Source organism: Bubalus kerabau, chromosome 19 (assembly GCF_029407905.1).
Source record: "Bubalus kerabau isolate K-KA32 ecotype Philippines breed swamp buffalo chromosome 19, PCC_UOA_SB_1v2, whole genome shotgun sequence".
Classification (NCBI taxonomy): domain Eukaryota; kingdom Metazoa; phylum Chordata; class Mammalia; order Artiodactyla; family Bovidae; genus Bubalus; species Bubalus kerabau.
Window position 1 is genome coordinate 21,244,251 of NC_073642.1, and position 143,763 is coordinate 21,388,013.

Genomic DNA, 143,763 nt, shown 5'->3' on the forward strand with positions numbered 1-143,763 from the left:
GAGTTTGGGGGAGAATGGGTATATGTATATGTATGGCTGAGTCCCTTCACTGTTCACCTGGAACAATCACAGCATTGTTAACTGGAAATACACCAATACAAAATAATAAGTTTAAAAAAGACAGAGAGACAGGGTTAACATGATCAAGGCGACATGCAGGTGCCTGGAGTTTAGGATGCCTGGGGTGTGACTTGCACTGAACTAGGATAACCAAATCCTCAGGCAGAGAAGATGAAGCCATCAACTTCGATGAAATAGTAACCAGCGTCTGTCATGTCACTGGCCCATTCTATCTCTTCACTTTCTCTCCTATTGATTTTCCACTTGGACTCTGCTCTGGACAAGTCAAATTGCATTCTTCCACTTAGAGGCCTCTGTCCCCGTGTCCTCCCCACTCCCCGGATGCCATGCCACCCTCACCCTGACCTCAGCCCATAGACCTTCAAGCACCAGTTCATATCTCTAAGAATCAAAATCAGAAGAAATTGTTCCCTCTGTGGAATAATTGTTCATGACATCGATTACACTTTATCACTTACTACTCAGTCCTTTTTAGTGAGCTCTCCAAGTATTTCCCCTTTGGCCTACACAGAACTTGGCTTTCTGGTTCTCTCTCTGTAATACTAAATGTCTTGCTCGGTAAAAATATTTGCTCTGTTATTAAATCCAATATATGGTGAAACAATATAGGGATCTCTGGCAGGATGTAAACAGCTTAAAAATAGCTCAAGAACATGAAATTATGCAGGAAAGGCTTGTAAACCACTTTATGCACAAGTTTTACTGACTCCTTTGGAATTAGCAGCTTGAACAACTCAATTTTTATTACTGCAATTAAGGATGACGTCAAGAAAAGGAATGCACGGTGACTAAGAAGTCATCTTTAGCCAATCATCTGTATTAATCACTCTGATTATGTATCTGATTATAACGCTGAAACAGCTTTGCATCTGTGCGCGCGCGCGTGCGCGCGTGCGCGCGTGCGTGTGTGTGTGTGTGTGTGTGTGTGTGTTACATAAACATTCACAGTCCTGGGTCCTACGTAAGTAAGTACAAGTATCACCACACTATTTATCATTCAAATCGAGACCATTTGAGAGTGAACGGGGGACACAGTTGCAGTGAAAAGGAAAAAAAGGGGAATGCGTTTTTCTTTCTTAGAACAAAGAAGATAAAGAGAACAGTGAGCAGGCTTGATCATTCCTGGTTTTCACTTTAACTATTCCTAATCTGTGGTTTGTAACTAAGTTTGCTTTTCTCAAAACTAACCTGACACTATGTAATTTACATCCTGCATTTAACTCAGCATGACTTGCATTCTGCATCTATTATCCTTTAACTCTGTGCTAATTGCATCCTGTACCCGGTGCTCACCTTCCTGGGACCACCTCTTGTAGTTTTTTATCTTTTTGCATTTTTAGCCAGAAAGCCACAGTACAAAAATCCAGAGACAAAAAGACCCAATTACTAGGCTACACTGGACTGCCAGACTCAATTCCTGGGCTACCTGACGCCAGATAGGAGTTTTGAAACAAAGCAAAAAAGAAAAAAAAAAAGAATGCAAACCTTCATTACTTTGAGCCTTATCATTTATCTAAAGACCAGAGACCCAGACTATGGAAAGTCCCTGGGTTCCCTTGGGGCAGGGAGCACAGTTCTTGAGACCCTAGCCTGCTGCGTACTCCTCTCCACTGGCTGAGAATTAAGGCCACCTTTCTTTTTCCTCCAAACTCTGTCTCTGTAATTTTAAATTTGGCTTCAGTGGGCAGAGAAAGGCAAGATTTGGGGGATAACAACACTGTTAAAATTCTACTGCGGCAGCAGGCATAAAACCAAGACTGTCCTGGACATAAAAGCACCCTGTGATTTGACCACAGACAACTTCACAAGTAAGTTTAAGGAAGCAGCCCAAGTCACAGACAGGGATCTTGTTCAACCAGCCAGCAGGAAGCTTTACTGATAACAGAAGAGGCTCAACCGTTGAATTTCACCATAGTTTGTCCTCGTGGAACTATTGAGTATGGGAACTTAGATCTTCTAAACAAACTTCATCTGTGTTATCAATCAGAAGCTAGCCAGGAGGCCTGGCCCTGGGGCTTTCTGAACACATTGCCCAGACTTTACACACAGGCAGCACTGGGTATGACAATAAAGTGACAGTGTTGGAGTCCTTAGAGCCTGACCTATCTCAGGCCTTGAGGGGAATCTCATGGACACCCAGGTTGCAGCCACAAGCTTTCACCTTTCCCTCAGAGGGATTATGCTGATGAGGTCTAGTCCCAAAAATCTTAACTCATGGTGGGGATGTAAACTGGCGCAATCACTATGGAAATCAGTATAGAAATTCCTCAAAAAACTAAAGATAGAACTACCATTTGATCCAGCAAGGGCTTCCCTGGTGGCTCAGCAGTAAAGAATCCGCCTGGCAATGCAGGAGACATGGGTTCCAACACTGGGTCAGGAAGATCCCCTCGAGAAGGAAATGGCAACCCACTACAGTATTCTTGCCTGGAGAACCCCATGGACAGAGGAGCCTGGTGGGCTACAGTCCATGGGATCACAACAGTTGGACACAACTTAGCGACTAAACAGCAGCAACAGTGATCCGGCAATCACACTCCTGGGCATATATCCAAAGTGAAAGAAAGTGAAGTCACTCAGTCGTGTCTGACTCTTTGCGACCCCATGGACTGTAGCCTACCAGGTTTCTCCATCCATGGAATTTTCCAGGCAAGAGTACTGGAGTGGGTTGCCATATCCTTCTCCAAGGGATCTTCCTGACCCAGGGATTGAACCGAGTCTCCTGCATTGCAGGCAGACGCTTTACCATCTAAGTCACCAGGGCATATATCCAAACAAAACTATAATTTGAAAAGATAGATGCACCTCTATGTTCATAGCAGTCCAATAGCCAAGACATAGTTCACAACAGCCCAGACATGGAAACAACCTAAATATCGTCAACAGAGAAATGGATAAAGAAGATGGGGCACATATATACGGAATATCACTCAGCCATGAAAAGAATGAAACAATGCCAGCAACATGGATGGACCTGGAGATTATCATACCAAGCGAAGTAGGTCAGAACGAGAAAGACAGATACATATCACTTATATGTGGAATCTAAAATATGCCACAAATGAACTTATTTACAAAACAGAAACAGACTCATAGACACAGAGAACAGACTTGTGGTTGCTAAGGGGGAGGAGGGGAGGAGAAGGTTGGGTTAAGTGTTTGGGATTAGCAGGTATAAACTATTATATATAGAATGAATAAACAATAAGGTCCAATTGTGTAGCATGGGGAACTATTGTAGATATCCTGTGATAGGGCTTCCCTGGAGGTCCGGTGGTGAAGAATCTGTCTTGCAATGCAAGGGACACTGGTTCAATCCCTGGTCTTGGAAGATCCCATATGCCGCGGAGCAGCTAAGCCCATCCAACACAGCTACTGAGCCAGCCTTCTAGAGCCCTCGAGCCACAACTAGTGAGCCCACGAGCTGCAGCTACTGACGCCTGTGTGCCTAGAACCTGTGCTCTGAACAAGAGAAGCCACTGCAACGAGAAGCCTGCACACCACAACCAAGAGTAGCTCCTGCTTGCTGTGACTAGAGAAGGACTTAATGCAGCAACAAAGACCCACCACAGCCAAAATAAGTAAATAAACAAATCTTTAAAAAAAAAATCCTGTGATAAACCATAATGGAAAGAAAGATGAAAACTCCCCTTAACTCAGTCCTCTGAACCTTCCCTGGTAAGGAGTCTGAAGGAAAACCTTCTCTTACCATGTGGCAGGTGGTAGATAAAACTAGCAAAAAAACAAAACAAAACAAAACCCCACATGTGTTAGGGTGATGGGTAAATGAGAAGTTTCTGTACTTTCTGTCCAATTTTGCTGTGAATCCCAAACTATTTTTTATTTTTATTTTATTTATTTGGCTGCACCAGGTCTTAGTTGCAGCATGTGAGATCTTGTTCCCTGACCAGGGATTGAACTTGGGTCTCCTGCATTGGGAGCTCAGAGTCTTAGCCACTGGACCACGAGAGAAGTCCCCAAAACTATTTTTTAAAATAAAGTCTATTCGGGACTTCCTTTGTGGTCCAGTGGCTAAGATTTGACCTTCCTACTCAGGGAGTGTGGGTTCAATTCCTGGTCAGTGACCTGGGATCCCACATGCTTGATGGCCAAAAAATCCAACAAACACAAAACAGAAGCAATATTGTAGCAAGTTCAGTAAAGACTTAAAGAAAAATAAAGTCAGTTCAGTTCCTTTCAAGTCGCGTCAGACTCTTTGCGACCCCATGAACCGCAGCACGCCCAGCCTCCCTGTCCATCACCAACTGCCCGAGTCTACCCAAATCCACGTCCATTGAGTCGGTGAAGCCATCCAAACATCTCATCCTCTGTTGTTCCCTTCTCCTTCTGCCCTCAATCTTTCCCAGTATCAGGGTCTTTTCCAGTGAGTCAGCTCTTTGCATCAGGTGGCCAAAGTATTGGAGTTTCAGCTTCAGCATCAGTCCTTCCAATGAACACCCAGGACTGATCTCCTTTAGGATGGACTAGTTGGATCTCCTTGCAGTCCAAGGGACTCTCAAGAGTCTTCTCCAGCACCACAGATCAAAAGCATCAATTTTTCGGCACTCAGCTTTCTTTATAGTCCAACTCTCACATCCATACATGACTACTGGAAAAACCATAGCCTTGACTAGATGGACCTTTGTTGGCAAAGTAATGTCTTTGCTTTTTAATATGCTATCTAGGTTGGTCATAACTTTCCTTCCAAGGAGTAAGCGTCTTTTAATTTCATGGCTGCAGTCACCATCTGCAGTGATTTTGAAGCCCCCAAAAATAAAGTCAGCCACTGTTTCCACTGTTTCCCCATCACTTCATGGATCCTGAATTCTGTGACCACTACTTTTGAGGGACAGAACTTGAAAAATGAGTTAGCACTTGAAGAAATGTTCTTAAGTGAGTTCTTATAATAACTATGGCAGGAACTTCTGTAGCAGTTCAGTGGTTAAGACTCTGGGCTAATAAATAAATAAGGCACACACTTATTAGGAGCTAAATATGTGGCAGGCGCTGTTTGATGCACTTTACATCTATTAACTTGTTTGTTCCTCACAGCACCCCATGAAGGAAGCATAAATACCGTCATCTGAATTTTATGGAAAAAAAGTGGACACACAGAGGTGCAGAACTTGCCCAAGGTCACAAACCTGGAAAAGGAGGAGCCAGGATTCAAGTCCCAGGGGAACAGATGCCAAATCCCACTGCTCTCGATCATTCACTAAGGATAAAGGATAATGAAAACGACAGACTGAGTGAATCACTGACTGCTATAAGAGAATAAATAGAGCTCACTACCTGCCCTGACCTCTGGTGCCTTATATCTCTCTGAAGACCTCAGCGACTTGGTCACAAATCCTGCTGAGAGACCCCAGGTGAGTTTAGAGTCAGTTTGCCTTCAGTAAAGTGATGGAGCTTTAGTCATTCTGGAATGTGAGTGGGTGCACACCCTCTCCCTCCTTCCCTTTATAACAAGGCACTCTCATGCTTTCAGAAATGCATCTCATAGCCACATGCTAACCAATGCAATGGTTACCGCAAACCAAGCCATCCCAAATTCTCAATCCCAGCAGGCTACTAAACTTAAAGGCAAAACTGAGTCCATTCTCTTCCCCTAACTGGCCTCCCACAGAAAAGCTTTATAGAGGGAAATCATTTGATTCAACAGAATATGGCAAGAGCCAAAGCTGGGGAGAGGAAACAGAAACCAGAGACCAATAAGAAAACAGTCCTGTGTGTTGCAAATGGTAATGGATCATTACTTAAACCAGCCAGAGCTGCAAAGGAAAAGATGGTCATGTCCTTTCCCTTGTTCTTCTCTGCCTGGGCTCATTCTGCACCTCCCTTGGAGCTTCGGTGACACAATTGTGCTTTAGAATTCCTGAACCGAATGGACATCCCTTTCTGGAACTCTTGGCTGAAGCTTTGTTCCTGACCTGTGTGGAAAAATCCATTTGCACAATAAGTCTATCTGCAATCTACTCCCAACAGCTGCTATTTGTGGCTCTGAATCAAGCTGGAAAAGTCTTCCCGGATCCTGGGAGCCACTTCATGCCTTTCAGAGCCTAACGAAACATCTCAATCTCCTTCAGCAAACACCAGCAGGAGCAAACCTGTTCCCCCAGCACACGTGCAGACATACGTATGGCCACCAAGCAGTACTATTTAAAGACACAACAACTGGAAAACTCTGGAACAGAACCAAATGCACACACACACACACACACACACACGTGCACATACACATGAACACACACACACATATCCAACTGGCCACAGGTCTAAAGCTCCTTTCCTGCAAGCACAAACTTTAAAAAATTTTTATTTTATTTTTAATTAGAGGATAATTGCTTTACAATATTGTGTTGGTTTCTGCCATACATTAACATGGGTCAGCCATAGGTATACATATGTCCCCTCCCTCTTGAACCTCCCTCCCACCTCCCACCCCATCCCACCCCTCTAGATTGTCACAGAGAACTGGTTTGATCTCTCTGTGTCATACAGCAAATTCCCACTGGTTATCTATTTTACGTATGATAGTGTATATGTTTCCATGCTACTCTCTCCATTCATCCTGCCCTCTCCTCTCCTCCCCACAAGTCTGTTCTCTGTTCTCTACATCTGCATCTCTATTGCTAACCTGCAAATAAGTTCATCAGTACCATCTTTCTAGATTCCATATATATGTGTCAATATATGATATTTGTTTTTCTCTTTGCTACTTACTTCACTCTGTATAATAGGCTCTAGCCTATTATAGCCTCTAGTGAGATTCATCCACTTCATTAGAACTGACTCTAATGTGCCCCTTTTTACGGCTGAGTAATAGTCCATTGTAAATATGTACCATGCTATTTCAAATCCTGAAAGATGATGCTGTGAAAGTGCCGCACTCAATATGCCAGCAAATTTGGAAAACTCAGCAGTGGCCACAGGACTGGAAAAGGTCAGTTTTCATTCCAATCCCAAAGAAAGGCAATGCCAAAGAATGCTCAAATTACCGCACAATTGCACTCATCTCACATGCTAGTAAAGTATTGCTCAAAATTCTCCAAGCCAGGCTTCAGCAATATGTGAACCATGAACTTCCTGATGTTCAAGCTGGTTTTAGAAAAGGCAGAGGAACCAGAGATCAAATTGCCAACATCCGCTGGATCATGGAAAAAGCAAAAGAGTTCCAGAAAAACATCTATTTCTGCTTTATTGACTATGCCAAAGCCTTTGACTTTGTGGATCACAATAAACTGTGGAAAATTCTGTAGAGATGGGAATACCAGACCACCTGACCTGTCTCTTGAGAAATCTGTATGCAGGTCAGGAAGCAACAGTTAGAACTGGTCATGGAACAACAAATTGGTTCCAAATAGGAAAAGGAGTACGTCAAGGCTGTATATTGTCACCCTGCTTATTTAACTTATATGCAGAGTACATCATGAGAAACGCTGGACTGGAAGAAACACAAGCTGGAATCAAGATTGCCAGGAGAAATATCAATAACCTCAGATATGCAGATGATACCACCCTTATGGCAGAAAGTGAGGAGGAACTAAAAAGCCTCTTGATGAAAGTGAAAGTGGAGAGTGAAAAAGTTGGCTTAAAGCTCAACATTCAGAAAATGAACATCATGTCATCTGGTCCCATCACTTCATGGGAAATAGATGGGGAAACAGTGGAAACAGTGGCAGACTTTATTTTTGGGGGCTCCAAAATCACTGCAGATGGTGACTGCAGCCATGAAATTAAAAGACGCTTACTCCTTGGAAGAAAAGTTATGACCAACCTAGATAGCATATTCAAAAGCAGAGACATTACTTTGCCGACAAAGGTTCGTCTAGTCAAGGCTATGGTTTTTCCTGTGGTCATGTATGGATGTGAGAGTTGGACTGTGAAGGAGGCTGAGCACCAAAGAATTGATGCTTTTGAACTGTGGTGCTGGAGAAGACTCTTGAGAGTCCCTTGGACCACAAGGAGATCCAACCAGTCCATTCTGAAGGAGATCAGCCCTGGGATTTCTTTGGAGGAAATGATGCTGAAGCTGAAACTCCAGTACTTTGGCCACCTCATGCAAAGAGTTGACTTATTGGAAAAGACTCTGATGCTGGGAGGGATTGGGGGCAGGAGGAGAAGGGGACGACAGAGGATGAGATGGCTGGATGGCATCACTGACTCGATGGACGTGAGTCTGAGTGAACTCCGGGAGTTGGTGATGGACAGGGAGGCCTGGAGTGCTGTGATTCATGGGGTCGCAAAGAGTTGGACACGACTGAGCGACTGAACTGACTGAACTGAAATACGTACCATAGTTTCTTTATCCATTCATCTGTTGATGGACATCCGGGTTGCTGGAGGCACAAAAATTAACATAAAGAGTTAGAACTATGAGGGGGGTCCCTCACTATAATCCTTTGAGTTTTTCTTTCCCAAAATGAAAAGAATATAGAGGAATAAATAAATGTTGAGGTTAAAAAAAATTTTTTTAGGTAGCATGACAACAGAATGAAAAATAGAGCATCAGTGGATTCTTTCTCTTCCTTCAACCTATATGTGAGTTCTCTCAAAGGCAGACCCAAAGATCTGGGGCTAACTTTAGGCTTGAAGGTTTATTTCTGTTCACATTCAGAATAGGCAAGGGGCTTCAGGAGTTCCTGACAGATTTTATGCTGATTAGCCTTCAAAAGGATGAAACATGAGCCATTGCACGCTTGGATGGGTGAATAGGAAAAAGGAAGCTCCATTTTTCCTTGTCATAATACTGAAATGTGTCGGAAAAAATTTAACATTGATACAAATACCACTGCCCATCTCTGGCTAAATCACCATTCCCATCTCACCCTGTGCTCTCTTTCTTCCAGCCCTATGGTGCCTTGGTAGGGTGGCCCTGTCTGCCCTAGAATAGTTGCCTTCAAGTCAGTCAAGTGTTCTATTCTTGGTAAAAGCACATGCCAATGCAAAAGTAGTTTCAGACTCATAGAATGTTAGAACTGGTCCTAATTCCATAGACTGATGTGTCAGTGAGTGGAGAACTAGTCTTGCCTGAACGCCTGCCTACTCAGTGCCAGGCACTGTTGGTGTTTCGTTGTTGAAGTTTAGTCACTAACTCAAGTCCGAATCTTCTGCAACCCCTGGTCAGTAGCCCTCCAGGTTCCTTTGTCCATGGATTTCCCAGGCAAGAATACTGGAGTGGGCTGCCATTTCCTTCTCCAGGGGATCTTCCTGACTCAGGGATCGAACCGCACCTCCTGTGTTGGCAAGCAAATTCTTTACCACTGAGCCAGCAGGGAAGCCCAGGGGGTTGGGGAATGGAGAGTTATTAAATCTTCTCATCAACTACTGTTCATCTCAGTTGCCAAAGCAAAAAATCTGGACCTAAGCAGAAAGGTTAAATGACTTGCTCAAGACCATGTAACCTGCACATGCCAACAGAGTTCTAGTTATGATTCCAAAGGCCACATTCTTCCAGGCTGCCTTCAATTGGGCGAGGGTCGTCTTAAGGACAGAAAGAACAGTGGGACAATACCTGAGATCCACACTGCCCCGCATGTCCCAATCACACTTCCCTAGCTAGAAGAGGCCAGAGACGGCTGCCTCCTCATCCTTTCCTCCCCTTGCGGCTTGGTGACTAACCTGCCTCCTGTCTCGTGGGACACGACCCCAGATTTTGCCCTGGTGTCCTGGACTACAGGTGAGTCCATTGGTCGGCCTGAAGCCTTCAGACCCAGAAGCTGAACTACCTGCGTGCCTTCCTCCTCCCAAACCCAGACGACACTTAACTCTACCCCGCCCGGCAAGCCAGCTTGTGGTCACAATTGCCTCCCTATTTGCACCCCGCCTCAATCAGCATCATACAAGACCCATCTTTTAGCCCTCCTCTCTTTTCCCTGCCCCCTCCGCGCTGGCTTTATCCTATAGTTCCTTGGCCTATGGGCTAAAGACGTCAAAAATAACCAATTGTCTTAGAGTTCTTCGCTAAGGGCTCCGCCTCCGCTCTGAGGAGCAGGTCCGCTGACCAATGGGCTGCCCTCCGAGTGCTCTGAGAGCGCGGGGCTAGCTGAGCAGCCGCTGGGCTGCCCAATGAACAGGCTGGTTTCCGCGGTTAGGGGCGTGGCAGAAGCGGTGGTCAGGGGCGTGGCGGCAGTTGCTTGGGCGGGGCCGGTAGCGGCGGGAGCTGCACTGGCCAGGGGTTCCGGCTGTATTTCCATGACCGCCGGCGGCAGCCGCGGAGCTGCGGGAGCGCGACCGGGGGCGAGCTGGGCCGCTGTAGTCAACCAAGCGCAGGTAAAGCCACGGCCGAGCGAGCTCCGCTTTGCCGCGATCGAGCCCGCGATCAATTGGGTCAAACCTCTGAGCCTCGAGATCCCTTGTCCTGGCTCGGCCCATCACGCAGCTGCCTGAGAGCCCCGGATCCTCAGGGAGCCTGTTACCTGGCGCTGCGGGGGTCCCCAGGGCCGGCGGGGAGGGAGGCAGCCTGGATCACATAGGGTGGGATACGCCTTCCTGAAAGCCCTTTGTCCCTTGAAGCTTCAGATACCGAGGTTGGGGACATCCCCGACTGCGGCCTCCCTACCGGCCATTGGTCCATCAGTGCGCACTTGGGGGGTCTGGCGAGGGGGGTCTGCCAGGCTTGGTGATGGGGATCTGGCAAACGCATCTGTAAGGAGAGGGCCGAGGAATCTGATTACAGCCCCGAATATCCGAAGGGTCTCTGCGTTTTGGGGCTCCAGGGGCACACTCAGGACTGATGGGTTCAAGTTGTAAGGAGGCAGCTTTGACCCATTTGGAGGCGCACTTACTGAGCTCGGCTCCTTGCCAGGCACTGTTCTAGGCGCTTCGTGGTCTTTCCCCACAGTGAGAGCTGTCCAGCAGCACAGGCCCTGCTAGGTGGGGCAGCTGGCATCTCGACCTTGGAAGTGACCAGGCAGAGGCCAAGTGACAGCCACCTGCCAGGGATGCTTAGCCAGGACTCGCAAGGGAGGACTGTGCCACCGACCTGTAAAGGCCCTTCTTCATGCATAGATGCACTCTGACTTTGAAGGCCTACCTCCAGAAGAATACTGCTGGGGGCTCAGTAGTTTGAAAGAGGGTGTTGAATTCATTCCTAATGAACTGGTGGTCTCACTCTCAAGAGTGGATGTTAGCAAAGAGAACAAACCATAGCCAGAAGATAAGGTTTATTTAGACATCACGAAACTCCTTCCTTTGGACTCTCTTAATCTTCCTGATTCCTCTCTGGTCGCCTCACCTCCAGTGTGTCAGTTTCACCTGCATTCCAGTAACCGGATCCAAAGGCAGGCTCCAAGATCGGACTCCTGAGAGATGCCTGGGGGTGGGAGGGACTGTAGATTTAGTAGAGTTAATGTGATCTGGCCCAGAGCTTGTCAAGGGCCATTTCATTGCAACCACACAAAGCAGCGTCCAGAAGAGAAACCATACAGCCTCCCTTTCACTACCCTCTTTCACTTGCCTGAATGGAGAGGACATAATAATCTTCTGAAGGTCAGGAGACAGAGGAGGAACCTTAATAGCAAGTGTGCTGCCTGTTTTAGGGTGAATTCGCCTTTGACTAACCCAGTCAGAAAGCAGACCAGTCCATACACTGCTGATTGTCAGCATGGACTTGTGGAATTTTAGAGCTGAAGACACCTTAGGTAGAGCTCATCTAATCAGCCTTCCCAATGCACAGGTGAGGGAATGAAAGCCTGGGGAGGTCTCAGGACTGACTGGTCATCACAGAACCATGACTAAAGGTTGATCTGTTGACCCTGGGTCTAGCAAGTACATAATTTGTATTTCAGTCCTAGCTACTTTTCTCACTCTTCTGAGTTGAAATTCTAGGGGTGGGGTGCAGAGACGGTAAGGGCATAGATTTTGAGGCCAGGGTGCCTGGATTTGAACCCTAGCTTTGCTTTTTACTGGCTATCACCTTGGGCAAGTCACTTAACCTCTCTGTGCCTCTGTTTGTTGTTGTTTACTCGACTCTTTGTGAACCATAGCATGCCAGGCTCCTCTGTCCACGGAATTTTCCAGGCAAGAAAACTGGAGTGGGTTGTTGCCATTTCCTTTTCCAGGGGATTTTCTCAACCTAGGGATCGAACCCACATCTCCTGCATTGGCAGGTGATACACCAGGGAAGCCCGTGCCTCTGCTTGTTCACCTCTGAAACAAGAAAAATAATGGTATTTAGATTAGAGGTTGTTTTGAGATTTTGATGTCAGAAGCAGTTAGAGCAGTGCCTGGCACACAATAAGCATTATGGATTTGCTAAATATGGTCTTCTATTGCCTTTTTAATCCTTATTTTCTTTGTACTTACCCCCCAGTATTTTCTATCAGGCTCTGATTTTTTCCCCTGCCTCCACTCGCCCAGTTCATTAAACATATTCCAGATTTCATTGTAGTACAGATGTCTGTGGGGGTTTTTCAAGTCACATCACATTTTATTTCTTATTTATTGCTTATTTTTCTGTCTTTTATTGAATCAGGTAATTCATTGTCTCTGTTAGTCCTCTCCTTGTAATTATACTCTTCTTCAGATTCCAAATCTCGTTCTCATTAAAAGAGGGCGGAAAAACCCCCAAAGTGATAAACAAAGTCCCTGATGATATCAGTCTCCACAGCATTCTTCCAAATATCTCCCCTCTGCTCGGCCCTTCGTCCCAGTTGTCAATGTGATGCAGCGTGATTATAAATGGGTGAACATTTTTAGATTAAGATTTCATGAGCCTCTGTATTAAGTGCTTTTCGGAAGTTCAGGGATCGTGTGTCAAATGCATCTAAGTAAGTTACTTAGTCATGGGAGCAGGGAGAGTACCAGCAGTGCCTGCCTTCCCTGGAGGAGCACAAGTGTATGACTGATTCTTGCTGGTAATCTAGCTCTTTCACTAATTTCACTGCGTCTTTCCTGTTCTTTTCTTGAGCTTGAAATAAACCAGATGGCACGTGCAGTGGAATGGTTCTTTTCCTCTCGTCTTAGTTGGGGAAATCCCCTTTCTTTCTCTTTGCTTTCACCTTCACTTCCTTTATCAGCTTCACGGGTCTGATAAATATCTACTCTCAATCTGCCAGCCAAGTCCCTTTTCATCGGAAGATAACCTGTTGTCCTTATTTCTTGCAGGAATCTGGTCACTTTTGGTTTTTCCCTTCTCTGTTTTTACATGTTTTCTAGAATGAACCAAAGATGATCGTTGTTCATTGATTCGCATCTTCCTTACAGCTGATTGTGAGTTTGGGTTTTTGTTTGGGTTATTTTGTTGAGGACACTCTGGACCTCAGCCATCTTAGAATAATTGTTGTAGTTTCTTTGTGTATTAATATAATTCCCCTTTTCTTTCTTGCTTTCTTTTCTTGTAATATCTGGGTGGAAGGGCTTCTCATTTGCTGTTGTTTCTTGTGTGTGTGTGTGTGTGTGTGTGTCTGAGTTTCTGGGTCATGTCCAACTCTGCGACCCCATGGGCTGTAGCCCGCCAGTCTCCTCTGCCCATGGATTCTCCAGCCAAGAATACTGGAGAGGGTTGCCATTCCCTTCTTCCATTTCCACTTTTTTCCTGGGAATCTCTGGCAGGGACCATGGAGAGTATAGTAGTTCCCCACCACCCTTGTCCCAAGCTCCTGTCCACACCTTAAAATAATTTCTTTGGTCCTAGGGAAGACCGTGGTGAAGTCTGTCTTATTCTTTGCCTGAAACCTGGCTTTTTGAAAAACCCTAGGAGAGAGAGCCTTCTAATACAATGGAATTCGTGTGGCAGAATTTCTGCTACAACCTTCTACTTACAACAGAATGATTTTTCTTTTTTTTTTTTTTGCAGTGTCGGTTTTGAGTACTTTTTGACCAATTTAGGCAAATAGATGACTGGGGCAAGGGGTGTTTCAGCCTTCCTGTATCATCTTAGGCTGTACTGTCCCTAGGAACAGAGCGCAGGGAGTTCATGCCACCTCTTCTTGTGCTCTGGCATGAGGATTTCATAGCGGCTCTGCATGTTCTAACCTTTTTGGCTGGTGCTTGACGTTTTTTAACCCACAAGCTGCTATTTCTGTACTGATACCCTGCAGGTGCTGACATCTCCCTTCAGGATCATTTTCCTATCTGCACGTTTGTTTCTGTGGTCTTGGTTCCAAGGCATCATGTTTTTGGATTATATGTTTTCTATTTATAAAAGGTGGGTGTGGACAGGCCACTAGACCTATTGTTACCCATGAGGCTGGCGCACTGGACCCAGCTGGGTGCAGAGCATGTGACCCAAGGACCTGTTTTATGATCTCTTGTGGTAGTTAAGTAACAGCCAGGTAAAGAGCTTATTAGAGAATTAGAACTGATACCCTTGGGTTTGCCTGGTTTCTGATTTTCTTTTGTTTTCTTTCAAGCGGAGGTTCATTAAGCTCAACAAACTGAGCATCTGGTGTGTGCCAGGAAGACAGCTGTCCAGATTAACAAGGGTGTTTGGTTTTGCTGCAGAAAGACTATTCTGGGTTTATTATTCTTATTATTATTTTAGGTTTTTCAGTGTTTGTATTGCAAAAAAAAAAAAAAATTTAGTAGGTAAACGCATCTACATGATGAAAGAAAATATTCGAAAGGCACAAAAGTGAGGTAGGAACTACATCTCTGCCCGTCCCTGACTGCCGCCACCTGGTTTTATTCCTTAGAGGCACCACTGTTACTGGTTTTTCGTCCTCCAGAGGTGTTCCGGGCACAGCCAAGATATTTTGTAACATCTATTAGCAAATCCATTATGATTATCTTTCCCTTTTACACAAATGGTAGCAGACGATACATGCTATTTGGAACCCTGCCCTTTTCCACTTAGTATTTCTTTGCAGTACAGGAAGAGCTTCAGTATCCTTTTTCACAAAGGTGATCTATTTTAAATATTCGATTCTGTTTCCAAGGCTGCTAAGAACCAGTCTTATTTAGGCAATAGCTTCACATGGAGATCCTAAGGCGTTTCTGTGTATGTTGGAGGGCAAATATTTTTCTCCTCTATGTCCTATAGCTCTGAGCCTTAGAGGAGGCTAGGTGAGTGGGAGGGCCTCTCCTGAAGGTCCTCCTATGAAGGGAGAGTGGGACATTGAAAAATGAGCATTGGACCTTAGGCCCTTGGCCTGCGCTCTGGGCAGAAGGTGCTGGAATCACCTGAGAAAGCTTGCTGTGCTTTCTCTGGTCTCCAGGGAAAGCTCTGGGCCTTCCTGATTGGCCTTTCGGCATCTCTACCACTTCTAATCCATCTCCTACACCCCAGCCCCGGCTCTGTGTTCGCCTTAGGCATCAGAAGGGGAACCCTCCCTTCTTGACACAATGTCCTGTCTGGTCGGCTTTGTTAAGCCCCGGCCCTTCCTTTCCCTCACCCCAGAAAAGACCAGCTCTCACACCTATGCCTCTGTGAAGTATCCTTCCCAAACAATATTTGGGAATATAATTTTTTTCTCTCCTCACAAGTCTTTCCCATTCTCCATATCACTTTGTCATCTCCAAGGCCTCTGAGACTCACATGGCCTTGCTAGGCTCTTGATGATTACTCTAAAGAGAGTTTAGGGAGTCTTTGTGTTTGAATTTTCTCTGGCTGCAATTATGTTTTTCTAACCACACTGATTTAAACATGGTCTTATGGTCCTCAGTGGCTTCCATCTTGCCTGCTGCTTTATTTTTCCCTTTTCTTTAAAATCTGCCTTAATCTTCATCTTGTTTTTATTTCCCTCCGAATCTAATTTAGAGTCACCTTGACCTTGCTTTGAATCTTCATAATGTCAGTCAGCCAGTCTAACGGAGAATCGTTGCATTCTGATCTTTGCTCCTCGCTAGGCTTCTACATTCTCAATCAGTTGTGCCATAGCTGCTGTGTGATGTAATATGAGAGGGGGTGATGTTATCAGTCAGCTTCTGGAGGTAGAATAGTTACAAGCTTTGAAAAACCACCCCATATCTGCATAGTCACGCTAGGCATGTATTTGTGTACCGTTTACTTAGTCATATCAGTGACAACAGTTAAAAAAAATCAGGAAGTCCAACACAGGATTGCCGAATTTTGTTTTTCAAATAGGGAAATAAAAAAGCTCTGTTCTCTTCCATCATCACCATCATTTCTTAAGAAAAGACATTTTAACACCAAAAATGAGGGAGGGTCCACCTCCCAGAATAAAGAGCAGCCTTCTAAACAGAACGTATTTAGATTGATTAAAAAGGTGGAGGGCTTCCCTGGTGGGCTACTGGATAAGAATCTGCCTGCCAGTGCAGGGGTGTGTGCTAGTCGCTCAGTCATGTCCGACTCTTTGCGACCCCATGGGCTGTAGCCCACCAGGCTCCTCTGTCCATTGGATTCTCCCGGCGAGAATACTGAAGTGGATTGCCATTTCCTCTCCAGGGGATCTTCCCAACCCAGGGATAGAACCTGGGTCTTCTGCACTGCAGGCAGATTCTTTACCATCTGAGCCACCAGGAAAGCCAGTACAGGAGACACGGGTTCAATCGCTGGTCCTGGAAAATCCCAGATGTCGTGGGGCAGCCAAGCCCATGAGCTACAGTGAGAGAAGCCACCACAGTGAGAAGCCCAAGCACCCCTAGAGAGTAGCTTGTGCACAGCAACAAAGACCCAGTGGAGCCAAAAGCTTAAATACATAAATAATTGTTTGAAACAGTTTTGCTAATGGAAATTGAATCGTGGCATTTGAGAGGGTCTGAAGTAGAGGATTCTATTCAAGGAAGGTTCCACTCTTTCAGCTTCCTTAAACAGTGCCAGCTTTTCTTCTGCTGGGAAACAAGGCCATTCACTTAAGCTAACCTAGCTGTGGCATCATTTGGTGCAGTTTTGTGCCCAGTTTCTTTTAGGGGATACAGACCACACAATGTCAATATGCGATGGTGCTGTCAGAATGATGCGAGCTGACTCATAGGAGTCAGGGTACGTTCATGTCCTACATGTGGTCTCTGGTAGTTCACTGGTTAGGGCTCTGTGCTCCCACTGCCAAGGGCCTGGGTTCAATCCCTGGTTTGGAGAGCTAAGATCCTGCAAGCTGTGGCCAAAAAAAAAAAAACACTAAACCACAGTAATAAAGTGCCATGTTGTAGTTTTTAAGGAAGAGGCGTGGGGGAAGCCAGGGTGGGACCTCCACAGCTTGGAATGGGGCCCTTTGATGTGATGTCTTTTGAAGTGTATGTTTACACGTATTAAATTCTTGATGTAATATGTCAGGGGGTGGCTCATATTATTTCTGAGATGCAATGTGACTTTTCATTTGAGTCCCCATGGCACCCTCTGCTCTCCTCCAGCAGTCAGTACCACGACATTCCTTCTGGGTTACAGATATGTCCCAATCCAAGACCAAGGGTATGTTCTTGACTTTCTTTGAGTTTTCCTTAAATTAAGAACACTCAGACTTTTAGAGTTCATATTAATGATAATTGGCAATATTTTAAAGGTATGCCTGGATCACTGGGATGACCATATTATATTAGGGTCCAGCCAGGCCACCTCAGTGCCTCTTATTATTTTTTTAAAAATTTTTAAAATTTCTATTTTTATTTATTTCTTTGGCTGCACCAGGTCTTAACTGGACTCTTAACCACTGGACCTGGAGAAGGAAATGGCAACCCACCCTAGTATTCTTGCCTGGAGAATCCCATGGGCAGAGGAGCCTGGCAGGCTATAGTCCATGGGGCCACAAGAGTTGGACACGACTTAGCAACTAAACAACCAAACAACCAAAATCAACCACTGGACCACCGGGGAGGTCCCTCAGTGCCATTTGTGTGTAAATTTCTGATAACTTAGAGCCAGGTTAACCTGCTATGAGAAAAACACAGAGACAGACTTAGTGTGGAGAAAAGATAACGTCAGATGAAGCCAAGTGTGCAAATGAAGGCTGAAACAGGGGTTCCAGCAGAGGAAAGTGGTGTAGTCAAGTGTAGTCAATCTGAATTATACTCTTTGGGTAATTTTATTTGTTTTTATTTGTACATTCATTTTAGTCTCCATAATTGGAAAAGTGCTAAGGTAAATTTATGCCTGGTTTTATGTTTATATATTTTAAGAAATAGTATAGGAAATAATAATTGAATAAAAGTAATTCAATGTAAAGACTTCCCTGGCAGTCCAGTGATTAAAACTCTGGGCTCCCAAGACAGAGGGTTCGAGTTCTATCCTTGGTCGAGAAACTAAGATCCCACATGCTACTCAGTGTGTCCAATAAATACATAAATTAGAGCTCCTTTCTTCTGGGGTCCCTGCATTTAAAAAAGAAAAAAAAAGCAATTTAATGTAAGAATCGAATAAAAGGCAGGACTATTTTTTTTCCCATAGAGGGGGCCACCTGGCCCCTGAGTTTGAAATACCCCATTGGAAATCTAACCTCACAACAGAGGTTTCCAGTCACATTTGTGTCATGCATGGCTCCTTTCCACGTGTTTTTGTTGAACACTTTAGAAATACCCTTTGAGTCTGTTCCTTGCTTTGTTCACTTAACGAGGAGCAATGCATTTTAGCAAATCTCTGCATGTATTGTTTGACATCCTGTTCACTTTTCTCCAATATCCAGCTATGACATTACTGCTCTCAAGAAATTCAGGAAAGCACAGTATTCCCAGGATGACATGATAGCACTGAAGTGTTTTTTTTTTTGGCCACACCACAGAGCATGTGGGATCTTAGTTCCCCAACCAGGGATCAAACCCTCACCCTTGCCTTCGAAGCTCGGAGTCTTAACCACTGGATCTTCAGGGGAGTCCCTGCTCTAGCGTCTTTCAATAAACATTTACTGAGCCCTCTCTTTGGTGGGCCTCTACCATCCAGGCTCCTCTCTGGGGACTGGACACCCTCTGTCCCACTGTTGGCCCCTTGTTTGGCCCAGAGGTGGATTTCCATGAATACTTGCTGAGCTTCCAGCCCCTCCCAGCTATAGCTTTCTGTGTGGCCTGGACTGTAGACTTCAGCTTCTCAGATTCTGAATACCCCAGCTGCAATTCCCGTTTCTATTCTGATCATGTAAATAAAGTGCTCACTCACTCTTGTCAATGACGTTGAAAAATGTGCCCTTCTAAATAGTAAGATGATGGAAAATGCCAAGGAGATGATAGTCAAGCATACTTTTTTCCCAATTTAGAAAACTCAGTCCCTTTCACTTGGTCTGTCATTAATGTCACCCATCCCTCTATTTATTGCCTCTACATAGCTGGATGTTACCCTGAAATTGCGAGAGAAATCTTTACTTTGCCGCCAAAGAGCCTGTGCGGGGAATGCAGATTTCCAGAAGGCCCTCTTTGATGGGAGAGGATGTGCAGAGCTGCTGTCAGTGGAGCCAAAGGGGTCAGGATCCATCCAGCTCTGTGAAAGCTCTCCAAGATAGACAGGTGGCTTGTTTCTCTGTACTCCTAGAGCCCTTCCCAGGCCTGGCCCAGGGTGGGTCTCCAGGCCTCAGCCTCCTCCTCCCTGGCATTAGTAATAACTCACAGAACTGTCGTGAGTACCGAGTGAGGTCATGTCTGAGGACGCACTCTGTAAACAAGAAATTCCATATAGGTCTCCACTGTCAACACCAGTGCACTTTGTGACTTGTTTGAGGATTAACCAATGTAATGTATTAATATTTAGCTCACAAGCATTTGATTAACTGTAGAGCTACACAAATAGGAATTTTGTTTTCATCTGGTTCTGCTCCTTCCTTTTGAAGAGACAGTGACTTGTTAGAATTAGCCAGAGAGCACCTACTGGATTTCAGAGTGAGGGTCTTTGACCCCTAATCTGTGAATCATAAACTTTATAAATTCTCTGGGGGAGCTGATAGATAAGCTACGGGTCAGGAATGGGTACGGGAATGTGTAGAATGTCTGTGATCTGCTCATCACCTGCATGAGATGGTTAAATTAGGGTTGCTGGTGATCGCTCACAAGCAAGTTCAGGACCTGGACTAATCAGGCTTGAAGAGACCCACACTTTGGGCTCTGCCCTGGGACCCTCTAGTCCAGTTGGGTAAATCAGTTTCCTCTTTTGCCACATCTGGTGGACTCACCATTGCCAAGTCATCGTGTCTGCATCTACCGTTTTTGTGGTAACGGCAGGACACTCTATCATCCCCATTTTAATGGGCAAGGAAACTGAGGCGCAAAGGGGTTAAGAAACTTGCCCCAAGTCATACAACCAGTTAGTGGTAGGATTGTGATTCTGGACAGATGTCTCTGCCCCCAAAGCCTGCCACCCTACTGTGAGCAGCCTCACTACCCCACCACCCCTGCACACCTATGGGAGCATCTCCATGAAGCAGAAATCTTTGTAACAAGACTTGTTCTGACCTATTTACACAAACCTGTTCCAAATGTCACAGATGTTTAAGGAAGCATTTTTCCATTTTTCTTAGATATTAAAAATGATCTTGGGGACTTCCCTGGTGGTCCAGTGGTTAAGACCATGCGCTCCTAATACAGGGGGAGTGGTCAGAGATCCCTGGTCAGAGAACTAAGATCCCACATGCCATAGGGAGCAGCCTAAAAAAAAAGATCCCTATTTTTTAAAATTCCATTAACTTCTCAATCTAGGTTAACCTTAGGATTAATTGTATTCAGATTTAAATTTTCTAGCTCAAATAAGCTTATGTCAGTTGGCAAAAGACATAGACAGTTTTGTTGCATTGGATGTTTTGGAGTAAGAAACAGGAGCCATGAGTCTTCTAATGGTATTTCAGTATTTATCTGAATGCCAACAATTAAATGGGTAGTTTTCTGCCTACCTTCTCTTTGGGCATCTTTCCTTTCTTCTGCTACATAGAACAGCCTGTTTATTAATGGCTCAATCCATTAATAAATATTTACAGAGTGCTGCCCCCTCCCCTGCTCCCGTGCTCCACACTCTGAATTGAAACTTGTATAGAATTGTACACTGAGGATTGAATTAGCAGGGCGTGGACCAGAATCCCTAGCAGAGATCAAAGGGACATGAATCATCACTTTTATGTGGCAGTGAGGCTTGCTGATTTTCTAGTCATGAGGAAGTATCTGCAAAACACAAAGGTAGGAAACGGGAGGTTTTTGAGGGCCTGGAGGGGATAGTCCTCAGCTGAAGACTCCTGTATACTTCAGCAGATTGTCTAAAAACTACTGCAATGTCATGGCAACTTGGGGCGATGTTCACGAGGTGAATGACAATGCTTGTCCAACATCCTATGGGTCGGGTTACACCCAGCCAAACAAGGGCTTCTCATACCTACCGAGGCACATCCGTCCCCCAGTGGGCCAGCCCACTGGGCTCCACCAGGGCACCATCTCCAAGCTGTTGTCTGGAATTCCTCCTGGAAGTAAAGCCCTGAAGCTTCTTCCACAGTGACCCACTCCCACTGCTCCCAGACCCATTCCTCCTGTCCTACCTGCCAGTTTCCTGGTTGTCCAGGATCTTCAGGCCTTGGCTCCACTCCTGAGCCCAGCTTGAGGTCTGCACCCACCCCTCCTTTCCCTCTTTTCTGTTCCCTCCCTTCCCTAGATGGCTCTCTAGCCATCTGAGTCCCCTCCTCCTTCTTCTTGCCTCCTTTGGGTTCCTCCAGTATTCATAGTTGGAACTTAGGATTTCATTCTTCATTATAGATGGGTTTGCACTGTTTGCTCATTATTTCCTGGACGCCATGTATTGTACTTCTTTCATAGTCCCCATAGGGCTTAGAATGAAGCTGATGCCTTTGGTACCTGTGGGGAGCCGAGTGGAGTGTCAGAAGTGGGATGTAGTTTTGCAAATAGCTCCCCCAGTGATATTGACACACTTTGGGTGGTGGGGGTGGGGTGTCTGTCCCCTACTTTTAAAAAGTGAAAAGTGAAATTGTTAGTCGCTCAGTCGTGTCCAACTCTTTGCAACCCCACGGACTGTAGCCTGCCAGTCTCCTCTATCCACGGGATTTCTCAGACAGGAATACTGGAGTGGGTTGTCATTCCATTCTCCAGGAGGATCTTCCTGACCCAGGGATTGAAGCCTGGTCTCCTGCGTTGCAGGCAGATTCTTTACCATCTGAGCCACCCAGGAAGCCCCGACTTTTACAAACCACTGCTTTATCCTTGAGGGTGCATCCAACTTACACAAGTAAATCAATTTGGGGGAAATGGGATCATTTTCCCAATAATGGAGAAACATTTCCCTCATTTCCAGTGAAATCTAACTTACCTTCCAGGAAACTAATGTTTGGCATCACATAAACGCAGGGAAAGCCCAGCAGAGGAAGACCACCTGTAAACTGAGCTCCTGGCTGAGTCTCTGCTCCCTGGGAGGCTCACCTGCCTTCGGTGGAGGTGGAGATGGACTCAGATCAAAAGCCTGCCTGAACAGGCAAAATTTAAAAAAAAAAACGAAGGAGGAAGGTTGCTGGGCGACTAGGAATAACAATGGAGACTTGCTTTCAGGCTTTAAAGAAGGCAGAGAACTCTCATTTGCTTAGTGGGAGGACTGGGAGGAAAGTGCAGAACAACAGTGTGATGTTTGTGTTGGATGGACAAGGAGACAGGAACTTTTGAGAACGTGAACCTCCTTCTGTTTAGCTAAGACCTCAAAATATATCAACCCAGAGAGCTGCCCTTTTCATGTCAGAGCCTCTGAATTTTTATTCTTCTAGATTTTCAGGGTCCTTGGTAGAAAGATCTGATGAAGTCAAGCTCAAGACTGCCTAGGGACCAACTCCCCTGTTCTTCATATGTTGAGAACTCCCTAGCTCTTTCTTTCTTTAAACAATTTTATTTATTTATTTTTGACTGTGCTGGCCCTTCCTTGCATGGGCTTCTCTTTGTGGTGGCTTCTCTTGTTGCAGAGCACAGGCTCTAGGAGCTTGGGCTTCAGTAGTTGTGGCGCACAGGTTTAGTTGCTGCTCGGCATATGAAATCTTCCCAGACCAGGGATTGAACCTGTATCCCCTACATTGGCAGGCGGATTCTTATCCACTGTGCCACCACGGAAGTCCTCGAGCTGTTTCTTTACATTTTTATAATCTTGAAATATATAATAAGGCAGATTTCCTGTAAAAAGCTCTAACCATTTTGCAAACCGTGTCTTGAGTGTATCAGTATTTTATAATTACAAAGCATTTTCTTAACCAACATAATTTCACCAACTTCTTTCCCTCCATAGTCTGTAATGTAATCTCCCTTCCCCTACTTGATAGAAGAAAAAGTGAACTTGCATGAAATGTAAGTAGTTCACTCAAAGTCACTTGGAACAACCTAAACTCAAACCCAAGGCCTATGACTCTAAAATCTATGTCATTTGAACTGAATTTTTAAAAATGGACAGAGGTTCTGAATAGATGTTTTTTTCAAAGAAGATATGCAGATGGCCAACAAACACATGAAAAGACGCTCAACATTGCTAATCATCAGATATACGCAAATCAGAATCCCAATGAGACATCACCTCACACCTGTCAAAATGGCTGTTATCAAAAAGAGAACACATAAATGTTGGTGAGGATGTAGAGAAAGGAGGGTCCTCGCGCACTGTTGGTGGGAGTGTAAACTGGTGCAGCCACTGTGGAACATAGTTGGAGTTTCCTCAAAAAATTATAAATAGTCCTACCATATGATCCAGCATTTCCATTTCTGGGTATATATCAGAAGAAAACAAAAACACTAATTAGAAAAGATATATGCACACTGATGTTCCTTGCAGCATTATTTACAATTGGATTTCCCTGCTGGCTCAGTGGTAAAGAATCCAGCTGCCAATGCAGGAGACTCAAGTTCAATCTCTGGGTCAAGAAGATCTCGTGGAGAAGGAAATGGCAATCCACTCCAGTATTCTTGCCTGGGAAATCCCATGGACAGAGGAGCCTGGCAGGCTACAGTCCATGGGGTCACAAGAGTCAGACACGACTTAGTGACTAAACAACAAAAATATGGATGTAATCTAAGTGCCCACCAATACATGAATGGATTAAGAAGATATAGTATATATGCACAGTGGAATATTACTCAGCTATAATAAAGAATGAAATCTTGCCGTTTGCAACAACATGGATGGACCCAGAGGGTACTATGCTAAGTGAAATAAGTCAGACAAAAGCAAAACACTGTATGATTTCACTTATATGTGGAATCTAAAAAACAAAACAAATGAAGAAACAAAACAGAAACAGATAAAGAGAACAAACAGGTGGTTGCTTGAAGGGAGCCGGATAGGGGAAAGAAAGAAATAGATGAGGGAGATTTAAGAGTACCAACTTCCAGTTGCAAAATAAATGAATCACTGGTGTGAAATGTACAATGTGGGGAACGTAGTGAATGACTGTTTAATATCTCATGTGGCGATATATCATAACTAGATTTAAGGTGATCATTTTTTAAAAGTATGGACAGATTGAATCACTTGGTTGTATAACAGGAAGTGATATAGTGCTACAGGTCAGTTTTACTTCAAGAACATATGGGCAAACTCATGGAAAAAGAGATCAGTTGTGTGCTTACCAGAGGCAGGTGGCAGGAGGGGGGGCAATTGACTGAAGAAGGGCAAAAGATACAAACAAAGGTCCTAAGATTAAAAAGCACTGGGGGTGTAATATACAACATGATATATGAAAGTTGTTCAGAGAGTAAATTCTAAAAGTTCTCATCACAAAGAAAAAGTTTTTTTTTTAATATATTTCTTAATTTTTGTTTCTCTATGAGGTGATGGAGCTTCACTGAACTTATTGCAATCATCATTTCATGATGTAAATCAAGTCCTTATGCTGTACACCTTAAACGCATGCAGTGCTGTACGTCCAATACATCTCAATGAAAGAAAGAATAAATGGAAGGGGAAAAAAAAATCTTTTGTCATTTGATTATACCACAGGGGCTCTTAGGGTAAACTTCAAAATCCCCAGAGAGGGCAAGTGATCTACTCAGAGCTGCACAGCACAGCCCATGCTCAGATTAGGGACTAGCACCACATACCACCGGAAGTACATCGTATGGAGACGCCAATGGGATGGGATCCTCTTCCTCTTCTGAGAGCCAGAATCCAGCACATCTGGGTCCTTCCACTTGAACTGTGACCTGGACGCTGGGGACAAAGCTCTATTTAGCTCTCAGAAACAGCAGAACTGATGGCAGAGGCTGGATAGGGGCTCCCTGGAGGCTTGTGCAGCCCCAGAAGGGTGACTGTCTCGAGATACCCTGTCCTTCATTTTTAGCCTAAAGGCCTGAGTATGAGTCAGTGCGTCCTATGGGTCTGCATTTAGCTGGTGGATTTGTCTTCCGTTACATGGGCACTGGTCTCTGGAATCCACGTGACCTTTAAGCTTACTGCTCCAAGCCTGCAGGAGATCCTGTGTCTAGTCCCAGAGCCCGAGGTATATATTAATAAAACAGAAGTAAGTAAAGCATGCCTTACACTGCATACCCTTGCCCCTAGAACCTTCTCTCCCTCTTGGAAGGACAGGGAGTCCAGAACCTTTCCTGCTTTCTAGGCCAAGCCCTGAGGAGAGCTACTGTTCTCATTACTGGCAGAAGGCTGAGCACTAAAGAATTGATGCTTTCGAACTGTGGTGCTGGAGAAGACTCTTGCGAGTCCCTTGGACAGCAAGGAGAGCCAACCAGTCAATCCTAAAGGGAATCAACCCTGAATATTCATTGGAAGGACTGATGCTGAAGCTGAAGCTCCAGTACTTTGGCCAAGTAATGTGAAGAAGTGACTCATTGGAAAAGGCCCTGATGCTGGGAAAGATTGAGGGCAGGAGGAGAAGGGGCGACCGAGGGTGAGATGGTTGGATGGCATCACTGACTCAATGGACATGAGTTTGAGCAAACTCTGGGAGATGGTGAAGGACAGGGAAGCCTGGCGTGCTGCAGTCCTTGGAGTCGCAAAGACTGAGCGACTAAACAACAATGGGCAGAATTCATCATCAGAGGCCAGAGCTGGGAGAGGCCAGGAGTGGATGAGCCCAGCCTGGCCCTGTGGCCATGCGAGTGGGCAGAAGTGTCTCTTCCTAGGGGAGGGGCAAGGGGCTTGACCTGTGGGTTGGTTCTCCTCACAGACCTACTTCCTGCTGCCTGTGTGGTGACAGGCAAGTGTCAGGATTATAAAGGGCAGCACATCGTGGTCATGCTCCTATTACAGCTTCAAAGTGTGTGTCTTAGCCAAGTACTGTGCACCAATCTGGCTCTGGGGCCTTTGGGACAGAATGCTGAGGAATGGGGACTCCCGATTATTTTTATTTTCTCAATAACTGAAGGTGGCTGTAAGTGTTTTGTATTGCAGGTCTGGGTGAAACTTTCTTCTCTGTTTTAGTGAGTTCCATGGGGTCAGTGATTCTTCTTCTTCTTCTTTTTTTAATAAGTTAGAACCTAGAGTTTCTTTTTTAGTAAATATTTATTTATTTGGCTGCATTGGGTCTTAGTTGCAGCACATGGGATATCCAATTGCGGCATGTAGGTTTACCTGTTCCGTAGCATGTGGGGTCTTAGTCCCGTGACCAGGGAACGAACCCACGTCCCTGCGTTGCAGGGGCAGATTCTTAACCACTGGACCACCAGGGAAGCCCCAGGGTCAGTCACTGTTCAGCCAAGGGCTGTGCCAGGCACTAGGGCTTGCCCTCCCACCCCATCCCTGGTTTCCTCCATCTAGAAGCTTGTTTGTTGGGTGGGACCTTTGCCATTCCCATCGCACGCCCTGGAAGTTTCTTCTGTTTAATAATTCTGGAGATGCCCTTCTCTTCAGTTGTACCTATCTCTTAAAAATTCCAGGGACTTCCCTGGTGGTCCAGTGGTTAAGACTTTACCTTCCAAAGCAGGGGTCGATCCCAGGTTAGGGGGCTAAGATCCTACATGCTTCCTGGCCAAAACATAAAATAAAAACAGCGTGTTAAATTCAATAAAGACTTTAAAAATGGTTCACTTCAAAAAAATCTTTAAAAAAATTCCAGTGTACTAGGCAATTGGGTTTGTTGGTTTCTGATAAACTGAGATTTTCTTTTGATATTACAGAGTTTAATTACAGTATGTATTTTTAAAGTGTTTTTTAAATCATTTATTTATTTAGGATGCACTGGCTCTACGTTGCTGTGCATGGGTTTTCTCGAGTTGCAATGTGAGGCTTCTCATTGCAGTGACTTCTCTTGTCACGGTCTCTAGGACTCTCGGGCTCTAGTAGTCACGGCACTCGGGCTTTAGTCGTTATGGCATATGGGCTTAGTTGCCCCATGGCATGAGGGATCTTCCTGGACCAGAGATAGAACCTGTGTCCCTTGCATTGGCAGGCAGATTCTTAACCACTGGACCACCAAAGATGTCCCACAGTGTATGTTTTTAAATACAATGTTGCAGTTACCAAATCTCTCCATTAAAATGCCAGTCATATTAGAAAACTATTGGATCTCCGTAGAGGAAACCCCTGGCTTAGAATTTTGGGTTTGTCCTCAGGTTTGCATTGAATGGTTTCTTGACTGTACAGAAAACAATTTTCCTGTAATTTTATTAAGTGCTTTACCCATTGTCTTCCAATAGAAAGTACTACTCTTTGAGGAAGGCTATTTGCTAATGAGAGAGGCCAGCTCCCTTTCGGTAATTTAGTAAATGCATGTAAAAGGGCTCAAATCAATGTGCCTGCTTAACTGGTGACACAGTCTCCAGCTATTTTTAGTTTAGTGACTTCTTTTGTGAAACCTATGGGTTAGTAGTCACTCCTGATACTTAAGCACAGGGTTCACACTTTCTCTCATAGGATGACTTTGCTCTTACTAGACACTTGTAGGACACCTTCTGAAATTGCAGCAGGATGAATGCATGAGCTTATGACTTTGTGGAAGAATATGGTTAAACGAAACTTATCACTTGGGTGAGTTTTCACAAAAAGGCAATTTCAAGCTCTTCATTTTGAACGCAACTGAGAGTGAGGTTAACCTGAATGTATTTAATCATTTGGAAATCCCCTTCTCTTTACCAAATTGCGTGTGACTCAGAGCATTCCCTTCCCCTCATAGGACCTGATTTGTAAGGAACTAGCAATTGGATCTTCCTGCCACCACCCACACCCCAGCACCATAACCTGGTCCCAGGACGCCAGAGCTGGTCCCTGGTTTGATCTGCTGAAGGAAAGGGCCTGGGTACTCGATGCTTAGTGTTCAGAAGTCAATCAGTTAATTAATCAGCATGTCTTGGCGTATCTGGAAAATACAATTACCCCTGTCATTGCCAGGGTTCTCCATCAATCTGGGGCTTGAGGTGATGGCAGTGGTGAGAGGCGGGATTTCAAAACCGGGTTTCCCTGAAGGCTCAGCCCACGGAAGTCTCCTGGGAGGAGGACACACAGGATTGGAACAGCCTGGCTGTGCTGAGAGGCGGTTCTCTGAGCTGCTGGCCAAGGCACTGACCTAGAGAATTGAAATCTCACTGTGAGATCAGAATGGGGCCGAAATCAGCTCAGGTTATCAAGCGTGCACACGTCTGGGTTGACTAGGACATACTTCAGAACCTTCCGTCTCAGCCCCGGGTCACTGAGCACTTAGCAAGTGCAGAGAAACAGCTCCTGAGGGGTGGCCAGGCTTTGTTCCAGCAAATCTGCTCTGGGCTTGTTCCTCCCCTTCTGTGTGACTGTGTGTGGTGTGTACAACAGCCCCAATTTCCTTAGTTAAGTGGCAGATAAAGTAGGGAGAAACTGGCCCTTTTCCTCCCTGCTTTCTCCCCAAATATATCATGTTGCCTCCATTTAGAGTTGACTACTTTTATCTAAGGGCTTCTCAGGTGGCTCAGTGGTAAAGAATCTGCCTGCCAGCGCAGGAGACGAGGTTTGTTCCCTGATCCAGGAAGATCCCCTGGAGAAGGAAATGGCAATGCACTCCAGTATTCTTGCCTGGGAAATCCCATGGACAGAGGAGCCTGGCGGGCTCCAGTCCACGGGGTCACAAAGAGTTGGACACAACTTTGCAACTGAACAACTTTTCTCTAAGTTGTCACCAAAAGGTGGACAGATTAGAATGACCTGACCACCATGTGATATGGCCCTTGCCTTCTCCTATACTACTCACAGGGCCTTCTGGAGGAAGCAAGCCTGCCCCAGGCTTACTGTGCTGGCGTGGGGTTTTATTTCAAGGCGTTGAAGAGGTTTGCTATGAAAGCCGAGCAAGAGTAGATTTACAGGCAGGAAGGAGGTGCAGTTGGAGGAACGGTCTCCGTGGGAAAGGAGGGGTCCCTTGGCAGGAGAGAGGGCGTATGTGTCAGAAGCAGAGGTCCAGGCTGTGGACTGCCAGACCCTTTCAGCATAAACGAAAATGCACCTTGGAACTGTTGATGAACCTTGGTGATGAACATTTACTATCCAGCGATTTATTAAGTGTGTAACATGATTCTGCATTAGAAGATTGAAAGTGCGTCCTGGGATTAATTTGAAACTTGTTGGAAGAGCCCAGGCAGTGGATCCACTAGTTATTTCATTGTTGATGAGGCCTCTGTGTCAGTTGGGAAAAGGGCATCTTTTGTGGTACTTGCTATCTGTCAGATTAGTGTTTACTAAGGCAAGATGGAGGAGAGTTTAATGATGGTGATGGGATAGCTAATATTTGGGGTTCACTTACTGTATACTGACTTTCCTGGTGACTCAGTTGGTAAAGAATCCACCTGCCCATGCAGGAGACCCAAATTCAATCCCTGGGTCTGCAAAATCCCCCGGAGAAGGAAATGGCAACTCACTCCAGTATTCTTGCCTGGGAAATGCCATGGACAGAGGAGCCTGGTGGGCTACAGTCCATGGGGTTGCAAAAAGCTGGACACTACTACACTTAACTTACTGTATGTCAGGGATTGATTTAAAATTAACACCTTCGGTTTGCAGACAAGGCCCACAGGAGGTAAGAAATGTGGTCCAAAGACAAACCCTGACCTAGGTGGGGTCAGGGTTTAACACTGGGTCACCTTACTCCAGGGAATGAACCTAAGCATTATCTACTTTAACTAGATTGGATTTGGAAGAGAGAAATCCTTTAAGAGTTTGGTTTTGTTCTCCTTGAGGTGTGTTTGACGCAAGATTCATGTCTGTGTTGAAGTTTGCTTGTCAGGTCCTTTGGATGGCAAGGAAAAGGGGGCCCTCTGTTCCCAGCCTGTGATATTTCGTCTCTGGGCTCCCTCACTTCACTTCCCTAGAACAGGAGAGGAAAGGATGGTCCTAACAGCTGAATCTCAGAGGCAATGAGGCCAAGCCAGTGAACACTTGGGCCTAGAGTACAATTTGTTGTGTGCTATGCAAGTAGCCTGGGAGTATCGTGTTGTTAGCTGATTATGGTTTGTATCAGTTGGAACTTGTCTGGGTGACTTTGGAAAGAGTGTGGCAATGGTTCTCGTCAACCTCTTGAGGACAGGGGTGTGGAACAGTTGAGTCATGAGAGGTGCTTTGGATCTGTTCTGTCATAGTTCTGGAGGTTAGATGTCTTAAATCAGGTGTCAGCAAGGTTCTTTTTTAAATGAGTTTTTATTTTTTTAGCCCCATGCAGCAAGTGGGATCTTAGTTCCCTGACCAGGAATCGAACCTGTGGCCACTGCATTAGAAGCGTGGAGTCCTAACCACTGGACAACCACTTCCTTTTTGCAAGGTTCTGAGAGCCGGCCAGGTTTTTCTTGAGAGCTCTGAAGGAAATCTGTTCCTTCTGCCCCTCTCCTAGCTTCTGGGGATTGCTAGCAATCCTTGGTGTTCTTGGTTCAGAGAGGTATGACCCTCGTCTCTACATCCATCTTCATTCACATGGCCTGTCCTCTGTGTCCAGATGTCTCTCTTCTTTCCTGGAAACCAATTGTGGGGTTAAGGGTCACTTGAACCAGTGTGACTGCACCTTAACTCGATCATATCTGCAAAGACCCTATAGTCAAATAAGGTCGCATTCATAGTTTCCTGGTGGACGTGGATTTGGGGGAACAGTGTTCACCCCATTATTACCAGCCACTGAGTCTTCTACATGTGCAGTCTCTGCTTGGTGTTTTTCTCCTTTTCTTCAGTGTAAGTTTTAGGTTTTTAGTAAACATTAGTATTCCAAGGCTGAAACCCCACTCATAGAGTTGGAATGAATAGGATGGAATTATTGGTGTAAATGGCACAGCTGAAAATATATTACTGTTTGACTTATTTGCAGGAAGAACAGAGGCCCTGAGGGTTGTTAGTTCTTATGAGTTTTATTGTTTAATGGTCCACAAAGTAGACTGGAAAACAGGGCTGTCTCCTGTTACCGAGCACAGAGAGAGTGTTTCCTGTGCTCTGAAGCCAAGGACTGCAACTCTATCCCTCAGAATCTCAGAAATTTTGAGCTGAGAGAGACCGTTGGCATCATCAACTTCTAATCTAGTCCTCTCCTTTTACAAATGAGTTCTCTAGGGCCCAGCAAGGTTAAGTGACCTCTTCAAGGTCGCCAGCTAAGAAGGGGCAGAGCAAGCACAAGGACCAGGTCCCAGACATCTCTCCTGGAATCTGTGCCTCCATCTGAAAATAACGCCCTTCGTCACGGAGGAGCATTGAGAAGCCCAGGCCCTCGCATCGGTGGAGATGGAGGTGCCCAAGTGTGTCTTAGAGACCAAGGACGATACTGAAAGTTCTTTTCCTGTTGAGCCTTTGGCAACACCTCGGATTACTTTTTAAATGTTAGGACAACAGATGGAATTTTAACTATCAGTTACAGCACCAAAATCCCACTCATAAAAAGACTGTGTTAGGGGATCTCCCTAACAGTCCAGTGGTTAGGACACCAAGCTTCCACTGCAGGGGGCATGGGTTCCATCCCTGGTCAGGAAACTAAGATCCTAGATGATGTGTGGCCCAGCCAAAAAAAAATAGGGAAAAAAAAAAAAAAGACTGGTGGGAGCAGAGAAATGTGTGGGTTGGAGTGGAAGAAGCACTGATCAGGTGCACCGTAGGTGGGGTGGGGAATGGAAAATGTCTGCTTTCCACCTAATGCATACTCAGCCCTAGGCTGCCAGAGGTCCATTTTAACTGAATTTCACTTGCCCAGGAAGGGAGAGGGAACACACAAAGAGTATATATGTGCTTAGTCGTATCCTACTCTTTGCGAGCCCGTGGACTGTAGCCCACCAGGCTCCTCTGTCCATGGGATTTCCCAGGCAAGAGTACTGGAGTAGGTTGTTATGTCCTCCTCCAGGGGAACTTCCCAACCCAGAGATCGAACCCGTGTCTCCTGTGTCTCCTGCATTGCGGGCCAATTCTTTACCCACTGAGCCATCGGGGAAGCCACCAGAAGTTCAATAGAAGCTAAGTTTGTTATGGCTGTGACAAGTGCAGAATATTAATTTTTAGTGGCAGGTTGAACTTAGAAAGAAGACCATAAAATAAAATGCAGTAAGAGAAATGAACATGAATATCAAAGAGTTAGTCCACAACTGCCAGTTAATTCCTGGTTTAATGTATATAGTGCACATGTACGCATGCACACACACAAAGAATCTCCCTCACACAGACTTACACACACACTTCTTCTAAATCTACACTTCACTAACGCCCAGTTCTAATTCTAGCTGCGCCATAAGTCCTTTTCCCACGTTTTTTTTTTCCTGGACTACTTATTCTTGTCCCCAAGTTTCTAAAGTCAGTGTAGCGCTAACACAAACTTCTTTTCCCCCCAGCTAAAATGAGAATTCTATTTGATTGTGGTTCTACACAATGCTTAGCACAGTTCCAGGCAGACTGTACGTAGGTCATCAGGTCTTTAAGCCCCCTGAAATTCAAGGAAGGTGGCCCTAGAACCACCCTGCTTCTCGGAGCTTCAGCTCAAGGCTCCACATTTGGACCATAATAATTAGAAACCTCTCATAGGATTGCCTTCAGGAATTAAATCCAATTTTAAACCCTTGGTGTTTTTCAAGGGTTGAGGAAATTAATTCTCTACTGCATTTGCTATTAAAAAATCTTGTAGGAGGACATTGCCTGTCACATTATGCAAGGTCCCCTTATGTAAAGTCTCGAAGAATTTTTTTTTTTTTTTTTTAATAAATTTGTGCCAGAAAAATCCCTCTTTTCTCTGAGTGCCTTCCTGGGAGGTAAGAAGAGTGTAACACATGTTGTCTCTGTGTTTTGGAGACTCTCAAGTCTGACTAGGTTTCCCTGTTCCCCCTGGCAGTCAGAAAGCTCAGATATAGTTTAGACTTAGTCACATGCTTAGTTTTATATATCTTGACGTAGGTATTTTCCTTGTTCAGAGTTTCTTTTCTTTTTAGATTTTGTTCATTGCCATTTTGAAGATATTTTTGGTAATAAAAAAATTGTAGTCATTATGAATTTTGGAAAAGAGAAAAGTTTGCCTATGCTCTAATAATAACCCAGCCAGGGTAACATCCATGAAGATTTAGGGAGATAGTAATTCCTCCTGTGTAATTAGAAATTACAGACTCAGAGAGTCTAGAAATAACCGCGGTTGAAACGTGCAAGGGTTTATTCTCTCGCAGAAAAGAAATCCTGAGATAGGCAGTCTAGGTCTGACACGGTGGCTCCATGGAATCATCAGGGACCCCGAGCCTCTGTCTTTCTCCTCTCCTGTCCTCTCAGTGTGGCTCCTAGAGTGACCTCATGGTCCATTCATGGCCCAAGATGGCTGTTGGAGTTGCAGCCCTCTTGCCTGCATTCCAGGGAGGCAGGGAGGGAAAAGGGCAGAACAGTTAATGCCTTTTTAGGCATCTCCTCAGAAAGCAGACCAGCCCCTTCAGAACAGGCTCACATTTAGTCACGTGGACTCTCCTATCTGCAACAGAGGCTGGGATCTGTAGTTGGTTTTTTCTAGCTAGGCATGTTTTCTAGGTTTCTGTTCCGAAGAAAGCAGAGACTTCTTTTGTTCTTTTTTCTTCCGGGCACTCCACAGGGCATATGGGATCTTAGTTCCCTGATCAGGGATCGAACCTGTGTCCCCTGCTTTAGAAGCATAGAGTCTTAACCACTGAACTGACAGGGAAGTCCTGGGACTTCTTACTGGGAAGCACTCAGCAGTTAACTGCATTTCTGAATCTTTCTCTGTGCACGTCTATCCAGTATTCGCTTGAAGCTATCTCAAATAGTTTGTGGAAAGAGTAAAACTTCAGGAGGCTTCCCTGGTGGTCAAATGACTAAGACTCTGTGCTCCTGATGCAGGAGGCTTGGGTTCAATCCCTGATAAGGGAACTAGATCCCACATACTACAACTAAGAGTTCACATGTCCCAACTAAGGGTTCTTTTGCCTTAACTAAAGATCTTACATAAAAAAAAAAAAGTCCCACATGCCACAACTAAAACCCAGCACAGCCAAATAAATCAATAAAAATAAAATGCTAAAAAATTAGTAGGAAGTTGATAGATGACTTCTAAAGTTAAAAAAAAAGAGTAAAGGTATAAATAAACATCAGTGTAAATATCGATAAATAAGACGTATTGCATCTTGTTATTTGCTACTCTGCCTTTCCATAATTCTTTTGTATTAACTTATCATTTATACATATACTGACTGGAGAAGGAAATGGCAACCCACTCCAGTATTCTTGCCTGGAGAATCCCATGGACGGAGGAGCCTCGTGGGCTACAGTCCATGGGGTCGCAAAGAGTCGGACACGACTGAGCGACTTCACTTTCACTTTCATACATATACTGATAGTGTATGTTTTGAATATTCAATCAGCATAGACTTATTCAAGGCTAGTAGGGACCTTGGTCTTCCCTGGTGGCTCAGTGGTAAAGAATCTGCCTGCCAGTGCAAGAAATGAGAGTTCAATCCCTGGATGAGGAAGATCCCCTGGAGAAGGAAATGGCAACCTACTCCAGTATTCTTGCCTGGAGAATCCCATGGACAGAGGAGCCTGGTGAGGACTACAGTCCTTAGCATCGCAAAGAACTAGACATGACTCAGCGACTAAACAACAACAACCCTTTCCCCAAGGGTTGCACATTCGGATGCCTATAGCAACCATTCAGGTACCATCAGTGATTAAGGAGGTCAGAGATCATTGCTGAGGACCATATGGGGACGGTGGCCACCTGGAGAGAGCACAATCTGTCTAGAGGGTCAGCCCCGCTCAGCTCCATTCATTGCTGCCATGTGAGAATGCTGGATCAGTTTCCCAAACCTTTGGATTTTTTTTTTTCTTCTTCTCAAGAGAAACCAGAGATTCAGATTTTTATCTGCAATCTCCTGGTGTTTATAACTTAGCAGCTAATAAATTCAATTTTTAAAAAAATGCCAACCAAATGCAATGCCATCCCACGGGTTGCCAGTTTAAGATCTCTGATCTGGCACATCCCTTGTTTTTTAGTGGACAGCCAAGCCCTGGAAAGATCAGGTGGCTTGTGATGTGGCTGGAGACATGCTCCTTAGTACCCTGCCCCTGCTCCCCAACAAAGCCTGGTCCTCTGTATCTAATTTGTCTCAGAATAGGAAAAAATAATAAAAATTTGAATTTGAGCAAGGCTACTCTGAAGGTTAATTGAATCTCCCCTCCAACTGGCTTTCATTTTCTTTTTAAATCATTTTGGTGTGATGGAATCAGAAAAAACTGGGCTTGAATCCCAGCTCTACTATGTTACAGCTTCATGATTTTTTGCAAGCTCTTGGTGTCTCATTTGTGTTTTCCTCTACCATCCACTTTCTTTCTTGTTTCTCTTTTTCTTATTTTTCCTCTTTTCAAGTAGCACAGCGTGGTGGTTAATAGCATGTTCTTTGGAGCCTGATATGTATCTTGGTTTCTCTACCTACTACCTGTGTGACCTTGGGCAAGTCACTCAAGTTTTCTATGGCTCAGTTTCCTCATCTGTTTTCGTTGTTCAGTCACTCAGTTGTATCCGACTCTTTGCAACCTCATGGACTGTAGTATGCCAGGCTTCCCTGTCTTTTACCATCTCCCAGAGTTGGCTCGAACTCACGTCCACTGAGTTGATGATGCCATCCAACCATCTCCTCCTCTGTCACCCCCTTCTCCTCCTGCCTTCAATCTTTCCCAGCATCAGGGTCTTTTCCAGTGAGTCAGCTCTTCCCATCAGATGGCCAAAGTGTTAGAGCTTCAGCTTCAGCAGCAGTCTTCCAATGAATATTCAGGGTTGACTTCCTTTAGGATTGACTGGTTTGATCTCCTTGCAGTCCAAGGGACTCTGAAGAGTCTTCTCCTCATCTGTAAAATGGAATAATAATAGTACCTACCTCAGAGGTACTCTTAAAAGCATTAGGATGCGTTTTACATGAAATATAAGGGGAGCTCGGCACCTAGATGGTGCTCTGTAAACACTGCTGTCTCTCCCCCTCCCTGTTTCTCTTTTTGTTTCCTCTGCTGCTTTGGAAGCTGTGGGTCTTTAACCCAGAGGGCCCGGCTCTGGTTCCCCATCTCACGATGCGTGCTTTCAGCCCTGGGTGGCCCAGCACAGCCAGCCTCCAGCCCGCAGTGTGGCCCAGATCTGGCAGGTGTTATGGCTCCCCACTCGTTACTTTCAGTTCTGTTCCATTTCTGGAACTGCGTTTTTGAGCCCATCTGTGCCCTTTTACTTTTCTCAGCTCCTATTTTTTCAGTCGTTTCCGTATATTTGGAAGAGATGAAACAAGTCAGCTGCCTGCTATCTCGACCTAAACCCGGCTAAATTATTTCATCAGTCACACAGAGATGATCCTTGTCGTCGTCAGGTATCTCTGAAAATGATGTTATGAGATAAAGGACAAGAGCAGCATGAGTTTACATTAGCCAGAGTTGTGAACGCAGCAGATAACTTGTCCTGGAAACCACAGAGCCTGCCAGTCTGTGGATTCATCAAGATTTCCCTCAGCAGGTCTGGCCAAGAGTGCGTCACATATGTTAATTAAAGAAATCGTTTTGGGGTTTTTTTCCCTAACGACTTTAAATGCAGAAAAACTTAGACTATGCTTATATTTCAGTTAAATTGCTTCTTTCTCAACCTGTAAAATGTCACTATCCAATCTTTTCAGCTTTTAGGTTAAATCGAATAAGAGATCTGACCTGACCGGCCCAGTTGTTCAACTCTTCTTCAAGATCAATTTGTATCCGCAACAGAGAGGAACTGGTGACATAGGTATGTATTGGCGAAACTCTTATTTTTGCCTCTTCTCCCTACCTTCCCAGCATTCGTAAGTGGTGAGTGAAAGTGGGGGTGCAGGGACTTATTTTATGTTTTTAATTCAATGTGTCTACTCTGCTGCTGCTGCTAAGTCGCTTCAGTCGTGTCCGACTCTGTGTGACCCCAGAGACGGCAGCCCACCAGGCTCCCCCGTCCCTGGGATTCTCCAGGCAAGAACACTGGAGTGGGTTGCCATTTCCTTCTCCAATGTATGAAAGTGAAAAGTGAAAGTGAAGTCGCTCAGTCGTGTCCGACTCCTAGCGACCCCATGGACTGCAGCCCACCAGGCCCCTCCATCCATGGGATTTTCCAGGCAAGAGTACTGGAGTGGGTTGCCATTGCCTTCTCCGGTGTCTACTCTAGATCAGCCAGAAAACTGGTCAAGCCACCCAGTGCCGCCTTCTCCTCTCTTTGCGATTAAGAGGACAAGGAGAATGTCTATTTCAGTTTTGTATCACCAGCATCGTGCCAGAAAAACTGGAAATCCTCCTAGATTTTGGTTTCGGCCCCCCACTCACTACACTTAAAAGTCTCTATGAAAATTAAGACAACACTATTTCAATCAACTATACTTCAGTAAATAGCAAGCCGTGTCGTCTTGGATATTTGTTTCAAGTTGGTTTGACTGGCAGGTGGCAGGGTTTTGGAGATGTGAGGGACAAGGACACAGGTGGGACCACCAGAGCATCTTTGAGGGTGGTGCTATGTGCTTGTTTAGGTCACAGGCCCCCTGGAGAATCTGATCATATCTGCAAGCCCTCTTCCCAGAAAACTGTACAAACATGCACACTTTCACACATAATTTCAGGAAGTTCCCAGAAACCCATAGGGGACCTACGGACCCCAAGTTAAAAGAATCCTTGTTTTAAAGGTTTGGGGAACAGCCTTTGAGAGACATGACCCCAGAAGTTAAGTTTTAAGGAAACGATCAGCTCATAAAAGGTCAAAGGTTGATGCAGCTGAAAAGTATATTCTGAGGTCCAGCCTTGATTCTAAACCATGCCAGATAAATTAAAAAAAGTGATTTTCTTGCCCTGATGGTGAGTTAAGGAACTGGGTTCTTTTTTTTTTCAGCTGGACTATAGTTGATTTACAGCGTTGTTAGTTTCCCGTGTACAGCAAAGTGATTCCGTTATACATAGACATACATTCTTTCTTTTTTAGATTCTTGTCTCATATAGGTTGTCACAGAATGTTGAGTCGTGTTCCCTGTGCTATACAGTAGGTCCTTGTTGGTTATCTTATATATAGTAGTGTGTGTGTGTGTGTGTGTGTGTGTGTTTATCTCAAGTTCCTCATTTATCCCTCCCCCACGCACATTTCCTGTTTGGTAACCATCAGTTTGTTTTCAGTATCTGTAAGTCTGCTTCTGTTTTGTAAATAAGTTTATCTGTTTCTTTTTTAAAATTAGATCCCACATATGAGTGATATCATATTTGTGGGATCTTTGATTGCCTTTCCTCACTCAGTTGGAGCCCCTGCCAGAGTTGGTCTGCCCTGTACTTGCCACAATCGCCTCGATTTTAGGAAAGGGCTTCCAAGACCTCTCTGGCCTGACCGTCGGTCTCAGATGAGTTCGTTTGGTTCTGCCCCAAACACATATTTGAGAGATTGTTTCGTCCTGCCTCTTTTCTCTGTACCGCTGGCCCCTGGGGTTGTCCTGCTCTTTTCAGCAGAGGCTACTTGAAACCATTCCAGGGGAAGCTGTTGCCATAGCGACCTTGGCTGCCAGGAGTTACCATTTTCTTCTTTTTGTTAGCTTGTGGTTTCCCTGATTTTGAAGGTAACAGCTGATGTTCTGATTTCCTGCAGTGCAGCAAGGAAAAGATTGGATTTTTGTTATTGTTGTTGATGTCTGTTTTTTTTAAAGTTTGGAGGGATGTATGTGAGTGTGTGTGTGTGTTTTGTGTACAAGATAAAGCTACCTGAAAAGATGAAAAACTAGATATGCGTGTATATTTTCCATACTCCAGTTTTAAATTTTGGTCTAGCAGTTGAATGGTGGTCCACTTTTAGCCCAATTTTGGAGACTAATGACTGTAGGCAGTTGCCTTCAGTGGGGGGAAAAAGTGACCAAGTTCCATTTCACATCGCCTGTGACTCCCAGGCATAAAGACCTCTGGGAGCTGGGCTTAGTCTGAACTTGACTCCAGCGCCAAGACTGCCTCCAAGGGAGCAGGTGTCTGAATCAGGCTCTTCCTGCTCTGAAAACAAAGCTGGGGCCCACAGGCATGACAGCCGCACCTGGTGGCCACAGCAGTCCCATCTCACGTCTGTCCAAGGCTGTAAACACGACACCTGATGCCCGGCCAGGGCACCAGGTGCAGGTGAGTTCAGGAAAGTCAAGGCTGCCTGGTAACAGAAATCAAAGCTAGTCTCCTGGTCCCCTTGTACCTTTCCAGCTGGACTTCTTTCTCCTGCTCTCATCAGGTTTTATTTATTTCTATTTTACACTTTTGGTCCTGCCACACTGCATGTGGGATCTTAGTTCCTAGACCAGGGAGGTCGGACCTGCACTGCCCATGTTGGAAGGTGGATTCTTAACCATTGGGCCACCAGGGAAGTCCTCTCCTGCTCTCAGCAGGACGCTATTCTCAGCATTTTCCAGTTTGCTCATCTTAGAAATAAATGCTCATTTGTTGTTGTTCAGTTGCTAAGTTGTGTCTGACTCTTTGTGACCCCACAGACTGCAGAACCCAGGCTTCCCTATCCTTCACTCTCTCCCAGAGTTTGCTCAAACTCATTTCCATTGAGTCTGTGACACCATCCAACCATTTCATCCTCTGTCACCCGCTTCTCCTCCTGCCCTCAATCTTTCCCAGCATCAGGGTCTTTTTCAATGAGTCGGCCAAAGGATTGGAGCTTCAGCTTTAGCATCAGTCCTTCCAGTGAACATTCAGGGTTGATTTCCTTTAGGATTGACTGGTTTGATTTCCTTATAGTCCACGGGACTCTCAAGAGTCTTCTTCAGAACCATAGTTTGAAAGCCAACACCCAGCCCAGTTTATCAGTGCTCAGGATTTTTGTGACCTGGGTTGTTGCCAGTTCATTGGCGGCTGTAAGGGCACCGATAGGAATTAGTCAGGGTGGGTTCTGTGGGCCCTTCTGGATCGTCACTGTTCCCACTGGCTTTGTCTCTGTGTGGTGGGCTTTTCCCTCTACACATGCTTCTAAACCCACCTGTACCCCTGCTCTCCAGATCAAGATGAATGCCATGATGGAGACCTCCGAGCTCCCGGCCGTATTTGACGGGGTGAAGCTGGCCGCGGTGGCTGCCGTGCTGTACGTGATTGTCCGGTGTTTGAACCTGAAGAGCCCCACAGCTCCGCCCGACCTCTACTTCCAGGACTCAGGGCTCTCGCGCTTCCTGCTCAAGTCCTGTCCTCTCCTGACCAAAGAGTAAGTAGACGTCAAACCCACCTGTACACCTGATTGCTGATCTGTCTGTCATTACACTGTTCAAAGAAAAACCTTCTCACCATGGGTCCTCAAGGCATCTATGTAAAATAGTGTCACTGATGTTAAAATAGCCACCATCTCTGTAGGAGTCTGGCACTTGAATCCTGGCGGGTAGGGGACAGACTCAGATCTTTGTTGCCCGAAGTCATCCCTTCTTCCACAGTGTGGTGTCATCAACCATGTTAAGGACTTTGCAGAAAACTGTTGTTGTTTTTAGGTAGATGCAGAAAACTTGGACAGTATTTTGCATGTGTGCGGACTCAGTTATTTCCGATTCTGTGTGACCCCATTGACTGTAGCCCACTAGGGTCCTCTGTCTGTGGGATTTTCCAGACAAGAATACTGCAGTGTGTTGCCTCTTCCTTCCCCAGGGGATCTTCCCAACCCAGAGATCGAACCCGGGTCTCCCACATTACAGGCAGATTCTTTACCACCTGAGGCCAGTTCTAAGATAGAAGTCTTCCTGACCCCAAATAATTAATGAGCAAAAAAAAGCATAGGTTTCTTGGGTACCTTTGGTCTGCCCTATTGAAAAATATACATTAGCTAAGAGAATCCACTCTAAGAGAAGGTTTTCATTCTAGTTCAGTTCAGTTCAGTCACTCAGTCATGTCCAACTCTTTGCAACCCCATGAATTGCAGCCCTCCAGGCCTCCCTGTCCATCACCAACTCCCAGAGTCCACCCAAACCCATGTCCGTTGAGTCAGTGATGTCATCCAACCATCTCATCCTCTGTCATCCCCTTCTCCTCCTGCTCTCAATCTTTCCCAACATCAGGGTCTTTTCAAATTAGTCAGCTCTTCGCATCAGGTGGCCAAAGTATTGGAGTTTCAGCTTCAACATCAGTCCTTCCAATGAACACCCAGGACTAATCTCCTTTAGGATGGACTGGTTGGATCTCCTTGCAGTCCAAGGGACTCTCAAGAGTCTTCTCCAACACCACAGTTCAAAAGCATCAATTCTTCGGCACTCAGCTTTCTTTATAGTCCAACTCTCATTTCCATACATGACCACTGGAAAAACCTTAGCCTTGACTAGATGGACCTTTATTGACAAAGTAATGTCTGTGCTTTTTATTATGCTGTCTAGGTTGGTCATAACTTTCCTTCCAAGGAGTAAGCGTCTTTTCATTCCAAGTGAACCAGATTTCCCTGCAGAAGCCCCAGCTCTGTGTTTTGGAGGTGACAGGGGTGAGCACAGCTTCTGACAGAAGTAAAACAGTAGTTGTGAAAGAGACAGAATCTGTGTTCCACACCACACATGCTGTTTCCAGGAGACGCATTTGACAGGATCTTCACTCAGGCACGTGGAATCTAGTTCCCTGACCAGGAATCAAACCTGGGCCCTCTGTATTGGGAGCACGGAGTCTTAGCCACTGGACCACCAGGGAAGTCCCTGAATGATTCTCTTCGAAGATGGGCAGCAGAGACACCTGAGATTCTGGGCTCTTGCTTTGTCCTCTTTGGTTGTCTAGGCATTTACACAGCCAAGGGTAAAGAGCTGTGGGCTATGGGTGTTTTGGGTGTCTGTGTACAGTTTGCTTGTTAGTTGTAATGCCGTGACCCTAAAAAGTTGTAATCAAGCTGAAAGAGACTTATAGCTCAGTTATATTGCCTAACACCTGTGAACTGCCATGTACAATATAAATCGTGGTGACCTTGGACCTGCCCCTGCTGAGGGGATTCTACATCATAGTGGGCTCCACAACTATGATCAAGGGCGTGGTGTTCTTAGTAAGCAGTGTTTGCCGTGGAAACTCTCCTCTCTGAGGAGTGTGCACAGCGTTGGTGTGTTTTCAAAATCATCCAGCGTTTTTCTTCCATGTTTAATTTAGATAATTCACTCATCTGAACTGGCAAGGAACATTTGCATCCCCTACTTTCAGATGGGGTGGGATGCAGCTGGATCCAGTTCCTGGGTCTCTGTTTGTAGAGAGCTTTTGAAAAACCAAGGTTTTAAAAGCCCTACGAGATTATAGGCAGATGAATACAAATTTTCAGCCAGCATCAGTTCCTGAGTAATTAGAGGAAGCCCTGGGAAAGCTTCTCCCCTCTAGGCTGTTTGGAAAACATCACGTAAGGTTTCAGTTCGTCGCTCAGTCTTGTCTGACGCTTTTGCAACCCCATGGACTCTAGCCCACCAGGCTCCTCTGTCTATGAGGCAAGAACACTGGAGTGGGTAGCCATTTCCTACTCCAGGGGATCTTCTCGAGCCAGGGATCAAACCCGAGTCTCTTGAGTCTCCTAGGTTTGATTTCACACTAATTGTTCAAAGCATTTAAAAAAAAAAAAAAAAAAAAACTGATTTTTGGCAGGGTTTTTCCTAACCTGGTTTCTTGGTTTCCTTTGGAAAACAGCCTGGAGACATACGTCCAACAATTTCTCTTTGCTTTTTCTTCTTTCTGTACACTTTCTCGATGAACCTATGGAACTTCAAGGTTGGATTTGTTTTCCTCGCATTTTAAGGATGGGGAGATGAGGAATAGTAAGAGGGGGAGCCTGGACCCAAGTCTGTGACCCCACAGCTGGGTCCTTTCTTGTCCACAGGGAGGAGGAACAGTGACCTTTCTGAGGGTGCAGGCGAGGGATGGGAGGCAGAGAGCAGTAAGGGGCCAGTCCAAGACAAAAATCTTTAGCTGGGCTAGCCCTGGAGTGGCCTTCTGATTCCTGCATGACCCTCTCGCTATTTTAATCACTGTCAGAAGCCGGTGGCCTTGATGTTTTTTCTCTGTGTGGCCTTTCTGGCAACAGCCTTCCGTGTGTTTGAAGCCGAGCTCAGGAAGCTTATCTGTTAGGGGTAAAAGTGCTTCTCCCGGGACTTTGAAGATTTTTTTTTCCTACAGGAAGCCTGTCTACGGCCTTTACAAACAACTGTCTCGGCTAAAAATTTCACTTAACTGATTTAAAACAAGCTGATGGGGTTATTCAGTAACCCTGACGGAAAGCAGCCAGTTAATTATGACTTACGTGCAAAATCACGGACATAGCCTTTTGATGTTCTGGTGTAGGGGAAAAAAAAAAAGTCGGTGAAAGGTGAACAGTGAAAACATGTTAGGAGAACAGGGATTTTTTCCCCTCTCTTTTCAGCATTAAAGTCAGTTTTTAAGTCTGTCTTGAGATCACCTACCCAAAGATACATCAGAAATGAATTTTTCAATGTCTCGAGAGAAACTTTTCTAAGGTGAGGTGATACATCTCTTGTTCACTTAGCAACAGGTCAATATTTACCTAGTGATTCAATTTTTGTTCTCAAAAAGTGTTCGATTTCAGTGAAACAGGCAGACTAAAAAGCTCGAATCAGGATTATGAGAAAATTTAGATGGTGATACAGATCTCCATTTTTTTCTCAAATAAAAAATTTAATGCATGTTCGTTTTTTTGTTTTTTTTTTTTTTTAAACGGAGAGTAAGGTGAAACACAAAAATCATCTGTGAGTCTCTTCCTTGGGGATACACATCACTACTACGTTGGTCATCACGCCTGCAGGGTTTTTGCTGCTGCAGATCATTTCCCCCAACAAAATCAGGGGCATATGTAGCATTTGGTAACCTGCTTTAACACTTAGCATACCATGGGGACTTCCTTGGCGGTCCAGTGGTTAAGAATCTGCCCTTCCAACACAGGAGCCGAGGCTTCGATCCCCGGCGGGAGAACTTGGATTCCATAGGCCGCATGGTGTGGCCAAAAAATTTAAAAACAAACAAAAAACAAAACAGTATGCCATGGACATTCATCCACACTGCTACATATCTTCTAACATTTGATTTTTAGCAGCTTCAGGATTCTGTCAACTATTCAAATTTCCTAATGGCTATTGGTAGCAGTGGCGCAGAGAAAAAGCGTTGATCTGAAATGTGGGTTAGGATGCAAACTGAGGTCTTCTTCTAAACAAGGTGGACCCCTGGACCACGTGACAGGCCCTCTGGCCCTTGGTTTCCTTGTGTGTGAAATGAAGCAGTCTTATAGAGCTCCTTCTCATCATGAAGCTATGACCAGAAAGTACTATCCAAGAAAGCATCAATTTTTTTTTTTTTTTTATACATGTGGCACACACTACATAGACTTCTAATGCCCCAGCTTTTTGTTGGGGTGAATGACTCAATGACTAGAAGTCACAGAGGGTGTGATGAGATGAACATTCTAGAGTTCTGATTTATATATATCTCTAGTTTTAAGCTGTGAAGAAAAGGCTGAATGTTCCTGATGGTAGTTCTTTAATTGTAATGCATGAGAAAAAACAGGGCCGATTGAACCCATCATTCTAGCTGTGTTTCCTACCCCTTCTCCCATCCTAACTCAGATTGAAGCATCCCAGTGTGGCTTGGAAAATGAGTTGTGCTATGGACTGAATTGTGTCCCCCCAAAATTCATATATTGAGGACCTAACTCCTTATATGATGATATTTGGAGGTGGGGTCTCTAGGAGATTATATGCTCTAGATAAGGTCATATGGGTGGGACCTTTATGATAGGATTAGTGCCCTTATAAGAAAAGGAAGAGCACCAGTGCTCTGTCTGTACCATATAAAGACACAGCAAGAATGTGGCCTTCCACAAGCCAGGAAAGGTGTGCTCACCAGGAATCAGATTGGCTGACACCTTGATCCTGGTCTTTCATCATCTAAAATTGTGAGAAATAATTTCTGTTAGTTAAGCCAAGAAGATAAATTAAGTAAAAATAAATGAATAAAATGAAACTGGGCTTTCTCCTGCAGTGCCCTTTCAGCACTATCATCCTCCGAGTCTAGGGCCACTGCATCGTCACAAGCACTGAAAGACTTTCTTAGAAGGACCCTGGGTTGGGAGCCCTAGCGACCAGGTAAGGACCGGAACCCAAAGAAAAGGGTTTTCTTGTGTATCTGCCCACTCCTAACCATTCTCACTCCCTTTGCTCTAGGACAAGGGGACACTGGACCCCTTGGACTTTTGTTTTTTTGAGGACTTTGTTGAGCTATCATTTACATGTAGTAAAATACACAAACCCTAAGTATACAGCTCAGGGCCTTTTGCATATATATTCACCTGTGTAACTGCCACTCCCCTGTGCTTTACAGGAATGTCCCACGTCACCTCTTGCCTCTGACCCACTTTGTCACTATGCCACTTGAGTTGGGTTCTTTAAGCAGGCCAGCACCCAGAGTGCAACACTGTGACCCTGGCCTATCCCAGCCTCACCACCCATGGCATTTTGCATTGCCCATTAAGTGCCTGCCCCTTAGGCACTCGTCCCTGGCTCCCCCAAATCTCTTCTTTCTCTCCACCAAGATGCCTCCTTACCCTGCAAGAAAAACTTAACTAGCATAACTTTGCTGGTGGTCCAGTGGCTAAGACTCTGAGCTCCAAATTCAGGGGGCCAAATTCCCTGTTTGGGGAACTAGATCCCACATGCTGCAACTAAGAACTGGTGCAACCAAATAAATACATTTTTCTTTTTTGAGTATGTCATAAAAAAAGAAAAAACTTAAATAGCTCCTATTCTGAGACACTTTACCTGACTACCCTCAGCTCCTCTTCAGTCAGAATGAGCCCCCTCTTCCTTCTTCCTGTCCGAGTTTCCCCAGCATGTAGCTTCTGTGTCCATTTAACATATTTCATCTTTTTCTGCAGGGCTTCCCTGGTGGCTCAGTGGGAAAGAATCTGCCTGCCAATGCAGGAGATGTGAGTTTGATCCCTGGGTAGGGGAAAATCCCCTGGAGAAGGGAATGGCAACCCACTCCAGTATTCTTGCCTGGAGAATCCCACAGACAGGAACCTGGCGGGCTACAGTCCATGGGGTCAAAAAAGAAATGGGCAATGGGTTGGACATGACTTAGTGATAAACAACAACAGTCTTATTCTATAGAGGTTTGTACCTGTCTCTTTTCTTCACCAGTGGAGTATATGTACCCCAAATCAGGATCCATAGTCTTGACCAGACAGAACAGGATTCCAAGCCATTCTAAGTCTTAAGTGTAATGCTGTTCTGCCACTTGTTTTCCACAGACAGGTGTAGTTGAGGGATGTTCCCATTTTGGTTTGGTTTGGTTCCCCACTCCAGCTTAAGCAATCAGTGCTGCTCAGGGGCACTTCAGGGAATCAGGTGTACCTTCAGCTCTGAGCTTAGGGCTTCCCTTGTAGTTCAGTCAGTAAAGAATCTGCCTGCAGTGCAGGAGACCCAGGTTCAATCCCTGGGTTGGGACGATCCCCTGGAGAAGGAAATGGCAACCCACTCCAGTATCCTAGCCTGGAAAATCCCCTGGACAGAGGAACCTGGTGGGCTGCAGTTTATGGGGTTGCAAAGAGTTGGGCACGACTAAGTGACTAACACTTTCTCAGCTCTGACCAAGTTTTGCTTATTAGGAAGTCACTGTGCTGTCTCTGAAAGAGGATGGATTGGTTGTTTGGTCTTGCTGCTGCCGCCAAGTCGCTTCAGTCATGTCCGACTCTGTGCGACCCATAGACGGCAGCCCACCAGGCTCCGCCGTCCCTGGGATTCTCCAGGCAAGAACACTGGAGTGGGTTGCCAATTTCCTTCTCCAATGCATGAAAGTGAAAAGTGAAAGTGAAGTCGCTCAGTAAGTGTCCAGCTCTTCGTGACCCCATAGACTGCAGCCTACCAGGCTCCTCTGTCCATGGGATTTTCCAGGCAAGAGTACTGGAGTGGGTTGCCATTGCCTTCTCCGTGTTTGGTCTTAAGTCAGGGCAAACCCAGGTATATCCAGAAAGCAGTTTGCAGCCTCCGCCCTCCCCTTGTAGTTCCCATCACCAACCCTGGTTTAGAAAGTGAAGACAGGAAGCAGGTGCCCTGTCTCTGGAAGCTGTTATTAAAATGCATACATTCCCTGTGAGAAGCCAGGCGTCTACTTTTTCACTCATTAGTAGGCTCGTCAGTATGGATCGTGGTAGATCTGAAGATGAAGGCTTTTAAGAAGAATGTGATGGAGCACTTAGCTAATAGGCAAGCCTAAAAACAGATGACCGAGGTGTTTTTATTAGATGCAAGAGACATCTGTGAAGCCCTACACAGTCTAGTGAAGGGACACAGTGAGATCAAATCGTCAACCATATGCTTGTGGGTCCTTTCTTCCCCAGAGGCAAAAAAGGTAATAGCTTCCTTCTGTAACCCACTGCTGCCTGTATTAATAAGCTCTGGATTTTATTATTCTCCATGGGTTTGAGAGACACCTGAAACTTGGAGTAGAGGGTCACACCCATTCCAGCACCAAGCCAAAAATAGTAGCTGACTCATCTCTGCCAATGGTGCCCTTTCTGAGCACTTCCTCTTTGAAGCTGCTTCAGACACTCATCAAACAACAGCAGAAACCCTGTGACCTTTCCATGGATCGTAGTGGGTTCGTCTTCTGTGTTTTGTTTTTTTTTTTCTATTTCTCTCCTCATTCACAAGAGTAGACTCCAAACAAGAATCCCATGGAAATGTTGTTCTCATCGTAATTAGTCCCTATCTTTAGTTTCCTGCCAGTGGTCGGTCATTAGCCTGGGTTAATGAACATCGGAAGATTTACTTCTCTGAGACTCTTGTTGTTGGGAGGTATTTTCAAAAGATCATTTATTTTAAAACCATTTCATTGTGAAAAAAAATTTTGAGGGACTTTCCTGGCAGTCCAGTAGTTAGAACTCTGTTCTTCCTGCAGGGCATGGGTTGCATCCCTGGTCTAGGAACTGAGATCCCATATGACACGTGGTATGGCCAGAAAACAGAAACAAAAAATGGTATTGGTTTCTACACACCTGTGCTTAATTATTTCTTCTCAGATGCAATATCAGTTCCCTTTCTATGCAGGCATTCATACTCCCTTTCTATCAGTAATATTCACTTTTCTTTTATTTATCCCAAATAAAGGCCTTTTTCTATATATAAAAATACCATATTGTTGCTGTTGTTTAGTCGCTAACTCATGTCCAACTCTTTTTCGACCATGTGGACTGTAGCCATCCATGGGATTCTCCAGGCAAGAACTGGAGTGGGTTGCCATTTCCCACTCCAGGGGATCTTCCCATCCTAGGGATTGAACCTGCATCTCCTGCATCGTCAGATGGATTCTTTACCACTGAACCACCAAGGAAGCCATTCACACATGTATATATATCTGTGTGTGTGTGTGTGTGTGTGTGTGTGTATATCCTAGTATACCAAGGACATATTAAAAAATTAAAAGTACTCAACAGAAAAGCACTAATTCAGATCGGTCTCATGTTGCAATATATGAAATTATTTTCCAGATCTAAAGAGCAAAGGGCTCAATATGTAAATTCCTATTCCCCTTTCCATTTCCTGCCTTGCCTCCTTTTTATTTTACTGTCTCTTCTTAGTGGTGGTGTCACAGGGGAAGCTAGGACAAGAATCTTGGATGTGAATAATTGGTGTTTTCTCAGTCTTAGAGGAAACCGTGCAAAAGCAGCTCCACGCGTTCCCTTCCGGTCACATTGCCACCCCTGGGCCCCTCCTGGGTAGAAATTCCGGAGCCAGCACGGCTTATTTATAGTGAGTTAAAGTTGAAAAGAATTTCATTATCTTGGGCTTAAATTCTTAATTCCTTCTTGTTCACAGAGACATTCCAAATCAGATTTAGATCCTTTCCTTCTTGGCTGCACACTCAAGCTTTGTCCTTTTTATAGGATAATCTCCTAATTGCCAGGAGCCTTAATTCTATTGACCTGATTTTACCCATTTAAGAATTGTGCAAATATTTCCTTAGATGCTTGTGGTAAACCATTAACAATTGATAAGTGGATCTGGAGCACTCTAATGGGCTTATTATGTACGCACCAGACCTTCAGAGCACATTTGTTGAGAAACTTACATTGCAAGAGAGTCCTTGAAAGATGAAAGACTCAGAAAGCATCTCTGTTGAGACTGATGATTGGTGGTTAGCTCCCATGAGGTCGCCTTTTCAGGGGCCTTCATCTTAAAATGGCTTGTGTTTTTGATGACAGTGGCCCAAACCCAAACTGTCAAGGTGAGAAAGTTGAATTGCTAAAGCTGGGTTACTGTCCTGTCACTAGGCTGACCAAACATCCCGATTTTCCTGGGGCTTGATAGGGTTCCCAGAGTATGGAACTTTCCCACTAAAACCTGGGAAAGTACCAGATAAACAGGGATGCATCATCGGTCACTATCTGTTTCTCACTGTCTTCTGGGATCAGATGGTGAGGTTTTGGTAAGTGGGTGCCATTAGGAGTAAGTGTTTAGTTCGCCAGTGGTCAGCTGTAATTTAACCCTTGGATGTTGCCCATCTGTACTGTCTCTGCTCTAGCAGCTCAGTTATCCAAGAGACGAGGAGGAAAGTGCTGCCGCCTCTGAGGCCTGAACCGTGGAGAGATTCGTCCGCCTTCCTCTAGCCTTGGGACAGGTTGTAGCCTCTTGTTAGAGACTCTGCTTTCATGGAGGAATTGCTGAAAGCTCTAAAAGGTTCAGAATCTAGAATATGTGAAACTCTCTTGATTTGGTTCAGATGGAAGGAACATCTCCTATGTGCCATGCACTCCGTAAAGCAGACGTTTCCAGTTTCTAAGAATGTATTACCAGCCTATTCCCCTGTTCATCATGCTTGAGTTTACCCTTCGGGGCTCTACCATGCCTTCAGAAGGGAAAAGAAGCACGTGCTACAGCTGATTCTAGCACATGGTGTCAGAGCCAGCACATCGGGATGGGGGTGGGCCTCTGCTTTGTGCAAGGCTGGCTGCATTGCCAAATCACCGTCTCTTTCAATTTTTCCCAGGGCTCCAGGGTCAATCTTTGTCCATCAGTCAGCCTTAATTTTATTTAAACTACTTTAAACCTAATTTCCTTTATAGGATTTGCCTGGGATTAGATCCACTTTTGGGGTCCTTCTCAATATGTAGTTGACTGAAAACAGGTCCAACATCTAGGAGCACGACCAGGCTTCATTTTCTAGAAACGGTAAAATTTCCAAGTGTAGCCAGCTTTTGTCAGTTTTTCTTGTTCTATTAATCCTATAAATTTACTGCTTACGAATTTTGATCTCAAACTGTTTCTTTTCTCTGCCAGCTCCCTGGCACAGCTCCCCTCACTGTGACAGTGTGCTCGATATTATGTACGCTTTATTAATAAAGTATAATTAAGACTGCAACTTGATTTTGAACGTGTGTCCTAGGGACTTCCCTGGTGGTCCAGTGGTTAAGACTTCACCTTCCAATGCAAGGGGTGCAGGTTCGATCCCTGGTTGGGGAGCTAAGATGCCACATGTCTTGTGGCCCAAAAACCAAAACATAAAACAGAAGCAATATTGTAACAAATTCAATAAAGACTTTTAAAAATCTTAAAAACGTGTTCTAGAGGGTTCAAGTCAGGGATCGAACCAGGGTCGTCTCCTGAATTGCAGGCAGTTTCTTTACTATCTGAGCCACCTCCAGGGACGCCTCCTCTGGAGGGTTAATAAATATGGTTTCTAAACACTTAACTGCCCTCATCAACATTCAGTGGTGTGGAGGGTAAAGAGCTGACTGCCGTTTTACTTCATCTTCGTCCAAAGCAGCAGCAAGCAAAGCAACCAATTTTGGAAGCCCAGTCCTCTTCAGCCACCTCGAGGATGCCTTCCGTGCAAATGCAGTCTGTTGAGGGGACGGGGTTTTAGGATCAGAATCTGCTAAGTGGTATAATATTAATTCAAGGTAAGCATCTTCCGAGGTTTTTAAGGAAACTTATCCCTCTGTGAAATTCTGGGAAGTGTTTACTCCAACAGAAAACTGTAGTCCTTGACTAATCGATGTTTCAAACGGTTGGATGAGATGCCAACCCTGTCACCACTCCCAAGTGACGGTCTGCCAGACTGAGCGGCGCCATCCCCCAGGGGCCATGTCCTTCTGGGAGCACGCCCTCTGCCCAAGGTGACTCCCAGTGGTACAGCGGCCCCATGAGCCTCGGAAATGAGTCAGCCCTCCTGGCAGCTTGTGAACCAGCCTAAATCTCCACCCTGTGCCGTCTCTAATCATAGAGTGAGGACCCAGTCTGCGTGGGTGCAAGTTGGACGGCTTAACTTGTGACGTGGCCAATAAGAGTCTGCAAGCCGGAGCATTTGGGAAACCTCCTCACCCGGAGGTCAGCAGTTGATCCCTGCCAGGAAGGGAGAGGTCCACTAGAGGTGGCAGGTTGTGTGTTTTCCATCTTTTCCACTGGGTACTAAAGCCATTGCCAACCAACCCCACTTCCTTGTTGAACTGTGGTACCAAATTCTCCAACACTGGCATTTTCAGCCAGATAGCAAAAGCTTGAACAGTAATTCTTTTTTTTTTTTTTTAAGATTTTAAAAACCATTTTATTGATTTGTTTATTTTTGGCTGCGCTGGGTCTTTGTTGCTGTGTAGGCTTTCCCTAGCTGTGGCGAGCCGGGGCTACTCCCCAGTGGCGGCGCTCCGGCCTCTTGTTGCAGTGGCTTCCCTTGCTGTGGAGCAGGGCTGTAGGGCTGTAGGGCGCGTAGGGCTTAAGTAGTTGCAGCTCCTGGACTTAGTTGCTCCAAGACAAGTGAGATCTTAGTTCCCTGACCAGGGATGGACCTTAGCACCCAGCAGTGAAAGAGCCGAGTCTCAATGACTGGACCACCAGGGAATTTTTTAAACTTGAAATCTGCCAAGCCATAACAATGCAGACATTTCCTTCCTTAGTATTTCCATAAAGGACAATTCTTCTTCTCAGTGGATAAATATATACATATATATATATATTTTTTTTAAGTTAGTCAATTAATATAGAACAACATGCTCTTCCAGTCTGTTCTCTGTGTGTGCAGCCCATACTCACCCCTTCCCTTACACGCAGAATCCTTCTCGTATTTCTATCTCCTCTGTGTATCAAAATCCTCTTCATCTCTCAAGGCCCCTTCACATCCTAGCTCTTCCAGCATTCTCTAACCTTTACTCTTCTTCTGTCTCTTTGGCTCCTACTTATCAGCAGAACTATAAATGATGTCTTTCCCTGTGTGTATCTCTCTTCACCCTCAGCTGTGTTCTGAGAGGCTTAAGGGCAGAAGCCGTCTTAACATTTTCTGTATTCTCTATGGCCGCTGCTTTGCACAGAGTCAGTGCACTCTGACACTTGTAGATCGTTTTGGTAGGAACCCAGGTGATTAAGGGTCAGAATGAGTAATTCAGATAAGTGATTAAGGAGTGTAGAGGAAGAGGGAGATGGTGCTGTGGCAGCTTGGATGAAGTCTTGTGGGATCCTGAAAGATGAGTTGGTTTGGAAAGAAGACAGAGCAGTAGGCATGATCATGAGCTAGCGAAATCCATCATTTAAGCAAGTACTTCCGGTAGAAGACTGCCTTTGATCCCCAGGCCAACACTCTTCACCCACCCACGTTTGTTCCTTGGTCCTGTTGGCCATCCAGCTAGCCTGCCTGCATAAGGAGATGATGGACGTGCCACCGACTTGGCCTGTTTTCTCACTGTCCCTCTTTGCCCTACCCCCACAGCCTCTCTTCTCCTGTCGCCCATGTTCCAGGATCTTTATTTGGCTAGACTTGGACCATCTGTCTTGCAATTCCCAAACATTTCTTTGACGCTCTTTGTGTAGCATTTGGACCTGCTGCTGTCTCTGCCCTTTGTTCTCTGTGCCCTGGATTTTGTTTGCTAATGTGCTTTGGCCCCGTCACTGGCCTCATCTCCATAGCTGCTTCCTGGCAAGCTCCTTGCTGGATCCCTATGCCATGATCCAGTGTGAGGAGAGCTGTCTGATTACAGCAGATAGCCCCAGGTCACCAGGGGAGAAAGAGGAGTCTCAGATTCCCAGAAAGGAAGTGTCTGGACTTGATCCCATGAGCGCCTGTGGAGAGAGCAAAGGGAAGGGTGGGAGGCCTTTCAAGGTAGAATCAATAGGTGCTGGTAGATAGTGGAATAGCCTTGAGTGGTTGGAGGGAAGGGCTGAGTAACAGAAAATGCCATGATTATCGAGCAATTGAGAGAAGAATAGAGCCATTGACAGAAATAAAGGAGTCCAATGGGGAAGCTGCTTTCTCGGGGAAAGTTGTTTAGTTTGGGACAGTCTATGGGACATGCCTGGGCAACGAAATTTAGGTGTGAGCTTAAGGCCAAGTGGTTCAGATGGTTAAGAGTCCACCTGCAGTGCTGGGGATGTGGGTTCGATCTCTGGGTTGGAAAGATGCCCTGGAGAAGGGAATGGCAACCCACTCCAGTATTCTTGCCTGGAGAATCCCATGGACAGAGAAGCTTGGCGGGCTACACTCCATGGGGTCGTAAAGAGTCGGACACTACTAAGCAACTAACACTTTAAGGCCAGGCATGCAAAGTCCAGAGCAGCTATCAACAGGGGAGAGAAAGGCAGATGGGGAGAGAGCTGAGGACTGATGGCCATGGTAGGTGAGGGTGGGAGGAAGAGCCAGTGAACGAACCGGAGATGGGCAGTTCTTGAGGAGAACCAGGAGCCCCGGGTGTCATAGAAGCCAGAAAAGGAAGACTTTGAAGCAGACCATGTCAGAAGCCACAAAAAGTCAGGAAAAGTGAGGGCTGACCAAAGACCTTGGAGCTCAACTAGAAAGAAGCAGGGATTTTTGAGGATGAATTTTCTTTCTTTGGGGTTGGTTTTTTTGTTTGTTTGTTTGTTTTTACTCGGAGTATAGTTGCTTTTGGGTTTCCCTGCTGGCTCAGCAGTAAAGAATCCGCCTGCCAATGCAGGAGATTCAGGTTCAATTCCTGGGTCAGGAATTGATCTGGAGGAGGAAATGGCAACCCACTCCAGTATGCTTGCCTGGGAAATCCCATGGGCAGAGGAGCCTGGCAGGCTATAGTCCATGGGGTCCCAAAGGAGTCGTACAGGATTTAGCGACTGAACAACATAGGTGCTTTACAATGTTGTGTTAGTTTCTGGTGTACAGCAAAGTGAATCAGCTACACATATACATGTATCTCCTCTGTTTGGGGTTTCCTTCCCATTTAGAACAGACCGCAAAGCACAAGGCTGAGTTTTCAGTAGTAGGGTCATAAATGAAGTCAGTTCATAGAAACTGCATGAGAAACAACAACAACAACAAAAATAAGTGTGGCAACCAAAGCTGAGAGAGAAAGGGGGGAAAATAGGAAGCTAAAAAGTGAAAGTCACTCTTTCACTTTTAAGCTTTCACTTTTAGCTTTCAAGTGAAAGCTAAAAAGTGAAAAGAGTTGTCTCAAACTCTTTTCGACCCCGTGGACTGCAACCCACCAGGCTCCTCTGTCCATGGGATTCTCCAGACATGAATACTGGAGTGGGTTGGCCATTTCCTGTGCCAGGGGATCTTCCCCATCCGGGTATATGAACCCGGGTTTCCCACATTGCAGGCACATTCTTTACCATCTGAGCTACTAGGTTAATCCTAGGAAGCTAGAGGAGAAAGCCAAATTGGATGAAGGTCTTCCCCAAGATCAGGAAGGTTGGTGCTGCAGTGCCAGGCAGAGGGAGAAGTTAACAGCTATTGCTCATGGAGCTCTGGAGCCCAGCTCTGTGGCAAGACCACCTGGGTTCTCGTGCCAGCTCTTCCGTGTCCTGGCTGGGCCACTTCCCCTTGCTGAGTCTCTGCTTCCTCATTTGTTAACTAGCACTTGTTTCATTGGTGCAGTATGAGAAAAGGCATGTGAAACGGTTTATAGTCTGTTTAGCATGTGTAAGAAGTCAATAAGCATATATTGCTATGGGTGTTATTATTCTCTACCTCTGTTCTCCAATTTTTAACTAATAAGTAAGTGCAACTCAACAAGGTAATTGACTTGAGCAAAGTTGCAGAGCTATCAGGAATGAGATTGGACCCTGGTCTCTCTGACAACCTAGTTCTCGTTGTATTCTCTCTGCCATGTGTCATGACTGCCCAGTATTGTGTCCAACACATAGTAGGTGCTCCACAAATATTTACTGAGTGAAAATAAGAATACACAGATCACAAATAAAGGAGCAAAATTGTTAATTCCACTGCTATGAATCTAACACAAAGAAATCATTTAAACCCTGGTGGTCCAGTGATTAAGAATCTACCTTTCAATGGATGGGACGTGGGTTCCATCCCTGGCCAGGGAACTAAGATCCCCCATGCCTCAGGGCAACTGAGCCTATCTGTCCCACCTGCCACAACTAAGACCCAACACAGCCAAATAAATATTTAAAAATAAAATAAACAAAGAGAAATGCTGAAAGACTTGATTAAAAGTGGCAGATTGAACACATGTTTACCTTCACCTCTTCTCGAATCCCCACTAAAATGACAGTATAGGAAAAAAAGGCACGAATTTTCAAGAACATAGAGACTAGGAGGGGAGATGGGGGCAGATAAGTGGAAAGGAGACAGATAAGCGGTGGACACTAACTTAGAGAAGCAGAGAAAGCTGAAGCACAAGCCTGCAGACTGGGAACTCTACAAGAGTCAGGCTGATTTGAAAGCTCAGGAACTAGAGGCACCTCTGAGGTTGGGGTGTGAAATATGTCTGAAACCACAAAGACTGAGGGAGAGTCCCCCAATCTCCTCCTATCCCACACAACCAAGTGAGCACCCTGCCTCTGCCTGTTGGGAGACTGGCAGACTGAGAGCGGGAGTGAGGTGCCAGGTCATAGAGTCTGCCCACAGAAAGTCCCAGCCATGCCTAGGTTCCCCAAGGAGTTGGGAGGACTGCCCTCTGGGGAAACTGACCTGCCCAAGAGAAAAGTCCGAAAGACCTTTTTCTGGGGGTCCTCTAACAAAGGAGCTGGAACCCACAGATTGACAGGCCCTGCTTAAGGAAACAGCTGGGCTTCAATTTTCCTGCCACAGGAGCAAACACAACCAAGAGTCCCTGGACATTTGAAGAAAACCTTGAACATGAAAGCCAAAGATATAAAGCAAGCAGATGAAAGGCTAGGGAGGAAACACAATGGGAAGGAACCAAAATAAACTTGAGAAAACCTGTAATGAGCGTACTCAGAACTAAGAGAAAATGTACATCCTTGCGGCAGGAAGAATTGCAACATCAGGGAACAGGAAGAGCTTTGGGAACACAAATGGAGAAGATTGATAAAGGAATTAGAAGATTAAAGGAAGATCTCTTCCAGAAGGTAGAATAAGAAGACAAAAGATGGAAAGTGGAAGAGATATTAGAGGATCAGTCCAAGAAATCTAATATCCAAATAATAGTAGTTCCAGAAAGAGGTGAGAGAAAGTGGAGGGGAAGAAATTATCAAAGAAATATCCCAATATCCTATAAGTATGAAGTGAAGTGAAGTGAATTCGCTCAGTTGTGTCCGACTCTTTGTGACCCCATGGATTGTAGCCCACCAGGCTCCCAAAATCCATGGGATTTTCCTGGCATGAATACTGGAGTGGGTTGCCGTTTCCTTCTCCAAGGAATCTTCCTGACCCAGGGATCGAACCCACGTCTCCCACATTGTAGGCAGATGCTTTACCATCTGAGCTACCAGGGAAGGACCTAAAAACTCTTATTAATTGAAAGAGCCTCTGAAATTCTAGCTCAGAGAAAAAGACCTAATCAAGGTTCTTTGTAAAATTTTGAAACACTAAAGCAAGATCCCCAAAATTTGCAGAGTAAAGAATTAGATACTTTGGCCACCTGATTCAAAGAGCCGACTCATTGGAAAAGACCCTGATGCTGGGAAAGATTGAGGACAGGAGGAGAAGGGGGCGACAGAGGATGAGATGGTTGGCAGGGCAACCTGCCAGGACAGGGCAGCCTGGCGTGCTGCAGTCCATGGGGTCACAAAGAGTCGGACATGACTGAGCGACTGAACAACGGCAAAAGAAACAGAGCGCACGTAAGGACCAGGCATCAGCATGACACCAGATCTCAGTGGCGGATCAGAAGCCGGAGGACAGAGGATCGAGCCTTCCAAATCCTGAGGTGTTAATAAAATGGCTTTTAACTTAGACTTCTGTACCTGCCAAACTAAACCTACTGTGAAGGTAAAATTAAGACATTTTCAGGGACTTCCCTGGTGATCCTGGGGCTAAGACCCTGTGCTGCCAAAGCAAAGGGCCCAGGTTCAATCCCTGGTCAGGAAACTAGATCCCACACGCTGCAACTAAGACCCAGCACAGTCAAATAATTTTTTTTTTAAAAAGTCATTTTCAGATATGGTGAGTTGCTCTCAAAAGGTTTTTTTTTTTTTTCCCCTAACTTACTTTTTTGCAAGAAACTAGTAGAAGCTATTGTTGTTCAGTCTCTAAATTGTATCCAACTCTTTTCGACCCCATGGACTACAGACGCCAGCTACCCTGTCCTCTACTGTCTCCTGGAATTTGCTCAAACTCACGTCCACTGAGTTGGTGATGCCATCCAACCATCTCATCCTCTGTCGCCCACTTCTCCTCCTGCCCTCAGTCTTTCCCAGCATCAGGGTCTTTTCCAATGAGTTGGCTCTTCGCATCAGATGGCCAAAGTATTGGAGCTTCAGCATCAGTCCTTCCAATGAATATTCAGGGTTGATTTCCTTTAGGATTGACTAGGTTAATAGAAGCTGTTAGTAGAAGCTGACCTCCACCAAAAGAAGGAAGTAAATGAAGGCAGAATAGCCATGGCATCCATACTGCAGGATAGAGGCCTCACAGGATGGAGGGAAGGGAGACCCTTTCATAGGGGTGTGAGGGCAGAGAGCTCCTTGAACAGTGTCTCCAGGAGAAAGCAACACTGGTGATGTCTGATATCTTTGTCCGGTGGTCAGGGAACTAGACCCCACATGCTACAACTAAAGATCCCACATGCCACAATGAAGATCAAAGACCCCCCCCCCCCCCCCGCCCCACTTGCCCATACTGCAACCAAGACCCAACGCAGCCAAATAAATAGTTTTTTAAAAGGCATCCCCAGTGGAAGCAGAAGCACTACAATGCAGGGTTAAGAATGCGGGGTATCAGGTTAAGAGACATGGAGTTCAAATGCAAGGTCTGCTGCCTACTGTTATCTTTGGACCCTGTTTCCTGGACTACAAGGAGAGGTCCTGATAATAAATGTTGCTGTGAAGGATAAATTATATTATGTAAATGTGCCCATAGAAGGTGCAAGATAAATGTTTGCTCCCTAAACTACAGCTAATAAACAGGTTAAAATTGTATGTAGCCATTCAGAACTTAGTATTATAACTATATGTACAAACAGGGATTAAGTGAAGAAAGCAGAAGATATTAATAAAATTATATAGCTATATATCAAGAGACCAATATTATAATTATATACTCTTCAAACAGATACAGGTAAAAAGGAAACAAAAAAAATAGAAATAGTTCTTGTTCTGTAAGGGTTGTGAGGATATAGATTTTTTTTTTTTAACTTTTGGTTTCTTCTAGCTGTTGCAAATTGATATGAAATGAAATGAAGGGGCTGTGAGTATACATTTCATCCTCCGTAGTTTTGAAAGTCATTTGTAGTTCATTTGCTAATAATAAGGACAAGCAGTAATGCCAGCCACTGTCTTCTGAATCTATCCTTCATGTGTAAAGAGACATGTGCTTTGCTTTAGCAGAACTTTCTAGAATATACTTATCTGTACAGTTTTGTGATACTCTCTTGTCATGTGGGCAAGAATGAAGGTTCAGTGCCTAAGTTGCCATGAGTTTTCACAAGGGTGGAGTTGTTGACTAGCTGAGGAAATATTTTTCTGTTCTCATGTCATAGGAAGGAGCTGCCATTTCATCTGGGCTAAACCACAGCCCTCAACAGTGGCCTCTTTCAGCTTTTTGGAACCGCGTTCCTCTTACAGAAAGCTCCAGGGCAGCTGCATCATTTCCTTCCTTTTACATTTCTGCTCAAGAAGCAGTGTCTGCATTTCCCAGTCGTTCTCTCATCACCCAGGAGCGTCCATGACCTCGTTCTGTCCTTCAGTGTTTCCCTGGCCATCAGTAGGCTCTGAGGTTCATCAGGGTAAATTTGTAATAGTCATGCATATCATAAACATCCTTAACTCCTGGGTAGCTTATATTTGTTTTTAAAAGACAGGTTACATCCCCATGAAGAGACTCCCACAGACATCATCTAGTTACCTTCAACCGATGTTTCCAGTTTCTTGACTGTTTTTCCAGATATATTTTTAAAATTTATTTTTTAATTGGAGCATAGTTGCTTTACAATGTTGTATTATTAATAGTTTCTGCTGTACAACAATGTGGATCAGCTATAAGTATTCACATAACCCCTCCCTCTTGTGCCTCCTTCCCAACCCCCAATGCCCACCCCTCTCAGTCATCACAGAAAACACCGAGCTGAGTTCCCTGCGCTAGACGGCAGCTTCCCTCTAGGTCTCTGTTTACACATGTGCTGTATACATGTCAGTACTACTTGCTCGATTCATCCAGACATTTCATGCAAAAACAGTTACACACACACTTCTTTTCCTCCTATTGCACAACTAGTAGTACACTATATACGCTTCTACACTTGGTTTTTCTTCATGAAATACTACCGAGAGCTTTCATATGAATATAGGAAGAACTTCCTCCATGTATGTCTCAGCTGCTTAGTATTCCATTAGTATTGCCAATCTGATGAGTAAAAAAGTGTTTTCTCACTGTGTGTTTTAATTTGTATTCCTCCTGTCAAAGAGGCTGTGCATTTTTTTTACATCTAAGAACTATTTTTATTTCCTTTTCTGTTGACCTTCTATTGGTAGCCACTGCCCAATCGTCCAGTGGTCACTGGTTTCTTCAGAATCATCTGAAAATATGATTTTTGTTTTGTTTTTACTTGAGCAAGATTTTTATTTTCAAATTATTGGTGATACCAATAATGGTTATACCAATGGTACTTATAACATTAAAAAAAATCCTCAAATAGAATATAAAACAGTGGAAACTGATTGTAGTTACCTTTGGTATAAATTGCTCAATCTAGAAAACAGTTGATGATCATACCTTTTTCAATTATCAAATCTAGACAGGCTCCTGTTTTGAAAAAAAATTTTTTTTCTTCCTTCTCTTTTAGAATGTATAGTTAAATATTTTCCTTCTGTAGTCTAACCATGCATGCTTTTAGTTTTTGGGGAAGGGACACCTCTGTCTCCTATAATATCACTTAAAGTGTATTTTTGAACTTCCTCTTAGTTTTCTCTGTATTACTTTAGCCCAGAGACCTTTGGGTGGGGTAATGGAACCTAGTTCTGTAATGGATCCTTTATGTATACTGGAGATTAGCCCTTTGTGGTATGTGTTGCAAATATTTGTTCTCGGTCTGTCATTTGTTTTTGTGACTTTGCCCATGCTGGTATTTGCCATGCAGATTTTTTTTTTCTTAATATTTGCATAGTCAAATCTTTGGATCAATTCTTTTGGATTCTGGGATTTCTGTTTTCCTTTGAAAGATCTTCTTCATTGTGATGATTTTAAAAACCGCCAAACTTTCTGTGGGGTTTCCCTGGTGGCTCAGACAATAAGGAATCTGCCTACAATGCAGGGGACCCGAGTTTGATCCCTGGGTCAGGAAGATCCCTTGGAGGAAGGCATGGCAACCCACTCCAGTATTCTTGCCCGGGAAATGCCATGAACAGAGGAACCTGGTGGGCTACAGTCCGTGGGGTTGCAAAGAGTCAGACATGACTGAGCAACTAACAGTTCCTTTTCTTTCACTAATCTTTTTTGGGGCACATGTATTCTTTCATTTCCTATTTTAAAAAGTCGGATCTCTCTGGGATTTGTCCTGGTATGAAGGGTGACTCCAACTTAATTTTTTTCTACATGGTTACCTCTTGTCCATAGCCACTTATTGAACAGGCCATCTTTACCCCATTTATTGAAATGCCACCATCCTCTCCTACTAAATTTCCTGGATGCATTTAGGCATATTTCCAGTCTGTTCCACTCTGTTGATAATCCTGAATATACATCATTAGCAGATTTGTAGCTTTTAAATACGTTTTGCTGTGGGCAGAGGGGTTGGTACTAGTGCCCTGCCACTACTCCTCTGTTTCATAATTCCCTTGACTATTACAGCTGGGTCTTTTTTTCCATATGAACTTTAGAATGCTTGTTTAATTCCAAATATAAAAATCCTGCTATTTTTACTGTGACATTTATAGATAATTTAGGGAGAATTGGCATATTTGTGATGCTGAGTTTTCCTATGCAAGCTCATTTGTTCTTGTTTCCTGAGCCCTAAAGAGCTTCATACACTTTCCGTATTATCTCCTTCTCATGTCTGTGAACTTCCTGGGAACAAGAACGGAGCCAGATTTTGAGTGTAGGGTAGTAACAATGATACATATATTGCTGACAAAAAAAAGCAGCATATTTTTAATTAACTAGTTTAAGAACCTGTCTTCTTCTAATGGCAGTTTGCCATTTTGTGAATTATTTTCTGCATATCAAGGAAAGGCAAAATACATGCTATTGTTGAACGCTGACATTTTTAATTCTTACAGTAATCTCTTGATTAAAGTGCTCTTAAAAGGTACTCCATGTAGATAACCCAGGAATCTCACATTTCGGTATTCCAGTTCCCCCCACACTAGGAATAGTAGCAGATACGATGTGACATTTCAGCTCTTATCATCCCTCCTGTCTAGCCCTGGCATAGATTTTGAGGTGACCGTGGCCTGAGATGTGAACAAAGAGGTTGGGCGAAGAACAGACTATTGCTATCTCTGTACCTGTCCTTCATACAGATGACGGGTGACCGAGGAAGACAGGGACAAAATGAAGGTGTTCCGTGTGCTGCGTGTCACTGTAGGTCCAGTGTGGTCAGCAGAGGCAGCTTTTCCAGAGCTATTTATTCATTTTTCCCTTTTGGCCACGTCGCATGGGTTATGTGATCTTAGTTCCCCCACCAGGGATTGAACCTGGGCCCTCAGTAGTGAAAGTGTGGAGTCCTAACCACTGGATCACCAGGGAATTCCCAGAGGCAGTTTTTTTCAAATCCACGCTTTAGAAATAAGAAAGGTGAGGTGGGGGAACAGTTTAGCATCTTGGGTGCCAAACTCCAGGAGCTGTGATGTAGTCTCCAAGCAGAAAAGTGGAAGTGTTAGTTCTTCAGTCGTGTCCGACTCTTTGCAGCCCCATGGACTGTAGCCCGCCAGGCTTCTCTGTCCATGGGATTCTCCAGGAAAGAATACTAGAATAGGTTGCCATGCCCTCCTCTAGGGGATCTTCCCAACCTAGGGATTGAACCCAGGTCACCTGCATTGCAGGCAGATTCTTTTCCACCTGAGCCACCAGGAAAGTAACTAATATTTGACTGGGTCTTTGCAGGACTAGTTATTTAACAGGTGATATTTGTCGGTAGAACCCCCAAACCTCCTGATAAACTATGAGCCCACTTAGAGCATAGTGTCCAAACCAGGTCAAGATATACATGAGGAGAGAGGGCTGAGCTTCCTCCCTTCTATGTACAGAGGCTGGTGACCAGAGCTAAATGTGCAGGAAGATAATGGGATCAGAGACATTTAACATGTGAGTACAATTCAGAGGAATTTTAATTGGTTTTCTTTGAACTTTAAAATTGAGTGTATTTTTCCTCAGAGTAAAAAAATGTGTGATTTCTTTTTAAGTGGTTTTTTTGTCACTCATGGGCTTCCCCAGTGGCCCAGTGGTAAAGAATCCATCTGCAACACAGGAGACTCGGGTTCGATCCCTGGGTTGGGAAGAGTCCCTGGAGGAGGAAATGGCAACCCACTCCAGTATTCTTGCCTAGAAAATCCCATGAACAGAGGAACCTGGTGGGCTACAGTCCATGGGGTCACGAAGAGTTGGACACGACTGAGACACTGAGCACACGTGCACACACATTGTCACTCGTGTGCTTCTTCCTGCTAACGTTCCTTCTTCACGGCTTGCACAGGATACATAATGGTTCAAAGATGTGCCAATGTCCTGTATATACTTAGAAACCAGGCAAAGGAATGGAAGTCGACTTCTCTCTTGTTTCCTTCAGCCACTTTTGGCCACTTCAGGCAGAAACAGCCCTCTCTGCACTGGAATTTTTCTGTGCACCATCCTGTAATTCAGGAACAGAGCAACAGCCGTTTTAAAAATGTAGCGTGTGACAGCTGTGAAGAGGAATTTGCCTCCAGTGGGGAGAATGCTGTGTTCCAAGCAGACTGCTGATGAGCCTATTAAGGGGCTTGGGGAAGCTGAATGTGCCATTTTGAGATAAAACGCCCAAGATGTTGGTTTCCAAAGCCAGTGATGAAGTCCCTTCCCAGCCTCAGCCTCGCCTCCCCAGCAGGACTGGTGTCACGTGGTTCAGGGTCTCCTCCATGTCTGGGCCTCCTGCAAAGAAGGGCCCTCCAGGGGGCTGTGTCCTAGCGGAAAAGGGTGAGGTCCAGTGTGGGGAGACCACAGAAGACCTGCTGGCTTCGGGCCAGCCAGGCTGGATGCAGAAAGACAGGGGGGACCCAAGGGCTCTGCGGTAGGAGCAGCAGCAGTTCTGTGTTCAGGGTCTGTGAAAGAGAGGCTCTGGTAGTTCAGGATCCAGGACAAGTGTCTATAGGATGTTCCCCTAAACTCTAAAGGGCTCTGCCCCTTCCCCTCTCTTCTGTGTGGACACAGGCTTGTGCACACACACAGGCACATACACACAAAGGCCTGACATCAATTTTCTGACATCTAGAGCTGCCACAAATCTTCGCTCCCAGTGTCCTCCCCCCACCCCACACACGCCAGCCCCAGTGATCCTTGTCTTGATTAATTTATCCTCACTCAATTAAAGCAGGTAAAAATGATTCCCCAAACCAGACACCTCTCACCTTTCCAGAAGTATCTCCAGCCTCTTGCTCTACCATCCCTCTCCTGGGTCTCACTATCTTTGGGGAGATATTTGGTATGAGTTTATTAACACTCTGGCCCCATCTTGAAATAATCCATGTGAGTATTCAAATTAATTACCCTCCAGATGACTCTCCTGCAGAAAAAAAAAAACTTCACTAATGTGACAGAGTTGGTTACAGTTGTGAAAAACATGTAAAATCAAAGAAGTTTCTTTTGTTTGTTTAATGTGTGCTTAGAACACCAAAGAGAAGTTCCAACAAATTCAATTATCAGATTGGAAAAACGTGATTTAACCTAACATTCTGCCAGTTGATCAGACAGAAAAGAGCGGGCACAAAACTGTTTGTTGTTTTAACTCATAGTTGAGGGAGTTGAGAAAGCTCAACATTCAGAGAACTAAGATCATGGCATCTGGTCCCATCACTTCATGGGAAATAGATGGGGCAACAGTGGAAACAGTGTCAGACATTATTTTTTGGGGCTCCAAAATCACTGCAGATGGTGATTGCAGCCATGAAATTAAAAGACACTTACTCCTTGGAAGGAAAGTTATGACCAACCTAGATAGCATATTAAAAAGCAGAGATATTACTTTGCCAACAAAAGTCCGTCTAGTCAAGGCTATGGTTTTTACAGTGGTCATGTATGGATGTGAGAGTTGGACTGTAAAGAAAGCTGAGCACTGAAGAATTGATGTTTTTGAACTGTGGTGTTGGAGAAGACTCTTGAGAGTCCTTTGGACTGCAAGGAGGTTCAACCAGTCCATCCTAAAGGATATCAGTCCTGGGTGTTCACTGAAGGGACTGATGCTGAGGCTGAAACTCCAATACTTTGGCCACCTCATGTGAAGAGTTGATTCTTTGGAAAAGACCCTGATGCTGGGAGGGATTGGGGGCAGGAGGAGAAGGGGACGACAGAGGATGAGATGGCTGGATGGCGTCACTGACTCGATGCACATGAGTTTAGGTGAACTCCAGGAGTTGGTGATGAACAGGGAGGCCTGGCGTTTTGTGATTCATGGGGTCTCAAAGAATCGGACACGACTGAGCGACTGAACTGAACTGAACTGAGGGAGTTGATGCGTCTGGAGTATGGCATGGTAAGAACAGCTCTGAAAAGAAAGCAGAGGTCTGTGCTCTAATCCTGACTTCCTGATACCAAGCAGGTCAAGACTCTATTTTTCTCATGTGTAAAGTGGGGGTGATACCATCACTCAGAGATGTTGTAAACACTGCAAGACATGACCAGCCCAGTCCTTGACCAGAAGTTGGATGCTCAGAAACTTGCCCACTCTCTGGGAACCTTAGACTCCTGTCTTAGCTCAGGCTGCTATAACATAATACCGTAGACTGGGATGCTTAAACAACAGATAGTTACTTTTCAAAGTTCCAGAGGCTGGAAGGTCTGTGATCAAGGTCCCAGCAGGTTTGTTTCCTGGTTTGTTTCCAGGGCTCTCTTCCTGGCTTGCAGGTGGTCACCTTCTCACTGTGTCCTTGCATGGCAGAGAGAAAGAGAGAGAGAGACCTCTGGTCTCTCATCCTCTGCTTATAAGGACACCAATCCCATCATAGGGGCTCCACCCTCGTGACTTTATCTAAGCCTAGTTACATCCCAAATATTCCACTTCCAAATACCATCACAGGCAGTAGGAGAGCCAGGTAGGGCTTCAGTGTGTGAACATTGGGGGAGGGGACACAAATATTCAGTCCTTAACACTCCCCATCAGATACTGAGTTAAACTGGTACTTCTCAGTCATGTGACTCAGTCTCCCCAAACGTCCCCCATCCTGCCTTTCTGACCCCATTGCCCACGCCTCCTCTCTGAGTAGTTGTCTGTGTTTCCCTCATGTGCTTCCACCCCCAGGATGTGAGCCTTCTAAGGTCAGGCACTGTGTCTCCCTAATCTCTGAACTGTATTGACTCAACATGTTAGAGCCAAAAAAAAAAAAAGTAGGGCGCGGCCGGCTCAGTTTCGATGACATCTCTGGTTGGGTCCCAAGTACCAGCCACGTGCTCCTAGAGCCATTTCTGGTCCATGTGCTCACTCTCCAAACAAATCTCCTGGTCAGAATAAAGGTCATCTCTCTTCTCAGTGGTCAAATATTTTTGCTGAAATGGAAATTTTGTTTTTCTTTACCTGAGGCTGTGCTCTGAGGGTCTGTTGAGAAGAGTACTCTCTGCAGAGGCTGAGCGAAGGGCCCCAGCACCTGCCCCGACCCCCGGCCGGCATCTTGGCTCAAGGCCAAGGAAGGACATTATCAGCCACTCAAATGAGAGGTTCCCAAGAGAGAAACAGGAGCAGCTGTGAGGCAGTGCTCTGTGGGCCTGATGTGAGGGGAGCTCGTCCCTTGGGAGGCTCTCCCAAGACACCATGACCCCTCCCTTTCTGCCCCTGTCACTGAGGCATTCCCCGGGATTGGGCTCTGCAGAAGGAGAGCGAAGCTGAGGGCAGACTAGAGTCTGTGGAGTGAGCCGCTGGGTTGGGAACACAGTCAGGGCTGTGGACTGGTTGGGCCTCCAGCCAAGTGCTGTGTTCACAGATGCTGACATTCGAAAGTCACCAACCCTTGAGAAGGTGTCGTTCATTTTACCAAATGACCTTTTTTTTTTTTTTAAATTGGAGTATAATTGCTTTAAAATGCTGTGCTAGTTTCTGCTGTACAATAAAGTGAATCAGCTTTATGTATACATATAACCCCTTCCCTCTTGAGCTACCTCCCACCTACCCCCATCCCATCCCACCCCTCTAGGTCATCACAGATGACCCTTTAAACCTAAAGAGCAAGTTCTAGGTGAATCCCTGAGGTCACCGTGGATGCCTGGGAGAATCCTGCAGACAGATCTGCTCAGTGTCTGAAACTTAGGCAGGGAGTAAACGAAATTACTGCTTCCCAGGTGGCTCAGTGGTAAAGAATCTGCCCGCAATACAGGAGATACAGGTTCTATCGCCGGGCCGGGAAGATGCCCTGGAGGAAGAAATGGAAACCCACTTCAGTATTCTTGCCTGGAGAACCCCATGGACAGTGTAGCCCCCTGGCAGGCTACAGTCCATGAACTGACAAAGAGACAGACATGACCTAGTGACTGAGTGTGCTCAAATGGAATCACTACTTTAAAAAAAAAATGTTTTTTGCAATATGTAAATTATTACTCCGATATGCTTTCTAGTCTTCAGTTGGAGCTGTATCATATATATTGGATTGGCCAAAAAATTCATTCAGGTAGTGAATGTGTTGTGCAGTACAGTTCTTGGTGTATATGAAAAAGTATGTATTTTATTTTTACTTAAAACTGAATGAATTTTTGGCCAGTACAATAACTCAACTTGTGTAGATTCAGCTCTTTATGTCAAGAACGACAGACACTTACACGCACACGCGCACACACACACACTCTTCCTTTGTGCTGGTCCTGCAGCCGGCTTCTTTACTCAGACACACTCAGCCCCCTTGTGTAGGTTGGGAGCCTCGCATCCCCACCAGCAGTACCAGGGCCTGTGTGCTTCTCCTGCAAGGGAGGAGCATCGTGCTATGTCCTTGCATTTAAACATTTGGGATTTCCTGGTTTCACAACACGACCCTAACCACAGGTCACCAGGGCCATCTGTGTTAATGCCGTCCCAGCCATCCGCCTGGCACTGGACGAGAGCTGCTTGGACTTCATGGACAAGCAGTGTGTTCCTGCCTGTAGGGTATTCAGAAGGTGATTTGACTTTAGCTGGTGGTTTGAACTTTTAATTTGAAAATCAGACTATGGGTGAGACATGACCCCACTACACTAACAGAATGACCCTGTGGAGGAGAGAGCAAAGTTAAAACAGGAGAAGGGATCACTTCTGAATGACCCCTTTGCCATGACTGTTGCACTCACCGAAGACCCAAGATGTGGTCTGAGGCTTTGTCCTTTCTCCGGGGTGTCACCAGCTTCTGACTCAATAAGTGGATTTATATCAGGAGTAGCTACCAGGGCTCCTTGTGTTGCTAAGAAGCCCCTGATTGGCCATGGCCTTAAAAACCGACAACTCTGGAATACGCATATGCTAATTTGATGTATTTTTAAAGCTAGAGGCTGCCTGTTGACTAAGATATGTTAAGTTTCATTTGCACTAGTTCTCTATAACTGTAATATTTTTAAAGGATGACTAATAGAATCATAGGAGTATCTGGAATGAAAATATCTCTTTTTCATCATCATGCCTGTTTTGTCATCCAGATAAGCACTGGACACAGTGGTCATCAAGGTCTCAGTTGAAGTCCTGACTCTGCCCTTGATTAGCAGAGTGACCGTGGCTAAACTCTGGGCCTCAGGGTCCCCATGGTTGACAACAGCTGCCCATTGCAAAAACTTGGTATCAAAGGCAAATGAAAATAAGATTGGACTGTGTAGCACAGGGAACTCTATTCAATATCCTGTAATAAAGCATAATGGAAAAGAATATGAAAAATAATACATGTATATGTGTGTAACTGAATCACTTTGCTATACAGCAGAAACTAACAACATTGTAAATCAACTATACTTTAATTTTTAAAAATTATTTAATTTGGGACTTCCCTGGCAGTCTTGTGGTGCTTTCAATGCAAGGGGCATGGGTTTGGTCCCTGGTCAGGGAAGAAAAATCCCATATACCGCATGACCAAAGAAAAAACAAAAAACCTTTTTTTTTTAAATAACAAACAGCCCTGTGATAACATAAATAAAAAAACAGTTAAAATTATTCTTAAAAATAAAATTTTAAAAGGCAAGTGAAATCCTGTACAGAAAAGATTTTGACAAATTGTGAAGTGCTGTAAGTAAATGAAATGTTCTGCGTTGAAAGTAGGAAATAAATGTGATGATGGAACCGTAACTAGCACCTCAGATATTCCTGACTACTTTGGAAAAGCCTTGGGGGAGGATCCTTAATGTGCCTGAAGTCATGAAGGGTTTCAGTCCTGGTGATGTTTCTTTGCTCTACTAAGCTTCCAGACCTTTGTCTTCACAGCTATCTCATTCTTGCAGATAATTAGAGTTTGGTGACTCTTCCCTCCCGCTTCCTTTTCCTCTGTGAAATCACTGGCCCTCCTACTTCCTTATGATGGTGGAGAAGCAAGACTTCTCCCACGACTCCCACGGATCTCAACGGCCCCCAAGTGGACCCTGCATTTGGGATCTTGTCTTCACTGCCTCCTTACTTTTCATATCATCTACTTTGTTGGTACTGGTCTTGTCTGGATCGAGCTGGGAAGAAGGACCTCTAGTTGGGTTCTAACCATCTGCATTCCCGCAGGGAGAAGGCTCAGGAGAGGTTGAACCCAAGGTCATTTTAAATGCAAGTATTTTCATCAGATTTATGTTACCATGAAAGAATTTTAGAGAAACTATCTTTAGGAACAAATTCTACTGAACCAGTTTGGTTTCATGTTGATTTTTTAAAATATAATACAATTGAATTTTATCTCCATCAGGTTTATTTTCCATTTAACTTTACCTGCAAAGCTTGGATTCAGTTTTTTGTTCATATTGTGTGTTACTGACCATAGCTTCTTCTATAGAAAGCTCTCTTGTGGCTTTTCTTTTCATCAAGACCAATTCTCTAGGTTAAATTTTGCAAGTCTAAATGCTCTTATGAAAATGGATTCTTTTGTCAAAATTTAGACAATGCTAAATTATTGTTGTTGTTTAGTCACTAAGTCATGTCCCACTCTGCGACTCCATGGACTACAGCACATCAGGCTTCTCTGTCCTCCACTGTCTCCCAGAGTTTGTTCAAATTGATGTCCATTGAGTAGGTGATGCTATCTAACCATCTCATCCTCTTTCGCCCCCTCCTACCCTCAGTTTTTCCCAGCATCAGAATATTTTCCAGTGAGTCAGCTCTTCACATCAGGTGGCCAAAGTATTAGAGTTTCAGCTTCAGCATAATTTAGTATCCAACATAATACTAAATTATACCACATGCCATTTTAACTGTTACCAATTTTACTCTGATTTGATTCTTTCTACTGGTAGTAGCCAAATTATGATTAATATTAGAGATAGAGATAGAAGCAGAGATAGAGTGGAAGGAAATAGCCTGGAGTCAAAATGGTAGGGCTTTTCAGTGCCATTAATCATTAGGGAAATGCAAATCAGACCACAGGAGATGGCACTTCATACCCACTAGGGCGGCTGTAATAATTTTTCTCATGGAAAATAACAGGTGTTGGCAAGGATGTGGGGAAATTGGAACCCTTGTATGTTGTTGATGGAAATGTAAAAGTGTTTCAGCTGCCATGGAAAACAGTTTGGAGGTTCCTCAGAAAGTTAAGCATGCAATTACCAGATGACCCAGAAATACCACTCCTTGGTATTTCCCCAAAGAATTAGAAACAGGTATTCAGTCAAAAACTGGTACACAAATATTCATATCAGCACTGTTCATGATAGACACAAGGTGGAAATAATCCAAGTATACATCAACAGATGAATGGACAAGCAAAGTGTGATATATCCATGCAATGAAATATTATTCAGCCATAAAAAGGAATGAAGTACTGACACGTACTACAACATGAATTAGCCTCGAAAACATAATGTAGATGAAAATTCACAAGACAAAAAAATCACATATTGTATGGTTCCATTTATGTGAAATATCTAGACTATTCAAATACATAGAGACAGAAAGCAGATAGATAAGTGGTTGCCAGGGGCGGGGGAGGGGAGGAAGTGAATATGTAGTGGGTGTAGCATTTCCTTATGGAATGGTGAAATGTTCTGAAACTAGGTAAGGGTGATGATTCCACAATGTTGTGAATGTACTAAATGCCACTGAATTATAGACTTTGAGATGGTTAATCCCATGTTGTGTGAATTTTGCATCAAAAAGATGAAAGTGAAAGTCGCTCAGTTGTGTCCAACTCTTTGGGACCCCATGGACTATACAGTCCATGGAATTCTCTAGGCCAGAGTACTAGAGTGGGTAGCCGTGCCCTTCTCCAGAGGATCTTCCCAACCCAGGGATTGAACCCAGGTCTTCTGCACTGCAGGCAGATCCTTTACCAGCTGAATCACAAGGGAAGCCCAAGAACACTGGAGTGGATAGCCTATCCCTTCTCCAACATATCTTCCCGACCCAGGTATCGAACTGGGGTCTCCTGCATTGCAGGTGGATTCTTTCCCAGCTGAGCTACTAGGGAATCCCGGTAAAAGATAGTGGGGCAAAATGACGGGTTATGTAACATGTGTTAATTTAAGGTCAGTAAAAATCACTGACCGGGAGTCATAAAAACTCTACTTGATGTCTCCTTTAAAGAAAACAACACAAACTTTATATATATATAATATTTGCTTTTATAAAGACAGGTGTGTGTGGGAAAAAAACACACTTGAGCAAGTAGGTTGTCTGTTTCTGAGCTATGCTATGTCATAAGTGAAGCAAATACTTCAAAGTAGATACATTTGAAAATAATGGGAAAATACTGAGTTGGGACCAGGTTTGGGGAATAGGAACAAAAAGAAAGAGGAGACTTTGGGAGCACTAGAAGAGGCATTGTGGTTTGATGGGGCTGTGGGGTGTCAGGGGCACTGAAAAAGCCTCCTTTTTAATGTTATTTATTTGTCTGTGTCTCTAGTTATGGTGTGTGGGCTCCAGAGCAGGCAGGCTCAGTAGTTGTGGCGCACGGGCTTATTAATTGCCCCATGGCATGTGGGATCTTACTTCCCCAACCAGGGATGGAACCTGTGTCCCCTGCATTGGAAAGCAAAATCTTAACCACTCGACCACCAGGGAAGTCCCTGAAAAAAGGCTCTTGAAGCAAAGACAAGTCCAGCTAAAAGCCTTGAAAATGATGTTTGTTACTTTTCTGCTGCCCAGTGTCCATTCCTCCTCTCCAACGGCACACACATTCCCTTTGGGGGACGTTCTTCTCTCACAATGCACATGAGTAGTAATTCAAGGTGCCCTGCCCAGCCACTCTGAAATTCCATGCTTCTAGACATCTCCCTCCTGGGACATTGATTCTTTGCAGGGAGTGATCCTGCTGACTGTGTAAAGAGCGCATTGCTAGAGCAGCCCCCTGGTTTCCTTCCTGGATCCTGCGCTCTTCAAGCCTGCTCCAGCCTCTCGTCCATTTGGGGAACATCCAGCATCCCTCTAATATGAGAGGAGTTAAGTTAGTCGGGGCTGGGTTGTTGCTTTAACCAAAGTATCCTGTTTGATACAAACATAAAACTCCAAGAAGTAGCTGCTAATGGGCATTTGTTTCACTGGGAAAGACTTGCTTGGAGTCATGGTGGGGGAATTAATCTCAGACAACATATCCTGAACACCTATTGTGTGCCAAGCCTGGAGCCAACTTGGTAAAGAGGTGCTGGAGAGAATCAAAGGGAATAATAACTAAGTCTAGGTCCTATAGCTATAAAGTGGTTTGATCTATTAATACATCCAAGGGACCCAAGTTCCCATAGGGAAGAATCAGTCACCCACAAATTTAGGGCAAAGATGAGCATTAGTCACCTTTTTTTCCAACTGTCTTATAAACAGCCCAGCAACCATCTGTCCTTGCTCATGTGAACTCCATCTGCCCAAAGGTGATGTGTGTGTGTGTGTGTGTGTGTGTGCGTGCCTGTCAGGAGGGACGTGGGTGGGAGGGAGGTCTAAATTTTCCCTTGAGGGCTTTTCCTTTGGGAATTCTGTTAGTATAGCCAGATGTTGATTATAAGTATGTTCAGAAGATAAAGACATACTGGCCTCTAGATTTTATTGTGGTCTTCCAACTTCTTTCTTAGTAACAGGATTCATTAACCACTGACCACAGCACGACATTGGACAAAATACCATCTAGATAAGTAAAGAAGTAGAAAACTTCACTTCTGCTTCCTGGGAGTCAGGAGTAAAACATGCCCAGATGCTAACTCTTAAGAGTAACTTTTTAAAATGTAGACATGAATGCAAATTAGTGTAGTGGAAACTCAGTATTGAAACATGAAGCAAGCTATAAAGTTTTACTATAAGACATAAATACTTGAATAATGGAGAGATACACCATGTTTTTGAATGGGACAAGTCAAATTGTAAAGATGTCAATTCTTCGCAAAGTAGTATGTGTTTGGTGTGTTTCCAATGTAAAAATCCTAAATTTTTCATAGAACAAGCTAATATTACAGTTCATCTGGAAACTAAAATGCCAAAAGTCTGCCAAGAAAATGTTGAGTGAGGTAGGCCTATACTATCAACTCTCAAAATACTCCATAAAGCTATGTTAATTAAAGGGATAACATATTGGCACAAGAATAGACAAAGAAATCGATGAACCAGAATAGAAAATGCAGAAAGAAATCCAAATATTTCATTGAGAACTTGGTATATATTTAAAATGACAGTCAAAAACAGTAGGGAAAGGATGGGCCATTTATGGTGTAAGGACAATTAGCTAACTGTCAGGAAAAAAAAATGACTGAAATCTTCACATCATTTTCAAAAATAAGTGGATTTAAAAGAGTAATACATTTTTAAAAACTATAGGAATAACAGAAAGAAGTATTGGGAATATACTTATAATTGGGTGTTGGAATAGTTTCCTTCTAAACACAATGCAAAACACAAAGGTTTTAACAGAGAAAATTAATAGATTTAACCACAACACATAAAATTTATATAAAGTGAAAGACAAAATTAAAACATGCAATACAGTACATGGTAGTTAAAAGAAAAAAGGAGATGTTTTCAGGTGTTAAGATCCCAGACGAGTCCTTTCCCACTTCCACACTAGCTCTCCTCCCCCAGCCCCTCCATAAAGGGCGGGGCAGTGGATGGGGATGGTGGGTCTCGGGCCTTAGCGCTCCTTTCTGCCTCTGCTCATCCCAAACCACGGCTGTAAGAGTCATCTCATGATGACTGCACTAGGTGCTCAGCACATGCTTGTGAAGTTAATTCACACACACACACACACACACACAAATAAATGGGATCAGATCAGATCAGATCAGTCGCTCAGTCATGTCTGACTCTTTGCCACCCCATGAATCGCAGCACGCCAGGCCTCCCTGTCCATCACCAACTCCCGGAGTTCACTGAGACTCACGTCCATCGAGTCAGTGATGCCATCCAGCCATCTCATCCTCTGTCATCCCCTTCTCCTCCTGCCCCCAATCCCTCCCAGCATCAGGGTCTTTTCCAATGAGTCAACTCTTCGCATGAGGTGGCCAAAGTACTGGAGTTTAAGCTTTAGCATCATTCCTGCCAAAGAAATCCCAGGGCTGATCTCCTTCAGAATGGACTAGTTGGATCTCCTTGCAGTCCAAAGGACTCTCAAGAGTCTTCTCCAACACCACAGTTCAAAAGCATCAATTCTTTGGCGCTCAGCCTTCTTCACAGTCCAACTCTCACATCCATACATGACCACTGAAAAAACCGTAGCCTTGACTAGACGAACCTTTGTTGGCAAAGTAACGTCTCTAAATGGGACAGACTGGGAGAAAACCTTTGCAAAATGTAATATATATAATGACTTAATGTAGGGATGATAAAAAGGAAAAAAGAAAAGTATAATAGAAAATGGATGAAGGATATGAATAGACAGTTCACAGAAAAGAAATACAAATTGCTAATAAGCATATGATTCAAGGAAATGCAAATTCAAATACGAAACTTTTGGCCATACCTTTAAGAAACACAAATTGAAGTGAAATATACATTTTTTGCCTATCAAAGTAGCCAAAATGGGAAAAATTGATAACACCAATTATTGATGAGAGTGAAGAAGACAAGTACTTTCATACACAATTGGTGGGAATGTAAATTTGTAAATTTTTGGGGAGGCAGTTTGGTGATACAGTAACATTTAAAATGCACATAGCTCTTCTGTGTGTGTTTATTTTTTTAATACTTATTTATTTCTGGCTTCCATGGATCCTAGTTGTGGCTCTCAGGCTTAGTTGCCCTGTGGCTCGTGGTATCTCTGTTGCCCAACCGAGGATCGAACCCAAGGCCACTGCATTGGAATGTTGATTCTTAGCCAGTGGACCACCAGGGAAGTCCCAAGCTCTAGGTTTTATTTCTCATCCTCTCAGCCCACTCTGTGTTTCCCCACATCACTGTGTAGTCAAGGCCTGGCTTCTATATTGCATATGCTGTGCTTAGTCGCTTAGTTACATCTGACTGTTTGTGACCCCGTGGACTGTAGCCTGCCAGGCTCCTCTGTCCCTGGAATTCTCCAAGCAAGAATGCTGGAGTGGGTTTCCATTCCCTTCTCCCAGGGATCCTCCTGACCCAGGGATAGAACCTGTGTCTCCTGCATTGCAAGTGAATTCTTTACTGTCTGAGCTACCAGGGAAGCCCCTCTTTATTGCATAGCACCAGGCTTCCAAGGAGGTACAGAATAAGCTGCCAGATTCCTGAAGGGCCAGGCCCAGATCTGGGCAGCTTCCCATCACATCCTACCAGTCCAAACAAATCACAGGCCTGCCTGGACTCACAGGGTGTGCAGATGTTTCTAGCTCCTAATGGGAAGAGTGGCTTTCAGGGACAGGAATAGGTAAAATTATTGGCACCCGTATTTTCAGATGAACTCTTCCATCGGTAGTTAGAGTAAAACATATTCCTCCATGTATTATTTCAGCAGCATTTCTTAAATGTTTCCATATTCATACACATTTCAAATGTTCCATTGTTTCGGTCCAGATTTCTTCGCTGAGCTAAACCATGTAACTAGGCACCTATTCTAGTTTTTCATTTCTTAATGTTTTTCTTATGATCTGTGGATTGGTTATATAAACAAACAAAAACACACAATAAAGCTCCACTACAGTAAATGCTATGCAGAAACTCAATTTTGTAAGCCCTCGTTTTGTGTTACCGTGACGTTAATTAAAGACAGCGTTTTATCAGTAGGTGGTAGTGTCATAAAATGATAGATTATGAAACCTCCTCTGTGCACAATTGACTTTACACTGAAGGTTCCAGATGACCCTGAGGCAGTCGTTTATTCTCATACACACACATGCGTGCATGTGTGTGTGTAGTAGAATTTTATCCCAAGCCAGTCTGAGAACAGTGCTAAGTAGCCTCTAAAGAGATCAGCAGCCAAACCTATCATGCCACAGCCAAGTTCACGTTATTATGATGCGTATGATATTTTAATCATATCTTTATCTTTTCAGAGGGCTTCCCTTGTTAAAGAATCCACCTGCAGTGCAGGAGACCCCGGTTTGATTCCTGGGTTGGGAAGATTCCCCTGGAGAAGGGAAAGGCTACTCACTGCAGTATTCTGGCCTAGAGAATTCCATGGACTGTATAGTCCATGGTGTTGCAAAGAGTCGGACACGACTGAGTGACTTTCACTTTTCACACCAGTAGGTCTGTACTCTTCATCCTCAAGTCCTCCCTACGTGTTTAGTGTGTATGTGTAGTGCCATGAGGACAGACACAAGAGAGAAGGAGCCTGGCTCCTGCAGGTGGCAGGGAGGAGTGTTCTTGAAAAGAGTGTATTTTAATGAAGCCTCAGGAGTGCTGGAATGGAGTTATGTCCCTGGGTGCTTTGCCAGGGGCACAGAGAAGAGGCAGCGCCCCCAACAATCTGATTGGAAGTGACTCTTGAGGGACAGGTAGTAGCCGGGCAGGAGAAAAATTGGATGTAGAAAGAGAAGGAGGAACTTCCAATGCAGGAGACGTGGGTTCAATCCCTGGTCAGGGAACTAAGATCCCACACGCCAAAGGGCTGCTAAGCCCGCGTGCCACAAATACTACAAAAACCGCAACTAAAGAGAAGCCCAAACGCCACGATGAAGAGCCTGCTTGGGGCAACTGAGACCCAGCGCAGCCAAAAATAAATGCATATAATTTTTAAAATGAATAATTATTTAAAAGAGAGAAGGAGAGAGCATTCCAGGCAGAAGAAACAGCCTGAGCAAAGGTAGTTGGGATAAAAATAGCTCCTGGGTGGAGCTAGGCTGGTGGTTCAGGTTTTTTGGAGCTTAGGCAGAAAAGGCAGGCACCAGAGTGTGGTGGGCCTCCTAAGCCAAGCTACAGGGACTCAAGCAATGGGGGCCTGTGGCCAGGGTTATGTGTTAGTTATCCCTCCACTGGTCGGGGGATGCCAGAGTTGGCGGGAACAAGACTAGAGGCTAAGAGGCCACTTGAGGGAGGCAGATGCCAAGATTCAGAGGTGCTGACAGGACCTTGAATCTGGAGCATGGCCTCAGGGTCATCACATGTGTCATGATTATACAGGAAATCTGTGACGAGCCAAATGGAAATTTTATTCTTTTGTCATCTTCTCTAAGGTTATATTGTATTCCAAACAAAATCAGAAGATTTTGTATTCCAAACAAGATCAGAAAATAAGTAGATGAAATTTAACCCATTCTTCTGACATTTTTAACCTCAGAACATTTCCATTTTTAATTTACATTATAAACAAAATTTTCTCCCAACTTTTCCTCTAGGAGCGATTGGAAGTTTAGTTTCTTGGACCACTCCCCTACTCCATGCCCAATTTATCATCCAATTTAGTAGTCTGATGGTCATCCTCATCATTTTTCAACAGGGTTTTTATTGTTTAGTTGCTTAGTCGTGTCTGACTATTTAGCAACCCCCATGAACTGTAGCCTGCCAGTCTCCTCTGTCCACGGGATCTCCCAGGCAAGAATACTGGAATGGGTTGCCATTTCCTACTTCAGGGGATCTTCCCAACCCAGGGATTGAACCCAGGTCTCCTGCATTGCAGGTGGATGCTTTACCACTGAGTCACCTGGGAAGCCCCTAAGTAGTCTGAAACCCTTCATAAATTCTATTATCTAAATCTTGTATAGTATTCACCTGTCCAATTGACATTATTTTTATAGGCTTGCTTTCTGTTGCTATCATAATCCACTCATCTCTTATAGATGCTTCTGCCTGCTTTCCAAAGGCCATGCCCTCTGCCCTGAGATTTGCACCCGTGGTGTGACATTGGCAAGTGATTTCATGTCCTTAGGTCTTAAAATACTCTTCCTTGTCCTCCCTGCCCCCACAGAAGAAGCATGTCTGGGAACTGGCTTGCTTAAGTTGATAACTTCCCTTCTCTTAAACCTTGTGATAAATTAATTAACAGTTAATGAATTACCAGGAAAAAAAAAGAGTAAATCTGGTTTAAGGAGAGGATCTAGGATCATCTGGTCTGATAAAAAAGATGGTCTCGAATTGGCAAACAAACATTAAGGTAAATTCTTAACAAAATGCTCACCACTGTGATACGCTACGGAGATGGATTGACGTCAGTACCAAATCCTGCTTGACCATCAAGCTGGGGCTCAAAGCCGAAGAAGAGAAACAGATAGCAATTTCAGAAGATGGGATCATCTTGAGAACTGTGATTGTGAACAGTAATCATTTCTTAATTGTAACTTGGAGGACCTTGTTTTTCCCAGTAATTAACTAGTTTGTGGTTTTTGCACTTCCCTCTGACGACCAGAGTCACTCTGTGTTTTCACGAAGGACAGTTGTTAGGGTGGTGTCGTGCCTTGCTTGTGCTAACAAGACTTTATCCTTCATTAATCCAACAAATATTTACATTGCTCTACCCTTCCAGCACATTCTCCGGAGCATACAATGCTGCCCCCGCAACACACACAGACACGCACAAGGCACTCGACAGACTCTCAGGAGCTTTGCAGCCCTTGCCAGTTTAACAAAGGCAGCAGGTTTGTGTTCATGGGGTCACCCCTGCAGCTGTGGCTGCCTTATTAGGGGAAGGCAAAGAAGTGAGCATTTAGTGTGCGTAGGCGCCTGCCAGCTATTTTATATACATTAGTTCAGTTGATAATGAGGCTAACCCTGTCAAGTAGCATGTGTTCAAAGTGTACTAGTTGCTTTCTTTCTGTTCTACATTATGGAAATAACCCATGTTGAATTAATTAACACCTTCAATTTGAAATCCTGTCTATATAAGCATGTCCTGGTTGATTTCTAAAGCTAATCTGATGCATCAGTGGGAAAAGTAAATCATGGCCTGGATGTAAGGTTGAAAAAATATCCTATTTGTGCTTAGTGGACAGAATTGCCAGGGGGGGGAAAAAAGGTTGAAAAGCTTTTGTTCCAAGAGTTTTTCAGAGTGTTATTCCACGAGTGTGGGAAAATTGACCTCTCCTCTCCTTCTTTCTAGATACATCCCACCATTGATCTGGGGGAAAAGTGGACACATCCAAACGGCCTTGTATGGGAAGATGGGAAGGGTGAGGTCGCCACACCCGTATGGGCACCGGAAGTTCATCACCATGTCTGATGGAGCCACTTCGACCTTTGACCTCTTCGAGCCCTTGGCTGAGCACTGTGTGGGAGGTGAGCTAGTTCAGGTTGTGGGATTGGGCCAGCCCTCAGGGAGGGAGCATTAATCCCTGAGGGAGCTCAGTGTAAATGCTCAAGCCACTGACTGTCACCATCGCATCCAGGGGGCCCAGAGGACATCAGCTGAGGTTCATCACTTAGCTACCACCTGCAAGGACTGGGTCCAGCATGAGCTGGCCGAGTGACTTGTAGGGCTTTGCAGAGAGCATTGTCGAATACAGTTGTTTAGTCCTCTTGTGAAATAGAAAGGTTTGTATAAGAACTTGGAGCCCAGGATCAGATCTCTGGTTTGATAACGGCAACAGAAGCTGGCCTAGTCTAAGTGTTTCATATATACTATCATCTCATTTAATCTTCACAACCACCCTGAAAAGTCAGTGCCTTATTATCTCTACTTTACTGGTGAGGAACCCGAAGCTAATAGATGCAGTGTAGCTAGACTTCTTTGTTGGACAACAGCAGGTCCCAAAGGCTCTCAGGTACCCTCTGCTTAGGTTTTCAGGGGTCTGGGACACCTATTTCTCAGAAACAACCACAGTTTCTATTGCTGATAAAACTCTCATTGTTCTGTCCAGGCTGCACAATAAACAGGCATTAAAAAGCTTCACAATGAGGACCTTCGAGGAAGTGGAGTTACATGGCAGCATCCTCTGAATGTTGCTTCTACCAGAAGAGAACAATATTTTAATTCCATAGTATTCAAATGCACCTGGTTTTTTTTTTTTTAATAGGAGCTCAGTAAATATTTAGGGGTAAATTCCAGTAAGTATAGTATTATAGCTCTCAGTTATTTGAAGCACTTAGAACTGCTGAGTAGCTAGTGACAACGTAGCTTATGTTCCCTCTGTCAGGAACGCTTGTCCCAGACTTTCACATGACTGCTCCCTTGTCACTTAGCTCTGCGCTCCAATGTCACCTCCTCATAGGGATGCTCTCTGGTCCTTCCCAGGAAATCCATCACACCTTCTTGCTCAGGTTCTTCATGGTACCTGCCAATCTCTAAATTTACTTGTGTAGCTGTTTATTATCTGTCTGCTAGAACGTTGGAATCCTCCAGAGTCCAATAAACAGTCACAGAAGGAATGAATAAATGAATAAGTTGGGCGTTCACAATGTGTTTATGGTCTTGTAGCTGATCTTTCAAATATTTACTTCTCTACCAAACCCAGTTAAATATTTTTTTACCTTGTATCTAATGCTCTGACTTCTTCTACTATTGAAGCACAAAATTTAATTTAACCAGTCTGCTCTTCTAGGACGGAGGTAGAAAGTTGAAAAAGACAAAACTTATATTCTTTTTTTTTTTCCAACTTGTCTGTGTATTTCTATCACCCTTGTGCCCAGAAAGAATTGATGAAGGTAGTTGTGGAAAGCAGTATTTGCATCCAAGAAATGCTTTAAGGAAAGCAGCCCTTTTTCCCCCCCTTTTTTGATTTTTTTCTGACAACAAAAGGAATACTCACTTTAAAAAATGTAGATAACATAGAAACTTTTTTTAAAAAGAGAAAATAATCATCAATAATCATACACCCTGCATACCATTGTTAACATTTTGTTCCATTTACATTCAGTTCTATGTAAAACAGAACTGAAAATTTTTAATTACTACACATTATAAGTATATTCCCATATCATTAAAAGTCTAAAATGTCTTTAATAACAAAAGTTTAATGATTGCTTAATAGTCTACCATGTGGTCATGACATAATTTAATCAATCTATTTTTGAACATTTAGCTTGCTTATAATTTTGTTATTAAGTAATCCTTTGATAAGCATACTTATTCATAAAATTTAAGGCAGGATTCCAAAAATTGGAATTTCAAGATTTATTAAAAATTTTAATGTTCTTTATACATTATTGCATAAGAATTTAAAAATTATTTGTCTCAACTTTTAGAAGGAAAATTTATGATTAAATTTAATGACCTAAATACCACTTTTCTTTTAAAGAAAAATGCATATTCATATTTTCAAGTAGGTAGTTCATACTCACAGTAGAAAATTCAAAAGTTACTAAAGGACATACAGTAAAAGTGTAAATTTCTCTCCCACCCTTACACCCCAGTGGTACCAACTGTTAGGACTCGTGTGCATGATTCCAGAGCTAGTGGATGCATTTATAAATATAGATGTCCTCCCCCACCCCCAAATGATAGCATAGCATAGCCTTTTTTTGCATCTTGCTCTTTTCCACTTAATACTTATTGGAGAGCTTGTCTTTAGCAGTGTATATAAAAATGTCTCATTATTTTTAAGGACTACATAATATTTCTTCATTTGGATATGCAAAAACTTATTTAACCAGACCCCTGTTTCTGGACATATACATTATGTTCAGATTTTTGCCATTACTGCAGATGTATTGCTTTGTGTATGTACCATATATTTGTAGAATTCATATCTGAAAGTAAAATTGTTGGATCAAAGAAGTCTGTGCAAACATAGTTTTTTATTTTTCTGTTCATTGATTCATTCATACAGAATTTCATATAAAAATTAAGAGTGATGCTCAGAAATTTGTATGGTGGTTTGACAGGAATTTTATATCTGTTGAATCTAGTACTAAAAAATTGAGATTTGTATTTCTTCATTTTATTTTTCTAGTAATTAATTTTTATTGTATTTTATTTTTCAAAAGCATCTGCTCATATGGATTAGAACTTTTTAAAACCTGACCCTTCACTATAAATAATTTGAGAAGCACTGACGTAGACAGTTCCAGCTAGAAGGGAAAGTTACTCTGTCTGAAAGTAGAGTGAAAAGATGAATGTTAAATTCTCTCCTACTGTTTTCTAAGCCAGTGAAGTGTAATTGTGTTCATTTACCACGTCAGTATTTACTGGCTATCTCAGAATCTCCTTCTCCACCCTACAGATGACATTACCATGGTCATCTGCCCTGGAATTGCCAATCACAGCGAGAAGCAGTACATCCGCACCTTTGTCGACTATGCCCAGAAAAATGGCTATCGGTGCGCTGTGCTGAACCACCTGGGCGCCTTACCCAATATTGAACTGACCTCGCCACGCATGTTCACCTACGGTAAGCTGGGGCCACGGCCAAGCGGAGTCCCCCCCAACCTTTTTTTTTTTTTTTTCTGTTCCCACTGCAAGTGTGCTGCTCCGTCTGCGTCTGCCTTACTTTTCTGAGTTTAGAGTTTGTGCCCATGTGCAAGAGCTGGTGAGGCACACAATTGTAACAGCAGGGCATTTAAGAAGCTATGCCTCCCAACAGCAGCTTAGTGGGGCCCTGGAACCACCAGGTGCTGGATCCAACTTCCTCTCATCCCATCTCAGGGGCAGGAGCTAAAACTCACAGGGGAAGATCTTGCACAGCGCCCCCTGCTGGTAAGTTAATGCCCTTCACTCATCCCTCCAGACTCCTGTGACTGGCGGACAAGCATTGTGATGAGGCTGGTGGATGCCGGTGGGAAGGGAATCTGGTACCTTAACAACCCAGTGGCTTTCAGGCTGCTTGAGGACAGGAATTAAATCTCATATTCAGATACATGCTTCTTGCCTTTAACTGAAGTCCTATGTTAGGTAAGGCTCTGTGTTCTGGACTGCTCATTCTTGAATCTTACTTAACTCTCCCTTCAGATTAACTGTGAACACTCATAAATAATAAACACTTAAAATATGTGTCTGTATATATGTACCATCCTATGGGGTGTTCATAAGTAAATCAATTATAATGTGTTTTCATGGGAAACAAATGAAAATTATATCTATAATCTCACCATAACTAATTTTCTATTTCTTCATCCTCCCATTCTTCGATCTATGTGTAGTTTTTGAGTGCAGTCCTAGGGTGTATATCTATGGTGACTTAATTTAAATAATTTTATATTCACTAACATAAAGATGCATAGTCATTTAATCTTTTTAAAGAGCCATCTTGCTGTGATTACCCTGTTATAGTTTATTTAACCATTCCTCTTTGTAGTCATTTAGGTTGTTTAAAGTTTTTCAGCGTTTTAAATAACGAAGCTATGAATATTTTTACATAGAATCTTTTTCTTCTCTTTAATGACTTCTTGGGAGTAAATTTCCAGGAGTAGAATTTTGGAGTCAGCATTTCTTATGCATGTTTATACTTATTGTCAGATTGTCCTCCAGCAAGGTGGTTCCGGTTTATTCTGCCCTTGGTGGCATGTAAGGGCAGGTAGGGAAGCATGAGCAGGTTCGCCTGCTCTGTGCCTGGCTGGGGGCTCCCCATCCGCCCCTCCTCGGTATGCACTCCCACCTAAAGACACTCACTTTACAGACTCTCTTCTGTACAGCAGTTTGTTTAGTGGCTTGAAGATATAGGTGAAACCCCAGATTTACACATAAGACAGGAACATGGGACCCTGATGCTGGGAAAGATTGAGGGCAGGAGCAGAAGAGGGGGTGACAGAGGATGAGAGGGCTGCATCACGGACTCAAGGAACGTGAGCAAACTCCGGGAGATAGTGAAGGACAGGGAAGCCTGGCGTGCGGTAGTTCATGGGGTCACAGCTTTGGACACGACTTAGCAACTGAACAGGCACGTGGGCTATAGTGAGTAAGTGGGAGACAGGTTTGGGTCCAAAAGACAGAAACAGAATCTAACAAAAATGAAAACAGTGGGGGATGATGATAAGGTCTGGGACTTCCCTGGTGGTCCAGCGGTTAATACTTCACCTTCCAATGCAGGGGGTGCAGTTTCAGTCCCTGGTCACGGAGCCAAGATCCTACATGCCTTGCAGCCAAAAAGCCAAAACATTAAACAGAAACAATATTATAACAAATTCAATAAAAACTTTAAAACTGGACCACATAAAAAAAATCTTAAAAAAAAATAAGGTCCTATACTTGGAATACAAATTCATCTTCACGAGTAGAGAATGGGGAGGTGTGGCTTGCCTGGCCACAGGATCTGGGATGGGAGCATGAAGTGCTAAAAGCATAAAGTGTCAAGAATTCAAGAAATACCAGCGAGAACACTGATCACGTGCCCGACACAGGGAAACATCCATTTCCCTTGGACAGAATCCCTCCCACCTCCGCAGCAGCCCTCGAGGCTGTTAGTAAAACTGATGGAAAGACTGAAGCACAGAGAGGCTAGGTAATTCAGGCAGAGAGATAGAGCCAGTAAGTAAAACAGGCAAGATGAGAGCCTGGATCTGGCCGCCCCAGCCTCCAGAATCCTCGGAAAAGAGCTAGGTGTGTGTGGTCTAGGCCCCTGCCCCACAGCATGCTGAGCCATAGGGACAGGAGATTAGATTAGGGGGCATTCACACCCATATCCGGAAGTCTAGTGGCTAAAGGAGAAGAGAAGAGTTGCTCAGTGTGGGATGTGGTCACAGAGCGGCCACCCTGGCCCTGCCACTGGCTGGCCGTGTGTCCTTGAGTTTGCTTAACCTCAATTCCAGGTTCTTCATTGGCAAAGTGAAGATTACAATTTTACAATTAAATATGGGTTACTAAGGACTTAGCCGGCAATCGAGTGCCTAACGTACAGTAACAGCTTATTAAATGTTCGACTTACTCAGATACTTGAAGATCCATTAATGCTAGTGAGAGATTAGCAGTGTTCTGTGTGGCCAAGATAAATAAGTTTTCCAGGGGCAGATGGGAGTATCAATAATAATTACAGTACAGTATGATGAGTGAACCAGTAGAGAGTTCTGGCGGGCACACCACCGCAGTATAGGGAAACCAGCCTCTTTCTCTGTAGTCAAGGAGTCATTTGTGGAAGGAAGTGTTCTCCCAGAAAAAGCATTTGAAGTGGCTCCTCAGGGTGAGGATGGGGGATTTCCTTGGTGGTCCACTGGTTCAGACTCCATGCTCCCAATGCAGGGGGCCCAGGTTCAATCCCTGGTCAGGGAACTGGATCCCATGTTTGGCAACTAAAGACTTGGCATAGCCAAATAAATATTTTTTTTTTTTTAATGGTGAGGATGGTTGGAGCTCATAAATAGAGGGAAGAGCTGTAGGGGAAACAGTAGTACAGCTGCTTTTACGAGCATTTCACACCTAGGCTGGACATCAGAAAGGAAGAGCCTGGGATTAGATGAGTCCATGTAGGGCCAACTCAGCCCCCACATTTTTCATAGACATTTAACTGTTTCCTTCTTTGCTGTTGTCACCGTTTGCTTCATCAGAATTTTAGAAGTAAATTCCTATAGTGTATTATATTTTAGTAGTATTTCAGAAAGACAGGCGACCTAGAAGATGTGGATGATTTTTCTAGCTGTGCTATTTAGTTCTCTTGTTTATCAATACATCTTTGGCCTGTTCAGATGCATTGGTTTAACCATCAGTTAATAAGGTCAAACAAATGTGACCTTAGGTCAAAAATCCTGAACTCCAGTGCTTTGTTGAAATCCAAACAAAAACATCTCAGGTAGCCTTGAGAAGGTATTAGTGCTTCCATAAGCGCTGTTCATTCCAGGAGATGGTGGCGGACAGCAGGCCTGGCGTGCTACACTCCATGGGGTGGCAAAGTATCAGACACAACTTAGCGACTGAACGACAAAGTGCTATTGATATGACTTTAGCTTTTCTCTGGTGGCTCAGATGGTAAAGAATCTGCCTGCAGTGGAGGAGATCCAGCTTTGATCCCTAGGTCAGGAAGATCCCCTAGAGAGGGGAATGGCAAAACCCTTCTCCAGTATTCTTGCCTAGAGAATTCCATGAACAGAGCCTGGCGGACTACAGTCCATGCGGTCACATAGAGCTGGACACGAATAAGCAGGGAGTCTTAACCACTGGACCACCAGGAAAACCCCTCTACACCTAATATTATTCATTTTTAATTACTGTTGTTCTGTGATATCACTTAATTTCTGACAAGGTTCACCCTGACTCATAACTTCTTCAGTGTGTACTTTAGACTTTCCTGCTTGTTTATTTTTTACCATTGAACTTTAGAATTATTTTGTCAAGTTCTGTGTTGAATTTCTGTACCAGTCAAGATGAACTAGATTATGCTGTGGAAACAATCCCCAAATCTCAGTGGTTTAAAAACAAAGATTTATTTCTTCCTCAGACAACAAATCCATCCTGGGTTGGCTGAGGGGTTCTGTGTCCCATCCCCATCCTCACTCAGTGACCCAGGTTCACCAAGCAGCTTCCAGCTAGAGTGGTACCCATAGAAGTCACAACTGATTGGCCAAAGAACATCACATGGTCATGCCTAACTTCACTTGGGTTGGGGAGGTGCACTGCTCCCAGAGAGGGAAAGTAGATTTTGGTGAATTCTAGAAGGAAATGGCAACCCACTCCAGTGTTCTTGCCTGGAGAATCCCATGGATGGAGAAGCCTGGTGGGCTGCAGTCCATGGGGTCACACAGAGTTGGACGCAACTGAAGTGACTTAGCAGCAGCAGCGGCAGCACACTGTATTACAATTTTTTTTTAAAGGCTTTTTGATATGGACCACTTTTTTAAGTCTTTCTTGAATTTGTTACAATATCGCTTCTGTTTTCTGTTTTGTTTTTTTGGCCATGAGGCACGTGGGTTCCCAGCTCCCCGACCAGGGATCAAACCCACACCCCCTGCGCTGCAAGCATGGAGTCTTAACCACTGGACCGCCAGGGAAGCCCCTGTATCACAGTTTTGGAATAGGAATTTTATTGTATAAATTAACTTGGAGAAGTTTGTTGTCATAGTACTTTCTCATCCAGGCATATGGGACTTCCCTTGAAGTCTTTCTTTATTTTTCCCATAAAGAACTTCTGGCTCTTAGTGTATGTAGGTCCATGGTTATCAAGATTAGAATTCCCCTGGGGACCTTCTAAAAGATACCAGCGCCAGGGGCCAGGCCCCAAGAATGCACGGCGCCCCCAGCATGGAGAGCCATAGACGTAGCTCTTTCATATTGTTTGTTTCCCCTTCAGCTTTTCCTTTCAACTTTTCATTATACAATTGTTCAAACTATAGAAAAACAGAGAGCGTAGTAAAATGAACTCAGGATAAACCCATCACTTAATCTCAACTATTTCTTAGCTTTGGGCCAATCTTATTCCATCTATAAACCACCCCTTCCTGTGTCCCCCTTCAAAGATTATTTTGGAGCAACTCCCAGGCAGCCTATCGTGTCATCTATGACTGTTTCAGGGTGTGATGCTAAGGTACACATACTCTTTGTTTTAGTCTGCTAGGGCTACCAAAACAAAATACCACAGTCTGGTGGCTTTAACCACAGAAATGTATTTTCTCGTAGTTCTGAAGGCTAGAAGTCCAAGTTCAGGATGTTGGCAGGTTTGCCAAGGCTTCTCTCCTTGGTTTAGAGATGGCTCTCTCTCTGTCCACATCTCTGTCTGTATCCTAATCTCTTCTTATCAGGATACCAGTCAGATTGAATTGGGCTTCCCAAGTGGTGCTAGGGGTAAAGAATCCACCTGCCAGTGCAGGAGATGCAAGAGACTCTGGTTTGATCCCTGCGTCAGGAAGATCCACTGGAGGAAGAAATAGCAACCCACCCCAGTATTCTTGCCTGGAAAATTCTATGGACAGAGGAGCCTGGCGGGCTACAGTCCATGGGGTCACAAAGAGCCGGACACGACTGAGCAGCTGAACCACTGCCACGACCGTGTTGGGTTGGGGCTCATCCAAAAGACCCCAGCTTTACTTGACTACCTCTCTCCAGAAGCTCTGTCTCCAAACAGAGACATTCTGAGGTCCTGGGGCCTAGGACTTCTATATAGGAATTTGAGGGGAATGCAACTCAGTCCCTACCATAAACATAAACCATCATCACACCTGAAACGTAGTCCTTCATAGCCGTTCAGTTTCCCCAGCTGACTTCTTTGTTTTTGTTTTTCCTTTTTAATTATAATTTGCTCAATTCAGGATCGGAATCGGGTCCCATATAGTGCAGCTGGCTGAAAGGTTCCTTAAACCTCTTTCAAATCTCCTTCCCTCCACTTGTATTTGGCTTCCACTCACGTCAGCCTCCTCCGTGTGGGGTGACTGGATGTGACGTGAAGGAGGCGCCTGATCTGAGACATGCCACAGCCCACCCAGAACATACGCGGGCACCGGGCACTGGCCCGAGGGCCCGCTGACCTCAGGCTGCCCACGTCCTGTGCGGAAGGCCCTTCCCTAGCCCTCACCAGGTTGCTCCTTGTCATTCAGGCCTCCACCAAGATGGCACCTTCCTGGAGAGCCCTTCCGAGACTGCCCTCGACCCACCATTCTCATCTAATCCCCCTCTTTACGTCCGCCAAGGCACTTATGATTTGGTGAGACCGTGTACTTGTCTACCTGTTTGTTTCCTGTCTCTCCGTCCCCAGTGCCCCTCCACAAGCACCAGAGGTCTTTGTTCTCCTGCTGTGGCTCTCCGGTGTCTCTGCTTGGCCCCTAGAAAGTGCTCACTAGGTCCGTATTGCCTGAGTGAGGGCTGAGGGGAGGAATGTGAAATGACGGTTTTTCTGGATGGAAGGTGACGTGCAGACGGGCACGTCTCAAACAGGTGTGTCTTGTGGTTGTGTGACCTGCCCTTGTGCAAACTGTGTCATTCTGGAACAGATAGCAGGCCTTCCTGTCACGGAGATCCCCTTCTGGCCTTTCGAAATTGTGAGTTCAACCAGAGGCAAACTAAAGAGGGCATTAACAAGAAGCCCTTCTTCTTTGTTTCCTGTGTCCCACCCACTTCAGATCTCTCTGAGAAAACTGCAAAAAGCCTTTTCCTGCTTACCTACCAACTTTGTTCTAAACCACATAAGCACTAGTTCCTTGTTATTGGGCATCCTTGCTGATGTGATTAGAAATTTTTGGCCCTAGATCTCTCTTGAACAGAATTTCCTAAATGGATAACCGTATGTTCTTGTGACTTAGAATCACAGGAATCCTTCCTGCTGCCTTTGAAACATAAATTCATTAAAGGAAAATCCCACATGAAGCAGTTACCATTTATCTCGCATTGACAGTGCCAGGCACGCGCTGAGCATCCACGGGTGTTACTTCCCTTCATCCTCCTGATGCCTCGGAGGTTGGCATTAGTTTCCCCACTTGCCAGGCTAAAGGAGGGTAAGTACCTTGCCTGGGGTCACACAAGCAGAACGTGGCAGGACCCGCCTTCAAACTGTGTGGTTCTTAACCCCAGCTCAGTGCCACCTCTGGCATAGTGTTCATTTCCTATTTGAGATACTGCTTATTAGATAGAGTAAGGGGCTTCCCAGGTGGCTCAGACGGTAAAGAATCTGCCTGCAATTCAGGAGACAGGGAACTCTACTCAGTACTCTGTAATGACCTATATGGGAACAGAATCTAAAAAGGAGTGGGTATATGTGTATATGTATAACTCATTCACCTTGCTGTATAGCAGAAACTAACACAACATAGTAAATCAATAATACCCCAATAAAAATTTAAAAAACAAAGTTGAATAACTTGCTCCAGATCACAAAACTGATGAATGGGTGACCCAAGTTTCCCACTCAAGCAGTCTAGTCCTGGAGTCCATACCTTTTTTTTTTAAGCTTTATGCTACATTATGTATTTGGGTTTTTTTTTTTTTAATATTTTTTGTTTGTTTGTTACAACATTGCTTCTGTTTTATGTTTTGATTTTTTGGCCACAAGGCACGTGGGATCTTAGCTCCTCAACCAGGAAACCTGCATCCCCTGCACTGAGCATTGAAAGGCAAAGTCTTAACTACAGGATGGCTAGGGAAGTCTCTTGGAGTTCATGCTTTTGAACAACAAGCTAAACAGCCTTTTTAAAAAAAAATTTTTTTGTTGTTCATTTATTTCATTTTTGGCTGCATCAGGTCTTAGTTGTGGCACATGGGCTCTTCCTTGCAGCCTACGGGCTTCTCTCTAGTTGTGGCCCTCAGATTCCTGAGCGAGAGGGCTCAGCAGCTCCATGGCATGTGGGATCTAAGTTCCCCGACCAGGGATCAAACCTGCGTTCCTTGCATTGGAAGGCGGATTCTTAACCACTGGACCACCAGGGAAGTCCCCACACAGCCTTTCTGTGTAAGGAACTACATCCTGCCGATACTTCTAAGGAGTAAGGAAATAGTTCCCAGTCAGATATATTTTAGATTTAAAGCAAAAGAAGAGCGAGAGCTTCTCAGAGTCACAGAAATAGGCCTGGTGGGTTTGGGCTCCATTTTTTTTTTTTAATCTCACATCCTACAGACATTCATGAGGCCAGACCCCGAGATGAGAATACAGGTGGTAGTCTAAGCCCCTTGCTTTCCTCAAGCGCCCTGTCTAGTAAGGAACAGCTCAGCATCGAGGGAAGAGGTTGGGAGACAGTCCCAGTCAGGCTGCACTTGCTGGCTGGGCTTTTCCAAAAAGAACATTTACCAAACCGCATCTTTTTTCAGGACAGGAGCCAGATTTCCGTGTTTAATTTTCATAGTATGTTAATCTCCTGCACCTAGTGGATCACTCGGAGAGAGATGCTCAGGAGAGGCCTGCGGAAGAAGGCAGGGTTTCAGAGTCCAGCAGATGGGAGTCTGCATTCCCCAGCTGGGGAGGTCAGCAGTAATGTGAAGGCACACAGCGTGGGGTCCAGCAAATACCGCTGCATGGCCATGTTACTGCCTTTTTCCGTCTTCATTCTAAGTCTGTGTGTTCTGTGAGCCCACGTAGACAAGAAAAGGTGGAAGTTCACTGGAACCGTTAAAAGGCCTCGCCTCTAGGTCAGCCGACTGCCTGTGAACACTCACAAGGGTGAGACGCTGTGCTTACAAGAGCATAAATTGCTGTTTTGAATTTGGTCTGAATTCTGACTCTTTACATGCGGGGATGGCAAGGCCCCGGTGGTTATTTTGAAGGATGCAGTGCTTGCTCTCCAGAGGTGTAAACTTCAGAATTGGCTCCTTGCCAGATCTTGTGGGCCAGGGCTGAGGATGGGGCGGAGGCGGGGTGGTGGTGCATGTGGGGGTCACACACCTCCATGTTACTGGCTTGTTTTGTAGTACATGCAATGCGCGCTTGCTAAGTCGCTTCAGTCATTTCCAACTCTTTGTGACCCTATGGACTATACCCTGCCAGGCTCCTCTGTCCATGGGATTCTCAGGCAAGAATACTGGAGTGGGTTGCCATTTCCTTTCCCAGGGGATCTTCCCACCTCAGGGATTGAACCCGAGTCTCCTGTGTCTCCTGCATTGGCAGGTGGGTTCTTTATCGATAACTCCACCTGGGAAGCCCCAATTGTAGTATATGTTTATTTAGCTATATTTTAACTTTCTAAAATTTATTTTCATTCTTTAAAAATAATTCATCATCCCTTGCCTCAGAATAGTTCATAGATTTTTTTTTTTAACCAGCAGAATTTCCCTTTTGAAGAATTAAATTCAATGACATTATCTGATCTGACCAAAGACAAAATGTGAGGCCATTAGGATGAGTAGTAGAATCCACAGGGGTAAAATTTATTGATCTTTTTAATTTCTTATTTAAATAGGATTCTTTCCTGGATCAGACTGGGTCCATAACCCTGTCATCTGAATGAGATCAATGAATAACACTTGAAAATCAAGGAACACCTAGAAGTTGTGAATATTTTTTGAAGTGTATTTATCATACAGAGCCTAGTCTTTAATTGGAACACAGCAGTCGTGGACATGTGGGCTTGCTCTTTATTGACTCAACTAATTTTCTAACCTGGACAGTGTTTGGAATATAAGTAATTTTGTCAGCGACACTGCAAGGGACCAGTAAATTCAGAAAGTATTCTGCTCCATCTTTCTGTCTTGGGCAGAAGGCCGTATCCCAACAGTCCAGTGTTCATATTCAGAGCAGAGTACAGCTGGGTCAAGTCCACCAGCCAAGGAAACAAACTGAAAACCAAAATGATCCAGTTGTGGTTATTCTGACCTCCATTTCTAAGACTGACCCTGGAAATGTTATGACCAGAAAGAGCCAAGCAACAAAGGATCCATGAGTTTGATCTTGATTAGAGAAAAAAAAAATGGGATTTTTTTTTTAAACAGCCTTTTCTATATCGTATGAGAAGAATCAAAATAATAACCTGGCATTAGCCCCTATAAGGTGACCAAGTCTCTTAGAATCATGAACCTCCTAAGAACTTATGACCGAACACCAACCTAGGACATTTTGGCGTTGAAAATGGTCTCAAACTATTTACATTGCCTTTTCCTGTGAGTTTTAACAGTGAAGTGGGCTCTTCCCTTATTTCTAAACACTTGGCTTTCTTGCATTAGCATCAAGGTGAGCAGATGTGCCTAAAATCACAGCATTGTTTTTTATTGCTCAAAGGGGGAGCTCATTAATGTCCATTTGGGTTTAATACTGGAATTGTTTTTGTATTTAAAACTATCTTTTGTAATCTCAATGTAAGATCAGAAAGCTGTGCCTTACTTAGAGTACAATATTTCCATTTTAGAAGGGAGGGAGGCCCTGTACCTAGGGCGACCATATAATTTAGCATCCCAACCAGGTCACTTTTGAGAGTGAAAGAGAACTTTCCTCATAACTGCATCAGAATAACAGACAAACTCTGAGGTCTCTCTCAGGCAAACCCTGCTATACAGCAAGCTGTAGAGATCACCCATGATCCAGTACATCTTGCTACAAAGACTTGCAGATCAGTGATTTCCTGTTTTATTTTTAAATTTTTATTGATTTGTCTATTCATTTCTGACTGTGCTAGGTCTTTGTTACTGCACTCGGGCTTTCTCTAGTTGCAGTGAGCAGGGGCTACTCTTCACTGTGGTACAGGGGCTTAGTTGTCCTGGGGCATGTGGGATTTTCCAGAAGCAGGGATTGAACCCATGTTCCCTGCATTGGCAGGCAAACTCTTAACCACTGGACCACCAGAGAAGCCTGCAGATAGTGATTTTTAAAAAACTTCTACTTTTCCATAAGTTTCTCCTACCTACCATTTTAATTGCTGCAGACTGTTCTCAATCATATTCATGATTCCAGATGATAACCAGAGCTGGTTTGCAATTGGTTATACAATTGTGTATAATAATTGCAAGAGGATGCCATGGGGTCGGGGGGTGAAGAGAGAGAGGATGAGGAAGTAAAGGCAGTGAATTTGCAGAAAGTCAAGCATCTCAGTAAAACATCTGACAAGACCACCTGCTGAGAGGACTCGAGCATCGAGAGAGTTCCCAGGGAGGGGCCAGAGTTTGGGATGTGTTCGGGGGCATCCCATTTGCACTTTCAGGATGAGATTTAAATATTTAACATTCAGCTGGAAGAGGGCCGTATTCAGCACCCTGCACCCAAGGAAACAACGCCAAGAGCACTCACGCGCGAAAATCTTTGTTTCAGAGATAAAGACAAGGCCAATTAACATGGTGGGCCAAAAGGGCTCTCCCTTTATTTCTACAGCTGTTCTCTTCCCTGGGTGACTCAGCTTGGCAGTAGCTTGCCCACAGCTCGAAGAAATGACTCACACACCTTCACTAGGAAAATGCTAGGGACTGCGAGGCTCCTAGCTGCCTGCCAGCGGAACCATGTTGTTGGCTAACCAGATCATACTCGGGGGTTAAATTTAGGGGGAAGGCTATTTAGGTTCTTTTCCCCCGATCCCCTGTGCAGTCACACTGGGTGTTACTGTGTGGTCTCATTCCAAATGATTCAGACTTCCTCCTTGCCCAGTTCATTGTGGCACACCCACTATGTGCCTAGCATGGAGCTCACAGATGACTCAGCGTCTCCATCCACAAAGAACACCAAGTCTCTGGTTCTTGTATTCCAGCCCACTGAGTCATGTCGGTGCCATTTTGGGGGAATGTGGATTTGAAACAGTAACATTCAGACTGTCTTAGACTTGTCTCTGTTTAGGGGTGGGAGGTATAAGAAAAGGGTCTCTCCTGTCCTCCACAGTTGGCCTTTCAAAGATGGGCCTGTGGTACTCATCTCTCTAAGGCCAGTGGTTGTGGTAGTGGTAGTCGCTCAGTTCTGTCTGACTCTGTGACCCCACAGTCTGTAGCCCGCCAGGCTCCTCTGTCCATGGGATTCTCCAGGCAAGAATTCTGAAGTGGGTGGCCATGCCCTCCTCCAGGGGATCTTCCTAACCCAGAGATCAAACCCGGGTTTCCTGCATTGCAGGCAGATTCTTTACAATTGAGCTACAGGGAAGTCCTAAGGCCAGAGTAGTGTCTCATATTTCATTGTGTCTTAAAATTGCGGCAAGATTAGAGACCTCAATCTTGTTACTGGTGCTAATCCCTTAAGGATTAAATATGTAGAACCGAATTAAAATCTTCCTAGTATTAAAAAACAGATTGCTGTAGCTCTTAATATCAGGTTAGCCGAAAAGTTTGATCAAGTTTTTCCATAAGCTGTTACGGAAAAACCCAAACAAACTTTCCGGCCGGCCCAGTAAACACACCCAGGAAGGGGTTCCCAGACACTGAGGAACTGAGGGTGTTTGGTAACTGACATCGGGTGGAGATTTTGGGAGGACCCAGCGTCTACCCAAACGCTGATCCTGGAGGTAAGCAGACACCATGGCTTCGCCTTTCCCTTGCCTGGGAGAGACAGCAGCCCTGCACAAACACCCAGCAGCTTGTCCAGGATTACGCGGGCCTGGCCTTTTATCCACATCAGAAGTGCTTGGATTGAATTAACTTGCAGCCCCTAAAGCACCTACACAGTTAGCTGTAACTGCTCCTCAGAATCCGCCTGCTGATGCAGGAGACTTAGGTTTGATCCCTGGGCCAGGAAGATCCCCTGGAGAAGGAAATGGCAACCCACTCCAGTATTCTTGCCTGGTAAATGCCATGGACAAAGAAGCCTGGCAGGCTACAATCTATGGGGTCATAAAACAGTGGGACACAACTGAGCGACTAAACAACAGTGTTTCACTTAGCGTAACGTCCTCAAGGTTTGTCTTTGTCACAACATGTGTCATGGTTTCCTTACTTTTTAAGACGGAATAATATTCCACCAAACACATGTCAATATCTGGTTTATTCATTCATCTGTTGATGGACACTTTTGTTGCTTCCACCTTTTGGCTGTTGTGAATAAAGCTGTCATGAACATGGGTGTCCTTAAATGATATTTTAAAAAGAAAAAAGAATTAACGCTATACCCTGTCTAAGCCCTTTACCTATAACATCTTACTTAGTCCTGACTTCACCAGCTTCTCAAGGGGCCACTAGCTGGTATCATCCCTCCTGAGCACACTGGGCCCAAGTGCCCTCTCCATTCAGAAGTCTCCTCTGTGTTTCTGAATGGGTCTGCCTCCCTTGACACCTGTCTCTACGTCACCAAGAACATTTTACCCTAATCCCACAGAACATGTTGGCCATCCCTCTGGACTGAAGTTTGTCTTTCCTTCTCCCTGCTGGCAAGGCGATCCTGTAAATAACATCCACTTGGTACTTTTCTTAACACCATGAATCACTGTACATGTGGGCATAGCATCTTGTTTTGTAGCCTAAGATGCTGATCCCTAAGAGTATTGCTCTTGCTTTTGTTTTCCTCTGTGTGTGAACCGAGGTGCTCATGCACACCTTGAATATATGTTTTGATTTCAGTGAGTATGGGAGGGGCTTCTCAGCTCCCGCCTCTGAAGGAGCATGGCACATGCGTTTGGTAAATGGCCCCTTCCCTCATGGGCGCTACTTATGCTGTGTTTCTTCACACTGAGGGGCTTCTTGGAGCTTCTCTTGTTGGTCAGTTGCTAGGTCATGTTCGACTCTTTGCAGCCCCATGAACTGCAGCACACCAGGCTTCCCTGTCCTTTACTATCTTCCTGGAGCTTGCTCAAACTTGTGTCCATTGAGTCTATGATGCCATCCAACCATCTCATCCTCTGTTGCCCCCTTCTCCTCTTGCTCTCCATCTTTCCCAGCATCAGGGTCTTTTCTAATGAGTCAGCTCTGCATCAGGTATGCAAAGTATTAGAGCTTCAGCTTCAGCATCAGTCCTTCCAATGAATATTCAGGGCTGATTTCCTCTAGGATTGACTGATTTGATCTCCTTGTTGTCCAAGGGACTCTCAAGAGTCTCCTCCAGCACCACAGTTCAGAAACATCAATTCTTTGGCACTCAGCCTTCTCTCCAGGTAGCCAAAGAGAAGTCTGGTTTCTCTCTCTACACACACACCCAAAATACCTGCCGTCCCTCAGCATCCTCAGGGAACTGGTTCCGGGACCCTCTTGGACACCAAAATCCATGGATGCTCAAGCTCCTTATATAAAATGGCATAGTATTTCCATAAAACCTAGGCACATCCTCCTGTGTACTTTAAAATAGTGGTTCCCAACCTTTTTGTCACCAGGGACCGGTTTCGTGGAAGACAGTTTTTCCATGGACCAAGGTGGGGGGTGGTTTGGGGATGATTCAAGCGCTTTACATTTATTGTGCACTTTATTTCTGTTATTATTACATCAGCTCCACCTCAGATCATCAGGCATTCGGTCCCAGAGATTGGGGACCCCTGCTTTAAAACATCTCTAGGCTACTTATAATACCTGATAATACCATGTAAGTGCTATGTAAATAGTTGCTTATGTACGGCCAATTTAAGTTTTGCTTTTTAGAACTCTGGGATTTTTTTCCCAAATATTTTCAGTCTGTGTTTGGTTGAATCTGCAGGTGTAGAACCCACAAATACAAAGGATGGTCTGTATACTGACATTTCTGTCTCTCTCTCTTAATGCCTTGGCACCCACTTAAGTAACCCTCCCAGCTCACATTTTCTCCAAACTTTGTTGCATCTGAAATGACCAAGTTCTCTTACCTCTCTGTCCACAGGCTGCACCTGGGAATTTGGAGCCATGGTAAACTACATCAAAAAGACATATCCCCTGACCCAGCTGGTGGTCGTGGGCTTCAGCTTGGGCGGTAACATTGTGTGTAAATACTTGGGGGAGACCCAGGCCAACCAAGAAAAGGTTCTGTGCTGCGTCAGCGTGTGCCAGGGCTACAGTGCACTGAGGTGAGTGATCCTGGCCACGTGCTCCCACTTCCTCCTGCCACTGGTCCTCCAGTTAGCTTTCATTTATTGAGATGTCCCCAGCACACCAGACGCTGGCCCGTGAAGACCTGGGGAAATGCTAGGGCAGACTAAGCAGAAGTGTCTGGGTCTTGGTTTCACCTTGCTTTGCTTCCACATCGTATACTGGAGTGGTCCTCTCAGACCCTTTCAACCTGGGATATGCAGCTGTATTTTGGGGGTCAGATCTGTAATGGAGTAAGCCAAAGCGCCCCCCCAACCCTTTAATAGCTGCTGTTTCCCTTTGGAGTCTCTGAGATGACTTATGTTCTTCATGCTCCAGGAGTTTTATAGAACTGTGGGTTTATGAAAACACAGGAGACTTGGCAAACCAGGGTCTGAGAGCTGGACCACCTTATGACCCCAACCCCTCCTACCTGCCGAAGAGTTGAGTCTCGGATGGCATCTGAAGGGATCTGTAGAAACTGTTTAATCCGTGCCCTCACTGTCAAATAGTCATCTCTCTCAGCATCCCAGGATCACACATAAGAGACGACCTGCTGGGTAGAGGTTTACTTCCCCGCTTAGTCCCAACAACAGAAACCCGCAGGATGAGTCCTAGGGGGACACTTGTCTGCTCTGACCTCCCCGCCCAGATCAGTGTTGTCCTCGACCACTCCAGAGTCACCACGCACACACATTCACACACATACACACGCACCCATACACATACACACATACACGTTCATGTACACACACCCATACACATACACACTCACAAACATGCACGTTCATATATATACACCTATACATGTACACACATACACACACACATATACACCCATACACATACACACATACACACTCATACACACACACACACCCCCATACACATACACACATACACATTCATGTACACACACCCATACACACACACAAACATGCACATTCATATATACATACCCATACACGTACACACATACACACTTATACACACTCACACACAAACGTACTCATATACACACACATCTCTCCAGATTCTTTAAATGCATTCATATTTTTCCTGTACTCACTCCTCATGATAATGTCTTTTGTGTTATAAATGGTTAATGAAGAAATCTAAAATCACACACACAAAAAATAAAAAACAAACTCCCTGCCCTGATTGATGCAGTTTAATACCGCAGTCCTTGTAGACAATCCTTACTTTTTGCCTCACCTGTATCTCTCGATGTTGTTTAAACCTATTTTGTCATTTCTAATGGATAAGGGGCTATGTTATTTCTAAAAATATCTATTACTGGAATTTGAAATCAACAAATCCAAAGGGCAAATGCAGGCTCAGAATTCAGCCTCTGCCCAAGCCTTAAAGCTTGGCCAAAATGGGGGATTTAAATGTACCCCAAAATAGACAGGAAATACTTCCCTGCTGGAACCTTTCCTGAGTTCCAGGGCTGAAGCCTGGGTCCCAGTTGTCCTCACCTGCAGTAGGGGGGTGACAATAATCGGAACCTCCCCTGTGGCGCCATGGTGAGGGTCAAATGAGTTCATGAGAATGAACTACTTGGAACAGTGCCAGGCACGTAGAAAGTTGTCAGTAACTACCAATTATCATCATTATGCATTGTCAAATGAGAAGTGGGCTATATCAGGGGATCGTAGGATCACAAAGACCAATCTAGAGAACTAGTGACTGCCACACTTCGTTAAGAATCACTTGGAGGATCATGCTAAAAATAAATTCATTTTCTCGGGCCCCAGCCCTGGAGATCCTGATTCGTGAGTCTGGGACATGGGGCCAGGAATCTGCTTTTGGACGCATTTCACCGGTGACTCCTGAGGTGTTAGCCATGTTTAGCAGTCACTGGGCCCAGGGACCTCAAGGGTCTCTCCAGCTCTGTTGCAGGCTAGGTTATTCTCCTCATTCTCCTGTTGGGAATCCTCCCCTTCAATTCCCCTCTACACTCTGGTTTGAATCAGGACATGTTCCTTTGTGTTGACTTGGCTAGAAATACTCAACTCCTGATTCTCAGTCATGATGTAACCAGAGTTACCCAAAGCCCCATCCTTGCCAGTACCTGGGATCTTAGAGCAAAGAGCAGAGGGCACGCCCCAGGATCCCGGGTAAATCAACTCTCGTCTGATTAGCGGTCCAGTTTTTTGGCCAGGCTTCTAGTGTCTGTAAAAATCAGAGTCCCTTCCTAAACCAAGCGCTGTCAAGTGACTAGAACACTGACTTCGTGTTCAGAGAGCACTGGGTTTGACAGGAACGAGAATGTAGGACGAGTTTGTTTTCCCTGTTTTTTAATGCGCAGAATCGTCAATTAACAGCCTTGTTTCATTTTGCTGCAACAGCGCCATCTGCTGTTGGCCAAGCCCACGACTCGCACAATTGAGGATCCCAGGTATGGGTTTAAGCTAGGAAGCTAACCAACATCTGTGAGGTGGTCTATGCACTTTGCAGACGTGGTCCACACCACTTCTCTTTGAGGCCTCAGAGATCTTTATATTCATAATCATTGTCACATCAGTTGTCTGCAAAGAGAAGAGAAACAGGCAACTTTATCCTCTGGAGCAAAGAGATCCAGGCTAAGATCCTACACCCTACGCACAGGAAAACTGGAGGCAGATCAGAGACACGGTCGTCTTATGTGTGCTGGGGCCGCTCACGGCTCAGGTCCCCTCAACGTTTCAATGAGATCTACTCGCCAGGAGACAGTGCCTTACTTTCAACCAGCGTAACCTTTTTTTTCCTGCCAAGGCTTGAGGGCAGTGAGCCTTTTCCGCACTGGAATGATGGCAGCCATGCTTCCTTTACACGGAGGTGAAGCGGGGAGGGCCCATCTGCCGCTGCAGGGGCCACACAGGAGTTCATGCTTCTGGTAAATCCCTCCCCTAGTTGAGTCTCCAGAACCGCTCGTCAGTGATTCGTCCTCTCCCTCTGGCTTCTCATCCCGTAACGCACCTCCCCATTAGCCACAGCCAGTTCTAGGCTCAGAAGCCAGCCCCCGCTTGCTGTAGTTAGCAGAGTCTAGCTGCTGCTAAACTAGCTCACGCTTGATGAGGTTCTGAACCAGCAAAGGAGGGTGACAGATGTCCCCAGACTACACTGTATCCAGCAGACTTAACTCGTTCCCTCAGCACAAACAGCTGCTAACTGGCCCTGGAAATGTGTGTGTTCAGACTCAGCCTAACTCTCTGGTTTAATTAGTCATTTAATGCTGTTAGGAAGACATGCTGCGTGCTCTGTCGTTCAGTCATGTACGACTCTGCAACTCCATGGACTGTAGCCCTCCAGGTTCCTCTGTCCATGGGATTTTCCAGGCAAGGATACTGGATTAGGTTGCCATTTCCTTCTCCAGGGGATATTCCTGACCCTTGGATCGAACCTACATCTCTTATGTCTCCTGCATTGGCAGGCAGATTCTTTACCATTGAGCCACCTGGGAAACCCCTGATTAGAAATTGGGGCATCTTGAAAGAACTTTATTGGTTGAGATAGGTAGATATATGGATGGGTAAAGCACTTCTTGCCTGAGCCATCTGCTTCCCAGGCTGATATTCTCTTTATCCTCATGAGATGTATGCCCAGGAGCCTGCCCATCCCCCAGACCTCTTCAGCTGAGGCCAGAATTCAGACCCATTCTTAACACCACTGGTTGGCCAGCTCTCCACTCACTACATGCACCCCTGTCTGCCGAATTTCACCTGCTAGCAGAAGCAATGAAAACACCACCAAGGCTCCCAGGGCGACCTCTGTCAGGCCTGAGATGGAACATACCTCACCCATAGAACAATCTTGGTGTGAACATTGCTTCTCTAATTCAACCTCCTAATTTAACAGATAAGGACACTGAGGCTTGGAGCGGTGAAGTGGCTTCCACAGAGTTTGGTGAACCACCCAGTGGGGTCAGATGGGCCATAGTTCCAAGTCTCTGTGCTAACTCATGCCCACCGGGAGGCCTGGACGTCTTGTTAGACCATCCCATCACCAGCCCCATTCCCTGGAGCCTGGTTCTGCCTCCTCCCTTCTCTCACTACAGAAACATGGCATATAAATTGGAGCTTGGCTTCAGTGGGAGCTGAAGTTCCCAGTGAGGTTCTTGTTGGGCCAGGTGTACAGTGGTTCCAGACCACTGCTGATTTTTCCTCAACCCTAAGAAATAATTGATGAGTTTCATGGTTAATGGTTAAAACTGACTTTAATCCTCAGTTCTCCTCCTCAGGGTAGATAATTTTCAGGAGATCATAATCCAGAAGATTTTCTATTTTCTGTCTTCTTCTCTTTCTCCCTCTTCATTATTATGGAACATTTTAGATACACACAAAATAAAAGCAATGGGGTATTGGACCCCTGTATATCCACTACCAGCTTCAAGCGTGCTTAACTTTTGGCTACTCTTATTTCCTCTGCACCTCATTCACACATCACTCCCCTGTAAGCTGGATTATTTTGAAGCAAATCCAAGACATTATGTCATATCATTTGTAAATATTTCACTTGGTAGCACTAAAAAGACTCTAAGAACTTTTTATTTTTAATTAGAGTGTAATTGCTTTACAAGGTTGCCGGGGTCCAGCCCCAGCAGGATCCAGGGGTACCCTCAGGATGATGGCATAGGTGAAAGGATAGCAAAGCAAAGAGAACAGAGGCTTGACCTTCCTTGATTAACACAGAAAGCCAGTAAAGCTCCTGTGTTCCAAGGAGTCATCCTGAAAGAAGAACAGAGAGAGAAAAGGAGGGAAAAGGAAAAAAAGAACAACACAGGGAGACCAAGCTTTGGTGAGTGAGGCCCATAACTTTATTTTCAAAAGGAACTTTTATACCTTGACTTGTACATAGAAGGAAATAAAAGATGCAAAGTCATTCATAGTCAGCCCAACATTACATCTGTTTTGTCTTTATCAAAACCAGGATTTTTTCTGCTTACCTTTCCCATAAACAATGTTGTGTACATTATCTTCTGGCCTTGGAGGCCTGTGGACATTTTATGACCCTTTTTTGATAAAGGCTGCTCAACCAGAAAACTTATTTTCCCTTAAAGTGTTTCTTCTTTATTTCTCCCAGCCTCAGAAAGTACTAAACAGAGTTACATTCTCACGGAGCAAAGGAGCAGTGGGCAAGAACCAATTAGCTCAAAGGTCTGATGTGGCTAATTCCAAGGCTTCTACTTATTTTTCTTACATTCCAACTATGTTAACTAATGCACTCCCAGGTGCACAGTGGATAAGGGATATGGGCACTTGGCAGCAAGCATTGGCCCAATAATGAAGCCCTTTACCAGTACTGTCTATTCTAATAATTTTTCATCCCTTAAAGGACTCTATGCTCATTAGGACTTTTAGAATGTTTTGGCTTCCCATGCCTTTCAAGGTTGGGGAGTTATGAACAATCATGTGTGTTAATTGCAAGAGTATGGATAAACCTGTCAGGCAAGCTAGAAAGCCATCAGAGGGGTTTGAATTGAAACACTCCTATCATGCCCATTAACTAAAGCCCTAAGTTGATTTTTTCCAGAGAAAGGTGGTCAGGGATAGCCCCCTGTTAATGTCAGAAGAGTTGGTGAAAGGCACAAAATAGTAAGACAGATTCTGGTTTTGGGGTAGATGCTCGAGCAGATTCAGGGGGTCCCTTGAGGCCTGATCTGCCTTTGCCTGTCAGCTTCTCTCCGCATGACCTTTGTCATGGGTGGGATCTCTCGTGGTGGCTCCCGGCACAAGTTTGTGTTGGTTTCTGCCATACAACTAAACCGGAGTCAGTCATAAGTATACCAATGTCCCTTCCCTCTTGAACCTCCCTCCTACCACCCCTCTAGGTTGTCACAGAGCACCGGATTGAGCTCCCTGGCAGCTTCCCACTAGCTATGAGTTTTACACACGATAATGTATGTTTCAGTGCTACTCTCTCAATTCGTCCCACTCCTCTTCTTCCCTCCTGGGTCCACATATCTGTTTCCTATGTCTGCGTCTCTTATTTCTGTCTTGCAAATAGGTTCATCAGTACCATTTTTCTAGATTCCATATATATGCATTAATATACAATATTTGTTTTTCTCTCTAAGAACGTTTTCTTAAACATAATCACAATATCGTCATCACACCAAAAGATTATTAACTCTCAATATTAATATCATCCTGTCTGTAGTCAGTGTTCAGATTTCCTTGATTGTCTCACAGAAGTTTTTTAACAGTTTCTTTGAATCAGAATCCCCATTATGTCCACGCACGGCATCTATTGATTTGTCTCTTCAATTCCTTTTAGTCTATAGGTTTCCCTCTCTTTTATTTCTTCTCAGTTTGTTGTTGGTGCTGGTATTGAAGAAGGTCTTTTTTTAAAGAGATGAAATGAATGGGTTTTTTTTTAGTAATACATTGATCTCGATTATGCTTTATTAAACTAATATAAAATTAAGTTCAGTCCCTTAATTTTATACTCAAAGGTGATGAAAGACATCCCTTAAATATATTGAATGATAAACCAAAGATACAAGAATCACTGTTGGCCAGTGTTGACTGAGTGAATATTGGTCCCAGCATCCTTATCCCCGTCCCTCCTTGAGCCCCAGGCCCCCGTGAGTCCCCAGAGCCTTTCAATGAGTGGTTTCTTGGGTTGGGATGAGATGGTTGGGTGGCATCACCAACTCGATGACATGAGTTTGAGCAAGCGCCAGGAGTTAGTTATGGACAGGGAAGCCTGGCGTGCTGCAGTCCAGGGAGTTGCAAAGAGTTGGACACAACTGAGTGACTGAACTGAACTGAACTGAACCTCTGGGGTTATTCAACTAAGAAACCCACAGAACTGAAGCGTCTTCTCATAGCTCAGGTTTATGATCAGTGCCCCCTCCCTTCCCTACGTCTGCTGTCCCTCTAATATGAAGGTAATACTAACAAAAGCAGTTGGAAGGTCAGCAAAGGGAGAAATAGATGAGGGCAAGACTCCTTCTTCATTTCTAGACTATTGACTTTCTGAGGAAGGGGCTGTTTGGGTCCAACGTCAGAGAAGAGGGACCCACCCTGGCAGCAGGGTGCAATTCACAGACTGGGTGACACCCTTCTGTGACACCCTCACGGACCAAGAAGCAGGTGTCCACAGCCCTGCCTTAGCTGGGGTCCTGCCTAAGGTGATCTGGCCCATCCTTTCTACTCATGAAGTGTTTGAGGAGCCGCCTCCAGCCCCCCATGGATTTATGGAATGACCTTTTGACTTTTGAAAGCAATGTTAGTCTTCACCGTACACTTTAGCCTGTGTTTTATGAGCATGTCACAGGCCGTTAAACCCACCAACTCTTTCCCTTTTAACTTCCCACTAGCTCTTATTTTTTAACTGTGATGTTATGGGAAATGTTTGCTATGTGCCAGAACTGAAGTGTGACAGCTTTTGGGAAATAATTTTCATAACTCCTTGGGTTTATATATATATACATATATATATATGTGTGTGTGTATATATATATATATATTTGAAAATGTTTTATTTGTATTTCTTTGATTATATTTTTCATTTTAATCAAAGCTTTTGTAAATTGTTTTGATCATGCCATTGCCAATATTTTTGCTTTCATTATTTAAATTTATTTATTTTTAATTGGAGGACAATTGCTTTACAACATAGTGTTGGCTTCTGCCATACATCAACCTCATCCTTGTTTTTTGTTTTTTTTTTTTAATGCCTATGAACCACCCTTTCTCTCAGGAGTCCTCTCTCTGGCCATCTGGGAAATGAGACCATTGTGGGCATAGTGACACCCAGATTCATTCCCAGGGTGGAATCAGGCCTTGAGACTCAGAAATCTGCAGAATGGAGGTCAGCAAGGACGCCATGGCAGCTGTGTTTGGGTTCACACCCAAGGGAAGAAAGCACAGAGTGGGGAGGGCTGAATGGCAGCCTGGGAGTCACCACCCTGGTGTTTGTTCACCTGACATGTGGGCAGAGAAATCTGGCTGCAGAGGAGAGCAGAGGAGGCTGGCCCTGTGGTCTCCTCCCACCGCACAGGGTGGTGATCTGAGCAGGGACGCTTGAGCCACGCCAGCCTGGGTCACACTCAGCTGTACCTGACCACTGTGGTGAGACCTCTCTGAGTCCCTGGTCTCCTGATCTGGAAGTGGGGATATTACCTGTCTAGTGACCCCCCTGGAGAAGGAAATGGCAATCCACTCCAGTACTCTTGCCTGGAGAATCCTGTGGACGGAGGAGCCTGGTGGGTTACAGTCCATAGGGTCGCACAGAGTCAGACATAACTGAAGCGACTTAGCATGCATGCATGCATTGGAGAAGGAAATGGCAACCCACTCCAGTATTCTTGCCTGGAGAATCCCAGGGCCAGGGGAGCCTGGTGGGCTGCCGTCTCTGGGGTCGCACAGAGTTGGACATGACTGAAGCGACTTAGCAGCAGCAGCAGTGCTTTACAATTTAAAAAGTTTCAAGTGCCATTTGCAGAGACGTGGATGGACCTAGAGAATGTCATACGGACTAAAGTAAGTCAGAAAGAGAAAAACAAATATCATAGAATATCACCTATTCATAGAAATCTAGGAAAGTGGTAGAGATGACCTTATTTACAAAGCAGAAATAGAGATACAGATGTAAAGAACCAAACTTATAGACACCAAAAGAGGAAGGGGCAATGGGAAGAATTGGGAGATTGGAATTGACACATATACACTGCTATGTATAAAACAGGTAACTAATGAGAACCTACTCTAATGGCACAGGAAACTCTACTCAATGCTCTTTTGGTGACCTAAATGTGAAGGAAATCTAAAAAATTGTGTGTATATATGTACATACAGCTGATTCACTTTGTTGTACTGCAGAAAGTAACACAACATTGTAAAGCAACTATACTCAGTAAAAATTAACTTTAAAAGTTTCATGCACATGATTTCGTATAATCCCATAATAACCCTTCCACCCATATTGCCCGTTCCCCTTCCCTCTCCCCACTGATAACCACTAGTTTATTTGGTGAGTCTGCTTCTTTTTAGTTTTATTCGCTAGTTTGTTGTATTTCTTACATATTCCGCACGAAAGTGATAAAATGAAGCGTTTTTAGGTTTTGTCACGCACTTATCTTCTCCACACACCCCATCCCTACGCACAGTCCTGTTATTAAGCCAGAAAAACTTGCTTGCAGGGTAGAAAGCCAAGGAGAGAAACCGTTCAAATGACAATCGAAGCAGGTCCTGTGACAAAGACCTAAGAGACGGAAGAGGGGTCAGGAGTGTCGCCGGCAAAGCCCGTGGCCCCAGAGACCTTTCGGGCCGGAGCCTCTCGTTGAGCAACGTTCATTCACTTAGTGTTCGGGTGGCTCTGCCCTTAGTCTGAGGACCACATGTTCAAGCCCAGGTTCCCGCCGAGGGAGCCAGCCCCCTCCAGTGGCGGGAGCTCTGCTTCCTGCCCCCGGCAGCCCCAGCCTCTCCACTCCAGGACGGATCCCCGCTTCTCACTCTTCCCTTGTGGCTCTTCCAGGGCCCAGGAGACCTTCATGCAGTGGGACCAGTGCCGGCGCTTCTACAACTTCCTCATGGCCGACAACATGAAGAAGATTATTCTCTCGCACCGGTGAGGCACCTTCCCCTCCCTCGGGAGACAGTACCTTTGTTTTTTGGGGTTTTTTTTTTTGGCTGCAGCAGGTCTTCATTGCAGCCTGCAGGATCTTTAGTTGCAGCATTTGGGATCTAGTTCCCTGACCAGGGAATCAAACCCCAAGCCCCCTGCTTTGGGAACATGGAGTCTTAGCCACTGGACCACCAGAGAAGTCCCCCAGACAGTGCCTTTCTGAGCTTATTTCACTTAACGCCAAAATTCCTCTTTCTCTAGGATAAAAAAAAAGGAGGCAGGGTTGGTACAGACTCTCTGCTGACTGCTTTGTGATTTGGTTAGAAACAAATTTGTCCCAAGCTCCCAAATTAACCATGGAAGCTATACTGCTTCCATATTTTTCAAAAAATTCAAGAAGGAAGAGAAACCATTTCCACACCATTCTTTCCCAAATGAGGGCCATCCTGGGGCTTCCCTGATCGTCCAGTGGTTAAGCCATTGAGCTTCCAATGCTGAGGACACAAGTTCAATCCCTGGTCGGGGATCTAAGATTCCACATGCAGCCCCCCAAATTTTTTTAATTTTTAATTTTAAAAAAGCAAAGTTAATTATTAAACAAAAAAATGAGGGCCATCCTGAGGGTGGCTTGTCACTGTGGAGGAATGTTTCTCTTTAGGAGACTTTTGTGCTTGGGGGAACCCAGAATCGTTCTCTGCTGGCTCTTGGGGTTCTGATCAAGCAGCAGTGGGATGGGGATCCCACCACTGGCGCCAAGCATGGTGTCCACACTCTCCACACCCTGCCTGCCCATCTCCTGCTCAGAGTGCTTTGGTGCGTTAGCCCCTGACAAGTGCTGAGAGCAGCCCCTGGCTGGCAGTAGCACTCAAGGAATATTAGTGATGATTTCATCACTGTGACTGTCCTTGGCCATATGGGTTCTCCCCCTTCCCCCACATGCTTCCCTCCCCCTCCAGCTGGAGCGGGCCACTCAGAGACCCCCGTGCCCCCTGGCCTCTCCCAACCCTCTTCCCATCACCTCTGCTTGTCCAAACCCAGCGCACGCCTTTTAGGTCCATCTCTGATCTCCGCCTCCATGAAGCCGGCTCCTTCCCACTAGTTGTTTTTCTGTTGTTTCTCCCCCAGTGTGAATCCTGCATCCATGAACCAAACAGGAAAGCACAGGAGGGCTCGGGCATGTTTTGATTTGCTCAGAGCCTGGTACACAAATGGGCACTCAAAGAGGTACCCAAAGCAGGGTTCTGAGGCCATCCTAGGAAAAGCAATCTGTCTGAATGATCAGTTTCTTATTCTCTTTTTCTCAGCAGTTAAAAGAAAATGTTGTACTGTCCAGCCAGCCAGGCACCCCACTGGGCTTCCTGTGGGTGGGGTTCCCATGGCACCTGGGCTGGAGTGGTGCTCACAGGCCCCTGGGCAGCCAGGCAGCCGGGTGCATCCCCAGGCTGTGGTGCTGGGTGGGCGGAGACCTTCGGAGACGAACGTGCCCCAGGCTGGCCTTCCGCTCAGCTCCTGGTGTGTGAGCATCAGCTGTGTGCCGGGCTCCGAGTCAGGTGTGGCTCGGCTGAGGTTTGGATGGATCCAGGGGTTTGCTGAGGATCCGCAAGGGGTGAAAGCAGGCCATCAGACCCCAAGTCCAGGCCTCTGTCTGGCTTTCCACACCTCTGGGGTGGACAGTGAGCTCCTCCCAGGGAACGTTTGTTTTGCTGCCGGGCCCAGACTTGCCATTAATTAGTGAGTCCAGAAAGGCCATCGTGTAATTCTTAACAAATTGGGAGAGTCCTTTGAATGTGCTCTCAGTGTATTTAAATGTTTTTTTAAACTTACCACAGAAAGTCACACATCTCGAAATTTTCAGGATCCTTCATTAGAATTTTTGTTTTCCCCACCAGCATCATCTTTCCTTTCTTAAAATTTTTTTCTAGTTTTATCGGGACACACTTTAAATTGGGAATTCTATCCTTTAAGTATATGATCTTCCTAATACTCTTTTGAAAAAAAAAAAATTTTTTTTTTTTTTAAGAAGTTGGTTCCTTTCCTTTGGAAGAGGTGGTGACTGGCTACCAGAACATTTAGTTTCTATAATGAATTTTTCCCACTGTGGGGCCAAACCTCAAAACAAACTCAGTCAGTCTTCGTTGAGCTGTGTGAAGGACAGCTTTCGCTGGGAATGGACATCTAAATGTATTCACTATGACCTCTGTCTTTACGCTCATCCTCTCCAGATGGATCATTTTCTTAACTAGAAATGATTAGTCTTCCGATATGTTGTTGTTGTTCAGCTGCTAAGTCATGTCATACTCTCTGCACCTCAGCACGCCAGGCTCCCCTGTCCTCCACTTTGGAGTATACGTTAGCTTTTTATATAAAAAACAAACTGAGGTGAATGTTTGATGGGGAAAATTTTTTAATGTTTATTGTTGTTGACTTATTTGGCTGCACTGGGTCTTAGCTGTGGCATGCAGGATCTTCTCATTTTGGCCTGTGGGATCTAATTCCCTGACCTGGGATCGAATCTGGGCCCCTGCCACTGGGAGCGTGGAGTCTTAGCCACTGGACCACCAGGGAAGTCCCTACATTCACTTTTTAGCTAACATATTGGAAAGTGGTTGATTTGCCCAAGTGCTGAATGGGTTAATCATTATCTTCCTTGTGAAGTGGCACGAAGAGCTCACAAAGGGAAAGAGGTTCTGCCAAAGAGAGCAGTGGCAATACCAGTGTAAAGTTGGGGGGCCCCCAACTTTAGAGTAAGCGCCCCCACCCCTGCCTTTGGTTGGCTGACAGCCTACCCCAGGCCACACAGCCCATCCTGAGGTCTCTCTGCAGGGCCAGTTTTGAAATAGTCATCTAGCTGAAGCCTGGTCCTTAGTTTGTCTAGCTGCCCCTCACAAGGAAAATAAGGTCTTGATAGCCATCGTTCTCTGGGTCTTCAAAAGTCAACAAGCTCATGCTCTGGGACATTCCGACGGCTGAAGGGATTTATTTCTAAGTTATCCACATCTGCTTTGTCACAGACTCTCTCCTGGCTTACCTCTGGGCCAGGAAGCAGGCTCAGCCGTGGTTGTTTATCATGTGCTTTAAAAAACATTTTTTTTTTCAGCTTTACAGAGGTGTAAGTGACAAAACAGTAAGTTATTTCATTGTACAGCGTGCTGATTTAACATCTACTTCTCATTCCGTTTGCTTTCCATCCCCTTCTAGGCAAGCTCTTTTTGGAGACCATGTGAAGAAACCCCAGAGCCTGGAGGACACGGACTTGAGCCGCCTCTACACAGCCACATCTCTGATGCAGATTGACGACAACGTGATGAGGTGTGCCCACGGCCTGGGATGGGGTGCCAGGCGGGAGGTGGCAGGCCAGCACTGCCCAGCGCCAGGGGTTTCCTCTGCACACTTTGGTGTTAAGGGTTTGTTTGTTTGTTTTTAATGCCCACTGTTTAAAAACTGAAGATTTCAGGACTTCACTGATGGTCCAGTGGTTAATATTCTGGCTTCCACTGCAGGGGCCCCCTCGGGTTCAATTCCTGTTCGGGGAACTAAGATCCCACATGCCGTGCAGTATGGCCAAAAAGTTTTTTTAAAAAACCCTGAAGATTTCACAGAGAAATCCAAATTTCTAATGTCTCTTAAAAAATAGGAAGATGCTCTGAGCACTCATTCTGCATTCCTGCCTTGCCCAGCTGAGCGTGAACAGGGGAGCTGGGGTGTGTGCGCCCTAGTTGTCCATAGTCCTCAACTCTGGGATGGAGATCAAATGTCACATAAACTGCATGTGGCAATGGAGTAAAAGGAGAAGGAAATATTTCTGTACTTGTACCTGCCCATGTCTCGATCCAAAGTAGAAAAACCAAAAGTAAACCAAGAGAGCTAGGTGTTGCAAGAAAAATGGACAGAGCCTCTTCCTTTAGGGGCATGAAGACGCTTCTCTCTGAGTGTAAAACCAAACCTCGCCCACTTCGCTCAGGGACCCTTTCCTGCCCCACCCTCTCCAGGCACCTGAGGTCACCCCTTTGACAGGGTCCTCTTTTCTGGCACCAGTTGTTTCTGATTGAGGTTAGCCTCACCTGGAAAGGTAAAGCTGATCTCTGACCTCATCATTTTCTTCTAAAAGCATCATCCTTTTTGTTTAATGATTATTTGATACCTTCAGATGTGGCCTAAAGTTCATCCAAATAGATATTAACCTGAGGGCATGGGATCTGTACTTACCTTCCTTATGAGGTTTTAGTAGCCTTCTTATACCAAATAACTTTGAAATATGCCCGTGAATATGCCCAGTTACTCAGAGGAAATGGAAATTGCTGATATGTTCAACAGGCAAGAATGAATTATACCCACGCTCACCTACCACGGGGCATGCAGCTTTACTGTGGTACAGACACTGTCCTGGGGCTTCCGTTGTGGCCCAGACAGTAAAGAGTATGCCTGCAATGCAGAAGACCGGGGTTTAATCCCTCGATTGGTAAGATCTCCTGGAGAAGAGAATGGCTACCCACTTCAGTATTCTTGCCTAGAGAATCCCATGGACAGAGGAGCCTAGCAGGCTATAGTCCTTGGGGTCGCAAAGAAGTTGGACACGTCTAAGGAACTAACACTTTCACTTTTCAGACACTATACTAATGAGGGAAAAAAATATTACATAAATTTCATTTATCTTCTAAGTCCAAAAGAGAGTGTTTAGGAAGAAGCTGCTCTCTTTAGCTCCGTTTTACAGAGGAGAGGGCTTCCCTTGTGGCTCAGCTGGTAAAGAATCCACCTACAATGCAGGAGACCTGGGTTCGATTCCTGGGTTGGAAAGAGCTCCTGGAGAAGGGAAAGGCTACCCACTTCAGTATTCTGGCCTAGAGAATTCCATGGGCTATACAGTCCATGAGGTCGAAGAGAGTCAGACATGACTAAGCGACTTTCACTTAGAGAGAAGCTCAGAAAGGTTAAGCCCTTTGTGTAAGCTCACATAGTAAGTGACAGAACCAGAATTTGAACCCAGATGCCATAGCCGGGTATTCTTAACCGCTAACTCTGGTACCTGTGTATATTCTCTGATATGATGTGTTAGTGTGGGAACCGGCACAGTAATATATCAACTCAGCATTCCAGTCTTATTCCAAGTGTTGTTTTTTCTTTTTCTTGTGTGTGTGTGTTCCAGGAAGTTTCACGGCTACAACTCCCTGAAGGAATATTACGAGGAAGAAAGCTGCATGAGATACCTGCACAGGGTGAGTGGCCACAACTCAGAGAGCAACATCTCAGAATTAGCATCACTCCACCCAGCTCCACCCACTGTATAACAAGTTTCCCTCCTCAGCTTCCCTGGTAGAAGTTCAGCCGGCATCTGGCTCCATCCACTCTAGTTGTTGACTTGAGTTTATTATCGAACAAAGCCCTGCCGCTCTGTGACCTCTGAGTAGTAACCCCAGAGCTGTTCCTTAGTCCAGTCTGCTCCCCACTCTGTTGTGAAAGCCCTTAAAGTCACTGCCACATCCATTTTTTTCATAAGTCCTCCTTTGATAGTGTCATCCAGCCTGGTTCCTACTGTGGTTCCTCATAGGAAGCCCATGTAGATTTCTTACAATCCTAGACTCTTTTGGGTCATTGTGTCTTTCATTGGTGTGGTGCCCAGGACTGAACTCAAAATTCCTGCCTTGATCTGGCAAGCACAGAGCAAAGCAGATGTCTTTCTGTATCCAAATGGTAGAGAAGCATGTCTTTGGTCGAAGTGGATTGGTTTATATTAACGGAGTTGTCAGCAGCGATGATGAACTTTGTGTGTATTAAATCAAGCTTGTGTCCGATCATAACCACTATGCTTTTTTTTAACCTGAATCACCACCAAACCAGTGTCTCCCTTTCTATCTTTGATCAACTGCTCTTTTTACTCAAACACAGGACTTCCTATTTATCCCTGTCAATGTCCACCTGTTAGTCTGGCCCACTACTCCCCCAGCTAAAGCAGATCATTGTGAATGGCAGCTCTGCCATCGTGTCATGCCAGCCACCCCGCATACTTTAGCATCATCATCTAGGCTTTTCATGTCTTCATTTAAGCCATTACAGAAACGTGGAACTGTCCAGAGCCAATGTCAGGGCCTCCAGGTTAGCCAGCCAATCGTCACACTTCCTGAGCATGGCTGTTCAGTAATATCTGAGCACCCCCATCAACACCACCTCCGCTAAGAACAAAAAGGGCACTACTGGCTGTTTTGCTAAAGTGGATGTTGAACGCACAGCTGCCAAGAGCCTCCCAAGATCTACCAGCCTGCTCCTGTTTTCCTTCCTCAGATTCTTCTAGAAAGGCTCCTTTGTCTACAGTGAAGCAGACTCCTTTCTTTCTCCCCACAACATAAATTGGATGACCATGTACATAACTCTGTAAAGTCGTTTTTCTGAAAGATATGGCTAATCTGAGACACTGTGAAGAGAATCAGAAATATGTTGCCGGCGAGTGTTGTAGTCTTGAGCCTTGCTCCATCAGAGCACGTGGGTCACCTAGGACACCAAGCACGGCTCCTGTACGTGCCTGCCAGGGCTGCAATCCCAGCGGCCACTGCCAGGGAGCACAAGGCATCCTTAGTCCATTAGGTCAGCAGACTGAACACCGACCCTCTTCCCTTTGCTTCAGAAACATGTCCAGTAGTGTATTTCAGCCTTGAATCAACGGGATCTAAAAAAAGAGAATTGATCATTTAATCCTGCTTTTATTGCCTTGTTTCAGATTTACGTACCTCTCATGCTGGTGAATGCAGCCGATGACCCCTTAGTGCACGAAAGTCTTCTAGCCATTCCAAAATCTCTTTCAGGTAAGTGTTTCTTCCCGCCACTCTCTCAACCACTCAGCAAACTACCACAGTACGTCACCTTCACCACACTGACATCTCCTGGATACCAGAGCATCTTATGGCAGTATTCTTATTTAGTCTAGCCTGATAGGCCTGGGGCTGTGGTAGAGCCTGTGTTGAGCCTTTCATGTTCTGTCCTGGTGCAAGAGACAGGATCCTCATTTATAACCACAACCCAGAGTTTGGGGGAGTCCCCTGGTATTCTATGAAATTATTGCCTCAGGGATGTGACTCCATTATATCTGAGAGCTTGACTTAAAGAGATATTTAGACTTAAAACTTTGACCTGAAAAGGAAAAAAAAAGTCAGTTCTGCTGCCTCTTGTGACAGCCAGCCTCCCTGTCCACTTTGAGGATAAAAATATAAGCCATTGAAAAAGTAGAGAAGGTCACTCATGGGAATACCGTCGTGTTTCAGGCTGGCATGACCTCATGTCTTGCTAGGTAGGAGCTACAGAAAGAACTAGAAAGAGGGAAGCAGAGGAAATACTTGGGTGACAAACCACAGTTACTGTGCATTGTCATTCAGATCCCTCGGACCAGACCTCCCTGCCCCATCCTCTGTGATTGTTTCCTCTTATAAGCATCACATGTTAACCAGAGGGAAAGGGGTACATCTGATTCTCTCATGACCCCAAGTTAAAGAGTAGATAATGCAGCAAACAGACCAAGGACCAATGTCCAGACAGAGCTCTGTTCTCCACTCAGAGCGAATGCATGTGTCGCAGGTGTGTTATGTGATAAAAGCTGTCGCCTGTCAACCGCCTGTCAAACCACAGGCTCCCTGCACAGAAACAGCCACGTTGGCAGCGGCAGGAGGACACAGGCTTCCTTCTGCACATCTAAAGTAACACCCACAGCGCTCGTGCTATCATACAGAAACTGATGAAATAGCAGCCAAAAGGGAAGAATAAAGGGGATCAGACAAGAGCCCTGCAGAGCCAGAAATGCAGGTGCCAGGAAGTGCCTCAGAGGCCTGGAGCAGCCAGCAAGGGGCCCCTTGTCGCTCGTCCCCCTGGGAAGACAGATGCTCTTTGTGGTACCTGAATGCACCTGGCTCCCCATTTTTGCACGTCTTCAGTAATGGCTTTACTAGCACATGTGGGACTAGCTTAAACGTGGACTCATAAAGTCAAGCTCCAGGTTTGTAATTCTCAGATGACCATTTATCACGTGAGGTTGAGAGCTCGGGCAGCTTTTAACACAACTTGCAGCTTTATGTTTTAGTCTTGCAAGATAAAGTTCTGTAGTGGAAAATCATTGGCTGCATTGAATTCATCTGGTTCTTTGGTCAATAAGAGTGTGTTAGGAATCCGTCCTCAAAGTCTGGGCCCCACCAGTAGCATCGGCATCACCTGGGAACTTGTGAGACCCGCAGAGTCTCAGCTCCTTAAATCCAGGCCTGTTAAAGCCAAACCTATATTTTAAGTCAATTGCCTGGGTGATTTGGATTGGCCAAAAAGTTTGTTCAGATTTGTAAGATGGTGCAGAAAAATCCGAATGAAATTTTTTGGCCACCCGGATACTTGGCTGTATGGTTGAGTCACCTGGGAGTTTTAGTAACACCAATGCCTGGGTCTTTCCTCTTTCACCTGCCAACCCCCAGTTCCATCCCACCCCTGCCCTCACATCAGAATCTCACTGGTCTGGGTGCAACATAGGGACCTTTATTAAAAAAAAAAATTCAGGTGATTCTAATAGGCAGCCAAGTTTGAGAACCACTTAGAGTTCTAAGGATGTCCTAAAAGGCAACCCACACCAGTATTCTTGCCTGGAGAATCCCATGGACAGAGGAGCCTGCTGGGCTACGGTCCATGGGGTCACTAAGAGTTGGATACGACTGAGCAACTAAACCTAAGCTAGTGCCCGTTCTGCCCCAAAACTAAGCTGCTATTCCCAAACCTGCTTGATCTCACCGTCTTGCCTGCCCCCATCAAGTCAGCACCCGCCCCCACCGCTGGTGAACGAGGCGGAGGGGGTGGAGATCAGATGCCCACTTAGAGGGGGACACCTGCGCCCTTGGGGCAAGCCTGGGCCACCCTGGCCAGCTCGCCCTCCCACCTCCAGCCCTGGAGCCGGTCAGAGGACAGTGACTCACTCAGCCGCCTTTCTCCTGCAGAGAAACGGGAGAACGTCATGTTTGTGCTGCCCCTGCACGGGGGCCACCTGGGCTTCTTTGAGGGCTCCGTGCTGTTCCCCGAGCCCCTGACGTGGATGGATAAGCTGGTGGTGGAGTACGCCAACGCCATCTGCCAGTGGGAACGCAACAAGTCGCAATGCTCTGACACGGAGCTGGTGGAGGCTGACCTGGAGTGAGGTGCCCCCCGGACTCTGGCGTGCTCCAGCCGCCCTCCTCTGGAACTCTCATCCCTCACCGGCTGTTTTCAGGTCTCCCATCTCCCTCAGCGACCTGGATCTGACCTCACACCATCAACGGGGACCACCCACTAGGCACACACGCGACCTGAAGTGGGTGGCGGTCCCTGGGAGCTCCAGGCTATTTTTGTGCTTAGTTACTGGTTTTGTCCATTGCATTTGTTAGCCATGGTGACAAGCGACAGGGTTCTCACCCTGCTGTCCGGTGTCAGCATCGGATTGCTTTCAAGCCAATTACATCTAGTTTCCCTATTAAAAAGCGTGTCTGAACAGCAGTTTTGCTTTGCCCATCAGATTTCCCCAAGAGCAGGGAAGGATGGATGTTGCGCTGTGGCGGTTGCGTGTGTCCTGGGCGTAGACCCTAGACAGAGCCCGTGCTGTGGCTTCAGTTCCGCTCGGGGCCCCCTGCTGCGAGTGTGGCCTCTTATGTGACAAAACTCCCTCCAGTCAGAAGCCAAGTTTCTCCCTTACGCATTCCTGACGATGAGAGTTACCTGGGGCGCTTATTACAAATTCAGCCTCCCACGTCCCTCCCCTTGGAGGTGTTTCTGTGGGGCTGGGAAGGGGCCTGGGATTTTAATTTTTGACAAGTGCCCCAGGTGATCCTTATCACCAGGCAAATTCGAGAAACCCAATGGTGCGGAGCCTGTAAATTAGAAACGTCTTGGTAGCTCACGGTATCTCGTAGCTCCCAGGAGCCTCTGAAGCAGCAGTGCCTGTCGCATGCACCTGCCCTGATGTGACAGCCATGAGCAGTTTCAGCACGGGCCTGGGCTGGTGGTGGAGACTTCAGGCCTGCCTCTGCCTCTCACTGGCTATATGACCCTGGACAAGTCCCTTTGAACTTTTCTTTCTTCACCTGTAAAATGCAGGAGCGGCTGGACCAGGCAGATTGCCGAGATCACTACCAGTTCTAAAGTTCAATGACAAACTCAGTTTACTGAGGTTTGAGAGAACTTCTCTCCAGGGGAGCCCGGGAGCTGTTCTAAGCATGTCGATATCATCATTTGCCTTTCTTTTTTTTCTTTTTCCTGTCCCTCACTTCATATAAAGTGGTTTGTTTTTGTTTTTTAAAGTACTCATTTTATTTTTTTAACCCAGTCTCTCTAACTCTGGCTTTTGATACCAAACAGTTCAAAGGTTGGATCTGAGTTTGGAGAAATCGATTTTCAACTGAAGAGGGTGTGATTTTGGAAACCGGATTTTTAGTTGAATAACTTATGTCTATAGGCTATTGGATAGGTCTTTCCAGAGTGTGTCTTCTCAAATGAAAAGCCCACGCTGTGTTTCAAGTACTCCTTTCCTCCAATCCTGTGGTACTTGAATATCTAAAAACCCTGCACTTTGAAATAATCAGCAGTTGCTCTCTGGAACTGAACAGAATTATGAGTGAAATGACCTAGATACTTAAAAAAAAATTATTTTTTCCCCTGCTTCTACTTTGCTCTAGGACAGACAGGAATATTAATAGTGGATCTGTGTGCGGATATTTAAGGGGTAAAGGGAGCCATATGAGGGCCTGGGTGCAGACTCTCGGTCACAGGTGGTTGTAGTTTGGGCATCGGTCCTAGTCACGTGAGTCATGTGTTGTTTTCTGACAATCACCAGGTTATCCTAAATGGTAACATCAAAGACCACTGTTATCTGAAGAGACTGAGGCTTCTCTGGTCTCGACTTGGCTTTGGTTTCTCTCTCTCTCTCACACACACACACAAATTCATCGTCATGACTTTCCCCCCAGGTTGTTATTTTTCAAGTGCATATCTCGTTCACGTGCTTTTAGCACAGATCGGCACTTTATCTTCTGCCCCTCGATTTGGAAGCTCGTCTCTTCCCCCTCTGTTACTTTTTCCTCCAACCCGCAACCACAGCTGTAATCGAGAAAATTCACAGTCATATTTCCTGCTCCTACCTTCCTGTCTCAAGACTTTTTGTGAAATCAGATAAACGAAGCAATAACCTAACGGGGCTGAATCACCATCCCAGGAAGCAAGAGGCTCCTTTTCACTCGCCTTAGGACACATCCCTTGATCTGTTTCAACTATATAGCAGCCAGGTACCAGCTCCATTCAGGAGGAGAAAACAGTCTGGTTGTCACACACTTGGCGGAGACAGGGACAGGAGTCCCTGGAGCCTGGTGTGCCCGGCAGTTCTGTTGACCCACGGAGGAGAGGCAGGGCTCAGAGCATTCCCTTTGTTGCTGGACAACCGGATTTTACCCCACAGGACCGTGGGGCGCCGTGCACAGCTGAAGTCTTTTTAGCGTGTGACTCTGAATGGCACTTTTTAGCTCACATGAAATCAACTGAGGCCCTTTGTTGGAGCTTCAGGCTCTCATGCATGGAAATGAGAGTGTAACTGTGGCCGTCTTACAGGAAAATTCTTGTTTGTTTCTGAATGGGAGCACAGAGGCATTCAAGCCTAATAAACAAGGGAGCAGCACTTTATATGTCGGTCAGCTTTTTCCTCCCTCCCGCTTGCCTGGCTTTTCTGTTCATTTCTGATGATAATGTGGCGGCTCTTCTTGCTCCTGAGGAACTCTTGGGGTTAACACAAGGCTGAATTTTCAGAGTGTTTGCATATTATATTTTAACATCAGGTTAAGGACATAAATTGCAATGGCCTAGATAATTCTGTTGCTGGAAGAACATGTTAAAAAACCAAACAGGCTTCTAGCAACATTTTTCCAAGTTTTTCTCCCTGCTTCTGTAAACAGTTTTGAGGACAACAGTGAGTAGCTGATCCCAGTCAAGTAAGGATTGTGCATGTTCAGTCACTCAGTCCTGTCTGACTCTCTTCGACCCAATGGACTATAGCCCGCCAGGCTCCTCTGTCCATGGGATTTCCCAGGCAAGAATACTGGAGTGGGTTGCCATTTCCTCCTCCATGGGATCTTTCTGACCCAGGATCAAGACCTCGTCTCCTGTGTCTCTTGCATTGGCAGGTGAAGTCTCTACCACTGAGCCACCTGGGAAGCCCAAGTTAGGATTATCTGACTTGAAAAATGGTCTCAAGTCTTCTTGATGCACTTATATCAGTAGCGAGTTTAACAGTCTTAAAGAAAACCTCTTACCTTCTCTGATGTGAGTCTGTACCAATGATTCCAGGGCAGAATGAAGACAGAAAGTTATTTGTTGTCACTGTATTCCTTGAACCTCCTGCAAGCATTTCCCACATACCTTAGAATCGGAATATACCTGCCAGAGGAGCATCCTCTCCTGACTTGGTGTTAATGTAACCAGGGTCCTGGACACTTGGATTCTTCTCCTGTCTAAATCATACTGGTCTGTGGGCAACCTCTTCCCCTCTCTAAGCCTTGGTTACCTCACCTTAGACCATCTCCAAGTCCACTTCACCTGTTTACACATCCTTTGCCAGAACATTCCCAACTGGCCTTCTACAGCCCTTGTAAGTGGACACAGATAAGTCAAGGCTTCGGGCTTGTCTTGAGGGGACTTGGAGAGAGAGAGTGAGCTACTGCATTCATCCTTTGCTGGTGAAGAACCTTGATTTTGCCCCAAGCCCCGTGTCCCTAACTAGCTTCTCTTCAGAGCCTCCATTGTCCTCCCAGTAGCCTTTCTGTGCCGAGGGCGGTCTCATGACGGGGACAGGTGCTGACCATTGGAACAAAGCGAATATCCCCTTCATTCTGTGAGACTTGGGCAAGCCTTGACCGTTCCCAGGGCAGGAATCCTTCCTGCTCAGACTTCCATTCTCAAACTGCAGCCTTCATTAGAGCTGAGATTTCTGGATAGTTGAGTTTGTCTGTCTGGCATCTGAATGAGAGCTCTCTTTGTCACTGTGTGGCTCATGATCCATTTTGCCAGCGCCTGAGAAACAATACACGTGTTCTTGTTTGTGTTTGCCAGGCTAGCAGATGTCTGAGCTCTGAAGGGCTTTTCTTTTCCCATGGCACTGATTCTGACTTAGCACTGAAGATCACTGAAACATCACCTTGAGTTCAAAGAACTCTGGTCTTTGTCCTCTGAGGTAGGACAGGAGAGTTATCATATTAAGCATTTTGCTGCAGCGTCCACTCACAATATCAGCTGGAATCATTTTTCTTTGCCCAGAAAGCCTTAACTTGCCTCTAGAATATCCCCTGGTAGGACAAAGCTATTTGGCTGCAGAATTGAAATTCTCCTGCTGTATTAGTCTGCAACAAAGCCACAGCAAAACCAGAGAATGTTACATTAGGCACCTCCCACCCCTTGACAATTAAGAGCAGTCTGGAACTGGCCAAACACCTGATGTCTCTGATGTCTTTCTTCCTTCTTGGCCTCACTCTGTAGTTCAAAGACTACTTGGATACTTCCAAAAGCCATGAAAAGTGGCAAAAGCCTGCGTGTGGCATTTAGTGGCCAAGCAATTGAGGGAAAGGTGTTCTTCTCCGCATGTTATCAAAGCAGAGGAAAGTGTCCCCCATCCCACCCTGCCCCCGCGAATTCCCTGGTGGTCCACATTAAGACTCCGCACTCCCAGTGCGAGGGGCAAGGTTCAGTCCCTGGTTGGGGAGCTAACATCCTGCATACTGCAAGCATGGCCAAAAAAATACAGAAGAAAATAGCCACCACCAACCCCCTTCACATACTAAGATAGCTTTTGCCAAATTGTATTTGAAGGGGAGCAGGCAGTGAGAACTGGAATGCTGTCCAAAACTAAAGCTGCTTCCTCTTGTGTGTTCTCTGCTCCTGCTGCCTTGGCCGCTGTAGCCTAAGCACCCCCAGCCCCACAAGTGGCCCTTAGAGGCAGGCTGCAGAGCCTGGCTCAGCGGCAGTTCTCAGACCCCAGGACAGTGGACAGCTGCCCCTTTTGAAGGAGCCAGCCCCTCCTTCCCAACACATCATGTTTTCTGAACCATGTTTTCCCCAGCATGTATGTGGATAAAATTCATCTATCTCAAATGAGTAAGCTGAAGTTAATTTCGAACTGCTGGATTGTCTTTTTAACTCAACTCCTGTCAATTAGTAACAAAGCCTATAACCTGCCTTCCCTCCCTCCTGGTGTCCCCATTAGCCAAGAAATCCATTGCCGCAAGTTAGGGACTGACCACCTATATAGCACCTGCAGAAGTACCCTTCATTGCCGTGGGGCATTCTCCTTCCAGGCCACCCATGTGCCGTGGCCAACAGTCCCCTAGCACGACGGCTGTGCCCGCAGTCCCAGCGCCAGTCACCTCCTTCCCAGGCTGTTTGTGGGGGGTGAGCCGAGTTCCCGGGCAGGCGTGGGAGCTAGGTTTCCTTTGGTTTTTGTTTTGGGCCTCTTTAGTCTTCCTAAAGCACAAGTCCTTGTAGACTCCTGTCCCCTCTTCTCCACACCAGTCTCAGACGATCTGGGTCTTGCCCACCGCCTCAGGAAGACCTTCACTGTACCTGAGCTTCTGATTTCTGCCACTGCAGCTGCCTTAGTGACACCAGGGGCTGGGGGGGTGGGGGGTGGGGGGGCCAGTTTGCATCTCCCCTCTTTCCTGGTTAGACTCCCATGAACCACTTTCTTTCTGTTGGCAAGATGTGCTTCCAGGTTGATTTTTGAGAACCATCACTTACACATTCCTAAATTTCTGTTTTGTTTGAGTTTGGTTTCTTTGTTTGTTTTGTTGTTGTTGTTAATTTTCTGAAACTTCAAATGCTGCCCTGAAAATAATGTATTTTTGAGTTTGTGTTCTGAAGGCCTTTGTGCTGCTGGATTTGGGGGCGGGGGTGGGGGCAAGATACAGGATCCTCCAGCACTGAGGTGTTTAAGATTTGCAACTAGCAATGCAATTTTTTCTAAATATGAGGATATTTACCTTTATTAAGAAATTATACTAAACAGTGGTGTCCTTGATCATTTTATGTTCTCATAAATTACTTTTGGTTCTGTTTTGATTCTGTGTGGTGGTAAACAAAGATCATTACAAACAAAAGCTGTAATTTTGTTATCTTTGATTCAATGGAATTTCTTTACTTAAAAAAATAAAATAAAAAAGACTAAAAATGTGACCTGGCTGTGCAGTCATTTGTAGTGGAGATTTTCTGTCTGTGAATAAAAGGATTCTTCTTGAGCTTGCCTGGTGGTTCAGTGGGCTAAGACTCAACCCTACCAATGCAGGGGGCCCAGGTTCAGTCCCTGGTCAGGGAACTAGCTCCCACACACTGCAACTAGAAGACCCTGCATGCTGCAACTAAGACCTGGCACAGCCTAATTAATTAATTAAAATAAATTTTTAAAAAATAAATAAAAGGATTCTTCCCATGTCTTCACCAAAGCATGAGCTTGAAAGAAGTGGGCAAAATACCAAATTCTCATCACAATTGACTTTAACCCAGCCTTGCAAATACTGAAGAAATGACCAGCCCACGGGTGTCTTTACAAGCCCATCCTCTCTGGGAAGACAGCCAAGGCCTGGGAAGAGTGAGATAATCAGCATTTTAAACACTTGCTCTATAAAGTCTTTGCTCTATAAAGTGAACCACATAGACAGAATGTAAGAGATGTCAAAGTGGTAGTTGTCACACATGATTCACAAGCTTTTCTGATAGTGTTCTTTGAAAAGACCAGGTGAACATGACCTAAATTAAGATTATATTGGTTTGGTTGAGTAATAGTGGTGTTTTCTTCTTTATATCTGTCTGAATCCAAGCTAAGGGTCTCCCAGGGCCAAGTACTGGCCCAGCCAGGAGGGTTGTGGTGGTCCATGCTCCCCCACCCCAAGGACCTTGCACTTAATCTTCTTCCTTCCTTGGTCTTGCAAAACCTTTGACAAACTAAGTGGGGAGAGGTGAGTTGGTTTTGGGGGACATCAGCAAGATCTAAGAATGCTCACAGACAGAGGATCCCCGTGGGTATAGCCCATGCAACCCATGGGGTTGCAAAGAGTTGGACACAACTGAGCAAGTCATCAAGCTTCCCAGGACAATCAATCAGCAAGGAGGTTGCAAACCCCTGCCTTGGAAGCTCTGATTGGTTATGTGCATTCCCCTAAGGATCTTGTTAAAATGCAGACTGTGATCCAACAGATCTGGGGTAGGGGGAACTAAGATTCTGCATCACTAGCAAGCTCCCAAGTGGAGCAGACATCCCCTCCTGGGACCACACTTTGAGCAGGAAGGCTCCCGGGTATCCTGTGAGCTTCCCCTCCCCGCACTGCTGCTGCTGCTGCTAAGTTGCTTCAGTCGTGTCCGACTCTGCAACCCCATAGACGGCAGCCCACCAGGCTCCGCCGTCCCTGGGATTCTCCAAGCAAGAACACTGGAGTGGGTTGCCATTTCCTTCTCCAATGCATGAAAGTGAAAAGTGAAAGAGAAGTCGCTCAGTCGTGTCTAACTCTTAGCGACCCCATGGATTGCAGCCTACCAGGCTCCAACATCCATGGGATTTTCGAGGCAAGAGTACTGGAGTGGGGTGCCATTGCCTTCTCCGCCCTGTACTGCTAAAAGCTTCCTCAACACCAGAGCCACACCCACAATGGAAAGTATAATAAAAGGTGGTCCAATTCACCCTATAGGTGACTCCTCAGCTTTCCCAGATTAACTTTAGACCCAGGCATCCCTCTTCCAGGAAGACTCTGCCAGGACACCCGGCAGCATTAGCCTCCTGCAGCATCCCTTAGGTAAACTCGAGAATCTAAGAAGTGGCTAGTCTTGATCAGAGATTCTTTGAAGCTGATGGCCCATTTCATTACTGAGACCTCCACCCACACCTTAACAAATGCTTCCATCTGCAAACAGTATTTCCCCAAGAGGCCACGTGATGCGTCACTGTGACCTCCCGACTTTGCTGTTGTGCTGTGTTCAGCCATATCCAACTCTGCAACCCTGTGGACTGTAGCCTGCCAGGCTCCTCTGTCCACGGGATTCTCCAGGCAAGAATACTGGAGTGGGTTGCCATTTCCTTCTCCATGGGATCTTCCTGACCCAGGGATGGAACCCGTAGTTTCCTGAGACTCCTGCATTGGCAGGCGGATTCTTTACCCACTGAGCCACCTGGGAAGCCCTCCCAACTTTTGCTTGGCTCAAATTACTTTCGTGTGCAGAATCCCTGCCTCATCCCAGATGTCTCCGGAAGGAAGGTGTTCTGAGCAGCAAATGGTTGTCATGAAAGTCATGTTTTGTTATCCCCTTTCCCATATTTGGTGGCTTTCAAGAGTATTTTATTGTCCCTCTAATTTTCTCATGAATGAGGGGGGTGGTAGTCACTTGTAGGAATCCAGCATATCCAGGCAGCTCAGATTTTGGGAAACTGAGCACATCAGATTTTAACATTAACATTCATGGCCTTCAGGCACCTACTCCCAAAGGCAGCACCACCTTCCTGGCAAGGTCTGGCTCAGCCTGCCCCTGCCCAGAACTGCCATGGACATCCATGGACATGGGGGAGCAGTATCAGGGCATGGCCAGCAGGGGGCGGTGGCAGCCCACAGTCAGAACCGACTTCCTCAGAAAACCCTTGGGGCTTTTTTGTCAAACCATTCTTAAGCTAAGTCTCTAGCCCTGCTAACTTTAGCGGGGACCCCAGCATCCCATTTGGATTTGAGTAAGAACCAAATGTATGGATGTGAGAACCAAATGTCATGTATGGAGAGCTGCATCATAAAGAAAGCTGAGCACCGAAGAATTGATGCTTTTGAACTGTGGTGTTGGAGAAGACTCTTGAGAGTCCCTTGGACTGCAAGGAGATCTAACCAGGCAATCCTAAAGGAAATCAGTTCTGGGTGCTCATTGGAAAGACTGATGCTGGAGCTGAAACTGCAATACTTTGGCCACCTGATGTGAAGAACTGACTCATTTGAAAAGACCCTGATGCTGGGAAAGACTGAAAGCAGGAGGAGAAGGGGATGACAAAGGATGAGGTGGTTGGATGGCATCACCGACTCGATGGACATGAGTTTGAACAAGCTCCGGGAGTTGGGATGGACAGGGAAGGCTGGCATGCTGCAGTCCATGGGATCACAGTCAGACACAACTGAGCGACTGAACTGAACTAAAGAACCAAAGCTGCCCCCAAGAACCTCTGCCTGCAGTGTTTTCCATATCCTGATTTCCTTTGTAAATTAGAGCGCCCAAAAATCAGAGGGTGGGGCGAGGAGGGCTCTGGCAATAAGGGACCAGGGGGAAGAAGGAAGTCATCCAAGAGGAATCAGCCAGGGCTTTCCTCAAATCTGGGAGACAACTCTTCTGCAAAACAATTATAAGTGTAGCTTGAAAGCTTTAACAAAGCTCATTCCTTTAATCTTTTCAGCTCAGCCTCATCCTCTCCCGGCTTCTACCAACACCTGTACTGTCGACTCACCAGTGCCCTCTATCTCGGCAAATACAAGCCCCATTCTCCTATCACTTGCCCCCAGCAGCATGCTTCTGTCCTCACCCTGGACATAGCCTTCTTAGCTCCAGATATTCTAGATCTCTTGGGGATGAGGCTGCAGAGCCCTCTTCAATCAGGGCAGCTCCACTCTTTTCAGGCTTAATAATAGAGTTCATGTAAGGTTTGATAGAGAAAGGCTTCAGGTTTTAAAGAATTTGAAGACAGGTTTGAGAGAAATCCTCACTGGTTGTGTATGCTCAGTCACTTCAGTCATATCTGACTCTTTGCAGTCCTATGGACTGTATCCTGCCAGGCTCCTCTGTCCATGGGATTCTCCAGGCAAGAAAACTAGAGTGGGTTGCCATGCCCTCCTCCCGGGGATCCTCCCAGCCCAGGGATCAAATCTAGGTCTCCTGCATTGCAGGTAGATTCTTTACCGCTGAGCCACCAGGAAACCCTCTTCACTGGTCAGCCACCCATAATAACTTGCTGTGATTCTTCCTCCAGCTCTGAGGTTGTATGTATATCATTTAAGAAAATAGAGATTGTTGACTGTGAAGGTGATAAAGGAGAAAGTTACTCAGGTGATGAGTATACACTACAAACCCCAGAAATGAAAGAAAAGATACAAGGAATGAATGCATATATATGCACAGTCACATATAGATGTACATGTACATAGCCACACTGGAAAACAAGAAAGAGAATTCAGTGGCTTCAGAGAAATTTCCAAAGGCATGAAAGCAGAGGGCACTGGATTGAACCCACAGCCCAGGAAACAGCTGAGGGTCCTGCACCAAAGGGTGTGCCCAGCACCAAGGGTGCTTTCGTGCTCAGAAGGAGGCAAGAGCAGGGAAGTCTTGGGATGAGTACTGAGGTACCTCAGTGAGAAGAGCCAGGCCAGTCGACCCTCACCCATCACCACAAGCTGGATAACAGGAACAAGTGTCTGTCTGAGTGGGTAAGTCCACGCAGGACCTCGGGAGAAGAATCAGTCAGTGCCTCTGAGCCCCATGCCCGGAAGAAGCCAGGCTTTCCCCAAGAGGGAGCAACATGCCCAGCACACACTCAAAAATCACCAGACGCTTTGAGGAAAGCCAGCTCCACAGAAAGAAAAGCATTTATGTTTGTCTAAATATGCAGAGCTTGAAAGTAGAAGCTCACTGCTGTAGGGTGAGACTGCAGACAAAGAAGAGCTTTCACCATATAACTTGAGGTCTGGGAGGGTGCTCAGAGAAGATACCATCTGTAAATCTAAGTAAAACCATCTGTGGAGGCAAGGGGTCTGGAGGAGACAGCTTTGGTGGAGGGACTCCACAGACAGAAGGAGGGGGACACAACAGTCACCCTTGAAGGAGGTCCAAGCTCCTGACCATCACTGCATACAACAGAGGAGGAGGACCCGACCACCCCAAAATGGAGCCATGTCAAGAGTGCTTCCACTCCGTAATTCAACATTGAAAACCTTTCACCTGCCTACCAGCCACTAAGGTCACTATACTTGCTAGATCCTTTGGACTCATATCCCTCCTCGTTTGGGCTGAGCAACTAACACTTTTACTTTACTCCTCTTTGATCTTTTATTTTTTTTGTATTTTTAGGGAGGAAGAAACCTTTAAAACCAGACTCCTTGCCTATTTTCACAGATCCTAAACAGTAAAACTCTATTACAAAGGAAATCATTCAGAAGCTTGACTAGAGTCTTTGAAACTCAACCCCATACCAAGTCTGTGTCCTAAAGCTTCAGAGGCAGTAGAAATATTAAGTATCCTCACTTTTTCATGCTCAGGAAATTCCCCTGCTTTTTTTATTGGCCCCCAGCTTGGGAGGAGAATGACATCTGAGTTTGCCCAAACTTAGGAAGGTTCAGAGGAACCACAGTCACCCCAGAAAGCCCTTTTTCACAGCATTCTGGGTCCAGGGCAGTTGAGGAGAGGCCTAGGGATGCTAACTACAGGTCAGATGGCAGGAGATGTTCTCAGAAGGCTGTGTTCTCAGTTTGGTCCCGAGGACCAAAGAGCTGCTCAGCAACGGCTTTGCCATCATACTTGGGCAGTGTACCCCCAAAGTCGGAGGGCAGGATGTCCTCGTCAAACTCCTGGTAGAAGCTGGAGAGGTCTTCTCCATGGACAAATACCTGCAAGGAAGCAGAGGAGATGGGTCTGAGCAAGGAGGTACCCTAGGATGAGGTTGGGGGGGAAGAGGAACAGGAAGACAAAGGCACGCATGCCATCTCTGCCTGGCGATGTCCTTCTCAAAAGTCCTCTTTGCTGTGCTGTCCATGGGATCCACTTAGTTCCAAGTCTTCATACAGAGCCCGAGGAGGTGGGGTTCCCTCTTCCTCCACCCTCATCCCTCTTGTCTCCTGAACCCTTTCCTGCTACAAGCCCATTCACTCACTCACCCACACACCAGACGATCAGTGGGCACCTTCCCTGTGCAGCTATGCACTCACCCTCTGGAGCAATTTGCTCTTCAAGAAGGGCTTGACCACGTTGTAGGTGGTGGTGAAGTACCAGGGCTGGTAGATGAAGTGGATGGCTTTGAACCGAGCTGGGAAGGAATCCTGCAGGGACAGACAGCACCCCCACCACACGGCCCCATGACCTCAAAGGTTCCCACTCGCTTTCCCACTACACTGCCCCTCCCCACGACACAAGGACAGAGTTGTCATCACACAGTTGCCCCAGAGGATAGCCCACTGCAGGTTCCATCCCCAGGCCAGTACCTGGGGAGCCCTGGTTATGCCGTAGGTCCAAACTGAAGGAAGGATGCCCCAGAAGCAGCCCAACCCTCTTCCTGCTGATGCACAAGACTCTGTCATTAGGTGGAGTGGAAATGGAAAGGTAGCCTTGCTTGGCTTTTAGGTGACCGAGTTTTTTCAAATCCACTTGCCTGCTGAGTAGGCTACAAGCTGTGATAGACCAGAGGGACACTATTGTCATGCCTTATGGTCCTGATGTGCAGAACCGACTCATTGGAAAAGACCCCGATGCTGGGAAAGACTGAAGGCAGGAGGAGAAGGGGACGACAGAGGATGAGATAGCTGGATGGCATCGCTGACTCGATGGACATGAGTTTGGGCAATCTCAGGGAGTTGGTGAGGGACAGGGAGGCCTAGCGAGCTGCAGTCCATGGGGTCACAAAGAGCTGGACAGGACTGAGCGACTGAACAACAATTGTCCTCCATCCCCTCCCGTGACCCTTACCTCCCATCTCTCCTTTCCAAAGCAAAGCAGATTTAAGATTAGATTCAGTTCAGTTCAGTTCAGTCACTCAATCGTGTCCAACTCTTTGCAACTCCATGGACTCCAGCATGCCAGGCCTCCCTGTCTGTCCATCACCAACTCCTGGAGCTTGCTCATGTCCATCGAGTCAGTGATGCCATCCAAACATCTCATACTCTTTTATCCCCTTCCCTTCTTGCCCTTAATCTTTCCCAGTATCAGGGTCTTTTCCAATAAGTCAGTTCTTCACATTAGGTGGCCAAAGTACTGGAGCTTTAGCTTTAGCATCAGTCCTTCCAATGAATACTCAGGACTGATTTCCTTTAGGATGGACTGGTTGGATCTCCTTGCAGTCCAAGGGGCTCTCAAGAGTCTTCTCCTACACCACAGTTCAAAAGCATCAATTCTTTAACACTCAGCTTTCTTTATGGTCCAACTCTCACATCCACACATGATTATTGGAAAAACCATAGCTTTGACTAGATGGACCTTTGTTGGCAAAGTAATGTCTCTGCTTTTTAATATGCTGTCTAGGTTGGTCATAGCTTTTCTTCCAAGAAGCAAGCGTCTTTTAATTTCATGGCTGCAGTAACCATCTGCAGTGATTTTGGAGCCCAAGAAAATAAATTCTGTCACTGTTTCCATTCTAAGAAAGGACTTCAGATACATGAGTATATAGGAGTGAGTTGTCTTGGGGCATTAGTGCTATCTCTTTCTCAGGATAAATTCACATGCAGAGGGAGACAGCATGACAAAAGGGGACAAAGAATGGGATTCCAGGTCAGAAGGTGCAGTTCAAGTCCCACCTCTGCCCCTTGATAGCTATGTGACCTTGAGAAGTCACTCAAATCTCTGAGCCTAGGTTTCCAGGTTTGTAAAATGAAGCAGCGAAGCAGGGAGAGAATGTTTTTAAAGAGTGAATGAACTGATGAATGTGAATACATGGCAAACTATGGATCACCGTGAAGTGTTTGTGGTTGGGGTTGTGATTATCCAGCATCATTAAACCAGAAAACCGGGCCCTCCCTCTCAGTCTTCCCACCCATGACAGGCTCCTGCAGGACAGAGTTCTGAGGCCTCACCTGGAGCATGTCCACCATCTTTCTGAGATCGGAAGGCCGAAGTCCGGCAGCCTGCTGCATGGTGAAGCCCTTGAAGTTCTCAATGATGCAAAAGCCATTAATTTGAGTCTCCTCATTCTCCAGTAGCCTCTCTAGGATGAAGCAGTATGCCTGCAAGATCTTGGGCACAAAGTGAATAGGCTGTAAGATCCAAGCCATAAGGACAGCTAAGGCTCAAGGTCCTAAGAGAAAGGCTTCCCTAGTGGTTCAGTGGTAAAGAATCCACCTGCCAATGCAGGAGACTCGGGTTTGACCCCTGGTCTGGAAAGATCCCACTTGCCACAAAGCAACTAAGCTCTTGCGCCATGACTACTAAGTCTGAGCTCTAGAGGCCGGGAGCCACAGCTACTAAAGCCCATGTGCCAAGAGCCTGTGCTCCACAAGAGAAGCCACTGCAATGAGAAGCTGCATACTGCAACTGGAAAGTAGCCCCGGCTCACCGCAACTACAGAAAAGCCTGCACAGCAACGAAGACCAACACAGCCAAAAGAAAGAACATTTTTAAGAACGGTCTTAAGGGAAGAGCTATACCAGTGAGCAAATTAGAGGTAATCTGTCACAGGCTTGGAGCTGGGATAGTCCACCTCTCTGAATGTATCCCAAGAAAATAATCAAATCGTCTTCAGTGTCATATCCATGGTTAGATGCCAGAGTGTCTATCCTTATACCATTGTAACAGTGGAACAACCTAAATGTCCAGCAATAAGAGACTGGTGAAATTATGGTATATTCACACCATAGGGTATTCTGGAACAGTGATATATAAGACTAATGATACAGAAAGATATCCATTCATGGTATATTATTGTACAATACAATCCATGTTTATAAGAAAAAACGTGTACGTCTGTATGCATTTGCATGCACATATGTTTCTAGGTTTCTTGCAAAAATAGACTTGGAAGAATGTCAGTGGTAGAAATCTCTGGATGGTAGAATTCTGGATGATTTTAAATTTGTGGTGGTTTTTTTTTTTTGTATTTTCTAAAATGAGTGGTATCACTTATGTAATCAGAAAAAAAATATTTGTAAGTCTCTTCCTTAGCAGATACATGTATGCTTCAGTCCTAAAACCAATATCTTATTCAGTAGCAGACACTACAGTAGGATCAGGAACAAGATAAGCATGCTCATTTCCCCCTGCTGCTGCTGCTAAGTCGCGTCAGTCATGTCCAACTCTGTGCGACCCCATAGACGGCAGCCCAGCAGGCTCCCCCGTCCCTGACATTCTCCAGGCAAGCACACTGGAGTGGGTTGCCATTTCCTTCTCCAATGTATGAAAGTAAAAAGTGAAAGTGAAGTCGCTCAGTCGTGTCCGACTCTTTGCGACTCCATGGACTGCAGCCTACCAGGCTCCTCCGCCCCTGGGATTTTCCAGGCAAGAGTACTGGAGTGGGGTGCCATTGCCTTCTCCATCATTTCCCCCACCACAGAAGTATTGACCAATGCATTCAAGTTTTTTTGTTGTTGGTTTGTTTTGTTTTTGTTTTAATAAGGGACATAAGAGCTAGAAAAGGAAAAGAAAAAATGTCCTCTAATTACAGATATTATGATAGCATTCTTAGGAAATCTGTATATGACTAACATAAATAACAGGAAAATTCAGTAAAAATACTAGGATATGAAACTAAGAGACAAAAACAATAATCTTCATAGATGCAAAAAATAACCAATTAGGAGATATAATGGAAGAGAAAGTTCAACTAATAGCAAAAACAATAAAATAAATACTTTAACGACAAATGTGCATAAGGATTGAAAACTTTGAAAAACTTCTGGACGCTCAAAATGTATTCATAAAAGGGAAGGCATCCCTTTTTTGCGGATGGTACCACTGGCCATGGATGTTGCATTCATACTGATGCTGATTCTCCTCGTTTGTTATTTATATTAATGTTACTCCAATAAAAATCTTCTGACATTTCTCCTGAAGCTAAACGAGTTAATTCTAATTGTTTTAGGGAGGGTAAACATGCAAGAATAGCTAGAAAAGCCCTGAAAAAGAGGAGCATTAAGGACCAAACAAATCCCAACAGATATTGAACATTCTATACTGGACATGGAATAGCAGACTGGTTCCAAATAGGGAGAGGAGTACATCAAGGCTGTATATTGTCACCCTGCTTATTTAACTTCTATGCAGAGTACATCATGAGAAACGCTGGGCTGCATGAAGCACAAGCTGGAATCAAGATTGCCGGGAGAAATATCAACAACCTCAGATATGCAGATGATACCACCCTTATGGCAGAAAGCGAAGAACTACAGAACCTCTTGACGAACGTGAAAGAGGAGAGTGAAAAAGCTGGCTTAAAGCTCAACATTCAGAAAACTAAGATCGTGGCATCTGGTCCCATCAATTCAGTTCAGTTCAGTCGCTTAGTTGTGTCCAAATCTTTGTGACCCCATGGACAGCATGCCAGGCCTCCCTGTCCATCACCAACTCCCGGAGTTTATCCAAACTCACGTCCATTGAGTCGGTGATGCCATCCAACCATCTTATCCCCTGTTGTCCCCTTCTCCTTCTGCCTTCAATCCCTCCTAGCATCAGGGTCTTTTCAAATGAGTCAATTCTTTGCATCAGGTGGCCAAAGTATTGGAGTTTCAGCTTCAACATCAGTCCTTCCTGTGAACATTCAGGACTGATCTCCTTTAGGATGGACTGGTCGGATCTCCTTGCAATCCAAGGGACTCTCAAAAGTCTTCTCCAACACCACAGTTCAAATGCATCAGTTCTTTGATGCTCAGCTTTCTTCACAGTCCAACTCTCACATCCATACATGACTCCTGGAAAAACCATAGCCTTGACTAGATGGATCTTTGTTGGCAAGGTAATGTCTCTGCTTTTTAATATGCTGTCTAGGTTGGTCATAACTTTCCTTCCAAGGAGTAAGCGTCTTTTAATTTCATGGCTGCAGTCACCATCTGCAGTGATTTTGGAGCCCAAAATAATAAAGTCTGACACTGTTTCCACTGTTTCCCCATCTATTTGCCATGAAGGGATGGGACCAGATGCCATGATCTTAGTTTTCTGAATGTTGAACTTTAAGCCAATTTTTTCACTCTTCTCTTTCACTTTTATCAAGAGGCTCTTTCATCTGCATATCTGAGGTTATTGATATTTCTCCTGGAATCTTGATTCCAGCTTGTGCTTCATCCACTGGTCCCGTCACTTCATGGCAAATAGATGGGGAAACAGTGGAAACAGTGACAGACTTTATTTTGGGTGGCTCCAAAATCACTGCAGATGATGGCTGCAGCCATGAAATTAAAAGATGCTTGCTCCTTGGAAGAAAAGTTATGACCAACCTAGACAGCATATTAAAAAGCAGAGACATTACCTTGCCAACAAAGGCCCATCTAGTCAAAGCTATGGTTTTTCCAGTAATCATGTATGGATGTGAAAGTTGGACTATAAAGAAAGCTGAGCACCAAAGAATTGATGCTTTTGAACTGTGGTGTTGGAGAAGACTCTTGAGAGCCCCTTGGACTGCAAGGAGATCAAACCAGTCCATCCTAAAGGAAATCAGTCCGAAATATTCTTTGAAAGGACTGATGCTGAAGCTGAAACTCCAATACTTGGGCCACCTGATATGAAGAACTGACTCTTTTGAAAAGACCCTGATGCTGGGAAAAATTGAAGGCAGGAAGAGAAGGGGATGACAGAGGATAAGATGGTTGGATGGCATCACTGATTCAATGGACATGAGTTTGAGCAAACTCCTGGAGTTGGTGATGGACAGGGAGGCTTGGCGTGCTGCAGTCCATGGGGTTGCAAAGAGTTGGACATGACTGAGCGACTGAACTGAACTGAACTGATCCTGTCTCTATAATTAAAACAATGTGGAGCATGAAAAGACAGACCGATGGCACAGATTAGAAAGTCCAGAAATAGATCCAAACACCTATGAAGATGCAGAATATGATAAAGATGGTGTCTCAAGTCACTGGGGGGAAAGATGAACTTTTAAATACATGTTGTGACAACTAGATGGCATTTTCTAAAATAAGTTTGTACATTTTTTTAAGGCTTGGTGTCACATGCCAACGTCCTCCCCAGATGAACCCTATATCCCCAATTATGACAGCTCTCTTAAGGGCTTGGCAAGTGAAATCACACACATACACAAATGCAAAGAACTCAGGCGCTTAACAGATTGGAACCCATGCTTTCCAGAATCTCTCCCAGTCCACAGTCCACTAAGCCCTGTTCTCTGTATTGCTCTCCACTTTCAGCATTTGGCAGGGTTGATCCCAGCTCATGGCCCCAACTGTCAGTCCCATTCAGTAGGGATACAGGGGGCAGCCATGTACTGGCCAGTGGGCCCTGCCTACAAAGCTGCTGGGTTTTCCAGCTGCCACGGCACATCCAAGGAGTTCTCTTCCTGCCCGGAAAGGGCTTGGTGCCATGAGTTTACCAGATATTCCCTCACAAACCTTGCCTCCCGGGGAGCCAGGAATGAGGTTCCAGTGGAGACCAGATCTAGAGAAGGGAACCCAACCCAGAGGATGGCAGGGAACCAGGCGAGCCCCCACTGACCTCATCAAAGGTGATTTCTTCCGAGTCCCAGTTCTCAATATTGAAGAGCATGACCACTCGGCCATACTTGTCCCGCGTGGAGAGGACACCAGGGTAGCCTGCCTCAACGGTGCAGCGGACAGCCTCCGGGGACAGGCTGTCGAAGAGCTCTGGGTACTGCAGCCGGAAGTTCACGTAGCCTGGCAGAGGCGGAGCAGAGGAGGCCCCTCAGAGAGCCAGCCCCTCCCGAGGTGGCACATGGTTGGCATGCAGAGACCCGGGCTCCTGCCTAGCTCTTCATCTACATGCTGTGTATAACCCGGCAGGGTACTCAACCTCTCTGTGCCCCAAGTTTCCCCTCCAAAAGATAGGAGGATAATGCTGGCCTATCTCGCCAAGTTGCTGTGGTAATCAAACAAGATTCCAGGTATGCTACGGTCTAGCACAGGGAACTGTGCTCAAAGTTGTGTGGCAGCCTGGATGGGAGAGGAGTTCAGGGGGAAGGATGTCTGAGTTGCTCTGCTGTCCACCAGAAACTATCACAACGCTGTTAATTGGTTATATCCTAATGCAAAATAAAAAGTGAGAAAAAAATGCATGAATTTTTCCAGGTATGAATGCCATCAGTAAACTGTATAGATGTAATCAGTAAACATCAGTAAACATTAGTAAACATAAGGTGTAATCGTAAATCTGAGGACAGCTACTACTGGTTATTTTTCTCTTTCCCACGAGTAGAAACACAGGTGTTTCAGTTGGGCACAGGTTAGCTGAGCAGGGGTGGGGAAATGACCCCCAGATAAAATCCAAACCCCAGGTAGGACACAGAGGTCCCTTCTAATTTCAGCGGAACTTTTACCAACGCCATCCTGAGCCATCCTGAATGGGTCCCTTCTTCTCTGCGGTTGTCTCCTCCACCAAACCCTGGAGGTGCCAGGCCAGGAGGAGGAGTTTGGGAGGCATTTGCCAAGGGAAAGGCACTGACCTCCTTGCTGTTCCCCCAACACCCCAGGCAGCCACCATGCAGTGTTGGCCCTTGCCGTACCCTCTGCCTTATTGCTCTCTCCTCGGGCATCTCACTTCTTTCTAGTTTTTCTTTGAAAGTTTCCTTTGCACTAGAGCCTTCCTAATCATTTTACCTAAAACTTCAACCCCTCAATCCTTTATATCCACCTCTTTTGTTTTTCTCTGTATATTTTTAATTGTCTGGATTGTTATTTCTACCATTAGACTATCAGGCCCAGGAGGGCAGACAGTTCTTGTCTACTTTGTTCTCAGCTGCATCCTTTGGCCTGAAACAGCCGTTGGCACAGAGCAGCAGTGAATTAACATTTGTAGAAGGAAGGAAGGAGTTAGGAGAAGAACTTCCCTGGCAGTCCAGTGGTTAAGATTCTAGGCTCCGACTGCAGGGGGGCACTGGTGGATATCTGGTGGGGCAACTAAGATCCCACAGCCAAAAAAAAAACAAAAAGAATAATGAAAAAAAAATTTTAAGAAGAAGGAGAATCATTAGGCTGCTGAGCGCCTGCTCAGACACTGTTCCCTCCTACAGCACCAAAGACTTGATTCCCTTAGGACACTGGTCTCCATCCAGTGGGCGTGGCCAGGAAGGTTCTGTCCTCCAGGCTCACTCCCAGGGCAGGCACCATCTTCGATTCCACTCTTTGTGAGGTTTGAGTACCTGCGAGGAATCAGGCTCATACCTACTTTCCATGCAGTGCTCCAGAGCCAAAGCATAGGAGGGGCCGGTGGGGGCGAGGAGGGAGCAGAGCTTGGAGAGGAAGCTCTCGCATCTTGGGCTCCCAGTTTGGGTGGCTAAGTTCTGCTCATTGAGAGTGGAAAGAGGGGCCGGATCTCCAGGAATCTGGTCCTGCCAGACTCACTCCTTTGTCTGAACAGAAAAGGATCTCGAGACTATTCAGTTCACACACCCATTTTACAGATGAGGAGAAGGAGGCTCAGATACAGTCACTTGATAGAGCATGGGAAGGAGGTGGAGTGGCCAGTCTCCTCAGTGCCTGGATGAGGGTCCACACCACCCTCATGACCTTCCCCTCCCACTCCCCAACCCCCGCAACCTTCCTGGGGCCTCACCTCTGAGCAGCTCGTAGGCGCGTCCCACGTGGAACTTGCGCGCGCGGATGAAACGCAGGAAGAAGGCGCTGTCTTTTCCCTGCACCCTCTCCGCCACAGCCACGGCCAGCTCCTGCCCCGAGGCTGCCTCCGCCTGCACCAGCTCCTGTAGCTCCCGCACTGCCTCCTCCCGGGTCTCTTCCTTCTCATTCAGCTCGTCCTTGGCCTGGAGCAGGGGCAGGGTGCAGGCACAAAGTCAGGTAGGCGCGGTGCAGGAGGCTCCTCCCGGTGCCAGACCGGCGGACGGGCAGAGGGCACGGCAGGTAGTGCCATCGCTCCTCTGCCCACGAGAGCAGCATCAGCACTGGCAGCAGCTCAGACTGCCGTTATATTTGGAGAAAATTAGGTCAAACTGCTCATCCTGGGTTTGTTTGCAGGAGACGGCCAAAGGACTAAATGTTTCTAACCACAACAGCCTATGCTTACTGGAGCCCTGAATTAGCACACTGCTAAGTCCTGGGTGTTCTTTGGAAGGAATGATGCTAAAGCTGAAACTCCAGTACTTTGGCCACCTCATGCCAAGAGTTGACTCATTGGAAAAGACTCTGATGCTGGGAGGGATTGGGGGGAGGAGAAGGGGACGACAGAGGATGAGATGGCTGGATGGCATCACTGACTCGATGGACGTGAGTCTGAGTGAACTCCGGGAGTTGGTGATGGACAGGGAGGCCTGGCGTGCTGCAATTCATGGGGTCACAAACAGTTGGACATGACTGAGTGACTGAACTGAACTGAAGTCCTGTAGATACTTTTTTTTTTTTTTTTTATGTATTGACTTGTCTGCTCTGGGTCTTAGCTGCAGCCCGCAGGAGCCATGGGGTTGCAAAGAGTCAGACATGATTGAGAGACTGACACACACACATTCAAACTCCTAGTTGGGGCATCTGAAACCCTAGTTCCCTTGACCAGGAATAGAACTCAGTTCCTCTGCACTGTGGAGGGCAGAGTCTTAGCCCCTGGACCACCAGGGAAGTCCAGTACATGATGTTTTTAAATCTTGGCCACAGTCCATCACAAGAAGGTTGTATTCTTATCCCCCATTTCTCAGGGTGAGCAGATTGAGGCTCATAGAGGTCGAGATATTCTTGCTCAAGATCACCCAGGTAAAAAGAGTTGAAGTTGAAACTCCTGATCAGGTTGAACTGTTAATTGCTTCACTCTGCTGCGTCCCAGGTTCATTTCTGATCTTCTCAAAATTAAAGATACCATTAATTAACAAAAAAATTAAAGATACCAGTCAGATGGCAGCCTGCCCTCTCCCTCACATTCCTCCCCTTGGATAAGCCTGGAGAAATCCTGAGCATGCCAGGGGCTGTTCTTTCCTTGGATGGCATGAGGGGCGAAGGTAGATCTGGGGAAACTCGAAGCAGCTTTCCCTTGAGATGCCCAGGGAGCAGAGATGGAAGCCAGGAGCCCAGGGCCAGCTCAATCCCAGGCCAGCTCTGCCACAGTTTGATCATCTCTGAACTGGTCCGACAACCTTCTTTCATAGACAACGAAGACAAGACCCAAAGAGGGAAAGCAGTTTGCTCAAGATTACACAACAAGTTGGAAGTCGTTGTGATATTAGGACTTGGGCCCTTTCCTATTCAGTTGGGGGCAGCAGTTGTATCCGTGCTCTCTAAGGCCATTGCAAATCAGGGTTCCTCATGTCTGAGTCCAGGATGATCCCTGGTCCAGAAGCCCTAGGTCCCAGCCTTGGTTTCAAGGAACCCTGTTGATGCCATAATCTTAGAATCGGGTAGCCTGGACATCTGGTCGACCCAATTGCTACCATGGCCCTGACTTCAGAATAGCCCCCAGAATAAGTCAGTCCTTTAGGTCCAGAATAACCCGGAGGGCTGGTACTGGACCTCTTCTACAGGAGAGAGGATGTTATCAGTATTCCCTTATGTTGGGACTACCATGACGGCCCAGTGGCTGAGACTCGGTACTCCCAATAAGGGGAACCCAGGTTCAATCCCTGGTCAGGGCAGTGGATCTCACATACCGTGACTAACAACTCCTGCATACCACAACTAAAGATCCCACACGCTGCAACCAAGACCTGGCACAGCCAAATAAATAAATAAATATATTCCCCCTTGTTATCTCCCTATCTGTCCCTTCACACACCCCCAGGCCACCTCACCTTCTGCATGGTGTGGCGGGGCAGCTGGCTGCACGGGCCAAAGACAGGTCCATGGTCTTTGGTCGTAAGCCTCTCCAGTTGGGCACGGAGCTCCTGTTCCTCTTCAGGGACCATGCGGAATGTGCCCGCCTGAGGAGGGAGAAGCCAGGAAAAGGGAGGAAAAGGCCCCCATCAGCCTGAGCAAGCCAGCCAAATGGGTCTGCTCAGACCCCAAGCTAGTGCTTTTGCCCAAGGTCACTGTTGAACTTCCTCCCTGCGGGTGGGGTCAGGGACTACCGAGAGGTTTGAAGGGTGAATACCCATAACCCTGAGGAGAGCAGATAATGGAGAAACAGGGAGGAAGAAAAGGAAGGAGGGAACGTGGACAGAGGGGAGCCCCAGGGCACGGGGGTACTCACCCCCTCTGACATGCTGTCTCTGGAAGACTGTGAGTGCTGCAGACAAAGAAGGAGCCCACTTCGTCTGTCCTGGCCTCTCAAGGCAGCCTCCTTTCTAGGGGAGACATGGAGAAGTTCTTCTGTTATTGTCTCAGAACAATGAATCTCAGATTTTTGAGTGCATCAGAGTAACATGAGGCATTTGCTAAGAATACAGATGCCTCGGCCCTGTGCCTGACTCTGAATTGGAGATCAGACATCTGTATTTTAAAGCAGCACCCCAGGGACTTCCCTCATGATCCAGTGGTTAAGACTCCGTGCTTCCAGTTCAGGGGACCCGCGTTCAATTCTTGATTGGGAAACTAAGATCCCACCTGCCATATGGCGCAGTCAAAAAAAACAAAGTAGCACCCCCAGTGGCCCTGAATAAGGTGGTTCTTAGGCTGTGCTTTGGGAAACACCCCTCTAAGAAGGAGCACACACAAATATACTTCGAACTTCAGTTCTTAAAATGAGATGGCCCAGCCAGGGAGAAACTAGAACAGGCTTCCATTCTTGGTTACATGGTCACTGAGGGATAAGGCAATCCCTCCTCCCGTTTGTGTCCCTCTTTTTCCAGTCCCAAGGGGCACCTGAGAAACTCCCCAGCCTAGTGAATGGCACCATTCCAGTGAATCCACTCCCTGGAGGGATGATGGCTAGTTACATAACCATAACTGGATGTGTGTTCAGTGCCTTGTGATGCACTTTTCAAATCCATTGTCTGGGAGCCAGCATTATGATATCCACTTTACATAAGAGGAAACAGGCCCAGGAGAGTAGGTGATTTGTCCAAGGTCACACAGCCAGATATAGTCAGGGATCAGGACTCAAGACCAAGCTGTTACTTTCCATCAGCACCAAGAGGCAGCCTGTTGTGGCAGAAGTCAGATCTGGGTTCAAACTCTGTCTCTTCCCCTTGCAAGTGATGTGATCTAACCTGAATCAGGGTTGTCCCCTATAAAAGGGAGGTGGAAGGTTATGAAGATTTTATTAAATAATGTACACAGAAGCAGTGGGAGGCCAGCAGAAAAAATTTCATCCTTTGCCCATGTGACACCCCGCTGAGTATTTTTAGAGACAATTCTATTTTCACATTTTCCCCTCTCCTACCTAAACATCCCCAGGCCCGTCACCACTCCACTCCTGCCTCCGACCAGGTTCCCGTCGGTCAGTTCTATCACCTGGTCACTGTTGATTAGTGGCAGAGGTGGGACTTGAACCTATGTCTGCCTGACACCAAGACTTTTTTTTTGACACCTAGAGCCAAGACATCTCCAGGCAAACTCTTAGGACAGCAGGTGTGACAGAAGACCACACTTTTGAGTCAGAGAGACCCAGGTTTGAATCAGCCTTTGTTATTTATCACCCATGTGACTTTAGGCAAATAAAACCTTTCGGAGCCTCAGTTTTCTCATCTGCAAATTTGGATAATAGCCACACCTACCAAACAGAGTAGTAATGAAGATCATAGAAGTTCTGTAGGGTACCTAGCACAGTGTTTTGCTCTGAAACATAGTTCCCCTTCTCTTTTTTAGCACCATCCTGATCATTACCCCAGCTTGCCGAGAGAGGCTTAGAAGATTCCAGGGAGTATCTGAGGATCTTCCATCTCCTACCTATCCCACTCTGCAACCCCAGCAGGACAGGGAAGTTCTGGGGGGCTGTAATCCACCAACAGGAATAAAATCAAAGTCAACTTTCTGAGAGAGAGACTTCCAAATATGCAGGAAGATATATAAGATAGACTGAAATGCGACTGTGTTCTCATTTCGGTTTTGCTGGAACAGAAATGGCAAGGCTAATAGAACTCCCTGAGCGAGAGGCTCAGACAGGAGAGACAGTAGCTAGACACCCCCAGAGAGTTAAGCAGATCATCACAAGATCAAGGGTCTTAGAAATGAAGGGTTAAAGTCAGTACAGCAACTCTTTTTAACATACGCCCAGGGGTGGGAGGGGAATTGGGGGGAGAATGGATATAAGTATATGTATAGCTGAGTTCCCTGTTCAACTGAAACTATCACAACATTGTTAGTTGGCTATGCCCCAATACAAAATAAAAAGGTTTTTAAAAAATAAAATAAAATATCCCCAGGGGACTTCTCTGATGGTCCAGTGATTAAGACTCTGCACTGCCAATGCAGGGGATGTGGGTTTGATCTCTGGTTGGGGAACTAAGATCTGACATGCTGTGCATGGCCAAAAAACTAAACATAAAATATGTCCAAATTACTAACTGTGATTTTAAACTACTGATTTATGAGTTGTATACATGGAAAAAAAACCCCACGCCTCACTTCATGTCAAAGCTATTCCCTGCCATCTAGGCTTGCCAGATAAAATATAGAATGTCCAATTACACATGAATTTCAGATGAACAAAAAAGTTTTGAAGCGTTTAAGTATGTGCCATACAATATTTGGGACATACTTATACTAAAAAGGGCTTCCCAGGTGGCACAGTGGTAAAGAATCTACCTGCTAATGCATGAGATGCAAGAGACTCTGGTTCAATCCCTGGGTTGGAAAGGTCCCCTGGTGTAGGAAATGGCAACGCACTTCAGTATTCTTGTCTGAAAAATTCCATGGATAGAGGAGCCTGGCAGACTACAGTCCATGGGGTTATAAAGACTGAGAACACAAACACTTACACTAAAAAAGTATTTGTGGTTCATCTGAAATTCACATTTAACTGGGTATCCTATATTTTTATTTGCTAAATCTGCCATCAGGTTGGTCGAACTCAACCTGAAGAATGGCCAGTTGGTTTCAGTTTTGGGGGCAGCCTGGAATCTCCCCACCACAAACTCCTTACCCTAATCCTAAGCTTCCTGGCCCAGCCAGGCCCCTGCTACTGACTTACCTGACAAGTTAGCAGCTCCTCCTTGGGACACCTGGTGCCTGTGTCCTCCGGGAGCCTGGAGGTTGCCTCTGCTGGGGGCGTGGTCCAGTCAGCAGGCTGGGATTACTGGGTCACAAGGAACTTCTCAGGGCCCACAGTTTCCGTTTAAATCAGGCTCACAGGGAGGCCCAGATTGGGGCAAGTGACGCACCAAGGGGGAGAGGGGCTCAGCTTGGGCCTGGCTACAGCTCCCTCAAAGCCCTCCTTTGTGTGCGGCTGCTCCAGAGTTCCTGCTTAGCCATGTGGAAGCCGGGCCATGGGGGTGGGATCTGGGTCAGTCCCATTCTCTCCTCCCCTTCCTCTCTCTCATTGCAGAGGGGGGTCTGAGAAAGCACTCCCTAGGGTAAGACATGCTGGAGATGGAGGGAAAATTGAAATGTGATCATTGATGAAATGGCAGTGGCAGAGAATCTGGGCCGGTCACCCTCTCCCTGAGCCCAGCAGGGCCTGGCATGGTAGGGCAGGGAGCAGGGCCCACTGGGGAAGGTAACTGGTTAAGGCTTCGTGGGGAAAGGACAAGACCAGGCTGACCCACGTCTAGGCAGGGGTGTGCAGTGATAAGAGCCAGCTTAGGAGCCATTCTGCCCCCTCCAGCACCTTCTAGCTTCAAGAAGTGACTTCAGCGCTGAGTGACTCAGTTTCCTCCTCAGAGAAGTGGGGATCATTAGAGGAAGTCCTATTCCCCAGGATCTCAGAATGGGACTGTATTTGGAGATACAAGCGGTAATTAAGGAAAAATGAGGTCATCGCAGTGGCCCCTAATCCAAATCACTGGTGTCCTTATAAGAAGAGGGAATGTGGACGCCGATACACACAGAGGGAAAACTGCGTGAAGACCCAGGAAGAAGGCGCCATCTACGAGTCAAGGAGAGAAGTCTCAGAAGAAACTAGCCCTGGTGACTCCCTGGCAGTCCAGTGGTTAGGACTCTGCACTTTCACTGTGAGGGCCCCGGTTCCATTTCTGGTCAAGGAACTAAGGTCCCACAAGCCGCGTGTGGCATAACCAAAAAGAAGGGAAAAAAAAGAAACCAGCCCTGCTGACACCTTGACCTTAAACTTCTAGCCTTCAGAATTGTGAGAAATGAATTTCTGTTGTTTAAGCCACTCCGTCTATAGTACTTTGTTACGGCAGCTTTAGCAAACTGATAGAGATGTGTCCTTGGATTTTTTTTTTTCCCCAGGTACTTCACAAAGTGTGAGGGCAATAATGAAAGGAGGCGGTGGTGAGAGCTCAAGCTGCCCTGTGGGAAGGAAACATAGAGACCCCAGAAGCGTGCATGCGTGCTCAGTTCGTGTCTGACTCTGCGACCCCATGGACTGTAGCCCACCAGGCTCCTCTGTCCGTGGAATTTTTCAGGCAAGAATCCTGGAGCAGATTGCCATTTCCTTTCCCAGGGGCTCTTCCCTACCCAGGGACCGAACCTGAGTCTCTTGCATTGGCAGGCAGATTCTTTACCACTGAGCCCCCTGGGAAGCCCAGAGACCACAGAAGAGGCTCTGTCAGAACTGGATGAGGGGAACTTCCCTGGCAGTCCAGTGGTGCAGACTCTACGCTTCCATTGTAGGGGACACGGGTTCAAGCCCTGGTTGGGGAAACTAAGATCCTGCACACCACATGGTACAGCCAAAAATAATAATACAAATTACTTAAAAAAAAAAACAAACAAACTGGGTGATGAACTCCATCATGAGGAATATTCTTTTCTACCAAGAACACTTTCGAGTTGATGGCACAGCCCTGACGGGAGTGGGGATTTTCAGGATGCTGACAGGCCACAAGGCCCTGTGTAAGGAGCAGAGCTTTCTGTGGTGTTCTTCTGCTCACAGCCCTTCTGTGCCTCTGCCCTGCCCCTCCCCCCTCCCAAGAGTCACGTTCACGTCCAGCCTTTCTGGCTGGAACAATGGTGCCCCTGTGTGAGTGGGGACACTGCCCTG

The 143,763-nt window shown here is 45.5% G+C and overlaps 2 protein-coding genes and 1 long non-coding RNA gene across 3 annotated transcripts; 1 reads left to right on the forward strand and 2 right to left on the reverse strand.

Moving 5' to 3' along the window:
- The first annotated feature begins 10,218 nt into the window (after window positions 1-10,218).
- Window positions 10,219-117,539, forward strand: ABHD2 (abhydrolase domain containing 2, acylglycerol lipase). The gene is made up of 11 exons (XM_055556592.1): window positions 10,219-10,353; window positions 36,916-37,019; window positions 40,264-40,463; window positions 79,300-79,475; window positions 82,358-82,525; window positions 97,151-97,334; window positions 106,801-106,893; window positions 110,089-110,199; window positions 112,034-112,103; window positions 113,600-113,684; window positions 115,842-117,539. The coding sequence occupies exons 3-11, from the start codon at window positions 40,270-40,272 to the stop codon at window positions 116,036-116,038; spliced, it is 1,278 nt and encodes a 425-aa protein (XP_055412567.1). The 5' UTR covers window positions 10,219-10,353; window positions 36,916-37,019; window positions 40,264-40,269; the 3' UTR covers window positions 116,039-117,539.
- LOC129634403 (uncharacterized) lies at window positions 113,300-116,038 on the reverse strand. The gene is made up of 2 exons (XR_008705608.1): window positions 115,821-116,038; window positions 113,300-113,548 (listed from the first exon to the last, which is right to left on the reverse strand). It is a non-coding gene; the product is annotated as an uncharacterized LOC129634403 (long non-coding RNA).
- Window positions 117,540-126,986: 9,447 nt separating the features above from the next.
- RLBP1 (retinaldehyde binding protein 1) lies at window positions 126,987-138,921 on the reverse strand. The gene is made up of 7 exons (XM_055556754.1): window positions 138,910-138,921; window positions 138,512-138,640; window positions 136,342-136,546; window positions 134,269-134,447; window positions 129,690-129,848; window positions 127,836-127,946; window positions 126,987-127,517 (listed from the first exon to the last, which is right to left on the reverse strand). Exons 1-7 carry the CDS (start codon window positions 138,919-138,921, stop codon window positions 127,359-127,361), a joined length of 954 nt encoding a protein of 317 aa, XP_055412729.1. The 3' UTR covers window positions 126,987-127,358.
- Window positions 138,922-143,763: the final 4,842 nt, after the last annotated feature.

What these genes read in the sequence shown, in the direction of transcription:
- RLBP1 (XM_055556754.1), bottom strand. An exon ending in CCCGCCACACCATGCAGAAG is followed by an intron (nt 136,547 to 138,511) that starts GTGAGGTGGCCT and finishes CCCCTGCTCCAG; the next exon opens with GCCAAGGACGAGCTGAATGA. An exon ending in CGCCTACGAGCTGCTCAGAG is followed by an intron (nt 134,448 to 136,341) that starts GTGAGGCCCCAG and finishes CGCCTCTGCCAG; the next exon opens with GCTACGTGAACTTCCGGCTG.
- ABHD2 (XM_055556592.1), top strand. Translation starts at nt 40,270, where the DNA reads ATGAATGCCATGATGGAGACCTCCGAGCTCCCGGCCGTATTTGACGGG. An exon ending in GCCACGCATGTTCACCTACG is followed by an intron (nt 82,526 to 97,150) that starts GTAAGCTGGGGC and finishes CTCTGTCCACAG; the next exon opens with GCTGCACCTGGGAATTTGGA. An exon ending in GCATGAGATACCTGCACAGG is followed by an intron (nt 112,104 to 113,599) that starts GTGAGTGGCCAC and finishes GCCTTGTTTCAG; the next exon opens with ATTTACGTACCTCTCATGCT.